General features: G+C 41.8%; 2 protein-coding genes across 2 annotated transcripts; one reads left to right on the forward strand and one right to left on the reverse strand.

Annotated features, from left to right (window-relative positions):
- The first annotated feature begins 12,913 nt into the window (after positions 1-12,913).
- On the forward strand, positions 12,914-35,182 carry ITPKA (inositol-trisphosphate 3-kinase A). The gene is made up of 7 exons (XM_010080158.1): positions 12,914-12,955; positions 22,958-23,054; positions 25,190-25,403; positions 27,156-27,360; positions 31,884-31,985; positions 33,083-33,154; positions 34,067-35,182. The coding sequence occupies exons 1-7, from the start codon at positions 12,914-12,916 to the stop codon at positions 34,268-34,270; spliced, it is 936 nt and encodes a 311-aa protein (XP_010078460.1). The 3' UTR covers positions 34,271-35,182.
- Positions 35,183-42,894: 7,712 nt separating this feature from the next.
- Positions 42,895-97,525, reverse strand: LOC104460144 (leukocyte tyrosine kinase receptor-like). The gene is made up of 29 exons (XM_010080159.1): positions 97,465-97,525; positions 96,648-96,761; positions 92,170-92,325; positions 91,304-91,526; positions 84,163-84,302; positions 82,268-82,405; positions 81,185-81,337; positions 79,939-80,039; positions 78,247-78,413; positions 73,043-73,137; positions 67,991-68,092; positions 66,463-66,640; positions 65,778-65,928; positions 63,650-63,781; positions 62,926-63,082; positions 61,866-62,048; positions 61,260-61,358; positions 60,621-60,773; positions 59,761-59,871; positions 58,916-59,102; positions 57,982-58,072; positions 55,547-55,611; positions 52,875-53,004; positions 50,400-50,482; positions 47,121-47,213; positions 46,404-46,505; positions 44,844-44,978; positions 44,387-44,477; positions 42,895-43,671 (listed from the first exon to the last, which is right to left on the reverse strand). The coding sequence occupies exons 1-29, from the start codon at positions 97,523-97,525 to the stop codon at positions 42,895-42,897; spliced, it is 4,368 nt and encodes a 1,455-aa protein (XP_010078461.1).
- Between the last annotated feature and the right edge of the window lie 46,654 nt (positions 97,526-144,179).

Here is a 144,179-nt window from a genome sequence, read left to right on the forward strand (position 1 = left end):
ACCCACGTGCAGGACTTTGCACTTGGCCTCGTTAAGTTTCATGAGGTTTGCACAGGCCCACCTCTCAAGCCTGTGAGGGTCCCTCTGGATGGCATCCCTTCCCTCCAGCACGTCCACCACACCACACAGCTAGGTGTCATTGGCAAACTTGTTGAGGGTGCACTCGATCCCACAGTCCATGTCTCCAACAAAGATGTTAAACACCGGTCCCAGTACCAACCCCTGCGGAACACCACTTGTCACCAGTCTCCACTTGGACATTGAGCCATTGACCACCACTCTTTGAGTGCAGCCATCTAGACAATTCCTTATCCAGCGAGTCATCCTTCTGTCAAATCCATGTCCTTCCAACTTAGAGACATTGGTATTGTAAGCAATGTTGATCCTTAAATCACTCATTAGAAACACACAGCGTTAAGTGGATGTGAGTAGTATTACTTTCTTTTAAGTTGTATGAAGTATCTAGGCACTGCAATATTGGAGAAGGCTTTAGTCCCCTTTTAATGACAAGAGAATTTTAAAAGAAAAAAGTCTGTAACAATGATTTATACACTAACTAAGAATAGCTGTATTATAAGTACTTTAAACTCTGAGAGGATGTCCTGTTCATCTAGGTGCATGGGAAACTTAAGTTGTATTATGAAAATTCAGTTTCTTGAAAAAGTTTTTGCGGATTTCTCAAGTTTAGTGCAGCTGCAGGATTTTTTTAATGTCTCATTGGTAAAGTAAGTGTTCACTCAACTGGTAAAATACTTCATGTTTTCAATGGCTGAGTTACTTTTCCATACCTCAGCACAGGGGAAGATGGGGCAAACTGCTCACCTGCGGCCTGCATTCTGACTGATGTTCTTTATCTCATCATCACTTCTGTGGCAAGTTGGAAAGCCAGAGCTGGGACTGGTAGCTGGGATTCTAAAACAGCAGAACTGAATGTCACCAACTTTATGACACTGCCTAATAAATTAAATGGGACAAATCTTTTATCTGGTTAATGCATGCTCATGTAGTTCATCCCCCCTTTTCTTGCTGCATCACCCACCAAGAGCTCGAATCCCGGGAATCTGCTGTTTCCCCCGTGGTCAGGCGCACTGCGCTTCATCTCAGGTGGTTGCACCATTGACTTGCTGATACCTGGGGATGACCAGGACAGGCTTGTTATTGTTTTTGGTGTCTTTTGCTACTGGACAAAGCGGTGATACTAGCAATCCCAGTGCTTAGCTGTCCAGTCTTTACAGACACTGTTTCTTCAGTGAAACAGTGAGTACATAGCATGCCAAAGTAGAATTCTGCTTTGAACCTCTGTGGGTTCACCTGTACAGGATATGTCCTTTCTGCTAATTAATCTTGAGACAGGTTGAATAAGTGTGTTGTAGAATGGAAGGCTTCAGGCTCAAGACAGGCACATACATGTGAAAATAACTAGAAATTTTATGATAGCCTGAAGAATGGTTTTATATTTTCAAGATTTTATCTAGAGGTAAGCTAGCACATTTTGTTCATATTTATTGTTTTTAATGTATGTATTTTAATAGATGAAGGCTTATTCTAAGAGTGGAACACAAAGCATAGAGACTTTTCTGAAGGAAACTGAAGTCAGAGGTGGGCCAAACTTGGTGTTCCCTAATTCATGGGAAATGCTGACATTTTGAAATTTCCCTTGTGCTGGAATTTCCTTAGACTTTTATTTGGAAATGTTAGAAATTAATTTGGAGCCTGGCACCTGATGACTAAGCTCAGACCAGTGCTCAGAGGACTGCTGGACTGTCAAACCTACCAGACTCCCCAGCGCCTAGCAGGGACCTTGGAAGCTTGCCCAGCTCTTCAGTTGTGGGAGTAGAAGTTCTGATAATGTTCCTGTTATCAGGGCTTCAAGGCTTCCATCTGCAGACCCATGAACTTGAGACCTAAGCTGAAGGCGGCCTCTTGGCTGGAGGCCTCCACTGTTAACCTGGAAATCAAGGGTCAGTTGGGTCTTTGAAATCTTGTAGGCTCTCAAGCTACCTGTGTGAGAGACGGGAAACTCCAGAGCCCTTCCTCTGTGTACAGAGCTTGCCACTCTGGAGGTGTCAGGCCTTAAATCCTGGAATGGTGAGCCTGGGAGGGCAGTCCTCGACTGTGGCAATGGGAGGATGGTTGTCCTTGGCAGCTCTCTAGGCGAACAGAGAATTCTCCAAGAGGATGAGTGATTCGGTTAAGCATTTCACGGAGCGTTCTGGGTTGGGTGACTTGGCACATCACGACAACATTACATTTTTGTTTTTTATTGAGCGCAGTATATGGGCACATCCCTGGAGCCTTCGGGCCCCTACTGGGGGGAGTGAATACCTTGGGACCGATGACTGATGGTTACAGTACAGTTCCAGCCTGGCTCAGCAGGGGCAGAATGCTGTTCACATCCAGGTAGGCCCACCTTGGGGAGAAGCTCAGTGGGTGGCTGTTCCAGTTCCTTGGGTTCTGCATTTCATGTTGCAGTAATTAATAGAGGCTTTGGAAACTGGGCTGCCTTGGCTATCCTGGAGGAAGACCCCTCCAAGCAATGAAGAGTTGTGAGTGTGAGAGAAGCCTGTTCTGCTGCTGTCCTGTTAGCTGAACTTGTGGTTCGGTGAAAACCAATTGTGCATAGCTGTGTTAATGTAATTTGCATAACAACATAGCTGGAGCTTCACAAATCTTGACAGTTAACTTAAAAAATTGTTGGTTGTTTTTTAAATAGCCTATTGACAGAATAGATTTTAGCCTATGACAACAGTTAACATTCCTGCCTTCCTTGCATTTAAATGGCAGGCACGCTTTTCTACCCTTGCTTCATGCCATCTGGAAAGTGTATATACACAGTTGAATCTTGCAGTGAAAGCACCAGTGGTCCATTTATAGTAATGGAGAGAGCGCAAGAGTTACATATTTTTGTCTTCGTTTTGTGAGTGAGCAATTTTAAGAAACATGCAAGTCTGGTTAGCGCCTTCTTTGTTGGGACAGAGACTTTAAAAAGTGCTTTTCACAGAGAATAAACACTACGATCATGCACAGCAGCCTCTTGTCCTCTTTATAGGAGAATGCTATTTACTAGGTAGAAACACGCCAAATAAATCTACTCATTCCCATAACTGTGACCTGTCATTCCAAATCCCTAGATCTGTAACCATGAGAACAGCTGACAGCTTGCTAGAGAAAAAGCAGTTCCATTCTTGCTTGCAATGATACCAAGTCCACAAACTTTGGGGAATAGCCGTTAGTGAAGCTGATTTGGTTTCACTGATCTTCTCACCATTATTTTTCATAGTACCAGGCACCTTAAAATGGACAAACATATGGAGAGGCAAACACGCTTAATGAACACAGACCAAAAGTTTCAACTACTTCAGCTCAGGGGTGGGTTACATAAGCTAATGCAGTAGGATAGAATTGTTATTTTTAAATGAAGAATGGGAATGAAGGGATGACATAAGTAAGACTGTTAATGGGTTTTTAGCCTACTTTCTAAAGGAAAGAAAGCTTGTATAATCACTCTATCAATTAAATTTTAACAAGTTTAGTAGATTTCAGACAAACTTGGCATATCAAAGTTTCTTCAAGAGCTCTTTATTAGCCCCTGGGTGGAGGAGAGGAAACCAAAATAAGCGCATACCTTTTCTTCTCAGGGGGAGAAGGCACAGGATGAGTCAAGGGTTGTTTTCTGTTTTTGTGAACTAGTGAATTGTCACGTGCATACTGGCTAGTAGATTGGTGCTCACATGCTTGTGCCAGGCGCATAATTAGGAGAAGGTATGGGAGGGAGAATATGATGCTGTGGTTGTTAAGGTTAGGGAATGTGGAAGGTAGTAGTTGAGGGACAGGGGAAGAAGGTGAGGAAACTGTGGGAAGATGTGGAAATGTGAGAGGGACTGGAGGTTTTTTGGCACAAGCTTATAGAGGACAGTGACAAGCTGTAGTTACTCTCATAAGGGTGCAGGACAGTAGATACTCGTCAAGTAGAAACCAGGCTTTGTTAGTTTGCTGCTCGTGGAATAACTACTTTTCATGGAATACCTTTAATGATTCTAAAAAAAATGTTGATTTATAATTACAGTCCTGTATACTGAAATCTTTCTATTGAATACTGAACTAATATGAGGTGAACAGCAGTAGAGTACATTCCACATTTCTACGTTGCACGGTTATTGGGCCAAAACTCTGAATTGTGAGTCTTCTGTCAGTTTGAGGATGGTTTCTTCTCCACTCTATGCTTGAATAGTGGAGTATATCAAAATGCCAGCAGTATCAGTTCTAGTGGTGACTGTTGATTAGTAATGTAGGTACTTGTCTAGTAGGAAGTGAGTTAGCTCTTACCAAATCAGTTGAGAGTGAGTCAATAAAATGTCTTATCAGTTAAGAGTTTCTGATCCTGGATATATCTATCTATACCTGGATATACAGGTTACAAGATTCTTCTAATTTGAATCAATTTCATTCTGGTAGTTTTAACTTCTTGTATGTTAAAGGACATGTTCCTTGGGTGTACGGTTTAAGATTGGAAGAGCTCTATTATAAGTTTTTTTTCTTACGGACCTGTTGGATTAGGTATGTTATGGAAGTTTTTGTGTGTGTGCACTTCTACAATTTAACCCTCCTTTATAATGCTTATTACATCCGTAAAGAGGGAAGGAAAGTAACAGTGGCTCCTCATCGTCAGGTGATGCATTCACGTTTAAAGAGAGCATACCTAAGCAGATTTTTCTCAGGCTATCATTGACTCAGCAGGGTTGAAGATTTGTTTTTTGAAAACCCATGCCAATTAAGGGTAGTGGCTGGAACAATAGTTTGGAAATTTTGCATGTCTATGTATATTTTTGGGTTCTGACACTCTTACCCCATTACACTGGTTTGATGAGGATGAACATTTTTTTTTTTTAAATTCAATGTGTGGTAGTTAACATAGACAAAAATAACCTCTCAACTCACATCTAAATTTTATTATGAATGGAATGTGTTAAAGTGAATCAGTTGGATTAAATGCTCAGAATGTGATGCAATTTAATACAGCTAATATTTCTGGAAGCTGAGAATGCACTTTATGTGGTAGGTAGCTGTTTTGTTTATCAGTGACTGAGAGAACTAAGGATCATCATACAGCATTTTGTGGTGGATAAATGTGATGACAGAAAAGGTAATATTGTCCTTGCACACCTTGGAAGGAAAAGTGACCTTGTCTTATGTACAGCACCAGTAAAGTAATTGTCTGTCTCTCTTCTACCTCCTCTGTCATTGTTTTTTCAGAGAAAGGGGGCTGAGGCAGAAACAACTGGCTTGTCAGTCCCGGTTAATTTGGATCTTGCATAGTGTAGGTTTAGATTGCATTTAAGTTCTCTTTTCAACCTCCTTTACCAACAGAGCTTCTTCTAAAAAGCTCACAAGTTGGGCAGTATGGCATTGCCTGTCTAGCACAGCATACCTGGGGAAAAAATAATTTAAAAAAAAAAAAAAAGCAGATGTTAGTCTCCATCAGCTCATTCTGAGGGAAAGCACAGGGAAGGAGGAGAGGCAGCCTGTTCATCTGGTGTCACACTAGTGAACACACTGGTGTGTTGTTTCAGTGCTTAAATGATCCGTTCCTGTCAGTAATGGAGAATGGTTTCTCAGATAATGCATAGCCAGCAGCATTTGGGTGGTTATTTTTTATTTTTTTTTATCCATACGTACTAAGCCTCCCACAAGGGATGAAATTTTCCTTTCCATTCCAAAACATCGAAGAGTGAGACTGATGCTATGGAAACCTATCCTGAACCCATCAGGCCTGGCTACTGTTGCCTGCTACCAAACCTTAGCAAGCTCGGGAAGAAGTTAGCTGAAGACTGATTAACAGCTCATTTGAAGCAATATAGGAGACCTGGCACGATCCAGATTTAGAGCTTGGGACAGAATCTCCAAGCCAGTTGGTGCCTATAGCAAGCATGACGCAGATGCTGCTTTGTGGGAGCGTGGCATTAACCCTGAATCCAGGAACACTCCTTATCTACCGTCTGAAATGTCTAAGTAAGGTGGCACAGTGTATGCAAGCTCTTTGAACTGTTTACTCCAGCCCACGGGTATCACCTTTATTTTACTTGCCTTCAACTTCAATCCACTGCTCTTCATCAGCTCTCTGACTTCATCCATACTTGAGCCATGTTGATAACAGAGGTGTGGTTACAGGTGATAAAGTACAGATACATATTACATCTGTGTGTAATAGGCCCTGAAGTGTGCATGATTTGTCAGTCCACCAGATGATTACCTGTTTAACAGGAAGCTGGGATGTTGCAGAACCGTGTGACTAAGAAAGCTAGTGGCAATGGTGCAGTTCACTTGTGATGTATCAGAGGAGAATGCAAACTTTGTACAACTTTCATGTGGTAAGGGTGATGTCTCTTGGTAAATTACATTGAACACTGCTTGGAAGGAGAATGCCTTTGTTTTCCTGGGATGGTAGGAAATCATCGTTCATTGTCAATACAAGCAATTCTGTCCCCTGGTCTTTGCCACATCCTGACATAAAATGCTCTAGTTGTAGCTATAGCTGCCTTCACTACTCCGAGCTGTTACAGAGAACACAGCTTTCTTTGTGTCTTAGCTTTTTTCAAGCAGCTCCATATAGTTGAGAAAACTGCAGTGGTTCTTCTCAGTGATGTTTGCTGTAGAAAGCATGTAATTTCTGTGCTCTACTTTCTTTACTTCCTGTAGTGGAGTGCTGAATTGAGTGTAGGTTTCTACTTCTCATCTTTGAGGTGCTGGTGTGTCTTGAAGCCTGTATGTAGTGCACACGAGGGATTGATCAGCTGTGAAGGGTATGATCAGCCATCCCACCCTTCAGCCACCGGCAAGCTGGGGGAGGCTCAGCTGTGCGCAAGGCAGCTGTGAGCGAGGTTTGCCCCATACAAGAGGTCCACCTCCCCCAGGGCCTGAAGAGCCTCTGCAACCAAGCACAGCACCCCTTTGAGTTCCTGCTTTAGCACGGGCATGTCAAATGGACCAGACAGCTCTAGTGCACTGTGCAGTGTGTGTTTTGGAAAGGAAGGGAGGATGAAACACCATTGCTACATGTCAGCACCTTCCACTACTGGAAAGTGTTCAGATGCTCTGAAATGACCACCTCTGCTGAAAATTTTCCAAGATCCTGTGAGCATGTGGCACAGGTAGTGGTCTTCTCTTGTGCTTTCAAATGACCAGTCTTATGGGCAGCCGGGCAGGCACTGCAACAGGAAGCTGCCTGTTTCTGATGGTAGGTAGTCAAGAGCAAAACTGCAGAGATGAGGGAGGCAGGAGGGTTGTGATGGGTACAGGATAAGTACAGGGAAACAGGATGGGAGTAATTGGGACTGGTCGGAAATGCCACTGGAAGTGCAAGGGGAAAGATTAGACAGAAGATCAAAACTAAATGGGCAAGCAGACTGTGGCTTTAAAAACCAAGGAAATTATATTCTCAAAAAAAACACGTCAGGAGAACGTGAGACAACTATATTAAAAAATCATCATTCAGTCAAACATTGAAATATATGAAACAAAAGAACTAAAGTGACTGCAGTGTGGGTATGTTAATATTCTGCAGTCTTTAATTACAAGCAGGCATAGTACTTGATGCACAGAATGCATGACTTCCAACTAATAAGCAGCTGTTTTTTTTATTTCCAATCAACTCAAAGGCCAAGTTACGGTTCCATAGCGACTGATGCCATGTGTTGCAGACCTCTTTTTCTTCACGGATAGGTATGCAACAAATCGGGCAGATCACAGGAAGAGAAAGACTGACTTCCCAATTTAATGCTGCTGAATGCTGATGTGGCCTTTCACAGTGTCCCTGGGAGAGACTAGGCGAGTTATTTATGCAGACTTTCACCATGGCCACTAATTGTATTTTTCTTATTCTCCTATTGACCGACTTGAGAGTATATGGGTCTTATTGATAGAAATGCTGAATGCTTGTACCTGCAACCAAAGTTAATGGGAATTGTTCTACAAGACTGTTCTACAGTCTTGTATAACACTAGGTATTAGGAAAAGCAAAAATTGACACCTCAGATTGGACTTTCAAAATTAGTGGGTACTTTTCATATTAACCTATCTTTTCTTCAGTATTTTTCCTATAAGAATTAAACAGTTTGCATAACAGAGATTGTGAAGACAAATTCATTAAAGTTTGGAAAGCTCTCCACTACTGCAGTGATGGCTGTCTCAAAGCTACCATACAAAATTCGGTCATGATGTTTACAGTAGCTTTCCAGTAAGTGAAGTAAAAATGGTAAAGCCAATGAGGGCAGAGTTTTAAAAAGCTGCTTTATATAGAGTTGGGAATTGTTGGTTTATAGTGAATGAATAGGAACTACAATATATTATTATATAATTAAAGACTATATTATAAACTCTGCAGAAAAGGGTAGGTGTTGCCATAAAGAGGACAACCTAAGTTTGCACAGAACCTTCAATTCTGAAAATGTCTAACTTTTGAAAGGAGTGCTGTACTTGGTTGGAGAGGCTCTTCAGGCCCTGGGGGAGGTGGCCCTCTTGTAATGGGCAAACCTCGCTCACAGCTGAGCCTCCCCCAGCTTGCCTGTGGCTGAAGGGTGGGATGGCTGATCATACCCTTCACAGCTGAGCTACATCAATCCCTGAGTGTGCTGTGCCCAGCAATCTCCACAAAAGGTAACTTCTAAAGACTAACGAAAGCCAACTGCAAATGAACCCGATGTTCTTACATTTTGCCAGATTTCATCAGGGTGACTTCTGCTCCTATGGCCTGCTCCTGCTTTGAAAACTCTCCTCTTGCCATATTGCAGGCTCCTTCCTCAAAATTCAAGGTTAAGAAGCTTTTCAGAGGATTAACCAGAAGTTTTATATTGGGATCAATATGTATCTTTTTCTAGCCTTGGAAACAACTGAAGTTTTGTTGGAATTGTTCAGTCTGAAGCAAACAGCTTTTGCCCTTCTTTGAGGTGAGTAACTTAGAGCAATTCTCAGGAGAACAAGACACATAGAAAAAGGAAGACTTCGTGTGTATTGGTGCTTTATTGGCTGTATAGGAAATCTGGATTTTGAGACCCTGATCTTCTGAAAGAGGCAGCAGAGCTAGAGCAAGTCTTAAAAGGTGGCCTCTGTATTTTTGTCCATTGCTGTATGCTTATGTGGTGCAGTGATAGAAAGGATAAAAATCTGTGTGAACAGTGTTCGTGCGTGCAGATCAGCTGTTTGTTATCTTTTGTGGGGTTTGAGTGGGTTGTTGGCTAAGTGCACTTGACCTGAATGTTCTAATCACGCTAAGTTATGCTTGTTGTGGGCTCCTTCCTCAGCCGTTCCCACCCATGCACGTTCTGTAGGAACAGTGGTGCCGGTTCCATAAAGGGTCAGTTTTGTTCAGAGGAAAATGTAATCTGAAGAAACTAGGAAACCTTCCTACGCTTCAGCTTTCACTTTTCATAGTGCAAAATGCTGAGTGTCAGAATTTTGGGCTGATAATTGGACAGAGTTTGTATTGTCTTGCTCTGTGGAATTTAGATCAGGAACTTTTTTTGCCTTCTTTGTAGTAACCCCAAAGGAGTAAGCAACTAAATCCTGATCCTGCCATTCTGTTCAAAATCCTGTGAGTGAATTTTAAAGTGGAGATTCCTGACTTCCAGGTGCTTTGCGTATCACTTGCTTGTGATGCCACAGTGGCTACCAAAGGCATTCAGCAGAAAAAATAATGAAGCCATATTTTAAATGTATCAGGAAGAAGTGAGTCTCTGGAGTTCTCTCTGGCTTAATCTGCATGGATTTGGGCACTAATGAGGCCCCTGTAACAGTTTCATGACTTGTTTATCCAAAATTTATAGCAAGACAAAGAGAATATGTGACTGACTACCTTCAGCAATGAGACTGGGGAGGGAGGAAGTCAGTCCTGTGCTATCTAATAACCCTGTGCTTGTTAATTGCTATGCCAACAGTCTTCAAGTCTGTTTCCAGCAGTAGGACTGTCTGATGTCCTGAGCATGGTTTCCCATTTCAGTATTAAAATTGGAGTGACAGAAAACTAATGATCATTTTTTCTATCCCTGCTCATCCATTGGGATTTTCTGCATTATCCCTAGAAGTATGTCTTCTGCTGTTGCTATAGTTGTGTGTCTTGATCCCAGTGTGCCTTTTCAGTCCTCTGATTGTACAGGCAGCAATCGTGTGAGGGGGAGAGGATCGCTATGGGGTGAATGTAGCCAAGTCACCAATTTTCTTTTTACATTGAGTTCTTCAAGAAAAAGAGCAGACAGGGCAGCAAAATCAGTCTTAGCTTGTGAGGTAACTTATCTTCATGGCTTGTTCCCCTGTGTGCAGCATAAGCCATAAACCACCTGAAAATGGCATTTCAAATGTCTGTCTGTTCTTTGGCTGTTGAGCCCTGGTGTATTGATGGTGGTTGCTCTTGGGTTCTGCTATCTATGTCCAATATGACATAGAAGGTACTGCTTGCTCCATATTTGAGTAGGCTGGTGTAGGTGGTTGTGCAAGATACGTATGGGAGTGTGGCTTGCAGTTCTGTTGCTAGGAACCAACAGTATGAAATTATTTTAAATTTTATGGAGGTTTTTTGGTCTCTTACTATGAGATAAAAGGTTTGGTCGATAAATGGTCTGTGTATAAACTACACTCATTTTATTTTTAGGTGGCTTCAAATCTTAAGAATTGGCAATTGATGTTTGCCCTAAAAAGATGGGTTCTCTAGGATCTCGATTGTAAACACATTTGTTTACCTTCAGGGCAGAGGAAACATACTCCTTACAGCACATTCACTATTGTTCGAAGCTCACAACTCTTCAGGAAGGCAGATGCCTTGTTTCAGTTTCAGTCTTTCATTGAGTCACTCCCGCTTATGTAAGGTATGAATTTGACTCTCCTTCTTAAGGTTACATTATGGAAATTGCAATCTTAAATAATCCCTTGTCTGCTGGGACTACCCACTTCTGATACAGAGAAGGAATTCAACTTGCCTTTCTTGTGTCATTCTGTTGACAGAAGTTCTCTTTTGATCCTGTAGTTTTGCTCAAGGGAGAAGTCATTTTTCTTCAAATTCCTTACATATTTCTTAGTGCTGACTTGGGGCAGGAAGAGTTTCTCTAATCTCAGGTTTGCTTCAAAAACAAACAGCTACCTTGTGACCCAGAAGGCCCTCTCACTCCTATGGTGAAGTGTCCTCATTTCCGTTTAATTCTGTGTTTCTCCATCATTGCCATGTTCCAGTTATGAGCTCCCATCCTGCCTGGGATGCTGACCTCTCTTTTTCTGTTCTGATGTGAACCTAAATAGGAGGGTGTTTGCTGTGTGTTTGGTTTTTTGTGTGGTGTTTTTTTGTTGCGGTTTTTTTTGTTGTTGCGGTTTTTTTTTTTTTGTTGGGGTTTTTTGTTTTTTGGGGGGGTTTGTTTTTTTTTTTTTTTTTTAAATCCTTTCAACACAGTGGTTTGGAATAATCTCACAGTTACCATGTTAAAGCGCAGAGTTATTAAAGTGGTTGCTGAAGGCTGTGGCTTTCCCCTAGGCAAATACCACACCCCACTAAATAACAGTGCCTATCGTGTGTTGACACTAGCATTCCATTGCAAAGGGTGGGCCATATTTGGACAGTGGCATACGTGATAGATGGAAGCAGTAACTGCTTATGCTTCTTTAGAGAAGAATGGAGGTGTGAGTTTCTAGGAGACAAAGGAGAAGAGGAGAGACAGAGTACTGGACTTTGTCTTGTGGTAGATTGGAAGAGCAGATGGCAAACTGTTACCAGTGTGTGTCTGATCTGTTTTTTACATGACATATTTTTAGACTCTGATAATCCTTTTCACTTAACGCTATATTGCTGCTTATTTGAGTACTTGAACGCCTTATTTGAATGCCTCTAATTTAGTTTACAATCATTAATTACTTAAATTGTTCAACAGTGTTCTGAAGCAGAGCTATTACAGCCTGCAGTTGTGTGAACTGGAGCAGAGAAAGGGCACGTGTCTGGACCTAGATCCGGTACCGAGGCAGTGGAGTTTGCTCAGATCTTTTGCAAATGAGCGTCTGACGTTTTAGGATGTTAGAAGCTGAATTATCATGGTAGGAAAGAAAAAAGTTATGCAAATACATTTAAAAAAACCCAACCAAACAACTGTTAGTAACCTCTTTATATGTATGTACATATGTACATGCATGCATACAATAATTTTAGAAATCCTGATTTGCAGACAAGTGTTGGTGTGAAGGACTTATTTTTTTCTAAATGAGTGTTTTAATACTTCCTAGGAAATAAAACACAGGAAGGGATCATGTAACTTTCTTCCCTGTCCTGCAGGACATAAGCATTCATAGACCATTTATGATGAACCATTTTGGTGCTTGTGACTAGAACTCCTTTAAAAGTATTGCAGCTCATTGACACTGGGATCAGCCCAGTTCTGTCTTGGTGGCAACTGACGGAGCTAGCTCCGTGATTTTACAGGAACTTGTCAAGCCTGTTTGAAAACTCACTGATATCACTGGAAAGTCCTTTTCTGATATCTCACATGAATGTTTTAGTTTTGTTGCAAATTAAAACTGTTTGTTCTTGTCCTTCCCAGTGGACAAGGAGAACAATTGCCTGCTCTTACAGTTATGAAAACTTGTGTATTAGAAGACAGTTGCCATGCTTGGTCCTCTCAGGATAAAAAACACAATTCTTTCAGCCTCAGCAATACTATGTTTGTTATTCGTCCCTGAACTTTCCTCCAGCTTGTCAAATTTGTCACGGAGTAGTGACCAAAATGGAGCACAATCATCACAGATAACCAGTAGGTTCTTACAGCAACAGTAACTCTATCCTTGTGCTTCCTATCCTTTCCTATCAGAAAAAAATGAATTGTAGCACAGTACTCTTCCTCTGTTATAGTGTAACATTCCTTTCAGGCAGAATCTCAAAGTTATATGGGATATGGCTTCTGGGGCCCTCACCCGAGAATACGTTGAAAGCGCGGTAAGCTCTCAGTGTGTGTTCACTACCCAAGCTGCTAGGGATAGGAAGAGAGGAGTCTTTGACCAGTTACTAGAAGACAGTTTTGCAATTTCTGTCTGATGTTTGTGGTGAATGGAGAAGTGGATCCTTAATAAAGGATAAGCATTAAAATTTCCTTCATTTCTCTTTATCTGTTCAGACTGGAGATTCTCCTGTGGCTGCTGAGTCACTGGGGTGTTAAACTGGTGGTGAGCCTAGCCCTGAACTGCTGGGCAGGCAGGATAGGGCTGTGTATCTGGGTAACAGGCTGCACCACCTTGGCAAATAAGATGAAGCGCATGCGCAGCTTCCTTCCCCAGCACCTGGAGTTCACTCAGGGGAGATTAGCTTCTTGAAGTTATTTCCTGGCTTGTTACCAGAACATAGTCTCTCTTGATGTTATGCAGAAACCACACCTGATTTAAATGGATTGGTGCTTCTGGTAGTACATTTGGATGTGAGATCATGCACAGTTGACAAATAACACATCTGTACCTTAGCAAGTTGTGCTTATGTTTTAGGCTGAACCTATTTATTGGTCTATGTAGAGAGAAGTGTGGATGTGTTCGGTTTCTCAGTATTCCCAAATATTCATCCTGTTTGGAACGGATAATTCTGTGGTCTACCTAATAGGATGTTAGGCTCATTTTTTTTGTCTAAAGAGTGTTATCTTTCTAGATGTCCATTTCTTATGACTGGTAATGGGGTCAACCCATGACAAGCAGAGGATAAATGGAAGATGGGCAGAGAATTCTCAAATTGCTGAACTGTGGCATAGGAAGTTTCTGAAGACTTAAACTGCAGTTGTTTTAGAGGTTAAGAAAGGTTTCTTTCCTTCTGCCACACCGTCTGCTAAAGTGATGTTTGATTTACCACAAAATTGTTCTGGGTGATGGACAAGACGGATAAATCTCAAACGTCTGTGCTCTGGAAGCAAGTCAACTTTCCTGTAGTGAGGAACTTTCCATTTACTTCTTGGTTAATAACATTTCAGTTTCAAGCAAGACTGTTCTAGAACCCTGGTGGGGGCAGAACCTCTTTGGTTTAGTTTTCCTGAGTCCAGTAGGGACAGGTGGCAGAGCTCCAGCATGAGAAAACCAGTGTCTTGCAGAGCAGAGTACAAGCTGTGAAGGTAGAGATTATGGCCATGTTTAGTGCCTGCTATCAAAGGTAGACATTTTGATATACCTTAAAACAGAAAATGTTGATTCTTATTAAAATAAAAACTCTCTTAGAGTCAACAGTACTGGCTTTTACAACATCTCAGTGAGAAAAGTGAAGGAAACTGTTGTGACAGTGCAGGTTTAAAGCCATCTAATTCCTTAACTATTTTGGCTTTTGTCATGGGAATGGCATAGAGGTTGCAGATATTTCACTTGATAATGATCAGAAAGAAAATGCCAATGTTGATTCCTGCAGAATAGTCAGCAGACTGTGTCTCTTGATGCTCCTTGCAGAAAGGCAAGCATTACTTCCACTTCTTCACAGTTCATTTTCCTCTTATTTGGTGAGGGACTGCTCCTGGAATTACAAGTAGAATCCAACTGTGGAGTGGTGTGTGGGATTTTGTGCTCCTAGTAATTCAGTCCGATACTGACCGACCGTTTCTCTTTCCTTAACTTCTTCCTTTAGTCCAGACGTAGTGAATATCCAGCAAGCGTACCACATATCCTAAAGGGTAGTGAGCCAAAGGATGTATGCATCTCACTGCATTGTGAGGCATGACAGAGGAGAAAACACAGCAACCTGAGACTTCTGTCTTGCAGTGTTTTTTCTGCTTATGGCGTTAAGTGTTTCTCATGATTCTGAAGACTTAGCCCAACCCCTCTTGAGCATGGGACAAACAGGAAATGAAAACCCCGCGGTTGGAGGATACACCTGCCAAACGCGGGTTGAGCAGCTGTGGCCCTCACCCGTGGTTGAGTGCAGAACCGGAAGCGTCAAGGGCTCAGTACAGGCTGAGCGCCGTTTCTTCTCAAGGCTTTGGAGGCTGGATGGAGAAAAGGAGGGAGGGAGAGATAAAGGTGTAGTCACAGTTTGCCTGTCAGCCTGATGAGAGGTGCTGCTCAGGAAGTTGCTCATGTAGCATGCAAGCTGCCATTCTTTAGGAGCATGCGTTCTTCCTTGCTGTTGATCATGTGTCTTACAGCTCCAGCTGGCACTTGTGCACCATAGGAAGATCAACTGTGTGACAAAGCAGTGAGTGTTAGTTCCCTTGGGGACTGAAGCAGATACAAGGATGGTCAAGGCCCCCAAGGTGTCTGGCATGTGGAGATTGCTCAGTGATTTCCTTGATCAGGGACATAGTTATGCTGTTTGTACTCCTTGAGTGACAGCTGACAGCATTTGAAGTAACACCGCTGCTCTGGCAGAAGGCCAGTTGCAGTGATTTGGAGGAGTTATCAGTTGATGTTGGCTGGCATAGCACCTCTGACAGTCTGAAGAATGATGGTGTTGCATGTCAGGTCTGGGCTTTTTAAAGCGGGTGCTCAAATCTCCAGTCTCTGGGCTGGGATGTTAATTGATGTAAGTTATCATACAGCAACATTTCAGTTCTGTCACTAAATACCTTTTTGTCTGGCAATCAGCAATCACTACTGTGTGGACTAGTGTTTGCATGCAGCAGAAACCTGTTTACTGCCCGGTGACAAGAGAAGATGAAAAGTGGTAGTAACGGAGCTAAGTTAGGGTGAGGCTCTTACAGAAACTATCTTGGGAGCTGAATCAGGTGTTGCATTCAGAAACTTAGTTATAAAGATTTGTGTGTTTGCTCACATACTCCTGTCAGAGCTTGCTTTCAGAGCATTCTTGTTGACTTGCTCTTTCACCTCCCACCTATTGAGATCTTTGTCTCAATTTGTGATTCATGTCTGATTCAGTCAAGTGGGTAGTAGACTTGGCAGCAAGAATCTCCTTAGTTTGAGGATTCCAGAAACCTTTAACAAGGGGCAAAAGTATAGAAACTGACTGCTGAAAGTGTAAAGTAAGTGCCTTATATGACAAATTCAGGGATGCTTTTTTTTTTTTAATTATTATTTGGGGCATTTTTGTTTTAGCTATGGGTAGATCTTGCACCTTGCTTCCCTAGGCAGGGCCGTTGTGGATATTTAAGTTATATTTCTCCCAACAAATAAGGGAAAAATGGCATGTATGCCTCACTTTCTCCATTGTAGTACAACGCCTTGTTAGATCTTTTAAGTTTCTTTAAATACCAAATGATCCCAAGCCTAGGAGTTGTTACAGTCTGGACAATTGAAAAAAAAATAAGTCATGGTATTTTGATCAACTACAATGGACAGCTTTTACTAGCTGCTTTAGATATTTTAAAAGTATGCCTGTATGTGTGTGTGTGTGTGTATATATATGTATATATTATTAGAAGAAAAAACAAGGATAATTATAATTTGCTTATATTGGGCATAAAAACATCTGCTGTTCCAGGGTCTGGATCTGACCAAGTCAGCTGCCTGCCTTGTTCAGACTTGCAAAGACATCTACACTAAGCCTCAAACTGAAAGAACTCAAAGCCAGAATCCCGCAGTAGGTAAATTCTGTGACTATAACCAGAAAGATACCATATTGTTCAGCAACTCTTTCAATGTTTTGTTTTTTTCTTTTTTATGTAACATAATTGAAATCCCTAGATCTCTCCATGAGATGAAACCATGTGGTTGGCTGTCCCAGAGCTGCACTCCCTTGAAAACTGAAATCCCTAATAGTCTTTGAAGCTGGCTGCTGTGAAGCTGCATCTATGGAAAACTCATTGGTTTGGGTGAAATTACGCTGATAACTTGTCTTGGTAGCATTGTCTTTTTGACAAAGTAGTAGATTCTTTGTTAAAGTGTTTGTGGTGTTTTTTAAAAAAAGTTTTAATTATAGTACTATAGTTACGCTTCTCTCTCTGTAATTAGATATTGATTACATTCACACAGGGTAATTAAATTAGGCTAGTAATTGTTTTGGTTGTGGCCTGCTCAGAATGGTTTCTTATGGAAGCTTTTTATGATAACAGCAGGTAGTAGCTGCATTGAGACAGATGAAAGCAAGGTTTTGTTCAGGCTATGCTTAGTTCACTTGAATAATATGGCTTGTAGCTTTGGACCTACATTTAAGTTCTTTGTATGTGAAGGTCCAGTATGTCAGGTCAGAGCCAATTCAAATAAAATGGCAAACAATAGTGAAAATGGAGAACAAATCTGAATATGTTGATTTCATTTTCAAAACTGAATTAAGTAGTTTACTAAAATAGCATAAAGAGTTAAGAAAACAAACTCTTTCAACTTAATTTATTTCAGTTTTAATAAACTAAGGTAAACAGTGAAGGATTTTGCAGATGAAATTAACTCAATAGGGTTTAAAAAACATTTTATTGAGTGAAGTAAATGTATATACAGTAAATGTATATATAAAAAGTAAAGCTGAAACAACAATAAAACTGTAAAACATACACAGAGTTTAGAATAAACAAATATTAAGAGAGCTATTTGCAGGACTAGACCCTACCACCTGCCTCACACTGATACTTACAACAGCCCTGTGAATAATCTTGTGACCTTGTGAGGATTTGTTGTATGACTCAAAAGAGAGTAGTATGGGTGCTAGTGTGTGACACAGGAAGGAAGAAGGAAGAGAAGAAGGGGGAAAAAACATAACAGCAGAAAGGTGAGCCACTGGAGAATGACTAATACTGTGCATGGATAAATCAGAATTGATGCCTGGCTTAGTAATGCTTAGTGTTAGCTTAGTGTCTGCTTGTAGAAGGCAGTTCCAGCCAATGGTCTGATGGGTTCCCAGGTGTTACTTTTCCAGTCACTATTGTTACGGTTTCTGTGTCCTGAAAGAGGCCAACACCCGTCACCTTGTCGTGTGCTTGCTCATTTGTACTGCGTTGGCTGAGATTGTCAGGCAAGGTATTGCTCAGTGCTTTTTGGACACATGGCTCTTGCAGTATTATTTTGAAACACATGTAGTAACTTCTTGATAATTATAGTTTTCTGTACTCTTTGAAAGTCCCTGTGGAGGAACCTTGTTCCTTCTAGGAGTTAGTGAGATACTGAGTAGGCAGTGGCAACCAGCAATACAGATTGCATTTCAGCCCCCATGTCCCAGAGTGGCAGAATTTAGCCTAAATGATGTAAAGACTTTAAGAGAACAGTAGATTATGATGACTGACAATTAAGTACTCTTTCTTAAAGCCTTTTAGGGGGGAAAAAAAGATTTCTCACTATCCTTTTGTTTCTTGCTGTCATAATAGCTCTCTGTAGGCTTGCGTAGGCTTTGTACTAGTGCACAAAAAAGACAACAGGATCTTGGACAAAGGAACTGCTGAAATTTTCCTGGATAAAGGATTCAAGGGTCATTGTTTACTATAGTCTATCAGAATTTCAGTGAAAATTTACCAGCTCAGGCAAGAAACAACTCCTCCTCTTTGCTACTGGTGGAAAAATGAACTTTTTTAGGGACCCTGATGATTTGTGTTACATTTCAATGTACTTTTGTTCTTTAACTCACTATAGTTTCAAGTAACATGCTAGGGTTATTAAAACTGATAGCTTTTTTTTTCCCGTGGAAAAGGTTTTTTTTATTCCTACCTCTTCCCTGATACTTACTAGTTTAGATGTGATTTGTGTTTTTAATTATTGTAATTGCTTTACTTAGGACTCAATTCTGCAAATTCCTTTGTATGTTGCCTGTTTGTCAGTGCTTGTCTGAGGGTAGTTACATGTGTTTAAGGTGTTCACAAAACTGAGATTATTTTTGTTTTAATTTTACCTTTAAATGAGGGATTTTATTTATTTTTCCACAGAACAGCAGAGGAAGGTTCAGGTCTCTATCTGCCATTGCCCTTAGAAGTCAGAGCAGCTCATCTGTCTATGCTCAGAGAGAGAATTCCGTTGTTCTATACTGCCTTTAAAACAACAACAGCAACCAAAAAGTCCTTACCCAATTCAGAGAGTCTGCACTAATCTGTTCGGTGAACTTGGCTATTAGGATGTTATAGCCCTTGTCCTGAAATGGTGAGAGGGTTTCAGGAGAGCTGGTTAGTTCCTGTGGATTAAATCTTGGAGGTAGCGAGGCCTGAACCAAAACCCCTTAAAATAGATGAAACACCTCCAAGTGAGTTTAGTGGGTTTTCCTCAGCCAAGTCCTACTGGTATATTTGAGCAGGATTGTCATGGCTGTGCTGCTGCATGCTAGTAACCTGTGAAGTTGTGCTCTCATAATGAGAAAAGGCCTGGAGGAAGCTGTGCGCACAGGAACCAGGGGCTCTCAGTTGCTGCTCATTTCTGCTGTTTCATAACGGAGAGGCATGATGGCAACAGCTACCTGTATATGGGTTTGAATGGGCTGGGAATCTCTCATCTGCCCAGCATCTTGTCTGCATATGCCAGTGCTAACAGAGAGCAAGCTGCCACATCTGCTGTATGGATGTGCGCTTCTCTACGGTGCTGTGCTTCTAACTCAGAAGAGTGATTCAAAGGAGTAACCCAGACAACACGGATCAATGTCAGATACCAAGTCATGATCCTTTGCATGCATTGTGGCTGCATTGCAAGAATTGGTTCTCCCATTCTCTCCCCCTGAATTTTTGTTCATTTGCTCTACCAGGGACACAGTTCCAGTGGCACAGCCTGTCACACAGACTGACCCCTTAGCAGGAAAGTAGCTTTTCCCATCTTTAGTATCCCACACCATTTATTGCTTAGGGAGATACATATAGCGTGTCAGTAACAGTTCACATTGAGCAACTTGTATGGTGAATCTAAGAATGTTAATATTTCTCATGTTTGCCTCTTGGCCCTTCAAAGAATGGTTTCCTTTTTCCTATTGGAAAACTCTTGAGTATATTGATCGCAAGAGGTGTTTAAAACAGCATCAGCAAGGTCAAGGGCATCTGATTCAGGCAATCCTGATACAGAGATATCTTGAGTTTTCCCTGAATATATGTGAATAGCATATACTGTCTGGGAATCTAGAAGAAATGAGGGCTTGGAGAAACCCAGGCAGAGTAAAAGATAAGGAAGACTGAGCAGGAATCTAGAAGAAACAGGCACTGAGGGAGATGTGGACTGCAAATACAGATGGGCAGCAGTAGCAGTCCTCTTTGCCATTGCAGCATAAAGCAGTGATTTGAAAAGCACATAATACCATTGCTAACAAAGAGGAAGAGATCTTGCTTTAGAAACAGAAGTGAGAAAGATTCCTCCCACAGCAGGCACACAAAGTTTTCATCTTCCCACTCACACCACTGCTCCAAAAGCATGCAGCCCTGTTTGCATCCTGGCAATTGCATCCTAGATTGAGTGAGTTGGGAGGCTGGAAATTGCAGTACAGGAAAGTGCAACTGCTGAACCCCTGCCAAAGGCAGCATGCCCCATGGGATGGGTCTGGAAGCAATCCTTTCCTGCCTGATTTGAGCCTCATGCTTTCCCTGTCTTGAGGGGGAAAAGGTTTGTGAAAAGAGGATTTAAAATTTTAAAAAATTGTCAGTTTCTGCCTATTGGATGAGTGGCTTAAAATATTAATCCAAGGCAGCTGTAAGCTAAGCAGCCAAAGTGCACTTGAGCTGGGGCTGAATTTGGTCTATTGCCTTCACACCCACAGTACAAATAAAAGCTGCAGCTTCTTAGGGCTAGGTGGGAGGGAGGAGGTGGGAAAGCCACTGGAATGTGGTGTTGCATTGACAGTTGATGTGCATTCCTTGAAAACCTGAGCTTCTCATCACTTCTGGGTGTAGCAGAGTGACAAGTCATTGGGAGACAGGATGCAGTTTGTTAGGAGTGGGACATTACAATGAGTGTAGGTTCTTTATCAGAGTGTTATGGAGCAATGCTGACTTCTGATTAAGGGCTGGGAAGAAAGCAGTGTTATCCTGAAAAGTGGGCCGGAATCTTCAAAAACGAAGTATTTGACAGCTGTTACATTTAAAGGGGTTATTTTAATTCAGAATGGTGTTTACTTTCAACTGTTCTTTAAATAACTTAAGGCTGTGTCCCTCTGGAGTAGAAACAGCAGAGTAGACTGAAGGGATTCTGCTATCATTTAAATCTGGCAAATAGACTACACAAAAGTAATTTATCTTTGCTACTTGAATAACAATAACAATTGCACTTTCCCCCAGAAGAAGTCTATGGACATACGTAAGTGGTGTACAGGAGTCTCTCTCATCCTCACTAAGCAGCAGCTAGCTCCATGATAGAGCCAAGGTTGCAGTTTGGAATGACTTAAAGCAAATAATATAGAATATAAAATCCAAATAATATAGAATATGAAAGGGTCATTTAAACCTGCAGAGGGTATTTATGAAACTGGAGTTTAGCTGTGACTAGTAACATCTATGAAGTTGCAGTAAGTGCAGCTGAGGCCTCATGATTCTCAAACATCCAGGGTTTTCTTCGGATGCTTCCTCTCACTGACACAGTATGTTTTCAGAAGCGTTGCTGCTGCACGGGGTGCTTATTTCAGACTGAGAGTGACTTCATTTCAGCTTGAACTGCATTCAAAACCAAAGTAAGTTAAATAGGAAGAAGCACTCATTTCAGAATAAGTGTGCTCATATGGTGATTACATTGTTATGCCATTTTAATTTGCAGCATAACTTAACTTGCCCTCATGTGGTAACCAACATTGCTAGAGGATGGATACCTTATAAGAAATGTGGTATAAGCGAACAAGTTTGGGGAAGGATGGCCAGGTCAGAGTGTCATCTGGAGAGCTACATTTTGCCTGTGTATCATTGCTTGCAATTTTGCTTTTGTGTTTTTCACCTCTGTAGAACTACAGTGTAGAAGACAATAAAAATCAAGTATCCTGAGCACCGAAATCGTCATATCAACATCTCTCCTAGAGAAGATGTGGTTGTTTTGAAGGTGGATTTTTCTGGTGTTGAGCAATGACCTAAACTAATTTTCAGTGAAATTAATGCCTCCCATTGATTTTGGTGAATCCCAGTTAGGCCATTCATAACCACTTCTCTAAATGCAGCCTAATCCCCAACTATACTTGATCTCAGCAAAACCCTTCAGCACTAAGTTGTCATGCACAAGTATTGTACATCTCCATTTTTTTCTCCATCAGGGTATCATGTTCTAGTGACAAGAAATGAGCCTGCTGTCCTTTGTTTGTAAAGCACTTTGGGATCCCTCAGAGTGTAACGTGAACACTGGTGGGCTGTGGTTCTCTCCCACTCGGGTTTCACTTCCAGAGCATGAGACTTTTTCACTTTCTACCTTTTTTTTCCCCCCACTTTGTGTCTTTGTGACGAAGCACTCAGCTGCTGTTTGTGAGCAGCTGTTCTGTTTCCCTGTATGCAGCAGTATCCAGACAGCTGCACTGAGCTGCAGCCAAGGGTGGCCAGAGTAACGCCCAGTTCTGTTAAAAAGTAACACGATTGGGAAAGAGGGGAGTGAGCAGGAAAATCCATGACCTGGAGTAGACTCTACAGCACACTATCAATGGATGCTGAGGGACCTGGGTGACCTCTGTGTCCAACTAGAGATGCATTTGCTGTGCATCTGTCACAGTAAGACTCACCTGCTGACTTGGAGAAAGCCGTTAATCATGAGGTGATGCCGAAGGCCTCTGGGAAGGAAGTATCACTGACAGTGGCAAACAGATTACGTTCATGTCATGGAAAATTAAATGTGCCTAAGTGTGTGTTCAGCATCTGCTTTCCGCATACTGCGTGACTCAGACACACAGATGGTCAGGTGTGGCTCCCTGTGACATGCAGTATGACTTTTTTTTTTTTAATTTGTTGCAGGTGGATTTCTTGTGGATGGTATGGTGTTATATTTGAGTGTTTGTCCATTCTTGGCTTTATGTGCGTATTTTTCCAGTGATGATCATAGTGTCTGTGTTTCCGCCTTTGAGCACTTACAAATTAGTGAGGAACCCAGTGTACCCGAAGCTGTGTGGTAGGTTTGTGGCATGTCAGGATTTCAGCTTTTACTCAACTTAATGTTCCTTTTCTCTGTATTCCAGAAAAAGGCATGGCATACAATTAAAACTATGGTTAACTTACCAGTCATCAGCCCCTTCAAGAAACGCTACTCATGGGTGCAGCTGGCTGGGCATACAGGTGAGACAGATATCTTCAATGTGTTTGTCTTTGAAGTGGGGATTGGCAGCAGCAAGGAAAACAGTGTTTCAGTGTTTCTCTATTTCCTTCCTTTAGGTAAAAAGGAAGCAGGCAATATCCCATGAATCTGTGAACTAGAACATCTTTCTTTCAGTTATGGTGGAGATAGGGAAGGGGGAGTGATGTACCTGAATAAAGAGATGAGCAAGGAAGCAATGGTCACACTCTGGAGAAAGGCTGGGCTCCCAATGCGTCCTTGTAAGGTGACACGTAAAATACGTGTTAGAGGGAAGTAAGAGGGACTGGGGAGTTGAAGCCCTAGTCCATCTGTTGCTGTTGGTTGTGGTATGGGATCATCTCTCTTGACTGAGTAGCCAGTATGTCAGTGGGAAGGATTACTGTCTGTGCCTGTATGTGCCTCAGCCCTGGCGAGGACAGTATTTCTAATCCCAGTTCTAGACCCCTTATCTGAATGTAAGCCCTTGGGTGGAAAACAGATCTGTTGAAAATGGACTTGCCGAGCAGGTGTTTGTGTTGCGAGTCTGTCATGGCTCACTGTATGAGTGTAAGGAGCAGCTCAGTCCGCTGAGTGTCTGTAGAAGTTGGTAAGTGTGCTCCTGATGTAGGCTTTGTTTCATTGGTAAGACAAAAAAAACCAACACCACCAGCAAAGAGAAGTCATTCGGTTTGCTTCTCTCGTGCTTCATTTAATTCCTATGCAGTCCTTGTTCCTAAAGTGCTAGCGTGGGGTTTATTAGTACCCATGTGGGCAGGCACCTACGCTGCATCGTGCTTTAGTGCAGTACCTGAACCACCTCTTTATATGCTAATGCACTAATATGATGCATTTCAAAGCTGTACAGAGAAATTTATTTAGTCCTAAAAATGGAGTAGCTGCATTTTGCACAGCAGTGTTGGTGGGGCTGACTTGTATCATGGAGAGTGTCAAGATGACCCAATCTTACTGCAGTTTTTACCACAATGTGTATGGGGTTGGCTTGATCTGTGTGGAGTGATGCACTGGCCATGTAATCGTTACCCTTCTGGAGGTGTGTGTAATGGGGTGGAAGAGGAGGGTTAAGAGCTTGCTAGAAGCTGATTGGGAGAGATACTGCTCCAGTTTGCATTAGATAGTTTTCTGTAGTTGCCTTTAGCCCATCCTTTTTGCAGCTGTCCTCTGATTTGGCAAGTTCTTTCTAAACTGAAACCAGGGCCATCACCACCTTCGCCCTTGTGCTGAGGCAGTGCCAGTTCTAGGATTTGTCAGAGCAGAACCAGTTTGCAATAGCTGAATGGTCCTGCTGTGATAATTGTTCATCATTAGCCCCAGGATTAATGAGGCTTCTACTTTGGCACCTGTTTTATGTCATGTAGATTAAAGGGTACCTCTGAATGAAATATGTGCTTTCCTTGGATGATAACATCATCGTTGCACGTTGCAGATGGAATCAAATTACTGCCAATCTTGGCTTATGCAGATTGTCATTTGTACTGGGTGCCATTTGGACACAGGGCTGTAAAAAACCAATTGTACTGCAGGCTGTACCTGCATGTTAGCAGGCCTCCAGAGAAGAGGCAGTGCCTGGAGGTACACGCATGCGCAGTTGCAGTGTGTGTGTGTGCGTGTAGAAAGGGCAGCACTTGGCTTCTGGCCTGTTTGTGGCTGTTCAACGATCACTGATTCACTGTGCTGCCTCGGTATGTACACACTCAGCAGGTATACTGTGAGGGTTAAGGACAAAGTCAACGCTGGCAGCGTTATGCAACTTTAAAATAGCTTGTCAGAGGATTAATGAATTCTGGCTGGTAGCTTCTTCCTGAGCATTTTAATAAATATAGCAGTGTTCAATATCCTAACAAAGAGTTTAGCATGGAAAAAAAAACAATGGCCTGGAGCAGCTGAACTCCTTAAAGCTATAAATTCTGACATGGGAATGTATCCAAAAGGACCTTCACTGCCAACGGCTGTGTTTGTCCTGGGTGTTTTGTTTTTTTATTAAAACCATGTTATCTTTTCTGTTCAGGGGAAATCTTTAACTGATATCATGGGGCTGAGGTAGATGAAGCTGGAGTGGTGGGGGAAGGTGTTCTTTGCGGGTCAGTCTTGACAGCATGTATTTGATTTTCTTTTTTAGGGAGTTTCAAGGCAGCTGATAGTGGGAAGATTCTAAAACGCTTCTCAGAGAATGAAAAGGAGTGTTTTGAGCGATTGATGAAAGACCCGCTGCGCTCCTGTGTCCCTTGCTTCCATGGTGTGGTGGAGAGAGATGGCGAGAGCTACATTCAGCTGGATGACCTGCTTACTGAATTTGAAGGGCCTTGTGTCATGGACTGCAAGATGGGGATCAGGTGGGGTACATGAAAGAGAAAGTACTTTCTAATCCAAATGCATTTGAAGGAAGTGGGGGAAAGAGGGGATATGGTCATGCTGTCTGGAGGAGCTTGGTAATGTTTCTGAGCCTTATGGTTCAGTCCAGACAACCTGTTGTTGATTTGGCAATTGCCTTGGATAATCTGAGGAGACTGTGTCCCATTGTTGCCTCATTATACATGAATTCTGGAAACTGACTGATCTATAGCCTCAGAAACTATCCACCTCAAGATGTTTTCAGGGGTGATTTAAGACAAAGTTCCTCTGCAGTGGCCTGATAATACATGGGGGGGGAAAAAATTACATGGTTCGTTCACTGCCAGTTCATTTAATCTTTGTGTAAGCAGTGATTCAAAAAACCCCACAAAAAGTAAAATTCCTGTCTCCAAATGTGAATGACTGAATATGACTGAATAGCAGTGTGAAAGTCCATTTCTAACGCTTGAATGAGTCTTCACTGGTATTGATCTTTTCATTTAAAAAAAAAGAGTTGACCATCTGCTCAGGAGTGACCTGTGTCAGTCTGTTTCCCTACTCTGGCCTCTTTCCTTGCTCTGACATCTCCATGATGCTATCACCTTGTTCTCACTGGGTTCTCACTTTCTTTTCCTTTTGTCTGTGATTAAGAGGAAAACCTCAAAAATATTATCTAAGCATAACAAATAGATAAGGAATCTGTTGAAAGCCTGGAGTGACTGTACAGAGAGGTATGAACTGTCATAGTAATCTTTTGGGTGTCGGCTCAGATGCTCAAGAATCATTGTCATAAATGAGTTACTCAGCTTATAGGAGTGCAGACAGGCCTTTTCACATAGATGCAGAGTCCTAAATGAATTGTCAGCTAAATCGGAGTAGAAATGTATAGTACTGGTATGCCCAGAAGAAAGAGGAAAAGAATTTGCAACAGGATGTATTTTATTCAAAGTAGGTGACATTCTGGTAATGAGGGACCACATCTCCTAAACACCAGCCTGGTTTACTACACTGTGATGAAGAAGGTACACACCAGGCGCCTGACAAAGTGCGAGCTTTGTGGAGAGAGACAAGCTCTAGGAGTTCAGTGGAGTGTAGAGAACACAGATAATGCCTTTCTAAGGGTTACCAGATTAACAGGTTGAGTAATAACTGCAAAGTATGGAAGGTTTGTCACCCTCTGCCTTCTCATTCTTAGTTACCTCTTCTGGTTTGGAATTGCTCAGATAATCTGCTTTATCTTTACTTTTTACTGTATGAAGAGCGATTCTGTCTTTCACTGTCTGCTGCATTAAGTAAAACCTTAATTGCTTTCTGAGGCCTAAAAAAATCACACATGACTGACATTAGGCTTTTTTTGAGGAGAGAGAAGACAGTAAGACTTCAGCAGGCCTATTTGCTTTTGATTTAATTGTAAGTGATCTCTCCTGTCCTCTGAAAATACAGCTCTGTTTCATGGCACAGTACCAATTGAGTGTTCTCCCATTCTGTAAGAAGGATGTAACAATAACACGTAACAGTAAGTAAAGATATAGTTAGAACAAGAAGTGAATGACACAATTCCTGATTCCTGCAACTGTTTCACTAAATATGCCTGTGCAGTCGTTAGTCTGTTTTCTTTAGTTTCCCTGTATGCAAAACAGGGGTAACGATAACACTTATTTCCTAGTTGGCATTTCTTGAGGCCAGTTTATAAGTTGTAAAAAGAAACGTTTGGGGAGTCCTTACAGTTTTGTTGGGATGTGATGTTTTTGCAGGACATACCTGGAGGAAGAGTTGACTAAGGCTCGTGAGAAACCAAAGCTGCGTAAGGACATGTACAAGAAGATGATTGAAGTGGATCCTCTTGCTCCTACAGCTGAAGAGAATGCCCAGCATGCTGTCACCAAACCCCGATACATGCAGTGGAGGGAAACTATCAGTTCTAGTGCCAACCTGGGCTTCAGGATTGAAGGGATTAAGGTAATAGTTTCACTTCTGCCTGCTGTTGGAGTCTGAACTTTGATTTGTTGGTTAATCAAAAAGCTAGTGTGCATCAGTAGCCAGGTTTTTCAAAGGATTATGTCAAAATGCAGTAATTGAAACCACGGAGTTCAGTGTATTGTGGCTTGAGAGCATCCATTGTAATTATAACAGAATAGTGTCCATGAAGTTAAGCATCAAATGCATATCAGCCGTGCTTCGTTCAACCAGAGAGACACTGCAGGAAGGACTCAGGCAGGTACACAGTGTAGATGGAATGAAAATGAATCTGTTATAAGGAAGAATTCAGAACTAAAGAAATAACTGCATCTCCCCATGCAATTACTTTTTTTTTTTTTTTTTTAAATGAGGAACTATACGTATTCATTTCAAGTGAATCACAGTGAAGTGTTTTTGTTCCAGTTATGTTTCTTTGCAAGGCATGTTGAAGGCATTAGTTAGATATTCTTGGTGTCGAGGAAACCTCTTTTCCTGTTAAGTACATGACAATATCCGATGTCGATGGAGCTGGAATAAGGCCAAAACAATCAAAACCAACATTTCTCCATCAACAAAGGCCATCTGCTGTTCTTGATGGATGTGTTTGTGCCCCTATACCATTCTTAGGATGCTACCTTAGAGCCACAGAACCTTGGCAATTTTCTTTACTGTCTGTTAAGTCTTTCTTTCATTGTGCCCTGTGGCAATGTCAGATATCTACCCAGAAACCCACTGGGACCTACTTGCGGAATATCAGCCACCTGACTCGGTTACTTGAATGCTAACACTTGCTGGAATCCAGAAGTGTGCTTTCTGCTTGTCTAGGCCTGTCACAGCTGGCCTTAAACTGGTTTGCTTGGGTTTAGATCGTGGTATAACTGTTGCAGCACAGAGCACAAACCCACCCACAGCCTGAGTGAATGCTTGTTACCTGAAGCAGGTTACAGGACAGCTATGAAGAAGTTAGCAGGGGTTACCCTGTTTGATTTCAGGATGTTCCCAGAGCGTGTATATTTATTTCAGGTATGTTAGGACATTGTAAAATATAATCTGGATTAGTTTTGCTTCCGTTTCATAGTTCAAGCACGCAGGAAGAAGAAAGGGATAAAAGAGGGTGATGCTGACAAGCAGATACTCTTTAAACACCCCTTTCTTCTCAAGTTCCCAGTATTGTCTTCTCCCTTCCTCATTCGCAGATTCTCCTGCTGTGATACAGGAACTAGGGCTTCCAGCTCATGCTGTACTGGCCCCTGTACACTGAGCCACCCACTCCTGGCTGTTAGACACAGAAATCCTCATGCAGAAACTGCGTGCTAGATGATCAGTCCAGCCAAGAGAGTTCCTGGCTTACCCTGTAGCCATGTAATGATGTTATCAAGATACCTGTTTTATTCCTATACTACTTTCATGCTCTGTGTAATGGAATCAGAAACCCAAATGATTTTGAGACCTTTCACATATGTTCTTGGAAAGATAGTTGGTCAGTGTAGAAGACTTACAGATTTCTGTTAAGTCTTGGAGAGTGACTGAGCTAAGGGAGCACAGGGGAGCTCCAGTAAAATCTCCTGGCTTGTGCTTGGTGGTTTGGTTATCAGAGGTGGGTGGGAGCAGTATGGTACACAGACTGCATGATACTTCCCTTCACTGAGACGATGCTGTAACTGTGCAAAATAGGACACAATTTTTATTAATCACAGGAAATGCTTTGGAGTACTGTAGTACACTACCTTTTCCTCTGTCTCCCTATGCTGTTACAAGGGATGTAGGTATCATTCTCTTATTTTTTTACATGGAGAAATGTTGACAGAAGTGAGTTGTTCAAGTAATACATCTAGTCTGTACTACTCACACTGCTTCCCTGTAGTGAACTGTACATCCAGTTCTGAGTATTAGCAGAGGAGTGAAGCCCTGCTGCAGAGGTCTCCTTTTTGAGAGGAGAGCAGTGCCAGGTAGTGGTAGATGGGGAAAAAGGGGTGGTTCTCCCTGAGTACACTGATAATTCCTGGAGTTAGCTGAGCAGGTATGTTGGGTTTGGTCATTCAGAGATATTCCTGCCCTGTGGCTGCTGGAATAAGACATGGAAATAAAGAAACTGAAATCATAGAAGCCCTTCTGTGAAGTGGCTGCCAATAAATGAGTTGTGATTCACCATATGCACTCCTCCTTCATTAGTGGAGTGCCTTTTCTGTTTAGGTTGATCCATCTCTTTTCCTTGCCTTGCTTCCATATCTCTGAAATCAGGCCAGGTTCACTTATGGGATTTGTCCATCTTCCTCCTCTCAAAAATAGAACCATTGGGCCTCCTTACATCTGGCACCTGACACTCAGTCTCTTGTGCCTGCCAGATGCAGAATGCAGGTTTGCTCTCTGGAAGGGGCTGTTTGAAGGCTAAGCACCACAAACATTCTATCTACAACACGAATAGTTTTGCAGGTCAAGAGATACATGGGGCTGAGAATCAGGAATTCTGGCTTCCTATTCTGTCATTCTAGGCAGTTCGGGATGTTACTTCTTCCTTTGGTACCACTCCTTTAGCTGTAAATCAGGCATAGCCATTTTCTCAGGAGGACATCAGATTTGATTAATGAATCTGTGAGTCTGTTTAGGTCATGACCTTAACCTAGAACCCTTTAAGGGAACTCTGCAGAGGAATCTGAGCAAGACCAGCAGATTTAGATAGGTAGCACTATTCTGTGGAGCTGCCAAACCTGTCCTCCCGCTAGCCATGTCACTGAGGTACTGAAAGCGGCCCACTAGCTGCACGGTGCAGCAGATGGCTCTGCTGTGCAGGAATGTATGTGGAGGTCCTGACAAAGGTATGACTTCAAGGAGCAAGTCAGGTAAGCACCTCCTGGGGATTGGGTACATCTGGAGTGGTTGCAAGGACCTGGTACAGAGTAAGAGGGATGGTGCCATTCAGAATCTGGATGTTGTTTACAGCAAGTAAAGACAGGCAGCAGTGACACTTCCTGCCAACTGCTGCAAAGGAACAAAATTTATTATATAAGTGTTTCTAAACAACAGGGAAGCAAGCAACTAGTCTGGCCAGACAAAAAAGAATGAAAAGGGAAAACACAGCAGCTATTTCAGACTTTGCTCTGGGATTTGGAGAAGGGGGAGAAATTATTTTTAAAACAACCTAAGTTCCAAATTTGTAAGTGCCGTTGAGTATTATCATACATCAGATCAGATGGCTCCGAACTTTCACTGCCTACCTGCTGACGTTCTCTTGCATAACTTACACATCTCATCAGGCTGACATGCCACATTTTATCTGGCCTTGGAATAAAATTCTGTTTATTCTGCTGCTAGAAAGTCTGGTAGGTGGGAGGCTGTTCTGCATGGCTTTGCCATTCAGTCAGTTCATTCTCTTGCATGATAAATCTGGAAATTTAGTGTTAACAGATTTTTTTCATGTATATACTAGGGACAAAGTTCTGCTGTGGAGTAAATAGTGTTTCACCTGCTGAGACTGCAGCTAAAGTTACCCAGCTTTGGTGTAGAGGCTTTTAACATGTAGGACGGAACACATTTTTGTGACCTGCTGATTTACTCTTGTGATGGAAATGATGGATTTTGTTGGACTGATATGATGGAGAGGAATACAGTTTGATAAACTTGCAGGCTTTTAGTTGATACAGGATACCAACTACAATAATTGCTGTATTTTACCTATATGCCAAATGCTCATATTTGTATCTCTTGAAGCAATAGGAATGTTCTTGGAGAAATGCATATTCATATAGTCCACGTTGACAGATATCTCTGGTTCTTGCACTGCTCTTGTTTACTTGTAGCCCCACAAGCATGAACTGGTCACTACCAGCACATAAAAAAGCTTGGGTTTTTAGTAGCAGGATGCTTGTGTACTGAGCGGTACCAATACCCTGAATTTCTCCAGGATCCCATTGGATACAAGCATGCCTATACTGTCCTTTGCCAAAATTCACACTCATGCTTTGTCACTGCTAGCATTTGTGTCACTGCTAGTATTGCAAATCCAGAGTTGTTATTGTCTCCAACTAGTTTTCTGTTCTGTGACCTCTGGGTCACATTAATGTGCAAAGGTGTGTTGGGAACTGAGTCTTAACTGCAATTCTTTGATTTCCCCATTGAAAAACAAAACCACCAACAACAAAAAAGGACTAAAATTGGGTTTGAAAATGTCCCCTTTTCTGCACCAAGCTAGACGAGAGACAACCAAAGAGGTCACTGTGGTTTGCCCCACTGAACTTTGCACTGCTGCTATTGACGTGAGAAAACCCTCCTGCAAGCTGGCAATATCATGTGTTGTTTTTATTTAACTGCACTCAAGAGGAAATGAAGTGCCATTTAAAGTGATCCAATCAACTTTTGTATCTTCTCTACTTCTTGCTTGGTTTATCTGCTGTCTTCCTGTTCAACTACTCACTTTCATCTGGTTAGCAAGAGCTGAGCTGTTGATGGTTCAAGAGGATTGACTGATGAGGGGAAGAATATGTGTGTAGTATGAATCGTCTCTCTCTTTGTGAATTTTTGTGCAGAAGGCGGATGGAACATGTAACACAAACTTCAAAACTACGAAGACACAGGAGCAAGTTCTACAGGTTTTTGTGGAATTCATTGAGGGCAACACAACTATTCTGGTGAGTCTGAACTCTTCAGGTTCACTGATCTTTGACCCAATGAATGTGCTTCAGGCCATGCTTCCTCTGGTACAAGAGAAATGAATTAAACTACCAAGGAAGAAAATGGTTTGGACTTCCAGTCCCTCATAGCGGATGGAATGGACATGGGGACTTCGTGGGCTGTGAGAAGTAGTTGGCTGAGACCAGTTCTGTCAGCTCTTGCCATGAGTTCACCGCAAGTTCCTCATGCTAGCAAAATGTCAAGTCAAGCTAACTTATGGCTTGCCATCAGCTTCAAACATGGGTGTTAAGATATATCAGAGGGATGATGATGTCTAAGCAAGGATTGTGTTGGCAGGAAAACTCGTGATTTGGGAATTCAGTCTGGAGAGGCTAAAACCAGAGCATGGGGGGCAGGAAGTGAGACTGGAGGCTGGCTGTGCTCCTGTGTGCGAGACTTGCCTCAAAGAATAATTCTGGTGTGCTGCTTCACGGGCAGCACAGCAGGCCCATGGTAGATGGTATAACATGTCTCTTGTCTTTGGAACTTCAAAGGATGCCATAGCGTTTTGCTCTAGTGCAGAAGCCATTATGAAGGCAGATTAGCCCCTCAGGAGGAGCATGCTTGGTAACACAGGGCAGCATTAAAAATGTATACTAGAGCTTTATGCACCGTGGTGTGTGGTTTTTTTTTGTTTTTAAGTTTCTCCCACCTAACATGGTTGGAGCTCCTTGTCTCTCTAACACAATTTAATTCTCTTTTCACTGTGGAGAACTGAAATTTTTAATTGCTTGAAACTTTTCTCTTGTCATTAAAAAGACAAAACAGAAAGGGGGATGCAGAATGTCTCACTGCATCCAAAGCAAGACAGATAATTATGCTTGGTGTAACACATGCGGTAGAGGAACTCCAGTCTGTTCATTCACTATGAAAGCCTGTTGAAGTGTATTTTCAAATTGAGTTTCAAATGACGAACCTGTTGTTTTGAAGGACCTCTAGCCTAAAATGAATGTGATCTCTTCATTATATTAACTCCTGTAAACAGAGTATCTTAATTCATTTTTTACCTAAATGCATATGGGTTGGTTTGTTTTTTTTTTCCCTCTTCCTCCAGAAAAAATACCTCAAGCGTCTGCAGGAAATTCATATCATTCTTGAATCCTCAGACTTCTTCAAGCGACACGAGGTAAGCAGTGAATGTAATGCTGTGGAGGTGCATTACTGCTTCCTTGGGTCATTGAGATGTACTTCAGAATAGCCTGCTGTATTGGTAGAGGGAAGTTTGTAGTAGAAAAAACCCTAATGTATGTTAACAACACAGATACCACAAAGCCTCCATCGCAATGATACAGAAGATTAAACCAGCTGAGGAATAATAAATCCTCCCATCTTTATAACGACCCAGCACTTACAGCTCTGGGCCACTGCAGGGAATGGTTTATTAGTACCAGTTTCCTGTTGTTTCTCTAATCTTGGTGTGTTCCAGTGGGAATCTATACAGGGGAACGGTAATGTGGAAGCTTGTGTTTGGTAGAGTAGCATTCAGTTGTAGTTTGACAATGAAAGCTTTTGTAGTTACACAGGATTTCTGTTGAAACACTGTATAATTTTGGTCTATATGTTCTCCTTGTATGCTTTGCTGTGGAGAAGGCCTCATTAGCACTGTAAGTTCTGCCTGTTATAGCTCAAGACTTTGAGATCAAACATTTTATTTTACCTTATGGATTTCAGCTTGTAACTAGAGGCATTTTTTTGTTAATCATAGCTCATGGTCTTTCAAAGAAAGTAGTTACTGGCTTTTGCTGAATTGCTGTAATTGAGACCTGCTGCCAAGTGAGCTGGAGAATTGCTTTTCTTCCTTTGCCTACTGGGTCCCTTGTCCCATCTATATGCCCATTTATATGTTACTGATTTATATGGTTATACAAATGGGTCATGTAAATTGTCAGTGTATATTAAGTGCAGCCCAAAAGTTTGTTGGGTCACAGGTGAAAGGGTCATCTGAGGAGGTCATCGTCTTAGTGAGAACCATTTAAGTGATGAATGAGGGCAAGCTGAAGGTGTGTTTTTAACCACATCATCTCAATCTGTCTTCCAGGTCGTTGGAAGTTCACTACTTTTTGTACATGATGGCAGTGGGAATGCCAACGTGTGGCTGATTGATTTTGGAAAGACCACCCTTCTCCCCGATGGGCAGACACTGGACCACAGGATCCCCTGGCAAGAAGGCAACAGGGAGGATGGGTACTTGTTGGGGTTGGACAATTTGATTGGCATTTTGGAAAGCATCACGGAAAGATGAATTGAGAATGGCACAAAACTTAACAGGGCTGCTCTGTAACTTCCTGCTCTGCTGGGATCACTCAGAAAGAAACCTTTAACTCCCTCCAAACTCTTGAGGTCATCAGGGCAGAGGGAGCTGTATCCAGAACCCAGCAGTCTGTGATCAAAATGACTTTGTATCGGCCCTCTGTGAAGCTAAGTAACTCTAGATTGGTTTGTATTGCACCAGCCTAACCTCAGACTGGGCCTCAGAAGATGGAGATCTCCATACTCAGGAATCACACCAGCATGAGTCAAGAGGTCTGTATGGTAAACCAGAATGATTCTGATTTCCGGCAAACAGATGGGACTCTAGATTACCTCTTAGTGAACCAGAGCAAGCTCGTGGGGATTCAGGAATAACAAATTTTCAGGGTACTGCATTGTTTTGAAACTAGCAAGAGCGTTGGGGTGGTGGTTTGTGTTTTTTTTCTGTCCTAATTCCGAGTCTTCTTGCTCCTGCGTACGCTATAGGTTGGACCAGCAACTTCTGCTGCATTGTGTTACAGGGTGGACAAGGTGGAAATGGGTGATAATCACAAGAAACCTGGAGCGAAGGCAGACAGCAGTTTGTGGTGGCTGGATGTGGTAACTACTGTTGACCATTCCTCCTTTTCCCTGCCCTAGCCTTGATTGACTTCTATCCAAGAACAGCCTTTGCTTTTTATGTAGCCTCTCAGGAGATTACAAATATTCTAGGGAGAGAATAGCAGCCTATTGTCTCCAAAAACATTTGACTTTCAGAGTGGGGGGCTGTTGGAAAAGTGCCTAGCTTGGCAAATTTGGCCTCTTGCAGCTGAACTGCCGTTCTGGAAATCAGCAAGGACGCTTTCACACACAGACCAGGGAACTAAGGGTTTTTTCCAAGGCTTGTTTATTTTTTAAAGCTAAAACGCCTACATATGTGCACACACACACACGCACTAGTAGCCAGCAACCCATGTGATCTCTTTAGATCATGGTTTGACTGTCTTCTAATGCATGTGACTTCTTGGACATGTTCCTGTTCCCAAAGATGATGCTGCCTCTGAAGTGCATAGATGGGCACAGCGATCAGGAAGGTAATGTCTCTGCGTTCACAGCCTTACACTAATGATGAGGTAATTCCCAGGCTTCCTTCCTCCCAGGTATCAGCTTTTAACTCGGGGTGGTTGGGGGAAGGTTTGTCAATATATCACATCCCCTAGTCCCCATCTGGAATTACAGGGCCATCTGTCATTCATTCTTCTTTTGCTGTGGCCCAGGCACAGCCACAGAAAGTTCAGTTTTTCGGTTAAAATCCAGAAAGACTGACGTGATTTCTTGTGATGGGTTCACATACCTACTCTTTGTTGGTTGCCTCTAGTCACTTGAACAGTTCTTTAAATACTAGCAGTATAAATATTATCAGTATTCACATGTTCACTTACATTCCAGGTTTTAACATTAATAATGCAATGATGCAGTTTTCAAAATGAGGAATAGGCTTATATTACTATTTGATTGTTAATCCCTGTTCAACATTTAAAGCTAGTAATGCAGATTGATCAGAAATTGCTGTCTTTTGCTGGTGTCCTGTGCTCAGGAGAGATTTTTGAGAACTTTAGGATATATGAAGGTGACTCCATGCTTTGGGAAACTGCTACTTCAATAATTATCATTAGCATGAGCAAAAAAAAGGCTGTAGAATCCTGATCTGGAATTAAATCTATGCATAACATTTGTACTTAGAATCGAAGAGCCTAAAAGAATTTCTCAAAGGAGTTAACTTTAGATAACACACTACTGTACTAAGACATCAGTCAGGTTTAACTACTTTTTTATCGCCTCTAAACAAAACAGCAGTATTATTAAAAATTCAAGCTCAGTTGTGACGTAAAAGTTTGATGACATAGAGTGGGTGCTCTGTAGGAACTAATGACACGTGGAAACATTTAATTCTAAACCAGAAGTTGTTCAAAACTGGTAATTATTTTTTGCAGTTCACTGCAAATTCAGACTACTTCTGTGGCCTCCCAGGGTCCCTCTCTTTTTTTTTTCATTACTCTGTATTAATGAATTTTACACTTAAATGTTTCGGAGGGTTTACACTTTTTTTTTTTTTTAAGTGACAGTAAGCCTTCAAGAGAGAGCACAGATATCATTCCAGATGCCTCCTAACTTCTGAACTGCTATGACAAATTAATCTATGGTGAATATCAAACAACTTTTTTAAAAAAAAAAGTCATCTTCCTTTCCTGCAGCTACCAGATAAGCCATCTGTTTGTAGTGCTTAAGGAGACTAGGAAGTAAATATGTCTCACAAAGAACTTTACTAACAATACCTTTTCTATGAGACTGCAATTGCAAGTAGTCGTACCATAATTAAAAAAAAAAAATTAGAAATGTTAGAACTGAGACTGTTAAGGTGATAGAATTCATTAGTGGTTTGCCTGATTTATCTTCAGTTAAACTTCTTTCTTCTGTTACCAGCTATGTGAATCTTTTGCTCCAATGGAACTTATTTTCTAGAGGGGAGATTTAGAGGGTAAAAGTTGATGCTCAAATTGTCAGTTAAGAGTTTGAGACAAACTTTTAGAATGACTGTCCAGTTCTAAAGGAGAACTAGAAGCAATGTGGTACCAGCTACCACCTGGCTGGTTTGCAGTACATGCTCTTGGGGGAAAACTTGGAGCATGATCCAATTCCTCTGCAGTAGCTGAGAAGGTCAAGGGGAAAAAAACCACCTCTGCTAGAGCAGACCCTGGTCTGGAAACTCACTCTAGATGATAAATAGTTCTAGCAAGTTAGTTTTGAAATGGTCCTTTGGCTTGCCAAGGGGTTAGAAGGGAAGAAGACACAATCTTCTGCTGCTGTTATACAAAAAGGAAAAAGGACTTCTTTCATGATGGAGTAAGTTGCCTTGAATAAGCTTATATTTACCAGAGGGTCAACATGATGCCTTTGCTCAGGCATGTAACATAGAAGAGCTGATGCATGATATCTAAGGTACTTGTTTACATACAAGTCCAGAATGTAGTTCTTTAATGCCTCTGCTGAGCTATTGCCTCGCTCCAGAGACAGCAAGGGCACGCGTTTCCACAACATGGTAAGTTATGCGGGCCCAGAGGCGCTTTGGTGCTGAACAGCTAACCTCTCACTTGGGCACCAAGGTCATTAAACTCACTAGTTGGATGCAGCACTGCTCACTGCTGTAGCTGCTGCATTTGTGTGTGAATCTATCAGCAGGACTTCTCTCCCTCAGCTTTGTCAGTGACTTCTTTTTTTTGGCCCTGGACAACTATCCTAGGCCTCAGTTTTGTTCCCATTTTACAGATGGGAATAGTACCCACTTACCTCACAGGAGTGGTGTGAGGCTGTCCTTCATTACTGCTTGCAAGATGCTCTGAGATTCTTTGGAGGAAAGTGCAATATAGAAAGAAATGCACAAAGAGATAAATCAGCTAAGTTTAAAAAAACAATGGGTGCAGGGTTCCCATAAGGATATAAATCAGGATTAAATTTAACCAAAGTGGTAAAAATTAAATCCCTCTTAATTTTACCCAGGGGGGAATTCACTTAACATTTGATCCAGTTCCTATTATAGGGAAAAACAATGGGAGTTGGACCAAACCCTTAAGTATTTCAGAGGGCTCTTGCTATTTTTTTTTGTGTTGCTGTTGCTATTATTTGTTATTCTTAAGGTACCGCGATCAAATGGCCTGTATCATCCACAGTGCATCTGTTCTGAACACTACAATGCAATGCTGACCATGGTCACTTCTGACATTGACTGTATTGGTTGAGTGTTTGTTACTCTGAAGTGTGTATGCTACTAAATAAATGAGACTGGAGGAAAAAAAGACACCTACTGTGGTGTGGTCACAGGACACATCTTTTCTTCAAGAATTTCCTTAGGGAAGGGACAAAAACTATTTCTTTGGGTATTTCTTGTGCTTTTAGTCTTTAGCATCTAATATTTCCTAAAACAAAATCTACTGTAAGACATCTAAAAGCTAGTGTCAGAGCTTGGTTACAAAACCCATTATTTGCTTTAGAACCTGATACACATAAAGTTTGACAGCTTCCTTCAAGGTAAGCCCTGTCTCACAAAATCTCAATTCATAGCCTACAGTATATAAAAAAGATTATGCATTGAAAGGCACTTGGCAGCCTCAGAGCAGGTAAGTGTTCCACAGGGCAGTTTTGTGTGGCAGCAGGGAACAAAACAGTCAACTCTCCAGGACTGGCAACACATCTCGGCAACAGAGAGTGTCCTCTTAGCTGTGTGCAAAGAGTACTTAGCAGAGAGGGAAACAACTAGCCACCATTAGTGTCTCTTTATTTTGTGTTACAAATATAGAAGTGTACACTTATCCAGCTTTAAATTGCATAGAAGCAGGCATGTCATCTACTTGTGTACAGTAGTCACCCAGAAAGGTAAGTTGGCAAGAAATGCGGCCAGGGTGAGAGGTAATGACAAATCAAAACCAAGTCAACTCAATTAAAAAGCCCTGTGACAAGACAGAAAGATGTTAGAGATGTCATGCCTAAGCTCTCGGCGTCAGATTGAAAAGGGCAGGCAGCCACAAGGGGAGAGAGCAAGGCCATGTCCACAGGAGAAATTCAGACCTGTATTCCCCACAGGGGCGTTTTCTTCTCTTTTGGGTAAGTAGGGAGAGGGTATTGGCCATGGAATAAGTAGTCATAAGGCCTATGACTACTTAATTAGACTTGTGAAACTCTCTTAGTGCACAACTGCCCATTGGCAAATCAGTGGAGAACTTACCTCAGGAAATAGGTTGATATGAGGGGACACCTTAAATATGTGCACTTAAAAAATCTGTTTCTTTAAAGGAAAGATGAAGATACAAAACAAAAACAAAACAAAAGATAAACCAGAAGCAAGAATATCAACAACATGAAAGCAAAGACAAATTGAAATGTGTGTTATTATTTCAGCTGTTGTTATTCAGTTCCCTCTTTAAAATGTAGGTATGAGGTTGTGTGAAGCAATATAGTATTGAGCCCAGAAGAAAAAAACAACCCAACAACTATATACACACAAATCTAAAACCAAGTTGGTAACATGTTAAAAGACAGACAGCTGCCAGGAAGACCAATTTATAATAATCCTCTAAATGGCTGATTCTCCATGGGGAAGTGTTGGAAGACTTTTCATATGGATTACAGGATTGAGTTAATCCCAGATTTCCAGCACATGTCATTTCTCTAGGAAACAAAATCAGTTTTTGTCTTTCAATTGCCAAAGTAATTAATTTTGTCACTATGGGTTCAACTCACTGGTTATGCACTAAGGTGTCTGCTTAAAAAAACAGTTTCAAGCAAGTTCTATTTTGAAATCATAGCAATTGAGCACTATGCAATCTGCGATGAAATCTGGGATCTGTGAAGTTTCAGTCTCAGAATTACAGGACTGAAGGTTGTGGTATATGTCATTGTGAGTGTTATTTTTCTTTTTAGATAATATGGTTTGGACAGCGTGTAGCATTTCAGCATTACGACAGGAGCATTATTAGCATTATTTCCTCTAGGATATTGATTAAAAATTCATTATCTCTGAGGGTTTTTAAAAAGCAGCTAAGAGATAATATATGCACAGAAGAACTGTGACAGGTCAAAGATTCAGAACAAGAAGATTGTTTACCTTTAGTTCCATTTGAGGGAGTTAAGAGTTTGTATAAAATTCCAGTTGCTAATGCAGATTCTTTTAAAATTCCTGGCTCACTCTTTTAGTGCCCATTTGGTATGTGCAGTTCCATGTTCTGTCTTGTTACAAGACACTGCATCTGGCTCAGTACATCCCTGAGCTACATGCTGTTGTAAACCAGCAAAGTATGTCTAGGAAATAAATAATCACTACCTGCTCACTCTATTCTTATAGTTGCCCTTCCACACTCCGCTATTGGTCGCTCTTCAAGGTAAGATACGGGGCAGGATGGAGTTCTGTTCTGTCTCAGTGCAGCTTTGTCTATTTTCTTCCTGGAAATAAGTATCTTGCTGTAGCTATTCAGTAAAAACAGGTGTTTGCCCAAGGTGCTGGACCAAAGAACTCGCATTTTATTTATAAAATGAAGGTATAGCTGCAGGCAAGACTGCCTGTAGCATGGGTGATAGATGTGTGCTCCTCTCTCACTTCACTTTTCAAGGGCTTATCTAGTTTTATCACTATTGGCCTTTCTAAATTAATGAATTAAGTTGAGGCAAGTGCTGTGTATGGGGAAAGCAGGGGCAGCTCAAGCTGGGTAACCCTATAGACAGCGGGGATCCTACCTGCTTCTCAGTGGAATCCTGGGGTGGTTTATTGTCATTTCCATGTGAAAAAATGAAGAACTGCCTTGTGCCTGCTACTGTATAAAAAGTCTGCAGGAAGAAAAGGTGGTATAGTTAACTTCCCATGGCTTCTGAACAAGTCTGTATTTCACTCCTCACCTCCAGTTTCCCACCCATGCCCTGGCTAAGGAGAACTGAAAATAGTGTCACAGTGGGCCTGCAGAAGCATGGTCATGGCTGCCCGTGCTCTGCTCAGGACAGAGCCTGTGACAAGCAGGGGTTGGAAAGCAATCTGGCATCACGTCCACTGCAGCTGGACTAGGATCACTGCACTCAGCTGTGGCCTTATCACATATGCACTGGGAAGGGGCTGAGCTGCTGATGTCCAGTCACAACCGTTGGAGAGTTTGATACTTTCACCTTTGGGGGAAAAAAGCCCTATTAAACCATAAACCAGGGCACGCATCTCCTTTGGTCATTAAGCAGATCAGTCCTCACACCACTCCTGGAATTTCCCCAAGCAGAGAGGGACCCCTCTTTTCTGACCGCCTGTCATTTCCCAGCAGGGATTTGGAATTATTTCCATACTGTAGAGGTCATTGCTGAAGGGTGGCTTTGGAGATGACGGTATATCAAACCATTCGTTCTAAAGCCAAAGGCCTACAACTGTAGGAAGCCTGGAACAGATACACAGTTAGACCAGCAAAGCTGAGGTGAAGACATGTTTCATTCACGACGGGATTCACACTCTTCACTCCGTGCTTTTCTGTACCACATCTGAGCAGTGTCCATCGTTGATTGACGCAGAGGACAGGAAGTCTGTGTGGTCAAAGCCCTCTTCTGCCAGTCCCCATCTTCAGACTGTACCTGTGGCTGATTGCTAAGCGTGAGGCTACAATACCAGAGCACCTCTTCCCTCAGAAAGGAACCAGACAGAGTCTATGACTGACTGCTCACCATACACCTTGATTACACATGAAGGCAGCGCGTAATTTGCCACCATAGGTTGGCAGTGGGACAAGGATAAAATGCTTCCAAGACTGTTCAGGATTAATCCAAATTATTTACTTTTTCAGTCTCCTTATTTTGCAGGCTTTAACCAGTAAACATCAGTTTAGACCCCAAGCGACAGAAGCCTTCAAAATGAGCTGTCTTCAAAACAAAAAACAACTACCTTTACCAGCCAGTCTGCATGTTTGGAAGGAGAGATGAGATGACCTGCTCAGGTGTGTGAAGCCAAGGGATGATTTTTAGCTTTATCAAATGGTTGAGCTATTGCGCCCTCCTGTGTAAAGGGCACTGTAAGGTAGCATTTCTACTGGGTTCCCCTTCACTCTGCCCCTCCTTTACATTACTTTGTTTCTGCCTCAGAGGAGTAGGTATTAAAACCAGAACTCCAGTGCACCAAATGCTAGACAGTTAACCGAGAACCTCAGCTTAATGCTTACCAACATAGCACAGGAAATTACTGTTGAATGTCAAAGTACTTACAAAGTTCATCCCAAGTAAAGTCCATTAAAAGATAAAGGCAGTCCATTTCTGATCACCTCATGCAGCTCACCCTTTCTTGGAAAAGCACCTGCCCCTTCCATGCCAGGAGCTATGAGGAAAAGTGACACCATGAGGCAAGCAGCACATTTCCTTCACTATTCAAAGGGATACTATCAGCTTCAACTATTTTTTTCAATAGTAAATTTGTTTTCCTCTTCATTGCTTGTTTTCAAAGCACATGCTCAGAGGAGCCTGGATTTTATTTTTTTTTTCATCTTTCCTACTGCTTCCAATTTGAGCAGTAGTTTCATTTTCATGTTTTTCCACAGGCTCTGCTAAGAAAACAGATGCAAATGTGGCTGCTATTTATTTACTTCCCTTACCGTGCATGAGCATCATTAGTAAGTCACCAGGACTGTAAAAAAGCTCTCTGGAATATAGCAGCTTTTGCAAGTTGGTTGCTGCTGGCACAGCATGAGGTTTTGGTTTCTTCGGTCAGAAAGAAGTGCAATCTGTGTTGGTCACTGTTTCCATCCAAATGCTGTGGCTGGATGGTAGGTCCGTTTCTTTTCACCTGAGCAGACTGAGGAGGAGTCCTTCCATTAAGTATTGTATTCTGAATCGCAGCAGCAATGCCATTGTTCTCCACTGCAAAGCTGGTGCAGTGGAACACATCTGGTGGACAGAGAGAGAAATGCAACTGTCCTTAACGTTGTGGGGATCCCGCAGGTAGGAGGAAGCAGAACGTTGCTGATGTTGAAACATCACCCAGTGGAAGGAATCCAAATGGAGGAAGGAAGTGAAACAGGAAGGAGTCCTTCCAGACACACACATTCCCTGATCTTAGGAAGAACCATTTAGTTATACTGGAGTAACGCTCAGGTCATCTGACAAAGACAGACCAGAGTCCCTCTCTCTGCATGTTTTGTCTGTTTTATAAAAGGGCTTTTCATCCCTATGCAGACTGGAGCTCCTCAGCACAGCTGCCCTGACCTCTGCCAAAGCTGATGGCTGGTGGGAAGTGCTATAGCACAGGTCATCATAAGCATAATTTACATTGCCACAGGGGAAAGTCTGGAGTTTCACCAGTTCAATCCCTCCGATCTCCAGGTGAGGGCAGTTGCTTCGACTTGGAGATGCTGGAGATGCCCGAGAGCTAGGAGAAGAACTGCAGTTCCCATCAAAGCCTGAATCCTCCCTCTCTGGAGTTGCTTTGAGCTTGGAGCTGGGGCTGAAGTGACAGGTGTTCTCTAGCACCCATGATCCATAGGTTGGGTTCCAAAGATTTTTTGTTTTGTTTTTAAGTCTGTGGGTTTGTGGATTGCTGAGCTCCAACTTCTGGTTTGAGGTCTGCTGCAACCAGGACCCGCTGTTGAAATCGCTGAGGCACGGCAGGCTGGGCCCTTGAGCAGTCCGGTTGCCCAGGTTCTCCACCAGTAGCTCTTGTGGACGTTGTACAAGTTTGTGCCCAGCATGGTGGGAGTTCAGTGTTTCAGGTGTCGTCTGAGGTGCAAGAGAAGGGCTTACCAACAGGGGCACTATCCCACTGGAAATGTTTGGGCGCATGACTGTACTCCCTTCATCCTCTGGTGCTGGGCCACACTCCACAGGCAGCTCAGTGTTGATCACATCGGGGTCCTGAAAAAGAGACACAAGAATCTGTTACACCCTGAGCACCCCCAGGGTGACTGTCACACCCACATTTTAAGATAAATAGCTATGAGAGCGAAAAAGCTTTTGTCAGAGGCTGACATCAGGTTTGGATGTTCCTGCATGTTGTACAAGGTGCTGTGTGCCATCTGGGTATCGCACGCTGATGGGACTTACAAAAATGCTCTAATTTATGTGGTTCCTTTGGGCAGAGGCTGTGCTTTATTGAAATCAGTGGCTGAGCTGAGGGTCACTATTATATAATTTTTTCCTCAGGAGGTTGGATCCAGGCCTGCAGCTGTAAAATGTTACCAGGTGGTGAGCTCACTGTGCCATCTCATTCCCCTTCTCCACTCCATACCAATTCCACTGTGGCTTTTGAGCAACATTAGGCAAGGTCAGAATATGGACCTTGAAAGAGATTGTAAATACCTCTCCATCACAAAATGAAGGACATTTTGCTACTGAACAAGCTGAGAGCTGAAAGCATCCACTTGCACAGGAACACTGTAATTTCATTTTGGCTGGGCTGAAGATAGGAGAGTGAGGATGAAAGGAGCAGTTGAGCCAACGGCACCACCACAACTGGGAAAGTAAATAGTCTGTCAGGACTCTTCACTTGTTTTGGGCACTCAAAGGTAGTGCCCTTTGGATACTTGGCATTCCATGGGTTATCATCCACCTGGATACTGAAGACCAATACCTGTGTGCAATACTTGATTCTTTCCAGGATGGTGGAAAAGTTTGGCCGATACTCTGGGCTGTGCTGCCAGCACTGTGTCATGATCCGGTACCTTCAAATAAGTGGGAGGAAAAAAAAAAAGTATAAATCAAGAAACATAATTATGTAAAATGTGTTTCAGTATGAAGTGATCATGGTGATCATCACTGCACTCAGTACATGGCCCAGAGGAGGAGAGCAGAAGTGGACATGGCTTTTCTGCATCCTTGGTCCCCTTGGCCATTAGGGGACCACTGCTTAAAGCAAATCCTGTAATGCTCTAAGCTGTAGACAAGAGGCAGTGGCTCAAGGGACATTCAATAACACCCACCTAACACTGGGGTCAACCACCATTCCCTGACTAAAGGTGTCTAGCTGCCTTTTCCAACCTGTTTGATACCCACTATCCCTTGGCTTGTGGGGGTAAGGAAATACTTACACTGGTCCTGGACAGTTTTTTGGTGGATCCATTCTTCCTCCACTGGTGACAAATTCCAGCACTTCCTGATTGGTTTTGCAAGGGTAGGGCATGTAGCCTAGAGAGAAAATCTCCCAAAGCAGCACACCAAAGGACCTGTGTCAGAAGCAAGACAACAATACCAATTAGGTTTCACTTGTGCTCCACAAACCTGGCACAAAGCTGTGTAGGTAACAACACAGCAAAAACCTTTCGAAGCTGTAGGCCAACCACAGTAATGTGCAATTAGCATGATTATGAGTCAACTTTGACATTAAAAAAATAAAAAAAATCAATCAAAACCTTTGCTCAAGTTCCAAAACTAGCTTTGTGGAGGTTTCAAAATACTTGAATAATTCTGAAGTTCTTTTTGCTGCATTTGTTATTTCTAGAGCAGGAGGTGCTAGAGCACCCTTTGCTATGTCTAACTAAAAAGATCTGACCTGGAGATTCATTCCCACCTTACTGGGGAAGACTTGAGATATTTGCATCAGTGTTTGGGAACAGGATGCTCAAGAATAAAATCAAGTAAGGGACATACAGAGAAACTGAAAGGCAGCAGCATTTATTTTTTGCTATAGTGTGGTTGCTCTCCTTTTTTACATCCAGGGGTCAGTTAGGCAGTGCCACTGAAAATAATGTCTGACTTAGACCTGCCAGGACTTCAGCAGGGTCAGAATTTTAGGAGTCACTATTTGCTGCAAAGGTGGAAGAAATTTCCAGTACACACATTACTTATAATTGCCTATTACAGGAACTGTAGCTCTTTCCTTCAGAATACCTAGCGCTGCCTGCTCACAGTTAGGTGCTGATAAGCAATCCCTTGTCTTCCGTCATCACTAACTTCAGGAAACTGGGTCAGTGTGGCATTTAAGGGAACGGGAACGTCTCAGTACAGTATATTGAAGAATCTACTGTACACGGAGAGAGGCGTTCTTAAGCAACTGGAAAGCTTCCATTCCCCAGCACCTGTGCATGAACGTGCTACTGTTGAGGGGGTGCTTGTTTTGAAGAAAGATCAAGTTACATGAAGAATCAATATATAAATATTGTTTCCTCAGCAACCAGCCAGGACTTCTGATTAAATCTGCTGTCATTTCATATATAACAGAAAAAAATTATACAAGTAATCCTGGGTGGTACAGAGAGAATTATTTACAAGATATTTAAGCAGGACTTGTCACTGATAGAAACTGAGCAGCAGATACTGAGGGTTGAGGGAAGTGCCTAATGGTATTTGTCTGGATTTTTACCTGAGACTCCTTGGAAATCTAAACTGCTTTCTCTTTTTACTTTCTGATTGCCTTTATATGATACTCTACATTTATGTACAGTGAATTTTGGTTACCTCCATTTACATTCAATTTTTAAATTCATATTCAGAAGTCTTTAGCCATGCTTCTACTGAATGCAGAGGGAAGACTTCTAATATTTTTCTGTGAAATTCTGACTTTTTTTAAAGAAAAAAAGTTTCTTTGTTGAGCAGTACATTTCTCGACCCTTATCATTGAGTAGCAGAAGTGATTAAAAGACATCTGTTACCAGGTATCAGTCTTGGAGGTGAAGATGCCCTCTAGAAAAGCTTCTGGTGGCATCCACTTGACAGGCAGCATGGCTCGTCCTCCCTTGCGGTAGTAACTTGCTCTGGGAAAGAGAAAATGCACGGAGAATGTCACACAGTCTGAAAGGGCTCAGATATATAAAAGATCCGATCACCACAGCAACAGTAGCTGCGGATTGCGTACGGCAATGTGAGGACCAAGTGTGAAAAAGGAAAAATCACCCACTCAAACAGCGCATTGAAGCAGTATTTTATACCTCTGTGCAACTGGGATGGAAACCGAGGATGTTGTAGGTACACAGCTGAAGCCATCGTATTTGCTGATGCTTTGCACAGGGTGCTGAGGCAGCAAGTCTTCTTGACATCATAAACTGAGAATTATGGTGTTTGTTTTTTTTTAAATTTAAGATTATTTACGAACAACTAGCTAATAAATTTGGCCATGTGTGGTTTAGTGTCCACATGTGTTTGCAGCATTCCCTGGGGCCCAGTCTGGAATAAAAACAGTTGAAGTGTATTGGCTAGTAGGCATAGATGTGTTAATTTACAGCCTGTTAACTCCAGTTAGTTAACTGGTAATCAAATTCAGACACATAATGGATGGTTCCACTGCTTCAGATTCCATGAGACAGTTCCAACCAGTCAAAACGGTACAGATTACTGAGTTATTCACAGGACTGAAATGGCCTTTCACTTACCTGTAAATATCCCTGGCCATCCCAAAGTCACCAATCTTTGCTATTCGCCCTGGTCCAGTGCAGGTCAAAAGGCAATTCCTTGCAGCTATATCTCTTTAACAAAACAAAACAAAATTTATTAATTCTAATTCTAAACTCTTAAGTAGCTAAAGGAATAAAGAAAGAATATTAAACCCAGTCCTGCAAATCTTATCTGAGTCATCTTTACACCAATCATAGAATGACAGAATGGTTTGGGTTGGAAAGGACCTTAAAGATCATCGAGTTCCAACCCCCCTGCCATGGGCAGGGACACCTCCCACTAGCCCAGGTTGCTCAAAGCCTCATCCAGCCTGGCCTTGAACCCCTCCAGGGATGGGGCATCCACAGCTTCTCTGGGCAACCTGGGCCACTGCCTCACCACCCTCACAGTGAAGGATTTCTTCCTAATGTCTAATCTAAATCTACCTTCTTTCAGCTTATACCCCTTGTCCTCTCAGTACACTCCCTGATGAAGAGTGCCTCCCCATCTCTCCTGTAGCCCCCTTCAGGTACTGGAAGGCTGCTGTTAGGTCTCCTCGGAGCCTTCTCTTCTCCAGGCTGAACAACCCCAACTCTCTCAGCCTGTTCTCATAGGGGAGGTGCTCCAGCCTTCTGACCAAATTCGTGGCTCTCCTCTGGACTCTCTCCAACAGGTCCAGGTCTTTTTTATGTTGGGGGCCCCACATCTGAACACAGTACTCCAGGTGGGGTTTCACGAGAGCAGAGGGGGAGAATCACCTCCTTTGACCTGCTGGTAATGCTTCTTTTGATGCAGCCCAGGACATGGTTGGCTTTCTGAGGCTTATTAAAAATAAGAAATAACGCCAGCTACATCACAATTTTTATTAACTACAATCCTTAAACTTCATTTATGTTACATTTTCTACCCGGTGTTTTGCAAGCATTCCCCACTCCCTCTCCTTTCACTAAGGCAGAAAACAGGGTCAGTGTCAGACCAGAAACAGATTCAAGCTCTTTTGCTTCAACCTCATTATGACAGATTTCTTTCTTGCTCTATTTTTTAAAGAGTGGCATCTGAGCAGCATCTCCATCAGTTACAGATGTGATGCTATTGCATAGTCTTAGTAAACTGCTAGAAAAGTCAACGTAGGACAGATTCAGTAACCTGTTGCTTTGTTGCTTCTGGATATCTCCTGAGGAACCGAGCAAAGCTACATACAGGAGCAGTCATTTGCTGGGTGCAGGTTTAGCTTGTGACAAACAGCAGTGATGACTGCCTGGCCAAGACTGAAGGATTTGTGCTGATTTTAAATACGCATTCTGAAAAGGAACTCATTAAAAATCATAGCACTGTGAGGGTCCTGTTGACTGCCAAGAAAAATGAGCTCCTTGAACAACTCATATGTTTCTTCCCACTGCCAGCCTTGAAAAATCCCTCGGTCAAGCTCAGCTTTCTCTTCCATCATCAGCTGTGACTCCTGGATGACAAGACCTGCCTGCAAGTGACATCCCCACAACCCCGCTAAGCTACCTTTCCCCCCAGGGTACCTGTTCTCTATAATGATAACCTTCTTCCTCTCCCTACGAACACTGACATCACTAACAAATACCAATACCAAGCCTCTACAAAATTCCTTCTATACCGATTTCCTGAACTGTTGGCTAAAACAAAATGAGTCCATTCCCAGGTTGCTTATACTATCGATCCAACAGGCCAAAAACTGACCCAGAGTGGGTTTTTTTTTTTTAAAGTGATAAAAGAGTCAAGCACTACTCTCTTCCATTTCTCTCCTGAAATGAAGACTGGTCTTGAGCAATAGCAGCTGGCTTGTCCATTTGTTATATAAATATTAAAAGCTTTATGTGATGACTGCTGGGCTCAGTGACATATGAGAAGAAAACCAGGGAACATCTACCTGACAGGAGAAATGAAAATTAGTTTTATTAAATACTTGCAGAGAAAATTTCTATTGAGTTTCTATTGGACTTTCTTGCAGACCAAGAAAAATTGGCCCTTATCATAAGCTCAGTAGATCAGGGCTGATGAAAGATATTATTATTACAGTAATGATTTAAAATAATAATGCTGTAGTGATTAACACTGAAGTTTCCAATTAAAATACTGATCCTCAGATATACTTATTAAGAGATCCAAAAGCCAAAGCTTGTTGCACGGTCTTACTGCTCTTTTTCTAATGACAGAAAACTATAATCCCTTTTTCAAAGGAACTTCTTTATTGTTCCAAAATAAAGGAGAATGAAACCTGTCTCAGATGCTCTAATCATAAAGCTATAACGTATCCCATATCTCAGTCTCATGGCTTTTTGCTCTGATTGCTGCTTGCCGATTGTTTCCCTCTGTTTCTCCAGTCCCTACCCACTCTTGCCTAGCTCTGCCTTTTTGCTCAGTGCAACGTGATGCGTATGTAGACGTGCATGTGCATCAGTTGTCTGCTTGCATAACTGCAGGCTGGATGTTGGTTTAGTTAGAGCCTGTGTGACGCTCTTGTGCGCAGGCCTTGCCCTTACACACAGGGCTGAACTCAGCACAGAGCTCATGCTCAGGAAGGAATTCAGTTGCACGCTGTACCTGGGAACATTATGAGCTGAAACAGCTCTTAATCAGAAGCAAAGAGTCCACTACCCAACTGGGAATTTTAAAAGGCTATCTATAATAACCTTTACCTCTTCTATAATACTTTATTCTTATTTGAAGCCTGCCATATCAGCATTTTCTTGCTCTACAAAAAAGGAAAAAGTATGAACAGACAAATACAGGATGTCCAAGACCACACAGCAGGTCAGGCGCTGAGCTGGGAAGCAAGCCTCAGAGTTGTGTTTATTTCTCCTGTTATCCCTGTTCTACCCTTCTCTAGGCAATGGCTCAAGTATTATGGGCTATCCTGTGCTGATGGGATAGGGAAAACATTAAGTCGCGATCCAGAGATCGGGAAAGAGAGAAATGATACCTTACAAGCTCCCACAGAGTGACAGTACCATCTAGTGGAGTACAGGGCTAATCTCAAATGTGTCTGCATTGTAGGCACCTGAAAATTAGCACCTGAAAAGGTTCACTGCGAACAGAAGATTCCTTTCTCCCCAGCAGTGCAAGGAGCAGTGCAGAGCCTAACTCCTACCAAAAACCAGTGAGACCAGCCAGGATATATCTAAGCGCAGGACTGTACTAGTGGAGGAAATCTGTCTCCCCCCTGGAGATTAGTTCTGTCTAATCCACTGCCAATAGAGGCTGTGTGAGCTTCACGCACCGCTAGATACATCAGAAGTGTTTCTCCTCACCTGTGGATGAAGTGGTTCTCTTCCAGATATTTACAGCCACAGGCAATATCCCGAGCTATGTTCAATAGAGTGGATGGCTGATTCTGGAAAAGGACACACAGAAAATGGTAAGGGAAGAACAGTGGAGCAGAAGAATATAGTTCAGATGGGATAATCAGAGAGGGGCAGAAAAAGGGAAAGGGAAAGACATACGTGTGGGGTGGGGGGAAAGGTGAAATGAGTCAGGAGAAAAGAGGAACATAAGCAGATCAAAGTAAAAAGTTAGAAAATGAGAGAACTCTTATTTAACCCAAAAAACTTTCTGAATATTTCACTTCTCCTAAACATAGTGTGTGACTGCAAACTGGCGAGAGAATCAGGCCTGCCCTGAATAGCCCGGTAAAGGGAGTGGGAGAGAATTATTCCCTACTAGTGTTGGACTTTGTGAAATCAAAAGACAAGCAGGCTTAAAAGGTGAGATAGGAGAGTGAGTTAATAACTTATCAACAGGAATTAGCACATGAACTCAGAGAGAGAGAAAAGACACACAAGTGCACATCTCTGCACCTGCAGTGAGCACTCATCAACTTATCCCTTCTTGTGGAAGGACAGGTTATCCTCAGGAGCACTAAGCAAAGAAGGGATGCTTTACCACAGGACTCCGGGACTGGTACTAATGCGTCACCATCTGCACTTCCCTAACTAAGAACAATAAAGAAGATTTTCTCCAGGAGCCCTGCTTATTTTCATCCCGTCATTTATTTCCCTATAGGGAAATTTCCTTGGTGTTTCTCCAGGAACTTCTGTATGGCTCTTGGGAAGGGTGGGGAGAAATTACTACACTGCTGATCAAAAGCTTGAGAGAGATCAAATAAATTGTTCTTTTTTGTTTCTGCTTTTGCTTCTGGATGCTGTTATCACTGTAATTTCTCATGCTCAAACCACGCAACATACACTACAGCCATTAAACACTATTTTTATTGGCTGGGCAAATTATTGTACAAAGCTCTTGGACATCTGCCAGGGAGAATTATTATAAAGTAGGCACTTCTGAAGAGGAAATGAAGAGCAAGGAGGAGAAATAGAAGCACAGACTTCCAGCCCTTATCTCTGCTCTGGGATCCCTCTGTCAGAAGACTGATGGACATGCATTTTCTCTGCAACCGAGGAAACTTGTCGTGAAATACATTAACGATGGGACTAGTTCTGTTTTCAGAAAAGGTCTATGACGACATTTTTTTGAGTACTAAGGGGATTTCAACTATTGTATTTGCCATCTGCTAGCATACCAGCTAACATAGCAGCAGGTTTGTATTCATATGATATGTAAAAAATAACTGCTCTTTACATTACAGCATTCCAATAAGAGTATTTATTATTCTCTGCTGCCCACAGACTTTATCTGCTCACAGAAATTGTACCACTTTCACTATAAATGCCAAAAATATATACAAACTCCTCCATCTGGGTGCAGCTATACCACTATAAGTACATATAACTAGTATATTTACTCCTGTACGAGGAAGAGATTAAGCTTGATCTTTCAACAATGTGTTAATACCAGCATAGGAGTACATACACATGAAGCTATCTTGTTGTAACTATTTGGGGGGTGTGTGAGGGTGGAGGAGAAGCTGTGCAACTGCATCATGTGGTGTAGGAGTACACAAGGCACCAGTCAGCCTCCTCCTGCCCCTGGGGGCAGCCAGCACAGGCACCTCAATACAACAAGAAATAATGCAGAATCAGGCCTAACTCTTCTTGTTTTTGAAGTCTGCACTCAGGAAGAGACATATACTTATTTAACAGAGGTGCAGGATCCCACTGTTAAGAAGCAAAAACACATCTGGAATCAACTATTCATTATAAGAACACTGAAACTAATTAATTTAATATTCACTGCACTTGGCATCAATACAGTATTAGATAATTTGCAAAAATCCTCATGACAGCTTTATATGAAGGTGATTTTTTAAAACAAAAATATTTGACTCGATAATTTCATTTGCACTGATTTAAATCCTGTCACAGTGCTAGATGCAGGCTCAGCTCTTCAACTAGTATAAATTTATGCATCTCCATATGGTGCTGATGCACACCAGCTGAGGACCTAGTGCTACCAATTCCCATCACTGCATATCAGTGGTACGACTTCAGCTCCTCATGCACCACTGCAGTGCACGGAAAACAATGCAGACACTGAGGAAATGAAGCCACTTAATTTGTAGCCCAGTTGACAGAGAACTCTGGAATGTTAGGACAGGATTTTACTCTTTCCTCCTCAGTTACTAATAGACTGGAGTCCTGGCACTGCTTTCATTTTCTCTCACTGACATCTGCTTACGTCAAGCAAACAGACATAAGTATCCAGAAGTTTGTAGGAGCTGGGACACACACACAGCCCTGCTTGGCTTCAGTGCCTTTATCCAGTTCAGAAAAATAATAAAAACAGGCCTACTAAAATCAACCACAAGCCTAGCAGGGAAGTTATCTCACCGCCCTGGGTCGATTCTGCCGAAGAAAGCTCTTCATATCTCCTCCAGCCATGAGCTCAAGCAGGATGAAGCGAGGCAGTGTCTGTAGGCTCACACCGATGCACTGCACGATGTTTTGGTGATTGAACTTACTGAAAGCCAAGATCACAGCAACACGGAAGAGAAAGACAGCATTAGTACCTGGCCAATATCCACCACACTCACTGTGCCTTGAGCTTTGACAACCTGGATTGAAGTAAATCCTGATGCAGTTCAAGTTACCAAACAAATTCCTACTTCAGCCACACTGAAATGCCCAGATCAGGGTTATGTCTGGCTTTGCCCATAAAAAGCTTTCCACAGAAGGTATGAAAGGCTGAAAGTAAAGCAGAGGCTTCTGTCTGTGAAGAGAGAATTTCCACACTGACCGAAAGATGGGGGGGACACAAGAGGGAAAAGAAAGTTAAGCACTTCAAATATGTAAATATTATTGACATTTGTGAAACAACATCCTGACCAGTGGGGATTTTAATTCAGTGTTGGTTGTATTAAATACACAGCTGTCTAGTTTGGTGGACTCAGTTCAGCACCTAGTGTGCCAAAGAGGGACTCGGCTAATACCTACTGCAGCAGCTGCCTATGTGATGGCTTTCTGCCTGTTACATAAGAAAGTCGAGATTATCAAGAAGCTCAGTAAGACTCAGTCTTTAGAAAGCAGCATCTTCCCTTAGACAGTGATTACCTGGATAACACAGGAACTACAAATGGAAAAGGAAGTTGAGGAAGAGAAAGGATCATGTGCTGCTAAGTCAATCAAAGCACTCTGTGATCAACTGAAATTGCTCTTTAAAATACATACACCAGTGTCACCTCCTGTTCAGCTGCCGAAGTTGCTGCAGACTTTAGGAAGTGGCACTATGTCAGGAGATTCACGTTTTAATAGCAGAAAAACAGCATCTAGGTATGAGCTGGGCCAGACAATGAGAAGAGGAACTTCATGTTGCACAAATTAAAAATGCATAAATTCTGATCACTTACAATCAACACTGACTATACTATTATTTTAAAGTCACACTTGACTCTACTATTGTTTTTAGGTTATGGATTTGCATTAATGAAGTAAATTCCAAGACTGGAATACCTAAAGTACAGATGGTAATGGCTGGCTGTTACATTTTCCGAGCAGGTTTTATAGATCTTATAGTTCACTGTTAGAAGGTCGCGCAGGTGAGACCTTATAAAGGTTCTGTCAAGGTTGCAAAGACATCAAAAGCCAGAACACATCTAAGGGAAGCAGCCACAGTGGAAGAAGCACTGTTGTTCGTTCTGTGCAAGATACACACACAGAGCCGTATTCACTACCTCATCCCTACAGAGGTTTCAGAGTGTCTCACTCAGCTAGTTTTGTGCAAAAAAGGGGTAAAAAGCCCAGGACCCTCACTGCAAAAAGCACTTCGTTATGGCAAATATTTCAACAGATAGCAAAAAGGCTGCACCTATGCGTAGCTACTGACTGAAAGCCCCAATGGGAAAAGCTCTTCACACTTTCTCCTTCTTCAGATGGCAAACCTACTCTTATAAAACCTCTGATCTGTGAGAGATAACACAGTTTAAGCCCTAGCATCCAAGCCTAAAAACTTACCTCCCGGGCACACAGCCTCTGCTGTACCACCTCGGTGCTGGTCTTGCACAGGCTGAACTGAGTCACTGCACAGTCGGCTCTAATCTTTAGCTTTCCTGTTGCTTTCCATTTCAGCATTGAAAATTTAGCAAGGGCTTCAGGACATGACTTACACTTAGTAAAAGCGCAATGAGATTATTTGAAAAGGAAAACATTTCAAATGCAGAACATGTTTGTACAAAAATGTTGTGCCTTTTTACTCCTCTGAATATGATCTGCAGAATTAACCAGCAGAAATCTTTGTTGAGATGTTGTACTGGTTTTGGGTGGGATAGAGTTAATTTTCTTCACAGTAGCTCCTATGGTGCTATGTTTTGGATTTGTGATCAAAACAGTGTTGATAACACACTTTAGCTATTGCTGAGCAGTGCTTACACAGCATTAAGGCTTCTCACACCGCCCCACCAGTGAGGGGACTGGGGGTGCACAAGAAGCTGGGAGGGGACACAGCCGGGGCAGCTGACCCCAACTGACCAAAGGGATATCCCATGCTATATGGCATCATGCTCAGCAATAAAAGCTGGGGAAAAAAGGAAGAAGGGGGGGCTCATTTGGAGTTCGGCATTTGTTTTCCCAAGTAACTGTTACGCATGATGGAGCCCTGCTTCCCTGGAGATGGCTGAACACCTGCCTGCTGATGGAAAGTAGTGAATTAATTCTTCACATTGCTTTGCTTGCACACACAGCTTTTGCTTTACCTATTATGCTGTCTTTATCTCAACCCACAAGTCTTCCTCATCTTGCCTTTATGATTCTCTTCCCCATGCCACTGCTGTGTGGGCTGAGCTGCCTACTGGCATAAAACCACAACAGAAGTGCAACAAAGGAACCTCAGTTACTTTGTTTGAGAAGAACAAGTATCTGAAACCAGTAACTTACATGCTACTGAAATAACATCCAGTGAAAAGGCTGGATTTCTTTTCTGAACCCAAGCAAGTGGATTAATAATTCTTATTACCTGCATTACTCCTTTCCCCTCTGCCCACCATCTGTATAAACCCCATAAACTATACCTGATAATCAATGCTTCCATCAGGAAATCCATCTCATCCTGCTCAGAGCAGACTTCTGGCAGGGTCTGTTGAGAGTTAAAGACAGTGAGGAGCATCCCAGCAAACAACTGAGAACATTTAGGTGACCAACAAAGGAATAAGAAAAAAAGTCAAAAGAACGAGCATGTAATGTGAATGATTTTAGGAACATAAGAGGAAGGCCTCATGTTTTCAGTGCCCAGTTTATTGGATTGCACATGACCCATTTGGTCATCGAAGTCAGAACAGGAAGCTGGTGACCTCCTAGGAGATTTTTTTCTGTGCATTCAACTATATGCCGTGTTCTGGAGGAAAACAGCTTCAGGTACAGATCAAGAAAGGCAGCAGCTGGGGAGTTACAGATAAAGCACTTTAAAATGACAGGTGTTTATTTTTTCTCCCTTTTCTGTATGTCCACATTGCAGCACACGCTTCCATGTCACAGGACACGTACAGCCACATGATTTAAATAACTGTCTCACCTGACCTTGTAGCTTCCTCTCCTGCCAGCAGGTTTGGACAGCATGTGCCACTGATAAACGTGAACTGAGAGCACAGGCAGTAGTGGAAGCAGCGCCTGCCGCTGTGCCCACTGTTTTAATATTACAGGATGGTTTGGCCACAGCTGTGTGTAGTGCCCACTGCCAATCTGAGTGTAGAGAGGTGGGACGTTTACTGCTCAAGTGTGGTGAGGCTGGCATGGAAACAGTTCTTGTCATCAGCAGCGTGGGCTACAGAAGACAGGGTTGCATTTTGTTATCTCAGATAAGTGTCCTGCACACAGGACACCACAGACGATCTGTTAAATTGGCAGAGTACCCACAAACAATATGTGGAGTATGTTGCAAATATGTTTTTTAATTTGTTCCTGGACTGCACCTGCTTCTTCTGCCAAGTCAGGTCAGGACTGACACACTCCATCATGGAGCAAGGTGAGCACGGCCACAGCTTGGGCCCCATGGACACTCTATCAGTTTCCACAAAGGAGAAGAGCCACCTTTTGGTGATGTTCTGGGTGTTCACAAGGAACCCAGGGAACAAGTGGGCAGGTGGGCAGCCAGGGCCCTAACGAGTAGCCATCATTGCTAAGACTTGCAAAACTGGTGACATCCTCACTGGATGATCACAACTGAGCAACATGCTGATCAGCTTCTGCTTGCTGCTGTGCTGTGGTGCATCCTCCACTCTGGACTGTGAAACCAGCCCAGGCCGTTACAGCTCCTTGCTAGTGTGTCTGTTCAGAGAAGTTAATAACAAAATGCCATAATGTGCAGTCTTTTTACTTTCTTTTTTTTTTTTTAAGAGGGTTTTGAAAGATAGAACAAATAACAATCAAAACTTCTTTTTATTATTGCAGTCTATGTTTCAGGCTGAACTCATAGAAGTAGATTTGGTTCTCTGAGTCACAGGCTTATAAAAGAACAAAAGCAGGCTGTGAGCATCCTTAACTTCAGGGCTGAGCAACTGACAAATCCTGAGGCAACAGCAGTAGTTTCACAGAAAATCAGCCTGTTATCTCTTGCCATTAATGGCATGGAGATTAGCGTGATATCATAATATATATTCACAGCAGCATATTTAACACTGTGCAATAGTAAGAGACTACCTGAAAGTTTCACACATAGTAGACAAACATTACTCTCAGTATAAAGGAAATATAACTGAGAAACAAGATAAATTTTTAAATATGGTAAAGTCATGTGAAAAACTTAGGAGAAAGCACTCAAAACCACTGAAATGCAGAAGCAATAATACATAAGCATTACTATAAATGTATACTGTTTGCTGTCACAAATGCTTCAAACTAATATTTGCCAGGGCTTTCTTTTCTTTATACCAGAGTTAGAAATTATCTTCTAGTCTGCAATGCCCCCAAAATGTCTGTTTGTTGCTATTTTTTTCCCCTTAAATTTCTTTTTTTTCCTTGGCTCCTCAGATCTATAAATCATTGTGGCAGAAAAGCCATTGTGGCAGATTCTCTGCTGTGGTGAACTGATGGTCGATTTCAAGGGAGAATTCATTATTTTATTTTAACTAATCATATTATGCAGTCTCCAGGTGACTAACCCACACATCTTCCCATCTGAGAGCACTGATTCTCTCTCCTGAGCAACAGAAACGGAGCTTACAAAACAGATTGCCCCTTTTTGTTTCTTCTCCTAGTTAGATCATAACTTACGGGCATCAGGCATTCAGCAAACAAGACAGATGCTTTACTTTCAACCTGCTGCTAGTGCTGTACAGCTGAAAAATAAAAGTTTATAATTCCTGGATGCAGGAATGTGTGGAAACCTGCATCACACAGATAGATACGTCATTGTGCATGTGATGGATGTGAATCTTCAACTGGAATAATAATAAGATCCTATGGCTCTTATGGGTAACTACTGTTGTATTAGAAATTTGTGGGTACTGACCTTGATAGCCACTTGAAGAGGGTTGGGATCCCCTGCAATGCCTACCACAGTTCCCTCATAAACCTCCCCAAATGCACCATGTCCTAGTGCCCTGGAAAATAAAAAGAGAAAGAAGAGATTTTACTACGCCCCTGGATCCAGCACTGCCTGAGCTCTTCTCTTCATCCAGTCCAAAAATAGGAACAGAACCTGCTGGAAGAGATGGAATCAGCAAGAGGGTTTTGTTTTCATCTCAAAGCTTCTGAAAATAACTTCTCAGTATTTTCTGTCACTGCCACTCAAGCAGGGAGGTTGGATCCTTAATGGTTCTGAACAAAAAAAGCATCCTGCTCAGTCCTAGGGCCCTATCACCAAGTGTGGCAATAGCAAGGCAAGAAAGAACTGGAGAAATACAGAATAAGGTAGATGCAAGCTGATGTCTTCAGGAGATGGTGTAAGACAGCACTTAAGAACGACCAAGTTTTTCCTTCTAAAGTTTACATAACTTTGATCAACACCATCTGGATGGTATGGAGCTGAAGAACAACCTAGCACGTACTTCCTTGTGACAGGAAATTTCCTTGTGACTGGAAATGCTGCAAAAGAAATACTGCTATAGATTTGGAAGGGAGTTACTGCCAGGTGGCAAGTGTAGTCCAGGACATCATATAAAAACACAGAGGTGAAATGTCCTATGCTCTGTGTGGGAGCATGGAACAGGAAACTCAGGAACTTCTGCTTGAGAACTTTATTGAATCAAGGTATCTTTGAGAACACAGAAAGTGTCACATCTGTCATATTTTGCCTGGCTTGGACTAGGTGCTTTCCAGTTAGTCAGACAAGCGGCCCTTGTTTCCTTGTCCTGGATACTTGATGTTGAGTAAAACAAGCATGTGAGCCCTACTTGTGCCTTTCCTCTCCTGTGCCAGAGAGCAATGCCTGCAGCAAGCTTTACCGAAGCAGAGAGATGTTCTTCCGTGGGATCTCCTTCAGCTCGCTCAGAGCAGCGGCCTTCCCTGCGAAGCAGTAGTTGGGGTTGTAATCTGTCATGATGGCTGATGTGCGGATTTTGCTCAGTTTATATTCTGGGCTCTGCAGTCGTGCTCTGGCTCCTTCCAGCTGCTGCTTCTTAAGGTAATAAACTGGGGGTGGGGAAACAAATAAAAACGCACCAAAAAGATCAACACCTGGAGAGAAAAAACAATACTGGCCACACAGAACAGAAAGAAACCAACTCTGTAATTATCAAATGCTCAAGAAGTATCTTTAGCTGAGTCATATCATGCTATTCTCCATGCTCCGTAGTGATTTAATACTGGAAATGTAAACAGTCTGAATCCTGAAGAGTCCTAATCACCTGGGAGCAACTCAGGTTTCTTCTGCTTCTCTGTACATTGTCTGAGGAAAGGCTGCTCCACAAGACACCTTACTGGCATTGAGTCCCAAAAAGCATGTCATCTCCCTGAATCAATTATATGTTTAATTACAGACTGTGACTTCTGCCTATATTGCAGTGGCTGCTGAAGAATTGCCTGCTAAGAGGGCTTCCCAAGCTCTCTTCTCTGTAGCAAATACCAGAACAGAGCAGTTCTTGCCCTTTGGGATTATGGTTGCACCTAACTGTGGGGTGGTGATGTTTCCTACGGCTTCTTTCTCCCTGTCCCTCTCATCCATCTAGGAGACCACAACCGTCCAGCTCCAAGTATTAAAAGTAGTTGCATGTGGCTGGATGGTCTCCTTTTGTCTAAATTAACTGGGAAAAGACAAGTCAAAGGGTGATAAGGAGTCAGTGTTTCTTACTGATAGATAGGCTGCCACAAGTGAGGATCATTCCAAGCACCACAATCACAGCCACCACAGCTAGGAGGAGTGGGAGAGGAAGGCGTCCCTCTGGGACAGCACTCTGGGGCACTGGGAAAAGAAAAAAAAAAAAACAGAGGTGCATTAATCAGAAAACAATCAGAGCTGCTATAAAGCATTCCTCTCAAGGTTGCTCCTATTTCAGAAAATAACATAGAGATCATGGCCAGACCATCTTATAAAAATTACAGCAAATATCTCTACAACTCTGGAGGTTGAAAAAATAACTAAAACGTTTTAAAAACATTGAAAAAACAGATAACTAACTGATAAAATACAGATTGCTTATCCATTCTTCCATTTTTTTATTAACGGGTAACACCACTGCTCCCATGTTGAAACTCTATAGTCTTGATGCTTTAGAGTTGCAAAAGGCTGTGTCAGGAAATAACAGTGAATACTAGGCATCGGCTGAACAGGCACAGTGGGAAACTGCTGTGAAAGGAAGTTATTTGTGGCTTAAATAACTCAGCAGTAGGTAGTATGTTATACCAGAGAGGTATTTACGCTTAAACATATCATACAGTGTGCCCATTCAGGAAATTTACACTGTCTCTCTTTACAGATATTTTATCTTCTACCTAATCTGAACCTGAATTTTGGAGATGTTGATAGAGATGTGTGTAAGGAAAGGACATCAAGAATTTTCAGTCATATGTTTGACTGAGTTTTCTCATAACGCCGTGTTCACTGGAGCCACCAGCTGTAACTTGGGGATTTGACCATCAAAAAAAACTAGGAGGAGAGACAATACAAAGAATACAGACATTATCCAATGAGTATAAAACTCCGTATCTTACCAGTGCAGGTGACGTTGTCGTTGGCTAGCACAGCCCCCATCTCACACTGGCAGACTGGCAGGTTGGTGTCAGGGTCCCGCTTACAGTTATCTGAGTGGCAGTGGCTGCAGTTAAGATAGATTTGAACCTCCACCTCCCCGTGACTCTCCATGGCTGAATGAGCAACCAGACACAACAGGTGGGTTTAGTTTAGCTTTTCCCATCTTGTTCCATTAAGGAAAAAAAATGGAGTGGGTACCTGCAACTTCTCTACTTCTCTGCAGCAGAGCAGATAGTCCAACACAGTGTGAACACATGTCAGAAACCTTAGGGGGGTGCAGGAGAGAAGGAGGGATTGGGTCCCTCAAGCAAACAGAGAGGTCTTGAAGTGAATTGACCTGGAAATGTCTGGTACTGATGATGTGCAGTAAACTTGTGTCTCTCCTGGCTTAGAGATTGAGAGGAAAAAGTTCCCAGAGCACTACGGACGTATTTAAAGAAATGATCACAACTGAAGAACTGGCCTGAAGAGTGAAATATGACTGAATGAAATGTATAAAAAGCAGAGACAGCAGGAGAAGGAGCAGGAAAGAGGAAACAGAGAGGAGGAAGGAAAAAGAAGGAAGAAAAGAACTAAGAGGAATAACAAGTACATTGTACCTGCCAGGGGATGCAAGAAGATCTCTCCAATGGGGTTCACAAAAGAGATGCCATCCTGCCCACCAGCGGTGATATCATCATTATCAGAGGCATGCCCCCCTGGGGAAGGAAGAGCATGGCTAGCTGATCAGTACTGCATGCCGCAAAAAATGTGATGCCTGCGAAGTGCTGCCTTTGTTCCTGTCTCTTATCAGCTGGGGTCACTCTGCAGCCTTCCCGTGATATCAACATGTATAATGTGCTTGATGGATAATGCTCACTTGACTCAACCAATACTAACGCTGGTGAAGTGACTTATTCCGATGTTGGTTCCTCAGTTCAGCAAAGTAAAGATGTATTTTACCTGGGCAACTTTGGGATGAAAGACGGGGTGATTCAGCACATCTTTCAAATACTAAACCACACAGGAACACTTCTATAACCTTGATTTCCCCAATTAAAGATATATGATGGAGAGTGGGGCATTTCATACCATTCATCTTGAAGTATCTATGATTCACCTCCTGCAGTAGTGTACCTCTGCACTGAGAGCTCTAGCCCTTCACTGCATGTGCTCTGAAGTGCACAAAATCAGACAGCTACTGGCTATTCCTCCAACACACCTACCTCTGTAGCCTCCACCTCCTCCACCAGAAGTACAAGCTCCTCCTCCCCCACCAAAGCCACCAGAGGTAGCCCACTGGAGCTTGGCTAGTGCTTGCGGACAAGCTTGACCCCCTTCTCCACCTTCCAGAAGTGACTTCCCAGCCTGAGGAAGCAGAGTCTCGTCTTGCCAGCCACCACCTCCACCTTTACAGTCAGAGAGTGAGAGAACAAAACAAGAACAGGTGAGGGAAGCACAAGCAGGGGAAAGTAGGAGAAATACTGCAGAGAGACAAAGATTGGCCCATATCATTTCTTAAGTGCCTGCATTCAAGTTAACTCCTTCTTTAAGGATGAGAGAACATACAGACAAGCTCCCTGTTGCCATGGATAATAACAAAGTGGAAATCTAACGCACAGCCAGCACCTTAGCACCAATTTCTAGTGTCATTAGGGAAATAAGGAGTGCACCCCTCCCCTTTGGGATAACTGGTTAGGGCTTTCAGCCATGCGAGATGCTGAGCTCCCTCGGGGAAATAAAAAATAAACTGGATTTCCTCATCTCCCTCTAGTGGCTCCTCTCTAAGGCTCTTACAGCAGGAGAAGAACCACCACTGGGCTTTTTCATCTCTTAGGAATGGATTCTAGGCACAGCTGTTACAAGATTATAAATAAGCTTACATTTTTTGGTATAATTCCCACAATTCCTGCTGTTAGGGTTTCAGGGGAGTAACAGGGAAAAACTCCTCCCTTCCAAGGAGATTTGTTACAGTGTGAAAGACTGGGCTCCACCCCCCAAATATCATCTTCACGAAGTCATTTCAAAGAAGAGAGGAGTCTTCCTATGGAATAGCCTCTACTGGAGCACTCATTACATGTCCTGTGCATTCTCTTTTTTCTGGTGACACATCAACAGTACCTTTATAGACTATATGACATCCTTTACAGACTACCGGCACATTCTAACAACTACTGCCACAGGAAAACTCCAAAAGACCAGAGAGAAGCCCCTGACTTCCCACATGCAGGACAACTTGTGTATTCAGTCGTCTGATTCAGGCCTTGGGTGGTTTTAGCATCTTACCTGCTGCCCCAGTCCTCCCACTGACTCCAGGTACTGCAGTGCTGTTCTCAAATTTTTCCAAGGGCCCATCATCCAGGGAGCTGTCCTGAGCCTTCAGGTAGGCTTTTCCTCCTCCTCCTGCTGCGATGAGCAAAGGTTCGAAAATCCCATCCTTCTGCTGGAAAACCCCCCATCAAACATCAGAAAACTTCACATCCCTCGGATATGTGAACTCACATAAACTCATCAAAAAGCATGAAAGTATCCCAAACAAGAGTGGCCTGAGATCAGGACAATGCTAGTGCTTGTTTCCTAACTGCACTACAAAAATGTTTTACACAGTGTTTCTGTGTACAAAAATTATTGTTTAACTGAACACCAGGGGTTTGGTGTTTTTTTGTTTGTTTGTTTGTTTTTTTTTGTTTTTTTGTAGGACTGCTGCCAGTACTAAAGTGGGATCCTGCTGTGATTCCCAGACCTGAGCTGTCAAGAACTGAGGAACCAGTTCAGCTAGCTTAATGACAATGACAAGTATGATCAAGGATATGAAAAGAGATAAAGAATTTAAATTAAAAAGACAAAAAGGCAAAGAGAGACAGAAAGATGGGGGGGAGGGGAGAGAAAGTGTGAAAGAGAGCATGAGAGACACACATGCACACTTCTTTTCCATCACCTTTTTTTCAAGAACTGAGTATCACATGCCATGATTGACAGTGAATGCAAGATGCAAAGAGAAAATACTTACTCTAAAGATGTATGTTGCTCCTCCTCCACCCCCACCTCCTCCAGCCCAGTCCTTCAGGTCCTTTTTTGTTTTGTAATCTTCTTCAATGAGAGATGACTCCCCTAAGCAGATCTTCTGGGTTTCAGGATTGCCCTGAACGGAGATAAGAGATGCCCTCAGATATCAGCAAAGTCCAACTCTTGAGAGTTGTCTGTATATCTCAGTATAATAATATTGTATAATTTGGGATGCATATCGGGCATCTATAAATCTGTATATACGTTATCCTTGTGGAAAGTGAACTCTTCTATGGGGACCAACAGCTAGGGAATGGATCTGTCTGTTATCTCTGATTTGCAAACTCACATTACACATGCAAGTGAAAATACAAATGCTCACAGAAAAAACTGAAGCAGTACAACAACTCATTATCGACATCACATAATCAATATTTTGCATATTTAGAACTTCTTATCTCTGAGAACATTAAAACATGTTGAATTATGGATTAATTCTCAGAACTTCCTTACTGCTGTATTTATTAGGTATTTCTCAAGGCCATAAACGGGAAAAGTAGACAGAGATGACCTGCGCATAGCTAAGAGTGAACCACTAACGCATCTTGGAACAGAAATCTGGAATCTCAGCTTCCTATTCCTGAGAAAAACTAAAGATTGTTTGGCCATTTTAGATTTTTTTTTTGGTGACACTGAGTTCCATGTGTTTCAATGATCCTGTAAATCTGCCCAGCTTCACTGAGATGATTAAGTCTGAATGATTTCAGAAACTGCTATATTGTCTCAGTCCAAGTGAAATCCCTACTTGTGTGGGTCATGGCACATATACAAGCCAGAAGTGTGGTGCCAGTTTTACTGCCTGTGTCCCTTCATTCAAAGAATAGGACAAAAGGTGACAAGGTAGATGAGAACTGAGGAAAAGCAACTGAGTAAATCTAAGGAGAGAGAATGAAGGTTTGGAGCTACAGAACTTCTTCAGAGAAAGGAAAACAAACATTAGTTAACCAAAAAGGATTTCCAAAGCCAAATAAAGTTGAGCTTCGGAAGTGGAAAAAATGAAGGGAAACTTTTTCCAATAGCATCTGGCAAAGGGAGCTAGTTAGTGCTGGGTTATACTTTGGTATGTGGAGAACAAGTCATGAAATGCAAGGGAATAATTGACACCTTTGCAGATGATGACCTAAGCCTAGAGTGTGCACTGGAGAGGGAACTGCAAATACATAAATACAGGTTTTATCTAGAAAGATATAATTCTTATACTACGTAAAGTAAGACTGGTTTTAGAATCTGTTGCAGTATGCAGGTAAGGCATCATATGCTCTGGGCAAGGTAAACGGTAACTTTGAATGCCCACAAGAATAGTGTGTGCATCCCAAAACTCAGCAGTCTCTCTGTGGGGAATAGAGAAAACAGCTTTGTTCCTGGGCACGGGCTGACAGATCACCTCTCTGGAAAGAGGTAATACCAAATACCATGCTGAAAAGAAGCAACTGTTGAGCCTACGTGATAAAAGGTCTTAAGTCTAGCATTAGAGGACACATATATAAGAATTCATGTCACCAATGTCTGTTTTTAATGAGTGGGTTTTTTTCATTACAAATGCCTAATCCAGGGGCCACTGTAGTTAGTGGGAAGATTCCCACTGGTTTTGATAGGCTTTGGATTCAGACCTCAGCCTCACAGCTTAAAGAGTAAAACTGTGCAGCCACAACGCTGCTGGATGCTTCCATAAATAATAGTAAATTATCTGAAATCCTGGCAGACAGAAAGAAACCTACGCTGTGGAAAAATAAGAGAGGGAGCATACAACTCTCACCTACTAGCTTCCCACTTAAAATAAGCAAAAGAAAGATGATGAAGAATTTATTTTAAACACCAGGAGCTCAAAGCAAAGTTCTTGTGGGCTTCATAGTTTTTGTGCATTTCTGGATTGTTTTTCTTTTCAGAGTTCTTTATATTTGTTTTGAGATTCTTTCTAACTTGGTTTATTGGTTCTTCCCAGTCTCCTGACTGGATTTCATTGCTGGATCCTGGGTTTTCCAGCATTCATCACCAAACCCCAAGCCACCCAGTGAATCTCACTGAATCGTATCTGCAAAGTCTCTGCCCACATGTGCTTGTGCAGTCCTCACCCCAGGGCAGGCGTCCTCGCCCTGCTGCCCCACTAAGATGTACAGCAGCTCGTCCTTCTCCAGCTGGAAGGTGGCCGAGATGAAGACCCCGTGGGACCTCTTATTGTGGTTTTTGGCTCCCTTCCCTCCAGCTGCTCCATAGGCAGAAATCCTGGAAGAAGAAGGAAGCAATTAAAGAGACAAATCTCACACTTCTCATCCCCAAAGCAACTCCATCTGCAAGCTCTCCCCAGCCTGCCCTCCCAGATAGACAGTGCTTCAGAGCAGGGTCCCTGCTGCAACATCTCATGGTTATTCTTTGTCTGAGACCCATGCAGCCAAGGCTGCTCAAGAGGATAGACCAACTCTACAGCACCGGAGACAGAGACTTCAGAGGCAAATATTATGAGCTGGTGGAGTGAAATCTAGAGGACCAAAGCTTCGGGACTAAAATGAAGGCAGCACTTCCACTTAACTGCATGCCCACAGTCACTCCTGTTCAGATCTCTCCTAAGTCACCACTCCACCCTTCCACGCCTTGCAGTAGCTCAGACACAGATCCTTACAGCTAGCACTCCTGTTTCTCTCCCACTTCACTGCCCCCTCCACCCACTCAATACAGATGGTCCCACATTCACGATTGCTAAAACTCACAAACAAAAAGTAGTTAAAGGCAGCTGTCTCTCCAGCACAAACTGGTACTCACCTGTATCGGTTTGTGGCTGGCACTCGCCAGACTTGCACTCCTCGGAGCCTGCCCTCTTTCTCCACTGTCACGGACACATTGCTGTTCTTATAGGCACTGTCGCACTGAGCTTGAGTTGGCCCATGTGGGCCACTGGCACCACATGTTGTGAACCACCAGAGAACAACAGATGTGTCCCCTGTGACAAAAACAGCAAGAGCTGGGGCAGGTGTGAGCTTCCCTTTATTTCTCAGACTTGTGCAAGAACTCACAGAACTATATAGCCAGAGGGCAAGTATCATTGAAACAAAAAACTGTTCCTGATGACATGTTCCCTTAATGATCCTTTGATAATAAAATTCACATTATTGTTATTCACAAGGAAGATTAATGACTTTCATATAAAAAAACATATGATCATGAGAAAGACCACGTTGCAGCAGTATAAAGCTATCTACAGGGCTTTAAAACTCAATACGTCTATTTGGTCGCATGCTTATAGATTATAACTATACAAAAAAATAATGCTTAAACTTGCATTTACGGTGTTGAGGACTTGAAAGCCAGTACATGCTAAAGTTAAATTTATTTGTTCAACTTTAACGCAGCCCCCTCTAATACAGTCCACTAAGATACCATCCTTAATTATATCATCACAGATTGCTTATATTATCCCAACTTATTCTAGTCATAGCACAGCTACTGCTCTGTTTGCTTCCCCCCTGTATGATGCAGTGCATGCACAAGGGCCAGAGTTAGAAAGCAGAACTGTTTAAGAGCTGAATGATTAAAATAGCAGTAGAAATCATAAACCTTTTTTTTTTTAAAAAGTCTAATCTTCTTTAAAGGAAAAGGCAAGCAAAACTATCCCTGACAGATATCATCCTGTGAACACATGGATTAATCACTGAGGTAAGAGTGTTAGCTACATGACAGAAATCTCTACCCCTTGAGCTAAAAGATGATCTGACAGCAGCACAGATTGTCACATTTCAGGTGCACAGTCTTCAGGAGGCGGTGCAGTCACACACAGGTATTTGTTGGCAGCAAAGCAGCCTCAAGCACAACCTCCCCTCCTCAGGCCCTCCCTCAGACAGCTCTTCCCTGCTCTCCTAGTTTTTAATCCAGTTTTTCTCCTCAGTGGATTTCCAGATCCTCACTTTCTTCCCCTCCTTGGATCTACAACTTTACGCCCGTATTCTCCACCCATTAGGTTCAGCTCCATTGCTCACCAAATCCAGTAAATCTCTGTCTATCCCCAACTTTCTGCACTGGTCTACACCTTTCACTCCTTGGCTAGCTTTTGTGCACTCCGAATTTGAGTCAGGCAGCTTCTGATTTTACTTAAAGCTTCTGTACTTAAAGATGCCGCTTCTCTTTAAAGAAGTCCTGCTCTTTAAGGACTAGTAAGTTGGGCTTCAGCAAACTGCTGCCCTGTTGCCACGTCAAGCAATGAGACTGCTGGCCAGAGGCTGCCTGACATGGTCTCCACATCTTTGGGATGGATTATGTGTGATGGATTCTCAGTTCTCAGTACTGAATCATCTACCTGGGAGGGAGGGCTCTTCCAGGGGGTTCAGAAGATGCTCATCCAGGATATTAATCTCCCGTGGATACTGGCGCTTCCCAGCAAAATGATTTGGTTGTCTTCCTGTAATAGTTTGTAGAACAGACGAGAGAGATGGAAGGACGGTAGAAAAGAGAGGAAATATTTAAAGATCACATAAATGAACCAAGTACAACCATTTGGTTAAAATAAGTAAATAATATCTTGGACAGAAAAGGTGGTTTAAACAATCATATTTTTTTATTATTCTTTTGGGCCCATGTTTTGGGTTAGCTACTTGCATCTGTGCTGAAGTCAGTGGGACTTCCCATGAACACAAACTCCCTGTGTTATCCCATGCAGACTCACCTGCTACCAGCAGATTGCACTGGCTGTGATCACAAGAGACTTTGGGAAAAGCATAGTGTGGGAGAACAGATACAAGGTATTGATGCTCTGCTGGTCAAAGGGGCAGATGACAACTCTGGATTGCGAAATGAGTGGAGGTGTAAAGGAGACTGAAAGCAAAAATTATTATCTTTGGTTCTGAATGGCATCATGTTAAGTAAAACAGCCAAATAGGTTAATCCCCTGTCAGCAACCAACTTTTACTACCTCAGACCTTGCTTAGAGAACAAAAAAACCAAATAAAATTATATGTCTCGCTAACACACACAGTTAAGAAACAGCAGTATACCCCTGACACAAACTATAAACCTTTGGACAAACCTTTTTGAAAAACAAAAAGCAAAATGTTACATTTCTAACCAAACAGGCCTTTAAAAATCATTCTTTTCTCAAATAGTAGGGACGTCAAAGCAATTGTTGCTCCAAAGCATCTGAATGCATTGAGGATATCATGCATAACCAAAGCTGCCTTACAACAGGAAAAAGTAATAATTGAACCCTTGCCTTATAATCTGCAAGCATCCTGTTTCAATAGTTAAATTACCCATTTTTATGCAGATCTTTGACTGGAAAAATTCTGTAAGAAAAAGGAGAGACTTCCTTCCATTTTATGAGCCCTCAATTAATTTAATACTAAACATATTTCATCAGTTGAAAAACATTACAAGTATTTCAATTTGTTCCAGTTGTGAGAATGTAACAGCTGGTTGATGCTCTATTCAAAAGAGACTCACTCAGTTCCAGCTGGACAATTATCTCTGCCACAAAGCCACTGCTCTAAATAGCAATAATTAACAGCCTTGTTAGCTGTGTCAGAAAGGCCAAATAGCTAATTGAAGCATAGAGACCTTGCTGAGCTTTTACTCCTGAGAATATTCCCCCCAGGTCTGATTGAAAGCACATTGATGGATGGAAGTAAAAGGGAGCTTTGTAGTGACACACTCTGTTCATACTGAGATAGAGAACTTCAATGGAAGAAGTTGTCAAGCCAGTGAAAAATGAAATTAACCCAAAAAAATTATCTGGATCAAAGATAGAAGGAAAACCAAATGAAAAAGATAGCACATGGCCAAAAAAGATGCTTGGTCTCCCAAGGCCTGCACTGAATTATGAATCCCAAAGGTCACAACAGTATCAGATACTTAGGGACATAGAAGAAGTCCTGTTATGTTTGCCAGAGTGAAGGAATGTAAATCACTCTCTGAAACAGAGAGGTGGTCTGTGTGTCTGCATGGATTCTTTTTGAAACATCCCAACTGAGTATCCTATGGCAATGCCTCATTTCCAAACCAACAATCTTTCCTCTTTCTCCAAACAGTCTCAAACGCTCACACTCTGGAAGAAAGCTTCTTTCTCCTCCACGTTCACCAGCAGACAAGCTGCAAGACTGGATGAGCATCAGCCTGTCTATGTGAGCCATTAACCCTTGGAAGGCTGATATTTTATGCACTGTCAGACATGGGTTTGTAAGGTGGCATTTTCTACAAACAGGGTGTAGCCTTGGGATTCAGGGGCTGGTGCTGCAGTCTATTTTAGCTTCCACTTCCTCCTCTGACAGCCAACACATTGACTGGAAGTGAAAAGAAGGGAACAGGACTTAATTCATATTAAGGTATACTTATATCAGAAAAACATGAGCACAGGACTCCTTTCTCCAGGATTTAGTCAATGCTGTTGATTTCCACACTGAAAAGGGATAGAGGGAAGTGTATAGGAGAAAGACAGGGCACCTCCTGCAGGCAAAGAGCTAAAGTAATTCACTCTACTTCTCTGTCTCTGTAATGAAAAAAGATATAGCTGTCTTGTGACTGGAATTAATCAGAATAAGGTGCCCCACAGGATCCTCCAAGTGTGCATGGTCTCCTCAGAGAGCCCACCTTACTGAGGCAGGTTGGAGTACTCCTGGAAGCCTCTCCAGCTTGTCCTGGAGTGGGACAGAGAATGAGGATGCTGCACCAGCTTCTCCCTTCCCCATCACTTTGGTTGATCTATTGCATTTCTAGTCAATACCTTCTTAAATCAGTGAAATGAGGCAGCAATGAGGCTTGTGCCACCCCCCACCCACTCACCTCAAGCAACAAGACTGGGAGGTCAACAGAACCAGACTGTGCTGGGTTAGGGATTCCAAAGTCAAGAACTAGAGACATGATATATAAAAGCTCTCTTTGGACAGTCTTGCCAATTATAAACTAGTCTTCTGGGAAATGGTAAATGATGCACGGAATGGAATGTAACCCCTGGGCCAGGGCAGTAGAGGGCACTTTGATAGACCACAGACTCATGAGCTTAGTTAGAACAATATCATGCTCAGAGCTCCAAAACGTAGTAGTAAAAGCAGCAACATAAGCACTGAGGAAGGCAACAATCATGCAGATTCACTCTATTTGCCATGCCAGCCCACGTTTTCACTCAAAGTTCAGACCTCTTCCTATGAAAGCACTAATTAGAACAGTGAAATATCTTTATGCCTGTCCCCTAAAAGTTCTCACAATGAACAAGACCCACGTCATCTATCTGTGACGCTATCTTACATGCGGTGATTGAACCAAAGTGGTTTCATCTCACCTTTTGCACAGGGAAAACATTTGCCACTGCCCAGGAGCTGCCATCCAAAGAATGGTCTGTTTAGTTCTTGTCCCCTGAGCTGGCCTCACTACCCACTTATTTTCCACCTAAATCTTACTGAATCTTTCCTCTCAGTTTTGAGGTATATGGAAAAACCTCACCTTCTTTCCCAGCTTTGCATACAGACAAGCAGTGCTTTCAGAGTCTGCACTGGGTTTTGTAGCGCAACTGAACTACAAGATTGAAACAGATGGAGAAAATAATATTTACATCCTAGCAAGCAGTCAATTTGTCCTTCCTGCCATACATCCTTCCTGCTGCCTTCATGCAAAGAATTCACTGCTTGGATCTTAATTGGCTCCATCTCTGACATCTGAAACCTCTCCTTGCCGGGCAGAAATAATTTCATTACTGAAAACACAGCAGAGCTGCTGGGCTTCTCTGCAACCTAACTGAATTAAAGTCATGAGAAGATAAATGCAAGGGGCTTGCTTTCAGAGGCGAGAAAACGTCAGTTTGTAAAGATGATTCAAGGAACAGCAGCAAGTATAAGGCTTCCAAGAAACATGTTTCCTTCATGATGTCTTTCTTCTGCATGAGTCACACATCTCTGGGTCACACCTTCCGACGGGTAAGTAGCAGCTGCTCCTGGACATCAGTGCAATTTATACTAATGGAACATAACTTGGATGGTCTAATGGACAAGCTCTGATAACACTGCTGCAGTGGTATTTATGCCCCACCTATTTGCCAAAGGAAACAACCCTATACCAGAGCTAGCAAAACGTCTGCAGATAAACTAGAGGCCGTATTTAGTCTTGGAAGGGCAGTAAACTCCAGCAGCTGGGTGCGTATCATCTGGCACAAGAACATCTGGAATCACTCCCTTCCGTTTCCTCAAAAGACTTCAAAAAAAAGCATTAGCATGGAGGTCCCAAAAGGTTTGAGAACCAAGGTGTTAAGGAACTGGAGTGAACAATTACTGTTGAGGAACATTTCTGCCTCTTAATTTCACATGAAAATGCGCATGCTCAGCATTTTACAGAAGGGTGGTTTCAGTGCCCACAGAACAAAATGATGGAGAATAGCAGACTGGATCAGACAAAGGTGGGAGGGAAAAGGGGCTTTTGTTGATGAAGAATTTTTAATGCATCTGTTTTGACATAAGCCTTCGCACATGTTATGTTAGGCTACAGCTAGCCTCTGCAGGGACATGTTTTTAGCCTAAATGCTGACATACGGGGTATGGTGACATGTGAAGGGTACCACAGGTTCACATTTTGTCTGCAATAGAAGTCACAATTCAAGTTCTGCGTATTCTCCAGTTCCTTTACAACAGAGCATACAGGTCTTTTCTCCAGGGGCAAAAAGAAGGTGGTTTCTAATATTTGTAAGTGGTTCAAGTATCCAACCTCTTTCCACTTGTCTGCTAAGAAAATCCAACTCATGCTAACGTGCTTCAGAGGTTAGCACTGGCTCCATTTTTCAGTGGAATACACTGTGGTCAATTGCCTTCGCAGTAATGAAGCAAAGGAAAGCACATCTGTTATATATCTGTCAGTGGCGGTTGATGTACCTCCTTGCAGGGTAAAACAAACTTGTTGCAATAATCTAAACTTCGCTGTCACAGAGTCACTTTAGTCCTTCGTTTTCTTCCTTTACTTCACTAAAATGTGGTGACTTTCCCCTTTGATTTCAACAAATTCCCTTCAGCAATCAATTGCTAACGTTCATAGGTCAGCAGGGACTGCTGAAGAGCAGTGTGATGTAATCCTTCCACTTAGGGACTGAGGAATAAGTAGAGTGTTTCTTGCCAAGACGCACAAACAGGTCTCAACTATGGGATACCAGACATCCCCGATAAGATAAAAAAAAGAGCACTAGGAGACTCAGACACACTAAAATTGCCTCTACTTGTAATCTTCCGTAGATCTGAGATAAAATGACATTGTGCTGTAAAACCTAACACAAATAATTGATGTGTACTTTGTGGGGGGAAAAGAACACATGTGTCCTGCATCTGTGGGATGCTGATTACACTACCCAAATTCTTTAAGGAACTCCGAAACATTTGTGGCTCACCGTCAGTGAAGCAGTCCAGTCCAAATGTAATATTGTCAACAGCAATGTCAGCTTGGGAATTCCAGCCCCAGGTTGCCAGGAGCTGCAGTTGAAACCTTTGCAATAAGACAGAGGTTTTAGAAAAGACAGACAAAGGGGAAGGGGGGGAAAAAAACCCCTAAAAATACAATGTTCCTTTATCATTGAATCATGATCTCATCACTATTCAGAACGTTTCCTCCAGACAAGCTCTGCTGAGCAGCCAAAAGGGCTTGCTAGAAATCTTCTCCACACACCAACAGTTAGTAAGAACTAACCAACATTCATATAATGCCACATATCATGGAGAACAAGAATGAAAGTCCTACTTCCCCTGCTAGAAGCTACTGTCCCTCACTGATAGTTATACACAGACAACCATCCTTATTCAATTGCTATAAACAGTCAGGGAATTAGACATATGCAAAGAGAAGGGAAAAAAGCATCTCCTTTTTTCCATCCCCAAAGAGACATCAGAATAAAAACTGAACAGAACAACAATATCCAAATAGACAGGAGTCTTGGGCCTGATTCTCAGCCAATGTAACTCAACAACATGACATGAGTTTATTTCAGCTGAAGGTCAGGACATTTTACATTTTAGCCATAGTTCCCTGAGGTGTTTGCTTTCTGGGCTGTTTCATCTTTTTCCACCATGACCAGGTGTTTAGTTACTTATCTAGGAGATCTGTCATGTCCCATGTGCATTTCCACATTCTGAATTCAGAACGAGGAAAGAAAATGGGCTGAAAGATAGGACAGGTGAATTGTTTTTCATTAAATTTCAGAAATAAATAGATGTCTGATGTCCAGTCCATTCAGAGCTTATTAAAAGCCTATAGAGAGGACCTCTGCTTCTGTCACTGGTGAAGCTCAATGGTGATTTATGAGCGATCAAGCACTGATCTGCCTAACACATTAATCATTCAGCCTAGGAACACACTTGTCCCAAATTAGTGGCAATAAAGTACGTGTGCATATTCCACCCATCAGCCAAATGTTGGTCTATATCCAGAGTTCATATAACATTGCATAGCTGCATCAAAAGCTTTAGGGATAAGTTGCTTTTACCCCAACTCAAGCATGGCCCCTTGTGCTTAAATGAAAGCATTCACACCTGCAGGATCTCAGCACTCTGAGGGTAAGTGTTGGTGCAGCAAATGCAAATCAAGGGTCTCGTGAATGACCAGTCTTTTAGCCATGGGGTTAGCAGGGGAATTTACCATTACATCCCCCTTCCCACAGAAACCTGCCTCTTTATTAGCAGGTTTAGCAATACTTTTGCATTTTCATACCTTGTACATAAACACAAGACAGTAGTTCCCCCAGCTATTTGATGGAAGAGCAAGTCACAGCACCCTGAGCCCAGGACTAGGACACTCCTAGAACCCACAGCCTACCCCTTACTTAAGGCACCCACACGGCAGTGTACCCTCGGTCAGGTCAATCTGCTGTGTCTGGTCCATGGAGTCAGACAGGAGAGGGTCCATGGCACTGCACTACAAGGCAGATTTCTGCTCCAGTTATGTACAAGTGGGAGACTAGGGAATGATCCCCCTCCCCTGGTCCATGACAATAGACATCTCATAAGCTCTGGGCTCTGTATGCCTCCCCTTCCTCATAACTTCAGAAAAAGGGGAGTAATTTGCCTTTTGAACTCTGTGGTGCGTTAGCCAGAGGGGTTTCCAGTGTTGCTGCCCATTAAGCTCATTTTGCTGACTCCAGCATGTTACACTCTCCAGCTCTCTGATGTCTGGTCTTCCACCAGTCTGGTCATCTTCTGACAGCAGACTTTTTCCCTGTGTGTGTGAACTTGCTGGCTGATCACCAGACACAGTTTGCCAAGTAGCTAGATGCCCAACTGGAGGCTGATCAACAAACTACGTAGCTTGTCTTCCTTCTCGCCTAGTAAATAAATTCACTAGAGGAAGCTGTTGCTAAAAACTACTTATATACCCCCCTCCATGGCCTCCTCCTTCTATTCACTAAGGCTTCTCTACTTATGGCCCCATCAAGCTGTTCATGTCCTGCTACAGCAACTAATTGTGCTGCAATTTCTGTCTGCCCCTTCTCCTTGAGTGATGTGTCCCCTTCCACCCACCTTACTACTGGCTATCACCCCTTCTAGGAACCAGGGAAAAATATTTCATACAGCAAGAGGACAGGACTTTCCTGAAGATTTAGGATACAGGAAAATGACATACCAGCCCAAACTTTGTACTAAAAAATTCCCTAAGCACAGTACTGCTGGAGTTTGCTTTACCAAGGAAAGCTGCCAGCACCCACAAATATACAGAAAAGTCATTCATGGAGGTTTATACCAAACGGTACTAAGACTGCACACCAATGTTCACCATATGCCTGTTTACAATTGTTTGCAACTTCACAAACCTTAGATCAATTTAGGCGGCAGTGAATCATCATTTTGACCATGTTAAAAAACACCGACAGTTTTTTAAGTGCTCTGTGCTACCAGATATTGGAAGTGGGATCTGAAATTTCTGAGGAAGAAAGGCACACGGCAGGGATGAGCTTGTTTTCCATTTGAATGGGAATCTATTCAAATTTTAGTAAAGTGTCCTTGAAAATTTAAAATCCCTTCCATGCCTGGTAGATTATTATTATTAAGTCTGGGGCTAAACAGTACTTTCCATGGCAGGGCTGTTATTAACTGTGTCAGGTCCTGCTTCAGCTACACGAGGTGAGAAGTGCCTTCCAAATTAATGAATACACTTTTTCTTCTCCAGCCCTTCTTTATTTTGCTGATTGTGGGCAAATAGGAGAAAGAAGCTGTGCAAACTGAATCCAGAGCAAAGAAGGTGGCATCTTGGAGAGGCTGGGGAGCTCCCTGGGAACTTCACAGCAGGGGAGTTTGGACTTGGCATGTGGGGGCTTTGGGCCTGAGATCTACAGAGAGCACAAACAGCCAGACAAACAGGGAATAAACCTTTACTGTAGGTCCGGAATCATAAAAATAAAAGTGCACAAGAGATAATCAGGAGAGAAGAGAATGGAAGCGTGGGGAAGGAACTCAGGATTAATAAAAAAAAACCCACGACACAGAGACATAGCACCTGCTGGGAGAGAGATGGAAAGAAGAAATGGGGAGGAGTTCAGAGAGGAAAATTATGTCTGGAATCACAAGACAGGTAAAACAGGTTCACAAATGGGAGCTTGAAGGAGGAGAGACCAAGTGTGTGAAAACAAGGAAGAAGGGCTCTGAGCGCTCGCAGAAGCAGGTGAGACAGAATAGAAGCAGAGTGTGGAAAGGACAAGACAAGAGGCTGAGGACGGAGCCCAAGTGTCCTGGGAGCACAAAGACCAGGGTTTTCCCACTTAAGGCAAATAGCTGCAACACCTTCCAGCAACGTGTGTGCTGCTTCTGTTTCTGCTATAGATCAGTGCAGCAAATGACAACTGATTACTGGTGTCAGTCACCTGGTAGCTCAGGTGGCACAGGTCTGCTTGCTAGATTGAACACTTCCAGTCTCACCCACAGTGACTGTCACTGTTGTGCCACATCAGTTTTAAATTTGTTTGAAAATGGCATACAAAAATGTTACATTAAATTAAACAAGGTAGAACTAATTGAAACAGACTGTCATAATACATGCATGCGTGCATGCCCTACCTACTTCTTTTATTTTGTCTAAGTGCTCAACTCTTTTAAACATCACAATATTTGAATATCTTTTTTTTTTCTTTTTTTTCGTGCAGAGCTGGCTAGCGCTCCCTAAAGCCTCTTGCTGTCAATTCCCTCCTGCCACAGAAGATCCATTTCCCTCCAGAACTGAGGGCTGATGCAGAAATCAGACGCTTCAGGGGACAAGCATAGGGGACTGTATATCAGAGGAGGCAGAAGGTCTTAAATACCTCTGAAGAGCCCCTAGGACTCTGCTGTGGTTAGGTCCACATGAAAGCGCCTGCAGAAAAGAGCTATTCTGGACAAATTCACTGGACATACTTTACATATGCAGAACTAAATAGATGCTAATCCACAGGGCTCCAGACTGTGTCAGACAAGAATATTAAATACACTGCCAGCATGCAGACCTATCCTATCCTAAAGGAATAATTCATGGAAAAAGTGCATATGGTGAACACATGATAATGTCGAGACCAAGGGTAACCATGAAATCAAACTAGAAAGAGGGTGGAACAACATTCTTTCTCTCCCAGTTTTACTGCAGCTTCGGTCTGAATGGCTATCACTTCCAGACCCAAATCCCTTAGCCTTTTACACAAAGATGCAGAGAATATTTGAAATTAAAAGGAATCCCCTCACACTCTCTAATCCATGAAGTTTTGAGACAATATTTATTGCCAATATAAGGTAGATATTTTTTCATTTATAATATTCCCTGTATGGACTTTGTGATTTCTTTTTTTTTCTTAAGTGTCATGTGAAACAGGCCTTCCTGAGGAAAAAGCAAAAAACCAGATTGGAACAATACAAAAATCTTTGTATTGTGCAAAATAACCAGCTGCCAACACCAGCTACATGGCTTGACATTGAATGACACTGGGTGAGGGAGAAGAAATACCTGAACTAAAAATAGATTGGGCTGATATTCTTTGAATCTTCAATATTTGACTTCATTTGAAAACCAATGTCACGCCGTATTTCCACATCTAAAACTGTGAAAACTTTAGTACAAGGATGATCTGGGGAATGGTCTTTTCCTGAGATTGTTGCATCCATGATGTGTCAATAAATGACCTCCAGTTGCCTAGACTGCACTGATACAGATCCTAGACTAGACAGTTGCATTGGCTAAACTGTGGTTTTACCGCATATTTAACTCCCATGGCTGTTTTTACCATGGGAGTACAAAGTGCAGCTATGCTAATATGGCTGTTTCCCTACCGGGAGCACTTTGCCATTGTGACTGTACTGGCTTTCTCAGATCGGTAAAATGTTTCTTGTACAGACATTTGCTATTCCCAGTACCCAAGCACTGTTTGTAAGGACAGACACAAAGTATGGGCTTGTGCTGAGCATGTGTGTGAAGATATGCACGTATGACAGAATACTGGCTCAGCAAGCAGAATTGCAGTACTCCTGTAATTTTTTCAATAGAAATGGCCCTGGAAGAAGGCAAGAATGAAGGTTCTTCACAACAAAGACAGGAACAATTTACTAAATCTCTAGGAATACCCCTGGATGCTGCCGGTGGAGCTCTTACCGGTTCTGAAGCACTGGCATCGGTAAGGTGATGAGAAACCAGTGGTCACTCCAGCTCCCTGCTCTTTCCCACATTGGCAAGGTGACTGAAGCTCCCTTTATCTCTTCCTTGACAGAGAAGGAGATGGTACCATTGTAGCTGCCAAAAACATGCACTGAAAATTGGATCTGTAAGAGAGGAAGAAGAGAAAAAGAATGGCATCCTGTGATGAAAAGGGAAAGGTACTCACTTCTCCCCTCTCTGGGGATTTGAGACACCAAACCTTTGATCCTGGGTCAAACTGTTTAATCGTGCACACCACTAAGGCCCCCCCTTTGCTTGTGTATGACTCATCACTGTTCCCAGGACAGAATTTTCTTGGTGGACACCCTCCTGTTAGGCAGCTGTTCTCCAGCCACTGTTCTCAGACACCATTTGGGTGAGAAAGCACTGGTTTCCTTGTTACCTCCTTCAGGAACAAAAGTTAATAAAGCAGAGGAATACGGGCTTAAACTCAAGAAATGCTTTATCATTAAATGCTTCCACTAGAGTTAGCTTGCTGCAGAAAAACAATCGTAACCTCATTCCTCTTCAGTGTTCTCACCAGCTTAAAGATTCCTGTGAAGGGTTTGAATCACAGTTGAAATCTTTTAAGGATTCCCATTGTAATCACCCAAGTTCATGTGTTGCACTGATACGGCTCGATCTATACCCAGGCACAAAGGGAGCACACACATGCATGTGTTGCAAAGAACAACCACAGGAAGGTCCTTGCTCCTGAAGTGTGGGTTCAAATCCTTGTCAGTGGAGGAGAGAACGGGTCCAGATCTCCTGTGACACTGTAACAGTTTCTGCTTTTTCTCCTCCTGGTTTTATGAACCTAGCTCCAAGCACATTTTATTTTGTTGGAACTACCCAGCAAACTTGACCTGGATTTATAAACAAATATAAATGCTGAAGTTACATTTTAGGCACATGTTCTATATTTCTTTTGCCAGCTTTAATTAGGAGGCATGAAAGCTTTCTGTTTTCCCCTAGCAGGGCTGGACTCCAGCTGAAACTTGCAGCTTAACTTTCGTAAGTGTTATGAGTGCAATATTATTTAATATTTTTAATTTCAGCATCTCATATTTCCCTTTATTCTTTGTAGAATCTGGGCTGAAGGCAGGTTACATTATTTTATCCATGCCAGGCTGACCTCACCTTTTGAAATTTCTGAAGAATGTGAACAAAAGTTTATTATCTTCATCTATTCCTGGAAAATCTAATGCCTACTAACTTCACACTCCTGTTCTCAGTGAAACTGTTAAGTTTGTTAACTCTTATGAAAGTACTGCAGAACTTAGGCAGTGAAGTCTCAGCAGCAGGCATACTGAATATCTCAACATCCCAGAAAGCCTGCTCCCTTTCCTACAAACCAAGGCCACCTCACACAGCTCAGGTGCTGGGTCCCCTTGGGAGGAATGGTCAGTACAGCCAGGCCAGGAAGTCTTCCACACCAGAGAGTTGATTTGGGGCTCCTGCTTTCAGTTACTGGGACTGCACCTCACATCTCCTTTCCAGTGTTCAACAAGTAGCTAGCTAAGCGATGCAACCAGCTCTTCTGCTTTCCAGTGTTTTGTAGAGTGTGCAGAGGCACAGGAGAATGGAGATTGTGAAAACAGTGCCTACAGCCCGATGATTATTTCCACAAAGATGCTAAGACAGATATACCTGGTAGTCTTCAGTGGCAATACTGGCTGGCAAAGTGGTACTGTAAGCCTTGGCCATACTGCTCGTCTGATTGCTGTCTGCTCGCAGGTAGAGGAAGTGTCCTGTGAACAGAAAAATTAAACAGAAAAGTCAATTCCTTTTTTATATTCTCTTGAAATAATTCAACATCATTGTGCTGAAGTACAGCGTAAGTAAGATGACAAGCATGGCTGAGAGCAAATCTGCTAGTGAAGCAGTTAAGCTGGATACAAGCAGCACGCTGGTAGATTTCAGCAGTGCAAAAGTCAACATCCCAAAACCTTTCCTGGAACACAAGTGCATAAAACTCAGACATCACTCAAGTATGTTCCCATACAGGGGCTCACACCAACCTACAGTGAGCTCCGGAGCAGCCCCAATTCTTACAGCAATAGCATCCATGACTCTTGCTGAGACAAACACTGGGTGGAAAGAGCTTATATGGAGTCTTTGTTCCCAGGGAGAGTTTATACAAGCTCTCAAGAGACAAAGAGGACACTCGTATGGACACCCTTCATTCTGACAGGGAACTGTGAGGCAAGACTCATCTGTGCTGAACACTTCTCACTTTCAACCTTAACAGTTGGACTTGACAATCTTAAAGGTCTTTTCCAACCTAAATGATTCTATTGATTCTATGTGAAGGTCTGATTTCTCTCCTTCTTATTTACCAAGCTGACAGTTCTGGGAATTATCTGACTCTCTTTTGCTGTAGTATTCTGCAGCACAGCATGTGTATGATCACTTGGGTCTTGGGATACACTTACACGTGATGCTCTTCCTAAGCCACTGGCAGAGTCTGGCGAAGGCTTACAAAAGATTTGTTTCTAGAAGCTGCCTAGTTCTGTTGTGCAATTTTTACTTTATGATGCAGCAGCTATCATGTTGCTGCTGAAGTACTCTGCAATTACATAGCTCATAAGAGGAAGGAGGGAAGAAGTATAAATAAACAAAAGAAAATTAATAGTATAATTTTTTAAAGGTGAAGAATCCTAGTATCCAACAGTTTCATGGTAACTTTGATGCAGAACTTGTTTCACGTAAAGTTCTGAATCATGTTCAAAAGTTAATTTTAGCTACATTTAAAGTTGTTATAGATAATACTGATGCTAAAGTTGATTTGGCAGTGCTACCAAAAATTTTAAACCAATTCAGAAAAACTACATTCAAGGCTATTGTATATATACATACACACACATACACTGAGAGAGAACTATGAGGAACCTACCTCCAGTGGCTTGCAAGGTAGACCCTACAAATGAGTCATCTTGAATCATTTCAGTAGAGCCCCGAATGGACCAAGGAGATGCTGCAGTTTCATTCAGTGTCCAGCCACACGGACCCTCTTCAAAAGAGCAATGTGAGCCCTCTGGGAGACTGTCTACAACAGAGAATAAGAAAAAGCAGAAAAAGCATTCTCTACAATGGAGAATAAGAAAAACTTGATCATGGAAGAACACAAACAGCAGCAAAACTCAAAGCTGACTGGTTGCCTAAGCTACCCAACTTATGCTACATAGTTTTTCAATGTCAAAATATTAATTGGTCTCATTTGTTTATTTCCAGAGTCACCATTAGAAAGTCATCACTTTGCTTCTGGAGATATTTGAGGCTTTTCAGTCCTATCCTGCTCTAGATATTGTGCAAAACTGCAGCTCCCGCAATCTAAAGGGTGGTAAATCACTGATGTATGTTTGTAAAGGCCTTGTTGGATATGAAATTACAAAGCTTTCTGTGTTTCAGTTAAAGGAAGGCCAACCAACAGATTATTTTAGATCTCTGCCACTGTACCTGCAACAAAGCTAAATGATGCTTCTTAGCACCACATATACCAGCTCAGGGGATTTCTTTGTCATGATGTGTGAGATGAGCTCTAAACTGGGATCTTGGCGGGACAGATTTATGACCTATCATGTTGGTGGCTTGCACTAGAAAGATGATCAGCACCTTCCACTGAAGGGAGGTTCAGACCCTGGGTCCAGAAGGAATTTCTCCCCCAGCCACAGACATGTAGAAAAGGTTTTGCCTTTCTCTGAAGTAGCAGCAACTATGAAAGGCAGGTCATTAAGCTCTTTACTGCAATATTTTAAAAACCAAACTAAACAAAAAAAACCAAATCCATTTTATCCTATATAGGGTGATTTTTTCAAAGACAATCTTGGTATCCAATTAATGTAAATAGGCTAAATTAATTCAGGAGTCAAAACACTAATGTAATCTAGAGATGGAATCAATTTAACTTATTTTTCATTTTAAATTATTTATTTTAATGAGATGAAGGTTCTCACAAAGTGCCATGCCACATACTCACCACACCTCACTCTTCCCTTTTCTTTGACAGGGCAATCACTGATGAATTCACAGATCTGCAGGTGGCTGACGCAGCCTCCATGAAGGCAGGGGAAGGTGGAGCCTTTGTCATATATAGAAAGATCTTGGTTTTCTTTATCTAAAGGCAAAAGAGAAAGAAGCCCAGAGATGAGTTGACATAATGTGTATGACCCTTCATGTGTATCAGCCTTCACATGCAGGACCTCAGAAAGTGTCCTTTGGGTGCTAAATGATATTCTCCTCTGCTTTTTACCAGGTAGGTTTCTACCTAGCATGAGATTCCTGCAGATCACCTTCTCTCTCATGCACTTTTTTTTCTTTTTGGTGAAGGACCTTGCAGTTCCTCAGTTCTGCACACATGACTGTACACCTGCCAGGCAGCTGTGGCATGTTGTGTGACACTGCTGCAGCGGACACTCGGATACCCACTTAGCTCCAGTCCTGACAGACACATTTCTATACCCTGTTGAGCCTCGGGCTTAACTAACACACTCGTGCTGCTGACACATTTCTGTACCAGCTCTGTGGCATCCAGCCTGTGAAGAGCTGGATGTGCGGGAACTTTACCCACGCACCCTAGCTAGTCTAGTCAGTGATACTGCAGGAGCGTTTGACTGACTGCACAGGTACCCAGCAACCAGTCTGAACACAATTTTTAAGTCTGTTATTTCCCAAAAGCATGTTACTGCTTTGGAAAAAATGCAAAAGTTAGGGAACCAATTCCAGAAGCAAGAGAGAAGGGCACCTCTGCAGCAATCCAGGTACACAGTCTGAAATAGTATTTCTTCACAGCACTGTGTTGTGCTGGGTACATGGATCAGCTTATTTAGGGACTGTTTGGGGTGTTTAGCATAGTGCTTTAGGCTGTATGCATCCCCTCAAAACTCCATGACTGTCAAAAAACCCATTGTATTAAAAATATAATGCTTTTAAAATTAAAAGATTAATGTCTACAATAAAATTAAATCTGATATGATCAAAACCAGTCTCATGATATATTATAAAATAGCTCTATGAAACCAGTCTTCTCTTTTTACATCTGAGTCTTTTTTCATTTACATTCCAAGCTATTTCTACAGCGTCTGCAGAACAGAGGCAACAGCATTTATATTAATGCAAGAAAACCAGGAAGTGAAGATGATTATGTCTCCAACCTTCAGGCTGGCTGTGTCAACAGACTCCTGTATTTTCAAGAAGCCTAAATGACATTAGCAAGGTTTTGCACAGCTACTGAGGATCATTTGCAAGACATTCACAACAGGACTGTAACAAGCAGAACTGAGGATTTCTGAGCTGAGCATTCAGCACTTTGGAGAAAATAATTACATTCCAATTATTTTCATTTCAGACAGAAGTTCTCAGCCTGGCAGTAGCAAACAGACCCCATGGAGCGCAAATCAATGTTTCGTTTCTTTATAGATTTGGGAGATGGAGCTCCAGTACGGAAAAGGCTTTGGTTACACAGGATAGTCTTTTGTTCCTGATTATTTACACACACAAAAAAATTAAATGCTAAAATAATCTAGGCAAATGCTTTTTTCCCCATCCCTGTTGCTGGATGCAGCATAAACCCCGTTGTTTTCTCATACAATGATCAAGCAAAGCAAAACTGAAAAGCAGAGATCACTTAAATTGGTTCTATAATTCTGAGCTTCTACCCTGCCTTCAAAGCACATGTGTACACATGTGTGCACGTACATAAAACACATGCAAATATGACCTTTGACAGGTAAGCACTGCCAGAAGCCCCAGAGGAAACAGCTTTCATTCATCTCCCATCTGATCGACTCCTTGATCACACCCAAATTTTTGTGAGGATGCTGCTTTCTTTTCTGACCCTTTTGGTTATTCCAACTTGACTTTATTGCAACATACCATGAAAGCAGTTCCTGAGTTGCAAGGACCCCACTGCCAGTACTCCAGTCTCTTGTGCTCCACAGTTTGAATACAGCAAGGTGATTTTAAAAGGTCTTTCTATTCGGCCAATTGGGGCCATCAGGGATTTCCATTTCATCCTAGAAGACAACAAATAGCTATTAAGCATACACACAGCACGCTGGAATCCATGGAGTCTCTAGCATAAAGATTCTGCACTGTACCAAATAGAAGTACCAGTATTCACACAGGGAAGAGACTGATGAATGTAAACTCCAACATAACAAACAGGTGTTAACATAAAACAAGTGATGTTCAGCCTAACAAGCTCATGTTCAGTTATATTTGCTGCAGATCCTGTTGTTAATGATTAAAAGATCCAACAATTCCCAATGATTCTTAAATTAAAATGGGGCTTAGATGATCACCAATTTCTGACCCACACACCACTTCCACATATCTGGTCATGTTCTGTTTGCTCTTGCAAGTACAGATCAACCAAGCAGCTGCACAAGTCCCTGGAACTCCTCAAGCTAACACTGACATTGAATGTTACGTAAGTAAATGTCTGGCCTTAAATGTCTGTTGTTTGTGTGCAGTGTGAGAACCATTTTCTCTGTGTTCTCCATCTAATCTCCCAGCTTAAAAAGCCAGAGTGCACCTACAAAGCAAGGGGAAGAAGAGAAGTGATGTTCCAGAAAATGCAGATTGCTCTGCAATTTACATTTCACCACAGAACAAATGCTGTAGCCCCTGGACAGCAAAGGTTTCTCAATTGTGCAGCACTTGGGGCAGTTCAGAGAAAGACAGACGGTCCCATGCACTCTAATTTTAAAGACGGTTGTTAGGCATCAAAAGCTAGAGAGAGATACCAAATGGGAATTTTCAAAGCGCCTCACTCAAATCAGTTCGATGGAAGTCAGGTTACCCAGGTGTCATTAAAAAAAAAAAATCCAGCAGGATTCTTAAAAATCTTTTAACAACTGTCCTTCTACCTCATGTTAACAAGACAATAATATACAGTTAAAACTACATGTTATCATTTTGTAAAAGGGTTGTAGCAAGGATAGTGACAAAGGAACCCTTGCTCTAAGCTGTTTTCTGAAAAGAGTACTACACAGAGACTAATTCAGTCACACCCTACATGCTGCTGATATTGCCAGAGGCAGCCTGGATGTGTGCTCTAAGTCAGTGCCAGGGGGGTGTTAAGGAGGCCAGGCCACAGTGTTAAGATGTGTTGCTCAGGCTCTGCCCCTAGTATTAATTTTTCATTTGGGAAATGCCTTCAGCTGCCACGAAGTCTTGTACCAGAACATGTTAGAAGGCAGCTCCTGGACAAACACATCTCTACTGGACGCAATGGGAAAATCACAGACCACCTAATCTGCAACTTGCAAAACACCCAGAGCAACTTTAGCTGTTTATAACCCTCTCTGCTTTTGCTGGACACTGACTGATTAGTTACCCAAGTCATTCTTCCCTCCACAAACCAACTGTATATTTCTGGTGAGAGCTTCTTACCATCTCTTGTATGGCATTCCCCCATCTTCCACTTTCACCATTGTACACACACATAAATAACCTCAGAAACCCTAAACTCATCTGAAGTTGAGCTCCTCTTATCAAGATGACCCTATTTCTCCTGTTTCCTGTCCCATCATATCATATTCAATGGTTCAATATAATTTAATTCAGCTTCTGAAATCTCCAGCCCTGAACCACAACTGCACCACATCTACTACCCAGCAAAGGAGAACAACTGCTTTGCCTTCATGTCATGTCACAGTGCAGCTTTGGGAATGTCCAGCACTTACAAATATATCTTACAAATACACTTATATCCTCCCTGCCACACTGTGGCACAGTGGTCGAGAGCATTCAGCAGTGACCCAGATCTGAATCACTTCTGCTACACAACACAGCTTTGTTCATCACTCCACTGCAACCTGTTGGCCACAAAAATCAATGGGTCTTAATCAAATTGGTTCAACAAGCCACAAAAGGTAAGGACAGTCTTTGAATCTTTTGAATTTACCTATTAAGCACCCTAAACCTTCCAAGCACTGAGACATAGCTCTAGTACCTCCACCAAGGTACAACCCATCCCCTGAGACATCGCAGTATCACCAGTCTTATCACACCCCTGAGTGCAGGAACCTGTAGCCCACAGCCTCTGATTCACAACCAGGGTTACATTTAAGGGTAGCAACTGAAGAGATTACTGCCCCACAGCTGAAAACAATGACTAGTTCAGCTGCTGCACCTTAATCCTACACGGTTTATGAGCCAGGCACTTTGAAACTTACTGTTTATAGCCTGGTGTACCAAAATAAATTAATGCCACTGGTGATTTAAGTCAATAAACCAACCTCTGAAATGTCACAGCTGAGAAAAACACACTGTCCATTCTGCCATGAACTCTGTTATGAACTGAATTATCTTTACCAAGTCATTTGGTTTTTGTAATTGTTACATTTTGACATTTTACATCTCACATTTCCCTTTTTCCCTAAAGATCATACGCATTAAAGTTATAAGCCAGTGTCTTTAACCACTACTTGTGTGAACCGGCAGTTCTTCTGAGTCAGAGCCCTGAGGTCCCATGAAACATTCCAGTTCCGCACTCAAATATCTCTGGTATTGAAATTTGACTCCATTTACAACACCACAGGAAAAGCTGGCAAGCATCCAGAGACTGCAAAAATGACAAGTTGCTTTGCATCACCCAGAATACTTGTGTACAGAGTCTTGTCGTCATCAAGGTATTCCCTTTCAGAGAAAGTCTCCACCCCAAGATCCAACTGCAGCAAGATTTCTAATGCTGTAAATAATTACACCCTCTTTGCTTGATCCCACTATCCAAACAGAGGCTAGTCAGTGCCAATTTAATTTTCTTAATGGAATCAGGAACGAAGCCCATGGTCGACCTAACAGAAGATGGATCATTGCAGCAGGCTTTCAGATTAGCCAAGCTTGGCAATACCTTTACTATTGATTTTATGTCAAAACATATCTCAAGTAATGAGGTAATATTACTCTTCTTCTAAATAGAGATGTTAAAATTGATCTGCATGTATGGAAGGATTACCAGTGTCTGACATTATTTTGAGAAACTGCATGGATAGAAAGTTTGGAGTTGTATGCAACCTGATGCTTAAGGCAAGAGAATTCAAGATTCACCATGCAAACCTATATTTTCAACTTTTGATTTGCATTTTCAGCTTCTGATTTTCATCAGCTTCTCAAACTCCTCTGCTGAGCAAAAGTGTTCCTCCCTCTCCTTACCAGTCCTTTCTATGCCACACCTTTCCATATACAACAAAGGTAACTAATCTTGAATTTTAAGAAAGACTATTTTAATATTCAGACAATTTCTTCATTAGGAGTTAAAAATTCAGTGAAGCTGAACAGGAAAGCTGAAACCTTTTCTGAATTAGGGGGACTCTGCATGGGTTGCTGCACAAAGGTACATATACATATGCTAAGTACTTCTAGGCTCACTCAGTGAACACACAAATTAGAAGCTTTACATTACTTTTCTCCATACAGGAAGTATGTGTTCATAAACATCCATTTCTAGGATCCATCCTTTCTTAAAATGAAATAGATGAGAGAGCAGAACACACGCCTACCCCTCTTGCCTTCATCAACCAGTCAGAGGGTTCTTATTTGATCCAGGGTATTTTTGGGTGCAATTTCATCAGAAGCATGAGGGGCAATAAACAATACCGCTACAGTAGTGTTCAAAAATCATAGTCTTATATAACTGGACAGCCTCTCCTTTTCTAGCTGCACTTTTTAATCAAAATGGCCGTGCTCACTGTTAGGCATCTTCCGAGGACGCTCCCAGACCACTCCCTTTCAAAGGTTTACGTAGTTGGACACTTAATTTATGAAACCTAAATGACCATAGGTGTTTCTAGACATTCAGATTAGCCATATGGCAATGTTTCCATGTAAGACAGTAGAAGTTAAATAACTTTTGTGGATAAAACCACCATATTAATAGAAGTGTCAAAGATGGTAAGTTTCTATAAGCGTCTCAGAAGCTGGCAGGGTATTTGCACACCACCACCACTCTGAAAAAGGGGAAAGACACAAAAAAACTAAGCAATAATTGTTTTGTAAAGTTGGCTAACTGAAAACCCATATGTGCACGTGGCTGTGAACTTTTTGGCCTACCAAGACTATCATGGCCAGTGGCAATTTTCAAAAAAGACACAGAAGAAAATCAACTCTGCTTATTGACCACAGAAAGGGAAAAGATTATCATTGCCCCAGGTGATGCTTTTTTATTTCCACTGAAGTGTGAGTACTTAGAGTTGAAAGAAACTGACTCCTTACTGAAACAGTTCTGGCTGACAACACTGAAATAATTGCAGTCAACAACAAACACAAGCATGTGAAACCACTCAAAACAAAGGCAAACAGGACTCAGAAGAATTTTCAGCTGTGACTATTTCTGGGTCTGTGTGGTAAACAGGGAAAAGGTGGGATAAGCAAAACAGTAAAAAAGACATCAGATGTGACCCGAACAAGCACCATAACTGTAACTCTGAGAAAGTGAAGACAGCTTTCTGAGCCAAGTGCCAGATGAATAAGGCTTGGACTTGCAAGCAAAGCTACAGGCTCTTGATGTTTAGCTCTACTGAGAAAATGAGAAACATAATCTTCTGTATTTTTTGTAAATATACTGAATTTCAAACACCTCACTCCCTCAGTGGCTCTCCCTCTAACAGTAGTAATTCAGAATACTCACACCCTATAGGTGTGATACATAACAATAAATATTGTGACTTTGCCCTACTCGTCCAAACGACATGGTGTCTCTGAAGGTCCATTTGTTTCTTTGTTCTTTTACTAAGGTACATGTGTAAAAAAAAAAAAAAATGAGTGGCAGCTTCAATACTATGGATTTAATGATAAATCCTAGTGGTTAGTGAGGCGGACAGGACAGCAACTTCCTCTCATCCATGACATATATCTAAGCTTTTGGGAACTGTGCAGCTAATTGATCCTGAAGGAGGAAACACCATCAGGAGAAGATTTCTAAAAAGAGGACAGTTCACTGAAGTGGCCTGGTGCAGCTGGAATTTATGATGAAGGGTAGCTTCATCCTGGAATTGAGGGGTGATAAAAGGGACCGAAGCAGGATTTTCTGGAGTGCCTGATTATCTGAAAAAGTGCCACCTAGCCTTTTTCTAGAAGTTTCTACTGTGATGTCAAGACAATCCCTTGGTAGTAATGGTCAATGGTTAAACTATGTACTATGCACAGGCATCTGTCTCAAGGTCATTTGCTCACTGTCCTCCTTGTTCTGCTCTAAATTGTGTGTCAGTGTTTGGTTAACAGAAAAGCCTGTAGAACTCCCACTCCCTATGGGAAGCCCCTGGAAAGCAAAATTCAGGATGGTCTCTCTTCTTAACAACCAACGTTGTTAAAATCTTAATCATGGAGAGAACGTTCATTTCACATTTCAGACTACCTGCCTAGTAAAAAGCAGCTCAATCACTGTGGTAGAAACAAATTTTGTTCTGCCTGCACACTCATATTTTTCTGGAATTGTTCTGAGATTTTTAAATAGTTTCCCTGTAATGAGGGGAAAAAGTAAGGGTATTTCACCTAACATGGTTCCTAACTCTGTTTTGTCTCTGTTCCTTCCCCTCCTTGATTTAAAACAGGACTTAGTCACCTTCCATCTTTAAAACCTTAATACTGAACTCTCTGAGCTTACCACCACTTCATTACACGCGCTAAGAAAAAGTAATGCCAGTGTCTATGCCAACTTCCAGTAAAGCTAACTCTAATTAATCTAAATGCCATCACTTCTAGAGATATTATAATCTTGATTTCATGTAGAATTGTTTTGCACTGCTCAAACAAGCCATTAAGCAGTATCTACGATCATTCCAGATATGCTGCACTGATTGTGATCAAAGCCTGGTCTGGCCAGCTAGGTATATCAAAAGGGTATCTTATGAGTTTATATAGGGGAACAGAGCGGTGGCTGCAGGTGCAGAGGCTTGCCAAATACTCAAAGAAGTAAAGGCAGTTATAGGTAAAAAAGGACATCAGAAACTGGTCCCAGTGAATGCAACAGATTCCTTGTGAATTTGGCAAGAAGAAGGGGAAGGAGTAGCCAGGAAGGAAGCGAGCAACTGCTAAAAGCAGGAGAGAGAGAGAGAGGGATCTGAAAGAAAATAGTTTTGGTTTTTTTTTCAGTAAAACTCTGCTGTCTTTGGCTGACCAGGAGTCTTGGCTACAGATCCCCATGGCAGTCTGGGGAGTGCCAAAAAATTCAAAGAAAACGAGCTGAGATCAACCGCTTAAGTTCTCCATGGGAGTCAGTCAGGTGATGGAAATAAAAAGCTCTGTTGTGTGTCTGACTCAGGTTCTTACAAGGCAGATTGCAGCAAAGGAAAAACAAGCACATGGAAAATGGCAAAATCAGACGACGTGGACTTTTCTTCTTCTTTTCCTGTTGTGATTCATTCCCTTTGCCCATTTCTCCTCCTTACTACATTCTGCTACACACAGGAATGAAAAACTAAAACACGGGGAAGATCAAAGAAAAGAGAATACAGGACAAGATCCAGAGTTACTGTACTTTTTTTTTAGTCTTCACCGCTTCTCACCTCTAGCCTCTGTTTCTCCCCCTCCTTGAACTCTACAAATGAAGCAAAAGAGGATGCTCCTGAACTTAGCAGACAGAAGGAGGAAATTACAGAAGAGGGAAAGTTAACCCTTCCTCAAAATGAGAAATGTGACTCTTGTAACAATAATAGGACCCCTTGAATACTTAAAGATATCAGTCATGTTGCCAAGGCAGTCTTTGGACTGAGTACAGCTATAGTCCGAGCATCAGTTGGAGTCAACCACTCTTGATCCTCACAAATGTGAGGGAAGAAAAGTGAGTCCTAAGCAAGTGTGTTCTTTGCAAAGGGGACACACAAAACCTGGATCTGTTACAGACATCCTGTCAGGAAGCTGCACACTTCAGTCCAGACAGCTGTACCTTCGTTTTCTGCTGTAACAGCAGCGACGATCTCAAGAAGGGAGAAGACACTGATGAACAGTGGCCTGGAGGGACTCCACCCTACCCTGTAATTCAAAGTCTAAACAGCTGTATTGATTGTCTTACCCGGCATCTTCCTCATGGCCAGCTCTCAGAGAAATCATTTTATTTCTGTTTGTCTCCACATATCTGATTTCAACTGTGAACCTCTGGAGCAGAGGAACAGCATCCTGTGAATATATGGCCAGTTCCAGCAAACAAGAGTCCAAGCTCCCAGGCAGGATGGGGCTATGCAGGCTGAACTCGCATCTATCTGGCAGCCTACTGGTGTTCAGGAGGAAAATGTCCCCTGTGAGGAAAAAAAAAATAAAACAAAACAGAAGAGACACACAGTGTGGATGGAAGAGAGATAATAAGAGGAAACTGGATAAGGGGTTTGAATATAGGAATCATGAAAAGAAAGGACTATGCAAAAAACCAAAAATAGCCAAAAGTAGAGAAAAGAGAATAGAGTAAAAATGAGGGAAATAACTAAAGAAGTGACAGAAGGAATGAGAAGAAACCAAACAAAGCAGAGTGAAGATACGTGCAACAAAACAAATGTCAAAGACTTTGCAAGTCAGACAGCAGACACGTGGAGGCAGGCCTGGCTTGTAAAGGATTGTGTTTCCTATGAAAAATCCAATCCCTGTAAGCAAAAGCAGCTTATCCTAAAACAGGGAGAGACACAAGGAGTATACAAAGGGGCTGGCTGTATAGAGGGTACATACATACACAGCTCAGGCAGTACACATACATTATACGGCTCTTAGTGACTCTTGGGCACTGACAGCACGCTTAGGAGCTGTGCTCCAGAACCAGCATACGGCAGCATTTTCAGTGACATGTGCCCAAGTCCTCAGCCTGCTGGCTCCTGTTGCTGCCACCCGCAGCTGCTACCAGTGCTGGGAGAAAGCAGCTGTCCATCTGAGGGAAACTGTAACTCTGCCTACCTTCAACATCTCCACGGGAAGAACTGTTCTCCAGAAGCAGCTGCTGCCTCTCCTGGGACACCAGGACATCAGCTGAAGATAACACCCAGTCCGGTTTTCCAAAACTGTCTGTAGACGTCACCCACGAACAGCTTGAGCCGATGGTACAAGATATTTCTGTTATGAGAAACCAAAGGTTTCATTGAGGCCTTCCCCAGTTCAAGGGGCAGGGGTGATGTGGGCACATGAACAAGCAGATCTACAACGTATGAGGGCTATCTCTCCCAAGAAATGGAAGAGTTGAAGGGAAAAAAGAAAGCTTGTTTTGTGCAGTAACATGCCAGAAAGAAAAACAACCCTGCAAATTCTTGGCAGGTGTAAATCAGCATCCTCCCACCAGTATCAACAGGGAAGTTACGGCAGTGGAAGGTCTAGCCCACATGTACATAAAAACCTGAATAATACCTAGTGCAGCAAGGAGATCAAAACTGTATGGATTTAGCATTTTAGCAGAGAGAAACAAACAAAACTCTAAGGTCATCCCCCTCAGTAACAGAAAGAGCTTGACAGGGTTTCAATCAAAATAGCTGAGCAATGCAAGCTTTACATTTAGTTTTTTTAAACAGTTTTGCTTTCCTCCAGCAGTATGGACAATACCCTCTTAACAAACTCCAGAGTCCGTTCACAGCACTGAGAGCACTAGATCATCCTGGCCAGAATTTTTCATAATCAGCATATTATAAACCAGACAAGAAGTAATTCACTGTTCTCTCATCAATCTAATATAAACTCCCTGAAGGGATGTTAGCTGCACAAAGCTCTTGCACACAGAGTGGGGCTGAATAGATATGGTAAGATGATATTAACTTGCACGATATTTATTTTCAGTAGTAATAATAATATTACAGTAATAACTGGAGGACCCCCAGGCCACATGAGCAATAATAAGAGCCTAAACATTCGTATTGGGGATCGTGAAGTTCAGAGGGTATTCGGACCTTGCAAACACAAATGACATAATGTTATCCCTTTCGTAGCATTATGAGAAAAGACAAGTATAAAGAACAGAATTAAGGTCAGGGATACGATGAGGATATACGGCAACAAACATGGGGCAGAAAGAAAAACATAAGACCTTCCAGAAGACTAGCCATACTTTAACTAAACTTTGAGAAAAAGAAGAAATGGAAGCATCTGAGAATCACAGAATCATAGAATGGTTAAGGTTGGAAGGGACCTTAAACATCATCGAGTTCCAGCCCCTTTTGCCACAGGCAGGGACACTTTCCACTAGACCAGGTTGCTCAAAGCCTCATCCAGCCTGGATCTTCTGAATGCAACAGCCAAGCTAGACAAGTTTTCCTGATTTTTAAAGTTATTTGTAACTACATTTTTATAAAACAGCACCCGGAGTGCAGGGGTGTGATGGTTAGCCCTTGGCTGGGGGCCAAACCACACACCCACTCACACAACAGAGATAACAGTCCGAGCGTCCCAGACCAAGAGCTGACAGGGGTAGGGGGCTGGAACTGTTGAGGATGAAGGCACCAGAGTTGAATCGTCAATTAACCTTAACAATATATACAAGGGGAAAGAGAAATGCAGATGTTAGAGTTGCACATCACTGCAGCTCCGGACAGGCTGTGAACTCCCACCTGAACACACACCCTCCCCAGCCCTGTCTGGTCTGCTTGCTGCTGGGGGCTACTTACCAGCTGGGCCAACTACCTGAATAGCTTCTCAGCCCTCCTCATTAAATCCATACAGCTCAGCAAAGGTCTACAGCGCTGCCCAGCCCATCATTTTTAAATGGAAGCCACAAGCAGATGAACTGTCAAACTGTGCATACTCAATAGCACAATTCCATTCCACTCCTTCCAGCATGGCACAGGGAGGACACCAGTCTTACCCCGGCTCTGCTGGATCTCGGGAAAGATGTTTGTGCGCAGCTTCAAGCTATGGTTTGATGATCCAGTAAAACAGCTTTAGAGATCTCAATAGCTCAGAAATGCCATGGCTATGTGAGACAAAGCAGAGTCCTGATCCAGACCTGCTGTGCTGTTTCAAATTTATTAAAGTTTGACAGGTTAACTCAGTAACCACAGACTTATTGTCAGGAGCCATAATATCTTTATCAGGTAAAAATCTAGTTGGTCATAAAACCCAGAAAGCAATTTCTCTCACAAAAGCATGACTGTGCAAAAGAGCAAAGTGAGACCTCGGAAAAGAAAAAAAATCCTTTTCTTTTTTAAACAGAGGATTACCTGAAACTAATATTTATGACAAAATCATTTCATTAAATCTTATCAGTACCCTGCTTGAAGTAGCAAAGCAAAGCATTTGACACTATCCTGCAAATATCCTTGTCTCTAAATTGGAGACACATGGATTTGACAGATAGACCACTTGGTGGATAAGGAATTAGCTGGACGGTCACACTCAGAGAGTTGTAGTCAACGGCTCAATGTCCAAGGGGAAACTAGTAATGAGTGGTGTTCCACAGGTGTCGGTACTGGGACCAGTGTTGTTCAACATCTTTGTTGGTGACATGGACTGTGGGATCAAGTGCACCCTCAGCAAGTTTGCTGAGGACACCAAGCTGTGTGGCGTGGTGGACACGCTGGAGGGAAGGGATGCCATCCAGAGGGACCCTCACAGGCTTGAGAGGTGGGCCAACGCAAACCTCATGAAGTTCAACAAGGCCAAGTGCAAGGTCCTTGTCACTCTCTACAACTACCTAAAAGGAGGTTGTAACAAGGTGGGTGCTGGCCTCTTCTCTAAAGTAACAAGTGATAGGACAAGAGGAAATGGCCTCAAGTTGTGCCAGGGGAGGCTTAGGCTGGATATTAGAAAAAAATTCTTCACTGAAAGAGTGATCAGGCAGTGGAACAGGCTTTCCAGGGAAGTGGTGGCGTCACCATCCCTGGAGGTGTTTAAGGTGCTTAGGGACATGGTTTAGTGGGTTAGGTGGTGTTGGGTTGACGGTTGGACTTGATGATCCTTGAATGATGATCCTTGATGAACCTTAATGATTCTATGATTGTCCTGTACCTGAGTTGTGACAATCCCAAGCACAAATACAGGCTGGGCAGAGAATGGATTGAGAGAGGTCTTGAAGGACAAGAAGGACTTGGGGATGTTGGTTGACGAGAAGCTGAACAGGAGCTAGCAATGTGCACTTGCAGCCCAGAAAGCCAACCATATCCTGGGCTGTATCAAAAGAAGTGTGACCAGCAGGTTGAGGAAGGTGATTCTACCCCTCTACTCCGCTCTCATGAGACTCCACCTGCAATACTCCATCCAGCTCTGGAGTCTTCAGCACAGGAAGGGCATGGACCTGTTGAAGCAAGTCCAGAGCAGAGCCACAAAGATGATCAGAGGGCTGGAGCACCTCCCATATGAGGACAGGCTGAGAGAGTTGGGGTTGTTCAGCCTGAAGAAGAGAAGGCTCCAGGGAGACCGAATAGCACCTTTCAGTACTTAAAGGGGGCTACAGGAGAGATGGGGAGGCACTCTGTCAGGGAGTGTAGTGATAGGGCGGTTTTAAGCTGAAAAAGGGTAGATTTAAATTAGATATTAGGAAGAAATTTTTTCCTGTGAGGGTGGTGAGGCAGTGGCCCAGGTTGCCCAGAGAAGCTGTGGATGCCCCATCCCTGGAGGGGTTCAAGGCCAGGCTGGATGAGGCTTTGAGCAACCCGGGCTATTGGAGGGTGTCCCTGCCCATGGCAGGGGGGGTGGGACTTTTAGGTTCCTTCCAACCCAAAACATTCTATGATTCTATGATTCTGTGACTGTACCAATGCAGATTTAATACTCAGAATGTGCTTTACAAAAAGCAGTTTGCAGCTCAGATAAGTGAACGCAATGTTCTCCTTCAAAAGCACCTGATTCCCATACTCTCTGGGCTATATAAAGCCTATCTGCCACAACTTGAGGCCTGAGATGATCTGAATGCGTGAAGAAGAGTCTGAAATAGATCAGAGAAGTTGTTGACATCTATTAAAAAAGGGTCTCTAAGCTTTCTGCAACAGGTCATGTGCATTGCATTGTGATGGAAAGATCAATCAGTAAGAAGCTATTATTTAGTACAAATCACAGAGCAAGAAGAACCGGGTACACTCATGTGGTCACAGTATAAGAGAACAGTGAAAGCTGCAACCTATCTGACACTACTATGTACCAGCCTCACTAACTGGCTTTTATCTCAAGAACTCCCAAATCCAAATCTAGTGGATTTCTCTGTGCTGATGGAAATTATGATGATGATGATTATTATTATATCTTTTCTTTTTTTCCTGTGTTTTGTTTTGGAGTCCTTTATAAGGAGGTAAGGAATTCCCATAAGGGCACACTGGCCTTTCTGAGCAATTGCTCCATTTTCAGTCAGAAAACCAGTGGCACAGCATTCTGGTAAAGGGTCCTTGTGACTGTCAGCATCTACCTTACACCCCGATTCTGAAGTAGAAATAAGGAGAATGTAAGGAAGAGGACTTTAGTACCTGGTTTAGAAGGCTGATGCAATGACACCATCCTATTTTTTATCAGGGAGAGCTTCTGAGGTGGATTTGGTGAAGAAGAGTTTTCTTCATGTGTTCCAGAACAGGAAACAACAACTGTAACAAAACAAAAAGAACAGGGTAAGAGTTTGGTATTTCTATACAAAACTATGTCCCCATATTACTAAACATGAACATATATTCAACAACGCCCTGTTATGTTACAGACGGTCTCGTTACAGCACACTGGTGCAGTACTGTCCTGATGATGTTTCAAAACAGCCCTACCACTTCCCAGAAGCACATCTACAACAAAATACTTCACTTACTAATGTATTCTTTACTATTCTTTACCTACTCTCATTTTTACCAGTATATAACCTCTGAAGAGACACTGCATACTCCAGTAGTGCCCATCTTGCAGTAGCAGTACATGTAGCTGCCTGCGAACACCTACATCTCTAAAGCACCAGTGTTGGATGGGGTTTTGAGTAACCCGATCTAGGGAAAGGTGTCCCTGCCCATGTCAGTGGGACTGGTCTTTAAAGGTCCAATCTGACCGAAACCATTCTATAATTAGAAGAGTTCAGCTGTAAATACATGACACGGATTTATCAGCAATCTTTCAGGAGGACCTGCATAAGGGTTCTCATCTTCACTACACAGGAACAGTGCCCCGTCTGAAAGTAACACTAACAAAACCTTTGCATCAATGTAAACATTCAGAGAAGAGATTTCTTTCTTACTGCCAGGTATAAAGCATATATTTTCAAAGGAATCGGGTAACTTTATTGTAACCGATACCTAGTAATACTCTCACCAATACCCTTCTTATTAATCCGCCTGCAGTGCTCTGTCTCAGGGATCCCTTTGTCATACATCTATAAAAACCTTCATTGGTAACTGTGACATCTGAACATAATTATTACACCAGTGCATACACATTTGTGCATTTTTATTCAGATCAATCTTAGAGTCCTGATGTAAAGTTTGGTTGTGCTGGAAAAAAAGACCAAAATCTCAAGATATAAAAGGCCATAGAAATTATTTCCTACTTTACTAATGTGAATATTAACTCCAGCATGCTAAGATTAGCTGGTTTTAAATGGAAGTGATCTTCTGGATCAAATTCTTGTTATTAAAAAAAATAAATTATTACTTCTCACTGGAACAACTCATGCGAACAACAACCTTTTTATTTATTTAACCTGTGCAAGTGAAAATACACAACTCTCAAACTAAGCATGCAGTAATCTTTATTTAAGATTTTCCCTGCTATTTTTTTTTTCTAGGGAATCATAAACAAGTTGACCAAAAGAAACATATTTGTTTTCAAAAGGTGTTCAAAGACAGAGAGATGCAAAATTAGTTGCTTTCAAACCTCAGACAGGTGGGTTATGAATTCAACAATATAAAAATGTGAAATTATGTCAGGGGGAGACAGGAATCCTATTCACATTAATTGCAGTTGAGCCAAAGATGGATATACATGCCATTGATAACAGCTAAGATATTCCAGCATAACCAACTGCTACGATACTTTCAACAGAACTAATTTGCATAGTAACATTATGAGAACATACCGAAGGATCTACAAAAAGAAAATCAAAAAACTTCAAAACTTGAACACGCGTTCAACTTTTTCAAATTTACCACTGCTTTTAGTTTTTCAGCAATGTCTGGTCTGATCTTAAAATGCTAAAATGATTTTCATTTTAATATATACGACAATGTGCACCACACAGTCAATAAAATGCTGTGAAATGTTTCATAGCACGAGAACGCTGTATCCTTACAACTTTTATTATGGAACTAAAGACAGCCATCAGTCTTCATGGGCTGTCCTGAGGCCAGGATTACTTTAGAACAGAACAGCATCGTGCTGCAGCAGACACGACACAGGTCCTGATGACAGAATTGTGGTCTCCACAGACCAATTGTCAAACGCTACATTTTTTCCTGCTTCTATGTTCAAATATGTAGGGACATTAATGTTTGAAAAGCTGATTCCACACTGTATATAAGACACTGACACAGGTCTGCCAAGTAAGGTGTCTTCAATAATGGGATGAAATCCTCAAAAAGAATAGGAATTCTTGTTCGGCCAGCCTTATGAAAGGCTTTCCTTTCTTGGCTTGCCTTACGAAAAACAATGGGGGAATCTCTTCATAAAACTGTCCAAAAAATCCACACTAAAAATCAATCACATATTGCAAACAAATCTACATCTCCCAGACTTTGTTAAGCACTGCTGTAGCTTCAGTATTTACTTCCCTCAGGGCTTTCTGTGAAGTCTGTTCCACCTACTCATCTCCTCACATGCTCCAAGCTCCTCATGTATTTTGGAAATAGCCTGAATATCATGGGACACACAAAACATAGCACAGTTACAGCAGAAGTACTGCTAGAGACATTTCTCCTGATAAAACTAAAACTTAATCAAAATATTTCATTTGCACTCCCCCCGTCCCCCATCAATAACATAACACCTTTGGGATTTTCCTCTTCTTTTTCATTAGGAAACACAAGTTCCAGTAGCAGACTACCATGAGCAGAGGCATCATATCCTCTCATACATGTTTGTATGTAATTCTTGTATGACATGAATTTCAGCATTAAATAAAGACTGTCTCTTACAAACTACATTATTTCTTTGTCTTGACCAGCAAAAAACAATGATTTAAGTGAAAAGAAATAAGAGATGGAGAGAAAAAAGATTGATGATTTTAAGCTAAGTCTGCCATTAAAGAACATAAAATGATCAGGAAGAAGCAGTAAATAGAACAATATTCAACTGTCACAGCAAAGAGACAGCATCTTCTAACAGCACAGCACAAATTCATTGCTTTTTCTGTAATCAAACACAGTAAAATCAGAAGCCGCCAGCACTCAGAAGGTAATTCTATTTCTTTCACTACCTTACAGAAAAAAAAACCATTCAGATATCTGCAGGGCTGAATTTTTTCCTGAATCCTGATGTTACTTTGCAGAAGAGAAGAAAATTACAGAAAATACTTATAGAACTCGTGGTGGGAAATCAATTCTACGCCAGCCAAGCCATCTTCCTGCCAAAATAGGAATTTCCTTTAGAGCATTTTACAGTGTTTTTCCCCATCAAAATAGCAACTCAGTATTTCTCACTGCTTCTCTGAGAAGATAAACTAAGGCACAGACCAATAGATCTGACTGTCAGGAAGTCAGACTAGACAACAAGAAGACTGTCTACTACCTGTCCTAGTATTTTTCAATTACTTCTAAACCTTCCACTTTCAGATCAATAAATAATGTCTCTCCTTCATGAGTATTTACAGCTTTAAGTTATTAACCTTTCACCTTGAAAATGTCACTGATCTCCTGCTGCTTGCTATTAAACTCTTCTATTCTTTGCTCATTAGTTGGTTGGTCCCTATGTCCTTTGCTTACTTCATCACTCCTTTTGTACTCTGTCCAAATAGACTGCAGGTAATAGTCAAAAAGGGAAGCAACATGACAAAACGCAGTTTTGGCAAAGCTTATTATATAAGGTGATACTTCATGATATTCTTAGTTTCTCAGGGTCCTTGCTGAAAAGCAGACATCAGCACACACTAATGCCACGCTGTGCAGAATGGCCATTCTGAGATCTCCCCGTTTATCCATGCAACAATCTCATCAGTCATTTTGGTCAAAACAAATCCCCTTAGCTGATCATCCAACATGATGTCAAGTCTCTCTCAGGCATATTTCTTTCCAGAAGAGATATTCCTGCCCTCCATATCTACATTATTTCCCTTTGAGATACCTGGTTTTATTGCACGGGTGAGTCGGACTCTGCCTTATTTTTTCCTGACTTTATGTTATCAGCCAATCATCAGTACAGTTTTTATGTTGTCTTCTGACTTACTGCTAAAACTGTTAAAAAGCACATAGGCCAGACCTTACCCTTCCAGGAAACTTACAGGCAGAGTTAATCGACAACAATTCCTATTTATACATTTATTTTAAACCTACATGTGACATAGACACGTTAAAGTACATACCAAGAGTTACCGATTTAAGCACATGACTGAAGTCAGGATGTCCTGCATACACACTATGACTTTTGTCAAAGTTGTAAACGCATTTTTAAAAAAAGACACTGCAACAAGAAGTCTTTTCAAATAAGCCCTTCAGATTGACATGTGATTATCAACCCTTCGCTAGTTCTTTGATCTTATATCAAGTGTTCTGATATTTTCACTCAGACCGATGTTACGGCAGCAATCTTTGTATTTACAAGTAGTCTTATTCACATGAGCATATCAGCACATGTAATGAAATACAGCCACCCAGCACATTCCATTTACCCTTTTTAAATACTGATGCAACACTAAGTTTCTTCCAGTTCTCCAAAATTTATTCAGTATCTCAACACTTACTGAAAAACTCAATACATGTCTTTCAAAGCTCCTTAGCTAGTTCTTTCAAAATTCTTGAACACAAGCTGTCTTGACCAGTTGTTTTACTAACTAGGCATTTTAATAACTGCTTTTTCACAACTTGTTATGAAAACTATCGCATAATTTCTGTGACAGCGAAGCATCAATTTTGGGGGTTTTTTGTTGTTTTTTTTTTCCTCCTGGAAGAGAAACACTTATTGAATGCTTTTTCCTTTTGTCTGTCATTGACAAATCTACCACACACATCTATGACAGATCCATATTATTGCTAAGATGTTTTTGCTACTAACACACCTGGAAATCCTCCTTAGACTTCCTGACTCTGCTACTGGTTTCTTCTTAATTTCTTTTACTTTCTTCACCTATTGCTCAACTTTCGACTTTTCAACTTCCTTTTACTTTAAGCAATGTACTTTTTTTCCCTTATTTTTTATACCAGCATAGCCTCCCCTTTTAGCTACGGGTCTGTGGCTTTCTAGCCATTTACACAAACAACCCAAGTATTATCTGCATTTTTCTGTCCAGAGCCTTTCTTTCAACTGAGTTAGTGTGGCATTGTTTTAAACTCTGTGCTATCTACCTCTTCTGGAAGTATCAAGATGTAGAACTTCAGATGTTATTTAGGCACTAAAGTCCATGTATTTGACTATCTAGGCTGAAGTACATATCAGACTACTTCAGATTTTATTCTGTTTCAAAGAAGTGTGTATACAAGCCACATCCGCTTCCACTTGTATAATATCTGGGCTTAGTTCTGAGCTCAGTTCTTACCTTAATTCTTTATTTGCTAAGAATAGGTCTAAGACAATATCCTAATATGCAATATGAGGATTTGAATTCATTCTACTCAACATTTGCAAAGATGTTCTCATACTGGCAGAATGAAACCTCCCATATGCCACTTGTATTGAAGGCTTCACACACACACAAAAGCTTTTTTCCTAGTTAGTTAGTACTTCCTTTAGCTAGTTAGTACTTCATACAGGCCTTCAGTAGGATTTCACAGTCTATATCAGCCATCAGCAAGCACATCGACATTTTTTTTAGGTATTAATTGATCTTTTGGCCTTCAAGATAATTTGGTTCAATGGCTGTGGAAAGAGGAAATGTCATTTCATTTTTTGCCATGCAATGATGTTCCCAACCTTATTCTGTCCTTTGATTCCAGTCACAGGAATCTTTCCTCCTAGTCTGAGAAATTCCAGTTTATCAGCATTTAGTTTTAGAAACTAGTAATTCCATTCCAGTGCCACTTGTTTATTCTCCAGCCTCATCACGTTGGCAGTAGGCAAACTCTTCTTTCAGTCCTTGGTGCCTTCTTTAATTTTATTCTTTACATCTTGACCCTCTGCTAAACAAGTGGGTTTTATTCATTGCTTTTCTATAATTTCCCTTGATAATTTAACACCATCCAAACAAGTCTGGACTAACAAGCCTAGAAGGTTGCTTTCCCTCCAGTGAGCTGGAGGTCAGTCAAACCACACAGCGTCTTTCCCCCAAAGAATATAGACATGCATTTCATAGATGCAAGTCTCATACAACGTATCTAGCTATCAGAATTCTTACAGACTTGTTTTTTAACTTTCTGTATTGTTTTACGTCCAGAACATGAATGGCATCTAAGAACATACCTCATACATCCTTCATCTTTGTCACCATTAGAAGATTTCTAAAAATTACTTCCTTTCTGTGAAACTAAACCCAGCCATTTTTGCTACTATGGACTATCCTTAGCATCTCCTTGTTTATTTACTTCAGAGAACCCACTCAGCTCTTGCAATACTATCTGGTATCCCATCCACAAGAAACAGAATGCCACCTCCTTGCCCACCTGCTGACCGCTGACAAGAATCTTTCTTGAAGGGTGGCAAGAGGATCAGTCTGAAGAGCTTTTCACAACCAGGCACTGAGCAACTCCCTGTTGTATATTTACTTGGATTGCCAAAGATCATCTGCAGTTTCCATGACATACAGAATAACTAGACATTTACAGTTGTACAGAATTCCTACAGTCCTCTTTCCCACTGCTCACAGCACGCCTGCTTCCTGGCTGCCCCTAGCTACACAAAATGCTGCTTTGTCTTGCGTTTCCTCGCTTTCCCTATTCGGTCACTCGGTGGCTAGTTCCTTCCCTGGATAGCGATGTTTCCTGAATCATGTTGTCCAACCACTCTTTATCCTCTCCTTTGTAGAGTGTGTGCTCATCCTTTCAAGCCTCAAATCTTTGTTTCTAATAAAATCACTTTGCTGCTTTTAAAAAAGCAAAGACTCTCTAAGCTCTGGCACCAAATGCAGTACATTGCAGGTTTCCACCACTGTGCTACAGCTATTAGACAGAACGCACCCAAAAGAAGTTTTGCCCATGCCATCTACATTTTTCTCAAAAACTCACCTATTAGATAAGATGCAAGATGGAATTCTTGGGTCCTGCTCTTGATACTACTCCCCTCACTTGGCATATTGCCTTTGAATAGCAGCTTGCTAATTATGATTTCTTATTCAGTTTCCAGTGTACATGTACTGAAATAGATCTGAATGTCTATTTTAATTACGGTTGAAAAACAGCATGCCAAAACCACTTACTGAAATCCAAAAATACGCCATCTACTGCGTCTTCCTAATCTACTGATTGTGTAGTGTATACAAGCACATACTCATGTGTGTACATATTGTCACATTAACTTAGATTTATCTTTTTATAGCACAGCTGCTCATTATTCATGTGTCTGTTTTTATAATGCTAACTGCTTATTACTCACAGATAACAAGGGCCAAGTTTTGCATTGTGTCTCACCTCTGTTAAAGCTGCCAGGAATCAATCACATGCTACCCAACTGTCCAAAGGCTTTCCTTCAAGATGCACTGTTCAGGGGAGCTCCATTCTGCTCTCCTTAGTTTCTCTTCTCTGTTCACACTGGGGTGACTGGAGACAGCAGAATTCCAAATCCTGAACTCTTAACCTGGTACTTTTTGTTCCCTTCCTCCTCTATACACATTAATGGGGAAAGAAACATTTTTTAAAAATTAAAGGAGACATAACCGTGTATTTCTCACAGGGAATATGGATCTTCTTGGGTTTGTAAAATGGTCAAAACAAAAAAGTGAAAAAAATATTTTTTCTTGAAACCTTTTATTCCCTTTTCAAATTTTAAAAAACTTTTTTCATTTTTCTGCAATTAAACCACCATCTATTCTTAATGGAATTTTTCCTTTCTCTTTGGTTATTTTTTTTTTTAGGTTAACCTTTCAATATTTTCAATCTAGTTTACAGCTGGGCCACACAATTTGTTACATTGTCAAAACCAGAAGGATGACAAGCAGAGGGGAGAGGAAGGATGCAAGCCTTTCAAGCTGGCTTTGTCATTAGAGGAAAGGGATGTGTAATTGCACCCTAAGACACCTATTTTAAACTGTCAAAGAGCCATCATCACAGAGGGCATATAGCTTGGATGACTGGCTTACAGATGTATAACTCTGAGATGAATAAAGTTACGGGGCATGTGGCCAGCTCTTAACAGAGGTTTTCAAGCAGCTTCAAAGAAGAACCAAGAAGGAATACATGACGGAAATACATTTTACCTTCCAAGGTTCTCCTTTTGAGTCTTCAACATGATTAGAATTGAAACAAGATTTCCAAAAATCAGTTTCCCATGAGACAGAATATTTAGTTTTCAATACACTCATATGCTAAGATGCCAAAAAACCCCTCTGTGAACTGCCCAGAATGATCAATAAAATTAGGCAAAAGAGAAATGGGAGACAAAATTGCTACAGAGCTGCCCTCCAGGAGATGTTCATCTACCAGCTTCTGGATGCCTCTGCATTTTGTGGCCCATGGCAGGAGCTCTGTGTTCCTGCCCTTCAGCTGCCATGGCACAGCAGTGCAACAGTTTGTAGCAAAAGAGCAACTGTGTGCCAGCAAGAAAGTAAAAAAAAATATAATTTTCAGATCCAGGTTTTGATTGAATAATTACAATAAATGTGGAATTGAGCCTGTAGAATTCAATTTAGTAAAAGAAAATTATTTTCAATTACTTGATTTCACACAATGTAAGTTAAGTGGAAAGGACAAAAGTGACTTTAAGCTGTCCTGGAGCTCCCATATTTTCGAGGTTACTTAGTGTTCCTTTCCATTCTTGTTTTACTGGGAACAGCCTTAGGAATGCTCTAAAGGTATGCCCTGCTCTGAGAACCCCTCAGGGGCTGCCCTGCTCACAGAGGCTATCCAAGCACAAAGGCACATTTCCTGCACTTCTTTTTTCTTTGATCTGCCTTTGACACAAGGATGACCGCCAACAGCTCTTCATCATCTAAGGATTCCCCTTTGAGAACTTAACCCTTGCACACCACCATAAGTCAGCTATAAGGATGATCCATACACTATTAAAAGGAGTTTTATTAGATACGCATCTTTCTCCAGCAGCTCCTCCCAGATAGGAGCAGAGGTTCTCACGCCACAGCATTGTGTCTGGCAGAGACACTGCTCACGAACAGGGCTGGCACTCCTGCTCTGCTATCAGCCCTCTGAGTCACTGTGTGTAACACCACAGATGGTGGGATCAGCCTCTTGGGGAAGATGCTTTTAGCAAAACAAAGGGAAAGTAGCAGCAAAGACTTTGTTATTGTTGTCTTATTAACCCTCCTGGTTTACCAAAAGGAGAAGGAAGGACTAGGCAGCCAATGCTAATTTCTTTCTCCAGCACTCTTGGCCGTGGAATCCAACAAGCTTTTCTCCAATATTCAGCTACTGTATGAATCTGTTAGGAAATTATTCCGGGATTGGAAACTAATCCATATATGGCAGATAATTACATCCTTTTGCAATTTCATATCAGAAACAATATAATCTCCTAGTTTCATTAAAACCTACCAAAACCCACTCTCAGCTGAAGAGCACATGACTACCAGAGGATTCTGCAACACTGAGAGGATACCAGCAGCAGAAGAGAAATGCCTAAAAACTTACATGCTCCTAGGTGGTTTCCATGCTAATACTCAAAGCCCTGTACACAAACTGCATGCAAAGAGCTTCTCAATACAGTTTTGCCTTGAAGGGAGCAGGCACAGTTGTGCACTGTGCTCTCATGCATAAATGTAATATTTGCACAACAGTCTGCCCACAATGAAACAAGAAAAAGATTCCACCACATCTATATTTAATTATGAGAAAACACTCTGATATTAAATTAAATAGAGGACATATAAATCAATCAGATCAATATATATAGTTGTTTCCAAGATGTGGTAATGACAAATGTAGCAAGAAAAAATAAAACTACCACTTCGGGAAAGCACCAGATGCCATGTTTTCAGCTGAAAAATTTATGTTTAATCACGAAAGGACAGTCTAATACACATAACGTCATTTGTAAAGAGTAAGTGCCCATTTCATTTGACCATAACAATCTTTAAGAGCATTGTTTGTGATTTCCTGCTATTGGGCATACTGTATTTTCTCTTCTAAATCACAAAATCATCCTCCTGGAATCAGTAGTAAACATATAACACTGTGAACATCCTCTAGCTCTTTTCCTTTCAACACTCTTACTAGTGATTGACTGCTTTATTAAGAAACTTAGGCTACTGTTTCCTTTATGTAGTCTCTTTAAAACAGGCTCTGCTCTCAGCTTCCTTTCAATGAAAGAGGCAAGAAGGAGTTAAACCACCCTACAGAAAGACAGAAGACTCAAGGAGCCTGCTAGTTCACTGCTTCTACTACAAGACTCTTTTTCTCCCTTCTGAAGCTGCCACAGAGATGATGTTCATCAAAACCCGAAGAGGAGCAAAGGATTAGGAAAAGTCTAAACAAATCTACCAAAAATAAAACTCACAGGTATTGCAAATTCATCATTTAAAAAAATAAGTAAATCAAACCCAAGACACTGCTCCCAGCCCAAAAAAAAACCAACTTAAAAAAACCCCAAAACAAACAACCAACCCACATAAAACTTGAGCAGAGCAGTTAATATGAGTGGGAAGATGCAGAGGTACCAGCTATTTGATTTTTTTCCTCAGACACTGTAGAAAATGCTGTTAAGCCAACAATTATATAAGGATGCTTACAGCTATATAGCCACTTCTAATGTGTTGGTACAAGAAGAGCCTCTGTAAAGAGGGCAAAAATTCTTGCAGCAGGAAAAGCTCCCAGTTTTTGTCCTCCTAGAACTGAAATACAGTTTGGTATCAGAAGCACAACGTGTGATTTCAAGTACCGATCTAAGTATGAATCTTGAATCTCTTATTCTAACATAGCAGAAATACTGCTGTTGGAAAAAAGCATCCAGAGAAATCAGCAGTAGGTACAGAGCATAGAATGCAGAATGAGAGAGATCTGCTAGAACCACAACATTGCTGGTTGTCCTTGGTCTGATGCTGGCATAGACCTGTTCAGAAACGGTGCTTACTATTACTGAGCTAGTACCATTAACGTTTCTTCTGAAGTGGTTTCACAGTAATAACACAGCAAAGCACTGTAAGCTGCATTCTGATTACTAGAGTTATGGCTACAGTTCTCATTTTGGTTAATTAATTTGAAAGAGAAGTTCAAATGTATCAAGGTAAGTAAGGTGGACAAATAGCGAGTAATTTGACCTGATAGTTATTGCAACATACTGTTCATTGCTTACCAATTCAGGCTCACAAAAAGAGAGGAGAATACAATTGTTACTGCTTATGCTTAATGTCTTTTCATCTAAAGACAAATGAACTGGGAACCAGTTAAAACACTAACACGCTGGGAAACCAGAACAGCAAGACTTCACCAACAATCTCGCCCAGTAACCAAGCCAGCAGAAGTAAACATCAGAGTTTCCAAGAGACAGTCAATAGCAACCTTTAATGGTTAGCAAGCATACAACTTGTATGAAGAACAAGCGTGTGGAATCCCTTAAAAGAGAGTTCAGAACCAAAAAATACAAAGTAAACTCAAGGACGGAACAGATTTCTTGGGGTTTTTTGTAGCATCTAGAATGCTAAATGCATTGTGATATATGGTGATAGAGACGGACATTCAGCAGCTGCCAAAGAAAACCTCTATCAGCAGCAGATAAAGCCCCCATATGAGCTGGAAGGGGTCAGCGTATAAGAAAGTGTATGATCACAAAGTCCAAAGAAAGTTGTTGGCAGAAAAGTAGAACAAGGCAGACTCATATGCTGCTTTGCCAGGTCACTTTCCTGGCTTCCCATCTTGACAATCCAGTTCTGCATTCTACAAAGTGCTAGCGTGCTAGTCTATGAGTGAGTTTTATTTGCATTTTTTTTAAAAAGAAGAAAAAAAGCAATAATCCATAGAACTAGCTCTCTTTCATCTAACAGGTTTGCTATCTATGACTGGGACAAAAATTGTCCTTTTCTCAGCTCTTTCATGAAATTTCTCCTTTATCTCAGCTAGATTCATTGGCAAGCTTCCTACCTTTTCTTGCAACAGCGTTAACAATAATTTGAATAGAATATCTGAGTTCAAAATGTTACACAAAGATAGAGCTGCACTGTTACCCTTTATTTGTCAATACGGAGAGGCATACCAGAAAGGTAACGTATCCTAGACAATGAATAAAGAATAAGGAGCGTTAAAGTTCAGGAAAAGAAAAAGATGTGGGTAACAAGAAACTTGCTATCCAAACACATGTGTTTCTGCAACCAGGGGAGGAATGTGAAAAACAACCAATGTTACCATTTTATTTACTTTTTCCCTTTTTCTTTCTTGGTCACACTCATGCGGTGAAAATTACTCTGGGCTCTGGGACTTCAAAGGGTAATATCTTGTACACAAGGAAAGATACCTTCACCATTTGACTTGTAATTTAATATTATGATAATGTTTTCTTTTAATGAGAGAGCAGAGTGTGTTTATTTGAAAGTTGGCTGCTGGCCACCTCTTTTTAGGCCATATGAGTCTGTGGTTTCTTAGAGCTGTGTGAAATATCTTTTATGAAATTCAGGAGGGGAAGAGAAACCCTCAAGACCTGAAGAACTGGGTCCAATTTTCAGCTCTTCCGTTGTTTATTAACAGTTTAGGTATGGGCAGAAGCTCTCATCTATAATACATTCCACACAGATAACACAGATGAATAGGACCAGGCTCTCTCCAATGTAGAGGAAGGCAAAATCCCAGCTTAGATGACCTCACATTCTCAGACAAGAGACAATGAAGAAGTGTCACAGGAAATAAAGATGCATGGGGAAAAGAGGAATAAACACATCCTAGAAGAGACAGGCACAACTGACTTACACTCAAATATTAAATTTTTTTTTTTTTTTAAAGAACTTGGAGAAACAAGCTATCATCCTTAGGTAGTGCCCATTGTTTTGAGAATACCTCAGTGGGCTCCCAAAGCAAGTATTCAGCTGTCACGAGCTGTGCTGTCAATTCCTGGTTTACCGAGCAGAAGCCTAGCTATGGTACCTCCTGGAAACTATAGAACATAACACGACTGTCAGTAGTAAAGTACACTTAACAAAACTTAGCACTACATTGTAGCAAAGCTACTTCTTTACATTCCCATTCATGAGCAGCCAAAGGCTGCAGCTAGATCTTGGGGCAACCACGTAAGGGAGTACAAGACCTACGCCTTTCTAGAGGAACAGCACTTGTGTTTTGCCATCAAATAGCAACTTCCTCAGAATTATTTTTCTCAGAAGCCCCACTCTTTATTAAACCCACTGATAAGGGAAAAATACACCACACGATAATCATGGTGGGCTTCCACATAAGAAGGCAGTACTGGAGTATACACTGATCCTTACAGTTCACAGAGATTACTATAGCCTGTATCTAGAGGTAACACTGAGCATGCACATGAATATGCACACGTGTGTGCCTGCATACACCAGTGACTGAGATTTGATTACATTTGCTTTGTGCAAAAGAGAAAGTCATGAAAACGTGCCCTTCTGGAGAGATTAATATTGGTCATGTGATCAATGCTTCCCTAACTGATAAAATCTACTTTTCTTGTGCTGATACAATGCTTTTTTTGGAGTTAGGAAAGCCTTAGCGATCATATTTTAAAACTCCAAAAGGCATTTTTATGGCCAGAAGCTTAGACCTTGAACATGTGTCACTACAACCTAAGTCTCACTGGGAGTTCAGGTAACAGCTTCAGATCTCCTTGATCATTTTCATACCACCCTGGTGTGACCCCCACACATCCTTGCTGGCTGTTCTACCTGCCATGTGGCCCCAATGTGCCCAAGAAGCAGACTGTTGAATCTACAAGGAAAAAAGCTCATTTCAGTGAGAGAAAGGCAGAAAAAAAAGCAGACCAAAAGTCTAAGCAGAAATGGCAAGGGGTAATCAAAGGACCGAATTCCAGAAAGTTTGTATCCTTATGGGTGAGAGAAGTTTTTACATTGCAAGGAACTGTTGGAGCAGGTCCAGAGGAGGCCACAAAAATGCTTAGAGGGCTGAAGCACCTCCTGCACATGGACAGGTTGAGAGAGTTGGGGTTGTTCAGCCTGGAGAAGAGAAGGCTCCAGGGAGACCTAACAGCAGCCTTCCAGTACCTGAAGGGGGCTACAGGAGAGATGGGGAGGCACTCTTTATCAGGGAGTGTAGTGAGAGGACAAGGGGTAACAGTTATAAGCTGAAAGAGGGTAGATTCAGATCAGATATTAGGAAGAAATTCTTTACAGTGAGGATGGTGAGGCAGTGGCCCAGGTTGCCCAGAGAAGCTGTGGATGCCCCATCCCTGGAGGTGTTCAAGGCCAGGCTGGATGAGGCTTTGAGCAACCTGGGCTAGTGGGAGGTGTCCCTGCCCATGGCAGGGGGTTGGAACTAGATGAGCTTTAAGGTCCCTTCCAACCCAAAGCATTCTATGAAAATCATATTTTAGAAGTCGTAAACACACAAGGGGGCACAAATAACTCTCTTTCTACTGCATATTCTTCTTATCTCTTGATCTTGTCTGCTCCAAATAACTTACCTGCTCTTCTCAAAGGGCCAGAGACTGCAACACTTCCTTATATGAAATAGTACGTCCCCCAAGAAAAGGATCTTTGGCAAAGGCTTGCCCACATACTACTAAATGTAAGAAATGAAGCAGGAAGATGAATAGCACAGTCCAGAACAGCTGAACAAGGGCAAAGAGAGCAGAGGAGTTCTGATGGCAATACAAATCTTTGAAGTGTGACAGACTTGCTCTTGCCTGCGATACTTTACCGCAGTTCTGAGAAAAGTATATATCATTACCAGGAATCTTAGCAAAAATCATCTGCATGGAAAATAGAGCAGTCCTACGTACAAATCACATTTCCCTTCTTGACTGAAATAACCATCAAAGACATTCAGAATCTGCCCGACACGCTGTACCGAAAACACTTCCCCAGGAATACAAAAGGAGAAGGAATATACAGGATACACTCCCCTAGATCATGTAAGAAAATGTCTCCCAATTTTACACTTAGTTGTGAAAATTTGGTTTAGGCCATAAACAGAAAAAAAACACTAAAGCCCCTTGCCCTGCTTGATCCCTTGGAGGAAAAATGCAGTTATTTTTGTAAATGGAAAGGATATACATTTTACCCCCTTATTCAACAGGCAATTTAATTCTTTCTTCAGGGCACTGACTGTAATTCCTGCCACTAATGTCCATCACATGTCTGACACGCCCCATTCTGAAAATGGCAGTGCTTGTTTTGCCCACATTCCATGAAACAATAATGCTTTCAATTGATTGCTTTTCTCTCTTTCTTTTCTTAAGTATCTTTTTCAAGCCACTCTATGATCTACATACGCTCAACAACCACTTTAGGTACCTTTTTGTGTGTGTGTGTGTGTGTGTGCGCGCGTGTGTGTGTGTAAACCCATTGCTTTATGTCTTAGGCTGAAAAACCTCGAGCAAGCTATGAAAACCTTAAAAGCTTTATTTCTCAATTATTTGTTTGGTTTTTTTTTTTCCCAGAAGACAGGGAAAATTAGCAGGTGTTGCAAAAGAAAAATGAAAAATAGGATCAACCCTGTGCCCTGTATCTTCTCAAACAGATATCCTCTCCTACCTAGTTTACAAGCTCTGTTATTGTGAATCAGCAGAGGAGAAAGGCATTGATGATAAAAGAAGGTTCTGGAATCCATGATAGAGAGCTTTCCACACACCTGCTTCATTCATGAATTGTACACCAATGTTAGATGAACTATAAACAAGAGAGGTCCCTGCCTAAAAACAGGGAAAGTCACAATCTGTTGGTGTCCATAAGACTTTGTGGACAATGACACGCCTCAATGGTTTTTGCATTCAACACGTAAGCCAAAACTGAAAAAAGCATCTCTGCCCATGCTGCTTCTGCCATTCCTAGTAACATGGCTATTTCAGATGGGCAAGGAAAGGGGCAGGTCAGTGAACATCCAATTGAACTTGCAGCTCCCTATGAAGGGGATCAGCAAACACGCTAAATATGCAGGTTACCTCTTCATTGCGTTATGCCATTAGCAGAGACATCCATGGGAAATATAATTAGTGGTGTTAGAACCCAACCCTGCTCTTTCTTTAGAAATCATTCTAATAACTGTGTTACAGAGGAGCAAGGAAGGACGACCCCAATTTATTACCTCCAAAAAATCAGGGCAGCGGACATGCTGCATGTTTAGTACTTAATTTCCTTGCTGGCAGGACTGGTACATAGGACAATTTGCTTGGAAAATTTAAAATCAGTATTTTAGAAATTAAGCAAAGTAATTTCCTTTTAGCATATTCCATTAAACAGGAAGAATTTTAGCATGTGGGATACTGTTATTTAAGCTGTTCAAAATTTATTTAGCTGTTTAGAAAGATCAAGCTAGTGAAAAGGACCTATAGCATTACTTTTTGCTGCTCCCACAAGCATTAGACAGAGCGCATGTCCGGTTACGCGCTTTAGTTTGATACTCCTGCAATACTGCAGTAGTTGTCTTGATACAGCTCAAAGCAAGCCATTGTTTAATGAGGCAGCTATCTTTTTCAGGTGGAATGATACAATTGGCACACGGAAGAGATAAGACTTAATCCTTGGCTCCTACACTTGGCCTGGATCAGGAAACCCATACGACAGCTCTGCTCCATTGCCACAGATCTGAGAGTCTAGCATCAGAGTAGGCTCTTGCTTTTTTGCATTTCCAGCACTCCTAGTACAGGGTGAATGTTTTGTGATCCTTTTCCATCTAAATTTCCGTAACATAGCTGTCTGGGACGGTGGCAGGCTCTACTCAATAACCCAAAGGACCCAAAATAGTTCACCGTTTTTTGCAGCATGCTTGGCTGCTCAAGTGAATCCGCTGTCAGTAAGCCACACGCTTGATTCCTCCTTGCCTTGTCAGGTTACACCACCATTACATAAGTCCAAATAGTCTGGCGTTAACACCAAACCAGACAAAAAGCCATGAAGAAATGAGGCTGTAAGGCTGCTGGAGCATCAGTGACACAGCAATGTTTTCAGCAGTGTCTTGGATACTCTCAAGCAATAGAGTCAAGGTGTCCTCTGGGGCTATGTTTAGATATTGCACATATTTCTGCTTGCTGCAAAACAAACCTTCATCTGTAGGAGCCTTTCACCTCCCTACTGAAATCCAGTCTTGATTCCCACCCATGGCTTGACATTACTGTAGCTTTCCTTCTGTTCTAGCTCCTTAGCACACCGTATTCACTTGCAACCATTTCAGGATTAAGCCAACGTTCACTGAAGTCTGTTAAATACAAAAGTTTTTAACCTCCAACCAGGTCTCTGAATAAGTCAATTTTGAATGACATTATATTTCAGTGGAGCTAAATGTTGGGGTTTTACATGTTTTTTCTTTTGCCATTTATATGGACATTTCTGCTAACTCAGTTCTCAGTACAGTAAGGACCTGGTTTTGTGCGCGTGAACTAAGGCATTGAAGAGACTTGCCAAAACAAGGGACTAGCAGTGTGTAGATAATTACCTGTTATTAGTTAATTTTGGATCTTATAATAAGCAAACTGCAACTTACAGGATATTATTTCATTGCTGCTTGAAGTATTGTGCGATACGTGGGAACAAAGGATTTAATTTTGAACAGAGTCAAATATCTTTCAAATACCAAAGCTAAATTATATTTTTTCCCTTAAGACTTCTGGGTTTAAAAGAACAAAGAATATACAAAACATAGATCTATGCACTCTGCACAGACTTTCTTTCTAAAAATTAGCAAGGAAACATTAAGAACAAATATCACTAAGCCAAAACCATTTAAAATTCTCTAAATGAAAATCTAACCATAGCCAACTCTAGGTCACAAAGAATTTGGATCAATAAATCAAATGGGTTAATGGTGATGTCTTAAATAATCAAATTCTGAAATCATCAAATGAATGCATCAGCTAATGAAATCAAATCACAAGGTTAACACAGACAGAATTGCTTTTCATCAATCCTCTACCAAGAGATTGAAAGTGATTGCTGTTTTCCTGTCATCTGAAGCTGCACCTCAGTTCCGATCTAGCACAGTGCTCTTAGTGCAGCTGTAGTGGGACATGATATTCCAGGGTGACTTTAAACCCTCAAACAAGTTTTAAGAGAACACAGTAAGCTTCTTTCTTGTATCACATTGTTATTATACCAACTATTATTACTCTCCTAGTCTTACTTCTGATTTTGCATACAAAACCCCAAACATTTAACAAAAGTCATTATTGAAACAGGTTGGTAACTCACAACACAAGCTTTGAATAACACTTGTTCACCTGCTTACTAGTTTCAAAAAGTCCTATCCAGGTCTCATCTACATGCAGGGAACTATTAACAGCATTATTTCCCACCATTTCAACCACACCCACACTCTACATACTCTGTAGAGCAACAAACAAGGAAGTTTCTTTCCTTCAAGTTTAAAGGAAGAGAGAATGAGACCTAGGTTTGGGGTGTCTTGGTTTTTTGGGGTTTTTTTTGGGGGTTTTTTGGGTTTTTTGTTTTTTTTTTTTTGCTTTGCCATCTTGGAAGCTTTAATGCAGATGACTGCAATTACTGGCACCAAACAATACAGTAGCTTGTTAAGAAAACAAAACCGAGTAGTAAAATGAGACTAATCTTTTCTAGAGAGGTGTCCAAATGACACGGTCTGTCTAGGGACTCCCTGTATAGACACTAGGAAGAGAAATGTACCTTTACACAGCAGTTCACTGCACGTCTGCTGGTCATGGATTTATGACAGAATTAAATCGTCTCTGGACAGCCTAGGAGGGGTGAATCCCAGTGCTTTAGGACTGAACCATTAAACTGATGTAGCCAAGGACAAGCATCTTCACTTCCCAGCCACTCAGAAGTGAACTGAAGACATTTTTCTGCCTAATAGAGCTCGTGAATCATGAGAAAAAGCCCTGCTACCTATATTTTTTTCTTTTAAAAATAAGAATAAATTTAAAGTGTCAGGACTGGGATGCAATTCCACTTACCCAGGGATTCACAGACCCTGTTACATTAGAAATCCAGGGACAGTTAAGCGACTTCTGCATCCCAGAAATAGCTGGTGTGGTCTAATTCTCTTGTAAGACACATGCTTTTGGGTACCTTAGCCAGAGTTTTTAAATGCATTTAAAAACAACAAAACCACACTACTTTGGCATTTGCCTTTCAAAATTTGGACTGTATCACCACAGAGAACCCCAATGACAATTACACTTTCAAAAGAGCCCACAGTGCAATCAGCAGCAGTGAGTGTTCCAGAAACATTACTCAGCTGAGGTAAATGGAGACAAAGCCAAGGATGCTCTCCTCCTCCCTTCTTTGGGGTAACGGTTGGACAGTACAGGCAGTATCAACTTCATTTAAAAGGATCCCAGAATCTTCATAGTTATAACTCACAGCTGAACCATTGCTTTCCATTCCTCAGTCAAACTCATACAGTCTACTAGCAGCTCTGAAAATCAACAACAACAACAAAAACCCCACGTGCATGTTCACAAACCTCTTCACCACTGTCCTATCACCACACCCTGAGAAAATGAGGGAAGTTGAGAAAGCCTCATCTAAACTACACGAGAATAAATTTTGCCCTCAACTTCTTCAGTGTGTCATTTAATTTATGAAAATTAAACTTTACACAGATGCATTTGGATAGGAGTTATTCCAATTCAGTTGCAAATAAACTGGAATAACAGCTAATAAAAGGAAAGCTTTCCTGTTTATTTCAAGTAGACTAACACCCACTACGGGCTAACACTGCTAGGAATTTAATGTAGCTTCCTGAACTGGCTACATACTTCTTAACCTTGATATTTACTTATAACAGCAACAGCTACACCGACAAAAGTTAGAAGTTGCTGGTTTTTTTCTCAGTAATAAGCTGGGCACTGAAGCTATGAGACTTCTGATTGCATGCTATATTATGCTCTGACACCATCGTATGTATACTGTAATTAAATATTCAACAACTCAATAGTGCTAGCTATATTACATTTTTATGCTTAGAAGTTTGGACAGTTGCATAAAATACTGTCTTAAAATTTTATATTAGATCATTTTGTGTTTCTCATGGTCCCATTTTCTCCAGAAACGAGTACTGCTGGAAATAACCTTATTTCCAAGTCTTCTATATAAACTCTTTGTTTCTGCCATTCAGACACAGGCTCATTTTGGGAGGGAGAGGCAGACCTAGAGGTGGGAAGGGGAGGATGGGGCACTGCTCATTACATGACGCTTTTGGAGCACACCTCTAAGGAAACTTAGGATCTCTATTCTCAGCAAGTAGTTTTGCAATATTATGTTCATTTTTTGAAGTGTAGATCCTGCTACAGTATCTGTAACCCAGGTTTTGAGTGTTTACTGCTATGTGATTTCTACCCATAAACAAACCCCTATCAATTAGTCTCTACAGTTTTCTTTCCTCAGTCTGGTCACAATCCTATTTTGCTATTGTCAATGCTTAAAGCATCTATCCCCATGAAGAAGTAAACAGTTAATACCCTATCATCCGTTCAATGCTTTCCGCTAATTTCAAAATTACCCCTTGCACAGCTTTTGTGAAAAAATAATAAAAAGATCACTTAACTTTTTTCTTTAATCAGTCACATCAAAGCCCTCCTGTGCTGCCTGGACTCCTTCTTAATGGAATTTTGATTCAGGTAACCTAACAATGAACATTCTTGGACATGTTAACACACACCGCATTGCTGTCTCCTCTTTTTAAGGTCTTTCTGCTAATTCAGCTGCTTCCATGTGAACTCTATCTGGTTTTGCGACACTGCTGTCACTAAGTATAGCAGGTGTGGAATTCAACATTCATCCTCTTCACACCAGTCAAGAATCAATATTCATCTCCATGTCTCACAGCCTGTAGTGATCAGACACCTGGTGTTTAGCACACCTCAGTCCTGACACAATTCCAGTGTCTATCTCATCACATACCTAACAGCTGTAAGCACTATCTGTCAAATGCACCAGCATTTTTTTATTAACCCCTCACCCTTTTCTTTGCTGATGTCTGCACAAAGCTTCCTCAACTGATTTTAAGAAGTCATGGTAGATGCTTTTATTCTCATATGACGGTGATATATATCAGATAACCACAAGGGTATAGATGAGCAATAAACTAACCATGGTTACAGAAATAAAAGAAGTGAGCCGGTGTTCGCTAATACAGAGAAGAAAGAGAATCTGAGGTCATTCAGCCAGGTTAGGAGTATTGAATTATTAACACATATCCAGTGAACCAGCAACTGATGTATCTGTCTCTGTAATTAGCTCCTGGGTGCACACCTTTCCAGAAACCTTGAGGTATGAGGGAAGCTGCTATGAGATTGTAAGAACAGGCTGCATAAGAGAAGAGATGAATCAGGGACACGCTATATTACACCACTGCTGCCTCAGTCCTGCAGGATTTGAATGCACACGGCTTAATATTAGGTAGCACGTAGCACAAGAGGGAATAAAGACATGGCCATTTACTAAATAGAAATCATAAAGTTCTCAATAATGATGTTGAAAGGGCAAATTTTTCCATTAACAGTAGATTATGTATTTATAAGGGGAAAAAAACCCCACAGTACATGTATGCCATGTAAGAATTAAGAGCACTACCTCCTCAGGCATACACCATTTAAAAATCAAGAGCTCTAGACAGCTTGAACCTGAAAGTCCTTAACAAAGAGGCTGGTGTTACCTCTGGCATAAGACTCATTTTAGAAGGTCTCAGAATGCTGAAAGCATCTCAGTATGAACAGAAAGTTAGTGCTTTCTTGATGTTTACAAAAGGTACAAGGGGAACCAAATTATATGCTGGATTCTGATTACAAACCTGTGCAAAATAATGGAAAAAAATGTATTACGTTTGATTAGTTAATAATAGAAATACAGTTAAAAAGACAATGTTTCATGAAATAAAAGACTATTATCTTAAACCCACCTTATTCTTTAGACACTATAATGGCACTGTCCGCTTGAACATGCCCTACAGCTCCCGAGCTCTAAAGTTGCAACAAGCCTGTCAAATTAAAACCGCACCCGCAGCTGGTGATTTTCTAATGACAAGGACATACTCCATGAGCTTTCCAAAACATGGTAGAAAATTACTTCTGAGATATTTTTGTCTAAATCTATATGAAAATGCATCCTTCCTTCCTTCATGGATTTTTGTTTTTAATGGCAATTCATTAGTTATTTGTTGGTATTTCATTCTTTACAATCCCCTGGTATGGATGGTACAGATATTAAAGAACGTGCTGGGTCTCCAGGGAATAGACCAGGAAGCATCAGGGCAGCAAGCTCCTGGCTTCCACAGTGATACACAGCTGCTTTGCATGTAATAGAAAAAGAATAATAAACTGATATACTTTGACAGGGGCCTTCTAGGTCTGTTCATGGAGACCGGATTTCAGAAGCATACAGTCTTTGCATTTTCTGTTTCTTTTTTTGAGGGGACTTTTTGCCATTATGTTTGCAACAATCTAATCTGATCGCTGACATTTATATACTCTTGTTTACAGACTGTGTGTCAGACACAGGTTATTAATATATGTGCCATTGATCCTAATATCAGGGAAATGCAGCTCATACCAACCTTACAAACAGCTAACTTTCCTTCTATCGCCCAGCCTATTTTTCACAGTAACTTGCTTCATTCCACTTTTCACTTACACCACAAGTGTTTCAATTTTTAATTTAGCTTTCCAGTTAACAGATCAGATTTCCGCAGTTGTATCAGAGCTTGTGGTCTTGTGGTTTCCCCTTGTCAGAAAGGGCCGTCTTTCTCAAATTATATTTTCATACGAGACTACGAATACAAGAATTTTTTGCTAAACTTCATCTAGCAATATACCTACCACCAGCACCTTGGCAGCAGCTAAATGGAGCAGCATGGAAGATTCCATCCTCTACAATTTCTCTTCAATACCGCCAGGAAAATATGGAAGTACTGCCACAAGTCTCTCTTCAGTATCTGCCAAATTCCTTTCCAGAAGGAGAGATTCCAATCGCTCCATGCCAAAATTTAGTTTTCATAGGCATAAGTTGTGAAAAGGTGGGGTGCACAAAAGTACTGCTAAGAAATTAAATTATTACCATAAATTGCCCGGTAAATACCTAAGAATGGGATTTATTGCTTCAAGCACCTAGTACTTATGTGTTAAATCTAAGCTAGTTAACAGAGAGAGAAAAGCATTACAGGAAGAGTCTAAAGACTAGCTTAAACTGCTTGCCTACTAAATGGCTCAAGTTGGCCAAAAGGAATCCTATTGTACGTGCCATGCAGCGAACTGGTTTGTCATGAGTCCACTTCGTACCTCTTAACATGTGCTAAAAATCTCTGACATGACAGTAAAAGACTGCTGTCTGGATCAGCCCTTCAGTGGCTAAACTAAATTGGAGAAAAGTACAAGATTAAAAACAGGATCTTCTGGCAGTATCCTTTGCATTCTTCATGGTCAAGACCCTGGATTAAATTTCCCAGTGCATTACCAACACTCTGTGTGACCTGGGGTTTGTTCTGTTAACACCCAGGCTGCCATCTGTAAAAAGAGGGCAGAAGAACTTTTTATCCTACTCCTTCTTTGGTGCCTCCTGTAAGTTCTTCAGGGTCACATCCTATTCTTTTTCTCCATGCCATCTCCTCCCCCACAAAAGAAAAAAAAAAAAAAAATCAGGAGATAGAAAAGGGCGAGGATGTTTATATTATGCTGCGGAGAACTTTAGCAGAAACTAATAACTTTGAAGAACAATCCTGAAGATGAAAGATGCAGATGAAGGACTAGACCCTGTTCATCAGTCACATGGCATAAAAAGAATGGCTTCCACGGAAATGAATGTCTAAGAAGTAATTTGAAGTTAAAAATATTTCTACATGCAGCCCAGGGAAATGCAGGGTTTTATCAGCACCGGCACAGCCTCCAGTAAAGGAATTAGCAAACCTGGAAGAAAAAGTGCTCGTATAACATCCACTGAACTATGTTTAGGTAGATCACTAGATTAACTGCAGTGAAAAGCATTTCCAGTTAATCTGCACTGACCCCTAACCACCCAATACCCAGGATATTCCTGCTTATTGAATGAAGGGAATGGAAATTATGTCAAGGAAGAGACAAACCAGGATCATGAAACCCAGTCATGACAATTAACAAATCCTAAGCACATGTGCATAAGCTAAAAATTAGTATAAAGACTCCCTAGATCAGACATCTATTGATTTTTAAATTAATCCTGCAAGGTAGGCTATAACTAAAGCCAAATACATGAATTGAGAAGAGGGTTGGAAAGAAAGGATGAAAGAGAGACAGGAGATGTTTGAAGTTTAATAAGAACGACTAATTTTCCAATTTTGTGTGTATATCTATAAACACACACTTGTATTTAATTAAAGACACAAATAGAACAAGGTAAGACATGCAAATAACATAACTGTCAAACAACAGAACAGTTCACAATCTCTTTAAATCCCAGCCCCACACTTGGAAAAGTCAGAATGGATCTTTTTTTACCTTTAATGACAGAAATTATGTTAGCACCATGGGCTACTACTCCAGCCTCTCTCCAGAAGTGGAATGTTTGCATTAATTATAATTAAGGAATTGGAGGAATATTTTGCACAGTCTAGGACAACTAACAAAAAAAGTACCACAGATAAATTACAGACCATGACACGAATCCCCAGTGTCGCAGATTTAACTGCAAGGGAGAATTAGAGAAAGATACTCCAAAAGCAACAAATAACTAGAGACAAGAAACTGACGACCAAAAGGCAAAAATAGACATGAGGATGAGGGGGAGTACTGGTTAATAGTTTTGTATGATCACAACACACCCTTTTAGAAGTAGAGAGCAGAAATCAGTGGGCCCAAAGTATTGAGGCTGCCCCCCACGGACATGGTGTGCTGCAGACCAAGGGGGAAAAAGCCGGACCCAGGAGAGTTTAAAAAAGGGAAGTGCCAGGGTACACAAGCTGCCTGAAGCCAACCTGCCAGGACCTCGTTGTGGACCCGAGCATACCGTGTGCATGGGAGCAAGTCTGTGCACAGCCACAAAACAGGCTACAGAAAGCAGTGGTGAGAGGCAGAAATTACAGGAGCACCAAGTTACAAGGTAGCTTCAGACTGCAAACAGCAATGCAGACAACACTGAAGAGAATGACAGCGTTGGGGCAGGCAGGCACCATTTCCAGACCAAGGAGGTCAAAAATCAGGAAGGCAAAGGAAAGGTCTCAGCCAGAGGGAAGAACGTCTCAGAGAAGAACAGCAGGGACCAAGAGGAAGTCCTTCCTCAGCAGCAACAGGACAAACAAAAAGTGTGTGATTGGTTTAGAGAACACAGCTGATGTCCTTTGTCAATGAGGGCTGACAGGCCACAGTGGTGTGGCAAGAAAGGCACTTTCTAGGGTATAGCATGTGTGAGGCTGGTGAAAGCTCCATTAGAAAGAAAAACTGTGAATTGTCAGGGACCTTAAGGGAAAAAAAAAAAAAAGGAGAGACTTGAAGCAGCCATCAGGAAATCAATCTGTGCAGACAGGGCTAGGATGCTAACTCGAATCACAGCACCAATATAAAGTCTCCTTAATAACGAGACAATTTAATAAGTATGGAGCCCTGATGGTATGCTGAAGATTAAAAAGAGTGATGTTTTCATTGCTTGCTGTTTCAGAGTAGCATGAGCGCCAAGCCTTCAGAGGAAGGTGAGTCTGGGCAGTCTCCTAAGATCTGCACGTTTCTCTTATGGAAAGGATTAAGACTAAGCTTGTTCACACTGTTTGAAATATTTGCCACCTGAGAGATGACTCTCCAGTATGAATACCTTAACTCACAGCCAGCACAGTGTAAGAGGTGCAGCAATTTTTTTTTTTTTCCAAACTGCAGTTGGGATTACCGTTCTGAGCAATGACCTGTGTGTAACAGATTCTCTGTGGGTGGGACAGCCCTGGTATTCAGGACTTCCTGAATGGACTAAAAGTCAGGGATGAATTAGGCTGCTTTATAGCTGTTTGGCAAATTGTTTATTTATTTTCAAAGACACTTCTGTCATTTGTGCCAAGAACTGAACTTTACTTTTGGATTCAAAAAAATCACCTTTGGGTTGAAAAAACACGACAGTTTTTGCTCATGGCCTAAACCAACATAACCAAGATTTATTAATTGTACCAGTGCACTTGTGGTAGGAAACTGGCTTTGCAAACAGAAGAGAGGTCACCCGCATTTCATTTTTTTCAGTTGTCTTCCTCTCCAGTGAAGAAAGTAGGGATGATAGCCAGATGATCCGACTGTTCTCAGAACACATAGAACAGAAGACAGTCAGTTGTATTGTAGAGAGTGACTATGCCTAAAAAAGTACTTCCAGATCTTGGCTTTTAATTTTATTTTATTTTTGGCTTCCAAGGGAGTAAGGTGTGGTTTAGAGAGTGAAATGCAGTTTAGAGAGATCTTTGGGCTACTATACCACACTTCCCAACTGGAAAGCAGCTAATGGGGGATATTTCATATGAAGGCTTTTATTTTACTTCTGACAGGAAGTCCTTAAATATAATGAACACTTCCTTTCCTTTAAATCACCAGTTCAGAATCAGTGCCAAAATAGAATGGCGAAATTAGGAATTTCTTTCCTCCCAAGGAAGAGGGCCTCAGATTATTGTCTCTCATTACGATGAGCTTCAGGGTAGGAATTACTCTGGCACACTGTCACAGCCAACACTGTCGTGGCTATTCTGATAGTCTTAACATCCACAAACTGTGCTTTGAAAATATCACCCAGTTCTTATATGCAGATAGCTTTATGGAAGCAAATGAGTAGTAGAAAACCCAACTGACTGACAGCTAGACCACACCAGCATTGATCTGATCCATTTTAAGACAAGGGGACCTCTCTCATTCATTCCTTTCAAAGATGTTTCAGCCTGTCTTAAGCTTCATGCTGAAGATAAGAATGTCACTAAAAAAAAAAACCAAAAAACAAAAAAAACCTGCCAAACAAACAAAACCACACTCCAGTGTGAAATCAGCGCAAGGACATCAGAGCAGAAGACATCACAATGAGTGTCTGAAAATAGTGCCTGAAAGAAAATGACTGAGCACAGACCTTCCCACCAGTCCTGAGCTATTTCATTTGCAGGCAGCAGGGAAACACAACTGGATGCATTTATGGATATATCTGGAAAAGTGTCTACACGCACAAGAAACAAGCACACAAAAAAACACTGGATGCAAAAAAACAGAACATGTGAGTGTTGAATTCTCTGGATATCTCAACTTAAGCTCTTACGTTTGTTCAAGAGAAAATAAACCCCTCTTCTATTACAGTGAATTCATGAAACACTGTGGCCCCTGGAGTCCAGACCTGCTTCACCAGCACTTACCTTCTAAGTTCTTTTGGAATCGCGAGAAGAGCACTCACTCTCTGGAAGTATCGACAGGGAAATGGTATAAGATCATCAGCTCCTTTCAGTAATTACTTGCTTTAACCAGGCCTTTATCAGAGAATTACAAAAGAGACTACACATCCTAGTAGAGTCTCCCGAAAGATCAGTGCCTGACTACTGTTGGCCTGCAGCTGGAGTTTCTTTGCTGGCAAGGGGTCACTACAGACCTTTCCACACAAGGGAGAAAAATGAGGTTTTTACTCCTCAGCCCTCAAACGAGCAAGCTAAGATGAACAGCAGACAGCCTTAGTTCTTTTCTCCCAGGACACCTGCCAGCACACATGAGCCAGCACAATGAGGAAAACAAACAACATGAGGTCAAGAGCTTGTGCCGTTTTCTTCTCTGTTGGCCCCCAGTAAAAGCCGGAATCACGACAAGTCCTAAAGCAAACCTGGCTCTGCCCCCAGTGCAGTATATCAGTGTGGAGTCCCTTACATAGAGCAGCTTGCGAGGTGACAAAATGCCTCACAGTGTCACATAGCTTTTAACAGTTAACACAGGCACTGTCTGAAAGGTTCTTTAATTCCACATAATTCCTACATTTTCAGTACACGCTCTTCTGATGTTCAGAAAGGGGCCACCAGACCAAGCATGAGTTCCCTGACCCACTGTGCCCACCAAATGCAGCACACCTATCAGTTTCTGTACATTTAGATCATGCTTGGACTGCTCATTCAGCATCTGAAACTGCAGCCGTAATTAGCAGAGATCATACACAGGACAAGACCAAATTCATATTTGAGGAATACTGTTCTTTTCTATATATGATGGTCAAGAGTTCCCCCTGCCCACCTGGTACTTCACTAGATATCACCCCAGCAGAGAAGAGAGTAATATGGAAAAATCATTGCTGTCATTTCAGTCTCCCATTAGTGATCATCAGATCTTCTTCTAGAGCTCTCACAGAACCATACAACTCAAAACATCCTTCCTCAAAACATCCTCCCCTTGAAGAAGCCTCAACTCCTCTGCATCAGGAAGTTGCAATTGAAGCTGTAAATACCAGAAGCATCCCAACCACTTCCAAGAACCCCGATCACCACAACAGCCAGCTACTGGGTCAATTAAAGACACTGCTTCTTTGCAAGCAGGGGATGAACTCTACTTTATCTGCAGTAATGAGGAAGTGTCACTGAGGATGCACAAAACATGCACCCTGAGGGAACTACACAGTCAATAGTACACAGTATATTTTTTTGTTGAAGCATTTGCATTGCCTTTCACCTAGGAACAGCTTCAACAAGGGGTCATTTCATCTTGCATTAAGAAAAAGACAGCCATGTAATCTGCCATAGTGCCATAACCACATCTGAAGTATCCAAGCTAGAATCCTTTACTGTATCCTTCTGTATCACAATATTTTGGGAGGGCTGGCTAGAGAGTAGTTGCCATTGCAGCACTGAATTCCTACTTTACTGTCTTGGCCTCAGACCAAGACTAGGTTTTACGGTTACTCTGAGGCATGACGGAAAGCCAGTTCAGTTCCCAGGACACTAGTAAGGCAGGCTTCATTGACAGAGCGCTGCAAGGGAGCGGGCTGCAGCATGCTGGGCACACTCAGCTTTGAAGGTGGTCGTGGCAACTGCTGTACCTCGATATAAACATGCCGAGGGCATGCAGTGCAGTGCCCAGCCTGTGTCCCTGAAGCAGAGATGCGGTTTACTGTGCCAGTGAAGGTAGACAAACACCTACCCTACTATCGCCTCCCCAGCACAGCCCTGTCAGCTCTAGGCGAGAGTCAAACACCTTTCAAACATCTTCCCCACAGCCTCAGCTAGAAATTGCTGCCAGCTTCCAAGGCAGGGACCACAACTTTGCCAGCAAGTGCTGCAGCAGCACATGGAGTCTGCCAGGGCCAGCTGAGACTCCCTGACGGGCTTCCTATCAGCTGAGCCTCTCAACGCCAGCTGGACTCCAGAAGAGGAAAGCAGTCAAACAAACACTCAGAGGAGGCTAAGAAGGTGGAATGTGAAACTGAGCACAAGTTTCAGTATGGTGTTTAACAGTTTGCAAGCCAAGATTTCAAATGTCTTCCTTGTACCATGGCTAGCGTTCTCTGCTGCTGTAAGCAATACTCGCCTCCAAAGGATGCTCACCGAGTGATGTGTACTTTATTCTTCGCATACACTTATTTCTTCCTCTTTATGCATCTGAGAATCTGGGCTTTGAAACTCAAGGTGTTAGGGGTAGAGCCAGGGATCAGGAACAGCTATGTATGCACTGTAGGAAAAATAGTCAGAAAGGTTCTAAGACCCATAAAAACAAATTTGACTTAATAAAACTGATAATGTTTAGCACACAGCTCTGTCAAAAAAAATGAGGGAGATAGAGAAAGGGAAGCTGACTACTGTACTTTAGTTAGCATTAACAAAACATGTTACTTTCAAATAGCACCAGCATTTGGTTGCACCTAGAAACCCAACACCAGCAATTATCGCTATATTCTCTCCTTTCCTTCTTTCCAAGATGAAACTACACTTTGAAAGTTGACTGTCACAAACAACTGGGCTGGCATGAAGAATATCAATCACGTCCCCAGGGAAACAAGAAGGAATTTTACATCTATCCATTGGTGCTGTGCCCTCTCAGGAGCAAATAAGGATACAATATGGATCAGCAATACAAATGCACACCTTTAAGGAGAACATTTTTGTTTCCTCCATCAATGGAAAAGGCAATGCTGTCAGAAAGCTCTTATCAGTAACCCAACATTCAATGTAAAAGAATATACTTTTCTTTTCAAAACAACATATTTAAATTTCCACTGAAATTGAGCTATAGATTCTCCTTAATTATATTTTATTTAAAAAGGCAACAAAAAAATTAAAATAATTTTGTGCACTGGATCTATTTCAAGGAACTCAAACATACTGTTTTATGCCTCACCACATCTGAATAAGGGAGATAAAAAAGGTAAAATAGGACAAGGATTAAGGAACCAAGACTAAGTAGCCTTCCCAAAATCATACAGAAAGTTTATGTCAGAACTAGAAACCAACCTTAGGAAATCTGACTCCCCTTACCTATTGTAAAAGAGATAGATAATACAACCTTCCAGTTCACTTTGCCTAACTTAAAGTCACATTAAAAGGAAAAATGGATTTATTCTGTACATTTACTTTCAGCAGTACGTTAGGATGATTGAAAGAACAGCAAACGTCTGCAGTGCTGCCAGTGCTTATAATTCTATTCTGAATTCAGTTCTCTACAGTGTTTTTCTTAAACATGTAGTTTCTGGAGCCATGTAATGACATGAAAATTACAGCAACAAAAATTGCTTAATAGTTACCCAGGATAGCAAACACAAACTGGAAAGACTCAGAAACCAGATGGCTTGTAAATATGGTTCTTTTAATTTGATGATTTTTAACCCTATCTTGCGATGTGAAACCTGAGCTTGGAGAGTTTAGGTACCAGAAAAAGAGTGCCTGCCATACATTTACCCCTTGCCAAGCTCAGAAAGACCAAGCCAGGTACTTTCACCTGACACTTCTCACCAGCTTTGTTTCTTGCTCCTTGGTGTGTTTGGGTCACCAAGAATAAAACATGGTTAAGAGTATTCTTAAATGTAGCTGACCTTTTTTTGAAAACTTATGGGAGCATTTCTGTGTGTGCTAGAGCTTATAAAACACTTTCTGCATAAAATTTAATCCTGGGCCCAAAACTCTTTTATTGTTTTCCTGTTAGGTGATAAATCTTCAGCTCTCCACCTTCAGAACAGATTCATTCCTATCCCCAATTGTTTCAGAGCACCTCTTCTAACAACAGTCTGTACACAGCATGGGCCAAAGCTGAAAACAGACTATTTTGTCTGAAGGGCTAAGGGGAAACTTGAAGGCCACACAGTAACATGGTGTATCTCTTATTCCTCACTATTATAGCATCAATGATAGGATTCAGATACTAGTCTGAATTTTGTGTCCTCTAAGATTTAAAAGTTTTTATAACTGGATGCCAAAAGGTAGCAAGGTCCAAAAACAAGAAGGTGTCATAAACAGAACTAGTTAGCTAACAATGTTTTTCCATTTGTCAAAACAGGATCATAGGTATTTTCACAGTGGTAGAAATTCATATGGGGGTTGTCAGCTCACTGAAATCTAGCTGACCAGGCTGATCTCAAGCACTTGCTTCCTTGCAAGAGAAAGGAAAGCAGACATCACTAGATAAGGATGTATTCACATTGGCTAGATTCAGGTATCTATACCCTATAGATTAGTTTCACAAGACATTTATTTCAATGACTGGGGGAGAAGGTTGAGAAAAAACCCAACAGCTTAACAGTCTCCCAAAACACTTCCCCACCCTGCTCCCACCCCTTCCTCTGTCCCCACTGGGAGACCGACTCCCTTCTTGTCCTTGCTCAGCAACCACCATCTCCTCAATTGTACCTGCACCAGCTATATAGGGTCACTCTAACTGGATCATTAAAATGATGTACAGAAAAGAAAGCTAGCTTTTAACCTAGATAATTCCAAAGCATTCCTACGGTCTGACTGACACAGCTAAGACGAGCCTGTGATGTCACTTGGGGGTTGGCAGAAGAGGTCGAGGTGGGCACGAATGCTGGAGAGCTGAGCTAAACAATCGCCTGAACGTTGACCTTCTTCATGTTCATGCAGTCTCAAAAGCCCTAAGAAATCCAGCAAAAGAATCAGTGTTTCTATGTTCTACATTTACTTGACATAAGGCACCCTCCACCATTCTCAGTGGAAGAATGGCAGTAACATTATTAATTGGACTGTTGCTTCTTGTCATTTCTCCTTCTTGCAGCCACAAAGCAGTAAAAAACCAGCCACAAAGCAGTTTCTATCAGTAGTGAAATAACTTCAGTACCTTACTCCACATGTACCCTGGTACTGCAGCAAATGCAAATTCTGCTGAAGCTTAATAAAAAATAACTATTACCTAGATTTACCACAGCAAATAGCCTGTACAGTCACATGCCACGTAAGTCCCTGCAAAATGGTAATCTATATATTAAATATATAATTAAAATATTATTACAAACAATCACAAGCAACCCCTGAGTATTGTTGAGTTTGGGGTAACTGCATCCACTGACAAAAGTGTGGAAGACAGCTTATCTAAAGCAAAGCTTTTCTCCATAATCTTTTCAGGTCTTGAGTGAAAAATATTCTCCATCAGGAAGAAACCCCAGGTTTTTCCTTTCATTAATTTTTATGCATATATATGCAGGAAAGTACACAAGAAAGGAAAAAAATGTTTGGGAATTACAATGGGGAAGGAAGAAATTAAAAAAAAAAAAAAAAGCTATGCCCTGTCCAAAACTTATCAGGAAATCAAAAATTAAAATAGCTTTTAGAGGGGAAGCTAAATGCTTGGGTCTAATCAGACCAACTCAGCGCAGCTCTAGATGAGGTGAAAAAGAGCTAGATCTGCATAAGTCTTTCATTTTTCTATCCACCTGAATAGCCAGAACACAAGCCCTTTTGAAATAACTAAACAAAAGCCAGCTTGGTTTATTTGCCATGTTTGCTTATAATTAATTCATTAAGTTATTTTTTGCAAATTTTACTGACTTTCAAATTTCTTCTCTAGGATTGCAACAGACTGATAAACACAATCTATCAAATTCTGGGAAAGTTTTAACTCTTCTAAGAACCTGATAAATCTTGAAGGGCCAAGAGGCATGTGGGACTGCGGAAAAGTTGAAGAAAAACAGTGATAGCAAGCATTCTGCGATGACTATGCTATCAGGGCTTATAAGATTCATAAAGTCCAGTGTCTCATTAAAATCTAGGCTGAACTGTTAGCCTGAATGGGGTTAAAGAAAACTTCTTTCAGAGGTTTTTGATACTATTTGGACTCCTGTAGTGACTGTCAACACAGAAAATTCTCACATTGTGAATTACATACTTTAAAAGTGTTACTCATATAAAGAGATCTGGGCTCCAGCACAGTACGCATGAAAATGCCATAGAGCAAACTCTAAAAACATAAAGACCAAGGAAATTTCAAGCAGTCATGCTTTTCTATGATTCTGTTTGCTGAAGTCAAAGCAGCAAATATGTATTAATCACTCACAGCTCAGTGGGAAAAAAATACAAATAGCAGATACTTGGAAAATTAAAACTGCAGTTAACTGTAACAACAGAAACAGAAAACAAAAAAAAATCAACATGTCTAAGATATTAGAAGTGTGTAAACATAATGGTCCACGTTCTTTACATTGTCTAAAATATTAGCCAAGACACCAAGGGTCTGCAAAACTGCCCAATGAACTGTCCAGTGAAGCAAAGCAGTTTTTCAGTTCAGTTCCAGTTTGAATTCAGCTTTGCCTGAGGTTGCTCAGGTTCAGGCTGACAGCTGCTAATCCTTTTTTTGGTAATGCCAAACCACACTGGCTGGGCTCATGGTCTCCACTGGAAAGAGACTTCCTCCATCCTGCTCCTCTGCCCAGCCCTGGCCACCTCCCATCCTCTCTGTGTGTCCCCACACTTTCCTCCTGCCTCCCTAAGGCCAGGAAAAGTGGAGCAGAACTTGTGAGGGAGAGCTGCAAGGGAGACTGCCCGAGCACTCAGAGTTCACCCTCAGCATGTAGAAGGAGGTCTTGGTCACAGCTGCAGAGCTACTCAAACCAGCTCTGCATCGCCGTGTGGAAGCGGGCGCTTGCGAGGGTCCCATGGGGAAGTGGAAGCTGGATGGGAAACTGCCCAGATGTGCACCACAGTTTGAGGTTGCTCCCATGCCCATGGCATCTCTGCTGTGGGAAGCAAGATTTCATCAATCTGTGACTCTGAACCAGTAACCTGCCAGGTTCAGTTCTCATTGAGGTTCCAGTATGACTGCTCTTATTGGGTCAGTTCTGATTCAAGGCAGGAAAAAAATCCAGTTTCGTTTGGCTCCTGGATAGCATAAAAAACCCTTCCCCATGACAATGCAGAACAGACACTTCTCACCTCCTGCACTTGACTGTGCACCACACCACCATCACATCCCTCCACGTCACTCCCTAGTGTGGCTCTCACTCAATTACTTTATCACTCCTCTGTTTTTAATATATAAATATGTATCTCCATAAATATAGACACAGGGGAGAGGTGTGGATGCTTTAACCCCAGAAAGTCTATCTGTTTATGCCCTCAAACACATGCTGCGCTACAGACTGGGGAAAAAAATAACCCTAAGTGAGCAACTGAAATGCATGAATAAATGCACCATTCTTGGCTGATATGCCAAAGCTTATGGGATTTCAGATACCAATTAGCTGAAAATCTGCAACGTCTTACTGACAGACACGGCTCTCCCATTAGACAGGGCAAAAGTTTATCTGAGTTGCAAGGGTAGATCTGTGCTTTTTGGAAAGACTTCAGCTTTTAATTCTATACTTCTGTCTCATTCTTGACTACTATTATTCTGATGAGCCTGTTATGTCAGTAAGTGTCTCTTCTGCTTTGTTTGGGTTTTTGTTTTTGTTTTGTTTTTTTTTTAAACTCAGTCAGTGCCATTGTCAGGGAGTTTCTTTTCTTCATACAGAACAGTTCAGTTGGATGGGACCTACAACAATTATGTAGTCCAACTGCCTGAAATAAATACAAAGCCAGTTAGAAATCCTAACAAGTTTTTCACTGACAAATGGAAGAAAAGGTTGTACAGCATTGTGTAAAGTTTTGAGTTTTTCCACACAGCTTTATGTTAAGGAGCACATATAGAAAACCAGCCTGAAATTCTCCTAAAAAGATAAAACCTGGCCTGTAGAGGAGCATCCTACTGAAATTCCGAGTTCTTTATTTCCTCAGTACATATGGCAGAGTTGCTTTTTCTAGGTGAGGAAGACTGGAAGGTCATCTGTTTCCTTTTATGTCCTTTCTCTCTGTTTTCATTATTCTTCATGCCCTCTTGCACATTGGGCAGAAAAAGGCAGGAGCCTGGCATTCCCCAGGCTGATGTAGCAGTCACAATCTGAACCAAAAGCTCTACATGTTATTCCTGGACACACATAACCCACCAGTGTGATCTGTCACCACTCTCACAAGAGATCTCGGTTCTCTCTATTCACTCAGAGCACATCTGTCAGACCACCTGCAAGTCACGTCTCATCAAACACCTCAATTTACCCTTTTTCCAAGCTGGCCTGCTATCCTACCTGCCACGGGTTTCATCTTTGTGCACACGCTGTCCTGCTGATAACAGGCCACAGCAAAGCATAGGGTTTGTTACATGCCAGAAAAGGAGAGAAGCAGGGGAGCAATTATAATGGGATGGGAGGAAGAGGAATTGTAAGAGGAAGGACTGATGCTGAGAGGCAGGAAAAGACTATAAGCCTGATCCAATTAATTAACATAATTAATGTCATTATTTTCCTCCTCTGATTTAAGCATTCAATACAGAAATCATGCTTACTCGTAAGAGTCTCAGATAAAAGTCTCCAGACACAGAAGTCAAGATGTTGCACTGCTGTAACTGTACTCCTACAGAGATCCATCAATTTGCGTTAACTAAGAACCCCACAGATTCCTTCCTCTCCATTTATTTCTGGAAAGAGCTCACCTGCCCCTCCTCTCAGCAGCTGCTTTGTGCTTCTGCTTTTGCTGAAGGTTTGCAAAAAATTCAGGTTGTCTTTGTTTCCTTTATTTCTGAGAAATTCGATCCAATATCAAGCTACAAACACCAGTACCAGCCACTGTGTCTATGTGCAGTAATGAACTCAGCCTGACAACAACCACCCGCATGCACATACCCAGGTACAAATAGCTATGTGGTATTACAAGATAACAGATAATACAGGATTTTCCAAGTTACTGGCAAGCCCAAAGAAGTAAGAAAAGAAAAGCTGTCACAGGTCAACCCGATAATTGTTCAGAAGCTTTATAAAATTGCAAAGACCAACACATTTCAGGGAGTGCAGAACTGTAACACTTCATGTCAAAACTAAGTATTCAACACAAATATTTTTAAGATTTTTAAATAAAGATTTGTGATTTTTGAATAAAGGACTTCTCTAAGCAAAAATTTGAATAAAAAAAAAAAAAAAACAACCACCAAACATTAAAACAGCTAGACTCATTTGTATGTCTTAATATGAGCTAACTGGTGCACACACCAAACACACCCCCACGTATAACAGCTCAAAACCTAGACCACATTATAAAGAATTTTAGTGTCACTGCATCATCACTGTTCACTAAAAGCAATTCAAGACAAACATTTCTCTCCACTCTAGTCACACACATCAGAGATGCACTTCTACACACCAGTGCAGCCAGTGTGCGCCCCATCACACACAAGCAGGCTGAAGACAGGGACACCCCTGTGTATCTGTTCAGGACTCTGGGGGGCGGGAGAGGAATGCGTTTGAAGCATCACTGGAGTGGGGCATCCTTTTCTCCAACTTTGATCTTATGGACCAATTAGAAACGGTGAAACTATGCAAGACTGCCAGAAAAATGGATTTCTCCTAGGGCTGATCACAAGACATTGTCTTCAGCTCTAAATTAACAGTACACACAGCTCTCAATTTGATTTCTTCCTCCTCCACATTAGCCCTCCCTCTTGATGTAGTTTGCAAATCCCCAGTGTTTGTCTGTATGTGCTCCCTTACTGTTGGATTCCTATATGTCTATCCTATCCTCTTCCACTGTATTTCAAAGGGTCCTCAACTTTGTATTGTCTGTGACTTAAAAAGAACTTTTTTTTTTATTTCAAGGCATCTGCCCAGTGTTAGACTTTCAGTGACAGTCATAGTGCCTTGCTGGGCACAGTATCTGTAGATTTGCTGTCATTTGCACAGTAAAGGACCATGGACCTACGAAAGATTTCGGGAATGGTCTGGTGCTGTTGTGGTTGGAACTATTTAAATGAAAATACTGAAACCACTGCTGTACCTGTGTGCTACTTTAACTGAGCAGAGATATACACAAGAAGAAGAAAATAAGAAAGAAGCTCTTCAATGGGGAGGCAAAAAGAGAATGCACAGCCCCATCCCTTCCACTCTTTGCATGCTCTCTGATAGATGGACAAAGGGATCCATGAAGGTTTGTCTAAGTGAGATAAACGTGCTGGTTTATTTTAAGTTGGCTTACAACAAAAAGAAGAACTCCAGTATAAGCATCTTCATATATGTGTGGACTGATTAAACTCTCTCTATAAAACAGGCCAGCTCAATTCTGAGAAGCAGACAAACTCAGGGAGAGGAAGGAAACCATCTGGGCTTCTGAAAACAGTTTGTTATAGACAAATACAAGGAGGAAGTAGCATCCAGGAACAGGGCATTCACCACTGCCATGCTGATACACCATCCCACAAACAAACAAAAGACTGGCTGTCTTACTCCTAAACCTGCCAAACTCCCTATGCCTCTGTGCCTTAGAAAGGATTCAACGGAACCCAAAAGCATAACTATTCCTCTGGCTGAAAAGAAACATTAGATATCCTACTCTGTGACAGCAAGTCTGTAAAGGGCTGTAATGAAAGACTTGACAAAATGCCTCCACTAATATTATCTCAAGAGCTGTGGTTATACTCAATACCTAAACTCTGAGCAATGACATAAACATGACTGCACTTTTGCAAAGGTGTTTGAGGTTTGCCCGGGATGTATGTTGTGCCGTAATTTTGTAGATAGTTTTCCCTCCACACCCAGAGGCAAGAGCATGACATCCGGCCAAGCAAAACTCTGTTTTTCACAGAGGAAAGAAGGACTGACCCACCCCCTCCACCAAGCTCAAGTAATCAAAGCAAAAACATCTAATATAAAGACTCAAAGCAATGCTGGTGCTTAAGATAAAAAGAGAATTTTCCCACACATTTGTGCCATCTCCTGAGACCCGAGGCTAGTATGCAACTTCAGCCTCCAAATGGCTGTGAGGTTGCTTTGACACTGAACAATGCACATTTGTGCACCGAGTCCTTTCCTGGTTTTATTGTTAGTGGTTTTGGGGTTCTTTTTCTGAGGGTTTTTTTTTTTCTGCGTTGTTCTCTACAACTTTTGGAATTTTCTCATAGATTCTTACTTTTTGCACCAAAAGGAGTTCTGACCTCCTCCAGTGTTTTGGTGTGCCCAAAGTTTTCAATTGATAGGAACTCTGAAATTACCCTTTTAGCATACATCTCATTAGAAAAGGCATATGCCAGCCAGTAAAACAAAAGAGAGAAAAGTGGACCTGTAAATTCGTTCATCATCAAGACCTTGGGCTTTCCAAATTAGGGAACAAATGTAAAGCCACTCAGAGAATATGCTCCAGGAAAACTTCCTCAGTGGAAACACAACCGGTTTTTAAAATAATTGACTGGAGAGTCTGAGAGCTGACCACAATAACCCAGTGAGACAAGCAACCTCCATGTGAAGATTGTGACAGCAGCTACACAGTTAAATACTCATGCATCTAAGTCTCTCCGGGGGTGACTGAGATTATTTTTGGCAAAAGATGGGACAGACTGTAAAATGTACGTTTGTTTTCATTTATCTCTTTACTTGCTCTCTCTGAAACACACCTTTTTTTTATCTCTGTCCTAACAGAGTCATACTTCAAATCACAGACTTGGAGATACAGCAAATATAAGGACTATTCCTTACACTAACTTTACTTGCATGTTGGAAGTCACTCCACCGAAAACACCAGGATGATACTTAGCCACTCTTGATAAGACCACATGCCATGAAAACTGAGGCTGTGGGGACACACAGCTTTCCTTGCATGGGGTACACATGCCATGAGACCCTTTGACAGTAAAGCAACCTCCTCCCAACAGGAATAACAGGACAAAAAAGAGCCTGAAATCCAAAACTCTGTGCTATGCCTTGGCATTCAATTGTAAATAGAACTAAATTATGAACTCTGCTTAAAAACTCATGTCCCAGCATGTCTTCATATAAAGAAAATATACAGGTTCAGCATTTAGCCAGAGAATTTCACTGCACTAGCAAAAGTTGTAGTGCCCAACAACCTGTTTGCCTTACCTCTTTCCTTGCCTGGAAGTAATATGATTTGTTACACTGAGAAAATACAGAAGTCTCTCCTGATGCTTGTCTAAGGGCCAAGATGATGTCCCTGTCTCTGCACTGGGGGTACTATTGTAACTTCATCTCTCTGAGAAGTTCATCATGTCCTGATATAGGTTTTTCTCTCCTAATTTCCATAACAAGTTTGCTTGCCATTGTGTGCATATAGTAAATGTGCCCCACTCCTGCCTTCTCCCATCCTTGCTTGCGTGCATGCTGCCGCTTCCCACCTTCTCTCCTGTTACTGCAGCTTCCCTCCTAATTCTCTCCTTCTCCGCTACTGTTATTTCATTCCTCTTGCTGCATTTCAGAACCAAAGCTGACAATGACAAACAGAGCAGCACAAAGATTCCTTTCAAAACTCAGCCTGAGCACCACTCTCTAGGCGGGAGCTCCAAACTCCATCTTTCATACTCCCAATACCTTCTTCTCCCTTTACCTGTCTCTCTCATCTCTCTCTCCTCAGGCAAAACATCTCCAAACTACACCTTTTCCTGTAAGCAACCTTCATGACTCCAGAAGCATGACTTTCTCCCACCTCTCCAAAACAGTTTGAGAGAAAGCAATAATCAGAGAAGCAAAATGGTCCCGGGGTATAGCTGCTAATTTCACACTGAACTCTCACACAATGACAGCAGCTGCTTCCAGTCCAAGAGCCTTGGCCAGCAGCAGCCTTTCTGAAACTACCTTACCACCTATTCATTTCAGTGAACAAAATTTACTTACAATCAATAACCATCAAGACTTATCTTCCCACATGTCATCCACATTATAAATGTTTCACGTCAGTACTTTCTCCCCAGCTCTTCACCTCACTGTTTTGAAAATAACACTTCACTGCTTTTAAAGGTAAAAGGGAACAGGCAATAAAGTACATCCGAGTCCCTGGGCATAAGAGGGAGTTTGCACCATAAGGAGATGGGGGGAAAAAATAATAAGTTCCTTACCCACTGCGGTGACCCACAGCACGGGCTGTGGGAGCCGGGTCATGGCTCTGCGGGTGCGGGCAGGTCCCAGCCGGGTGCGCGGCTCCGGAGGGGACACACCCGGCTCCTCCTGCGGCTCCGCCGGGCTCTGAGCTGGGCTCGGGCTCCCGCTGCCTCGGAGAACTCCCACCTCCTGCTCAGGAGGGCTCGCATGGGTCCTAGAGCCACCCCCTTCCTTCCCTCCTCCTCCTCCCTCTTTGCATACCGCTGCTGCTCGATCAGCAAATCCATAAGGCAGTTGCTTCAGACATGAACACATCCATCTATAAATTTTTTTAGGCATTAGTACTCACTAGGAAAAAGCTGAATTCAGCATCTTGCTGGGTTGTTCCCCCTTCTTAATCTTCCCCTGCAGCTGCCTCAATGACACACATGAGACACATGGACTGCCTGGACCAAACTCAGCTCATATTTAACAGAGAGAAAATTCTCTTAGCCTGGAAGTCCGTTCACTGACTGCCCTGAAAGAGAAATCAGACTTATTTACACAGCCTAGATATCCGCCTTTCTTTCCTTAACTTCACCTAATAACCACCTGACTCCTGAGCAAGGCAGCCCCAGTGGGTAAGACACACAGCAGGGACCTGCAACGCAGCAAGGCGGAGGTTCTCTGCCTGTGAGCTTGTGCATTCAGTCTTTAATCACTTTACTCGTTAAACTCCTTTTTTTTCTGGTCCATCAGCATTTCAATTACATTAGTTTACTCTGCCTTCAATTTGTTTGTATGTGGGTTTTTTGCTTCACAGGGAGTTTATTTTAAAATGGCAATGTAATCAGAATACATTATTTCTGATTAATTCTCCATGTGGATACCCTGACTCCAGATTAGGACTGCTTTAGTCCAAATTAGCATCATTTATTGTGGGCTACAATAATTCAGATTGGAAACTTGTGAATGTAACAGGGAGTACCCAAGTCTTGAGTAAAATACTATTCACACTACCGGCGCTGGAGATATCTGGAACTGATCTGAATTAAAGCCCTGACAGGACTGGGGTGTTTGGCGTTTTCAAGGCAGAGGCCTGAGTTCCATTTTAATTGTGGTTCATAGATTAGACTAAAAATTTAGTGAATTTACTTAACCTTCTGCGAATCTTCCACTGATATCTATGAAAAGTATGCACTGCTCAAGGGTAGAATTTGCTTTTGTATCACAACCACGTGTTTGGATCTTGGTATTTGCTCTTTGTTCAGCAACATATTGTCGTTTTCCACAGATTTAGAGAGGCATATTTCTGAACACAACCTGGATGATTTGGAAGAAAACATCATTCAGAGGCTTTCCTCTATGGCCACATCTATTGCAGAAGTATGGTAGCAAGAAAGACAAACATTATTGATTGTTTATTAACTAAGTCTATATGAACTGTCCCTCAAGCAAAGTAATAAACCAAGAATAGTGTGTGTTCCTACCCAAGGCAAAAAGACCAAAAAAAAGGCTGCCAGCTTTTCCATCTCTTCATAAATAACTTTCTTGGCTGAGGCTCTGGGACTGCAAAGCAGGTAATTTTTTACTCAAACTGGTAAAAAAAAAGAGGCACCTCAGAAATTTCTACACGTGCCTAAACCCTCCTATGAACAGAAAGGTAAAAAAATCTGTATCTGCAAGGAACTGGTAGCAGCAGCAGAGACAGACCAAATAACACTGTTTCTAACAATACTCACTTTTAAAGCTGTTCATATTTTCCATGGTTTTCAGTTAGTTTGGCCAAGACAGATGAATTCTGAGGCTCATTACAGAAATGTGAAGCATTCTGTAAAAGTGAAATAGATGCATGTGATGCTTTTAAGCAGAGAGTAAAAGCAGAGAAGAAGGTGACTAATCTCTGACCAACTGTCTCAGTAGCCAATTTTGAGGGTTTGCATCCCGACTCAGAAAAGTAAACCCTGGTGTACTGCAAGGTCCTCACTGCAGTTAATCCTCAGCAAGGTAATCCACATCTGCTAAACAAAGGAAGTCACCCAATCCAGACAAAAGCTGATGTTCTAGGGAATCAAGGATTTCAAAGATAAAGGACAGAAAAGCCAAATGCTTCACAATGGAAAACACAAGAAGATATACGGAGTATGAAAACAATGGCACTCGGAACAATGCCCAGCATTTGGAAATAGGTGCATGAACTACAAGCAAATGCCACTCACCCACAGTTGGCGAGTGGTGCAAGAGTGTGCACAGCAAGAACCAAAACCCAACAGCAACAAGCAAATGACAGCAAAACCACTAATTCAGAGGAAATCTCCGTAGAAGTAATTAGGAGCAATGGACAATGTCGCATCAGCAGAGAACTGAACTGTCAGTCTGGAAGCAACTGTGACAATGACATGCTTTTAAGTTGGGCACTGATGCACAAGCTAGAGCACTGCCAGAATTTGGATACCAGCAATTGAAAAAAAACATGCTGGTCTTAAATAATGATACCATCTCTGGCTCAGCAACCCAGGAACAACCTCCTGGAGCCCTGGAGAGGGAAGCAGATACGCTTATCCTGTTCTTACATTCTTCTGAAGGCATCCATTATTGTCCACTGTTGCAAACGCAACACAGAGGGGCAGCACAGAACTTTGATCTAACCCTCTAACATCTCACAAACATTCAGATCAGGGTTGCAAGACAAGTTCCCACCATGCTACCAAGAAAATTCTTCAGAACTGAAGGGAGATGAGGTGGAAGCACTTAATCACAGAGCAAGCAAGAGCTCCAGCAATGGGGTCTGGTCACTGCCAGAAAAAAAGATGGAGTTTCACTTACATGTACACTCAGGAGACAAAATGTTTAAACAGTGAAAAATATTCCCCATATAGAAGAAGAAAGCATTGGAGACGTGATTGATACCACATGCAATTCTACCTGGGATGCAAAGCAAAGCAAAGCAAAGATTCACCTAGCTTCAACACCTTCTTTGGGAAATACTGTTCTCTTTTGGGCTGTGCACTTCACAGAAAGATACAGCACATCTCTGATAGCACATACGGCACAAAAGTCTGTATCATGACATTTTGATCTAAGAAAAATATGAGAAAAATGCAATCAGAGACTTCATAAGCCTTGCATGGAAAGCAAGCTGTAGGGCAAAAGCTAAACAAATACCAGGCAAATTCATTATGATGGAAATAATGCCCAGCAGAGAAAGGTGAACGTGGCAAGATGATCTAGACTGGCCACACTAAGATGAAGGAGTACAGATCTATTTGAAACACAAAGCATGTGAAGAAAGGTGTGCTCAGTCAACCTGTCTCAGCGTTCTGAATGCCGCTATACAAAACTGTCTTAACAGACAGAGGATTTAACTGTTACAAAAACATCTGGAAATCTAAAAACATTAACCAAAGATAGCCCAGTTAGAGACACAGTATCTAAGTGCAAAATTAACTTGTCCTCACATTCTTCTAATGAGATCATTGGTAATTTTTTCAAAGTTGTATAGTCAGACTTGGAGAGCCGTCAGTTATCCATAAAACAAATTGGGTGTTAGTGTACATAAATAATGAAAGAAGCTTTGGCTTTACTCCATAGCCGTTAAAGCTTCATGTCTTCATGCATGGAAGAACTGTGTGAGCTAGAACTGCTCATAAAACTCTTTACAGCCTAAGGGACCTGGCAATTCTCAGCCTAACCTTTCCCACAAGCAAAAAGACTATAGAAGTATTTTGGTTTCAAATACATGAATGCAGTGTTGCATAAAACCTAAGCAAGATCTGATGATGGTTAGACACATGGTCTCTGGAGTACTTGACAAAAGAACTACGAAGGAAAAATATCCAGAACTAGATTTTGTAACTGTTACATACGCAAGCTCTTTAAAAAAATATCTATCTGGTGTCAGACAAAATGTGAATTTTGATTGCTGCAAACATTGCTGAGGGCAAAACCCTGCAGAAAGTAATTGTGGCCAGTGCCTCAGATAACATTCCTCCAAATGGTGCATAATAGCTAATAGAGTGGCTTCACCCCTTAAAATTCTACTAGGTAATAAAGGGTTAAATTTAGTTGTTAAATGGGGCTTTGTTTCAAAGCATATGAATTCCTCAGACATCAGAGAAAAATGTGTTACAAAGGACATGCACAGAATTATTTAGGGAATTAAAATCTAATATTTTACACCAGCCTCAGGTGAGTGGCAGGTTTGACGAAATTGTTGTTATGCTTGTCACATAGGCCAGGAGTGGTTAAAATGTAGGTGGTGTAAGGAGCAAAAAAAAAAGTAATCCCCCAGAGCAAAGTAGGCATAGATTTGTCACTGATGGCTAGGAGAAATCCAACTTATTTGTGTCCCAGACTATCAAATTCATTCCTGCATAGAAGAAAATATATTGGAATGGAATAGAAGAAAACAGATTATTTCAATTGGAAGGGATCTACAGCGATCATCTAGTCCAACTGCCTGACCAATTCAGGGCTGAACAAAAGTTAAAGCATGTTGTTAATGGCATTGTCCAAATGCCTCTTAAACACTGACAGGCTTGGGGCATGAACTATCTCTCTAGGAAGCCTGTTCCAGTGTTTGACCACCTTCTCGGTAAAGAAACTCTTCCTAATGTCCACTCTCAACCTCCCTTTGTGCAGCTTTGAACCGTTCCCATGCGTCCTACCACTGGATACCAGGGGGAAGAGATCAAAACATCCCCCCTTCACTTCCCCTCATCAGGAAGCTGCAGAGAGCAACGAGGTTGCCGCTCAGCCTCCTTTTCTCCAAACTGGACAAGCCCAAAGTCCTCAGCCCTCCTCACAAGACATTCCTTCCAGCCCTTTCACCAGCTTTGTTGCCCTTCTCTGGATGCATTTGAGTGCCTTCACATCCTTCTGAAATTGTGGGGCCCAGAACTGTATAACATTGCTCAAGGTGAGGCCACACCAACACTGAATACAGCGGGATGATCAGCCTTTTGACCAGCTGGTTATGCTGTGTTTGGTGCACCCCAGGATGCGGTTTGCCCTCTTGGCTGCAAGAGCACAGGAGTCATTGGTGGATGTCAGGACTGTCCTTGCTGTATTTTTGAGTAACTGTTAGCAGTGTGTGACAACAGGACACCTTAATTGACCATCAGTTTTAGCAGTTTGCAGTGATGTACGTACAAGGCATGTCACTACAAGTCCCCCTTATTTCCAGTACAACAAGTCAGTGGAAAGCAGTGTCAAAACAATAAAGCAGTTACTAATGAAAAATGATGGAGTCCATATTCAGCACTGTTAAATCAGAGCATGGCACCAGCAAAGCATGGCTTGTCATGTGCTGACATTTCATTCAATAGAAAATTGAAAATGAGAGTGCCTGTGGTACTAGAAATGGATGTCAAGAGCCCCTGGGAACTTGTAGATATCTAAGGAGACAGATGAGGAATAACAGCAATCCAAAAATGCCCTGGAGTACCTGAAGCTCCTGCCATTTGCCCAAGACAGAAAGCTCACAACTGTGAAGGCAAAACAGCAGGGAGGCAGCCAAGACAGTTTGAAAGTTATGGGAGCATGTCACACAAGAAAACCAATGAAGAAAAAGGCCACCCTGTGAGTCAGTGGCTGTGTAACCATCTCAGGAAACTGCTTTCTGACGTGCCTGGTGTGTACAGTTAGAAACAATTATACCATCAGCATCTGACAACATGTATGACCACAACTTACTAAGAGCCTGTGCAAAAGGCTTCTTTCACTAGCATCTTAAGCTCACAGACCACCTGAATGACACACAAGTTCTTTTTGAGGTCCTGGGTTTAAATCACTCATCATATCCCACTGCAGTGGCTGGACCATCTGCTGTAGCAGCAACATCATGAGACTGGTACAGGAAGAAAGGCGGCACTCGGTGTTTCTTATAAGGGCCCCGATGTCACCTAGTACAGGAAAGAGCTGTGAGGGACAGCCTGAGTTCAGTGAGGTGCCCAAGCCTGGCCACAGAATGACTTTTCATTGAGCTGTAAGGGGGTTGAAAGAGTGGCATGGGAATCAACATTGACCCTTCCCTGAAACCAGGACACCGCTTCTCCTGGTGTTTTCACTACTTGCTTCTTTTTTCCCCCTCCTCTGTGATCCATGTCAGGTGCTCTACTTCTGCTTGCATTCTGCTACATCTTTACTTACAGCTGCTTCAGAAAGTTTCAACATTCCTCTCATGACTGTCTTTCAATTTTTTTATGTTTACTGCACTTTTTGGACACATTGCTTTAGAAGATGGGAAACTCTCTTTGTCATTTCTGCCTGGAACTTCCTACCTTTCAGTGATGGATACCAGCTCTCCTTTAGAAGCAACAGGAATCTGTAGTTCCACCACTCTGAGACAGATGCTTTAAATAGCTTAATTTCTCAGTGTGACTTCTCCAAAAAAGGCCAAAATCTTGAACTTCTAGAGGCTTCAACCTCTTAGGAGTTATATGACCATCTGATGTTTATACAACAGCCTCTTCCAAACTAGATGGAATTAAACAAAGTAGTTTAACGTCCTTATACCCATCCCAACTTCACCTGTAGCCATGAGGCAACATAAACTGCGTTCTGGCTCCCGAACATTCTTCTCCCTCCCCGCACAGGGCAGCAGACTTCTCATCCAGTGTCCAGATATCTTTCTTCTTTCTTTCAAATTTACATTGTTTTTCACAGGTTACTCTCTCATATGGCTACTAGCTGGCCTATGATGATATCCAGTGTATGAGGTAACTCCAATTGTAAATTAGGAGACTTTGATTGCTGTTTATGCCAGTTAGACAAGCCTGCAGGACCAAACCCAATCTTCTAGTGCCCTACCTTAAGGGAGAAATAAATTCAAAACGAGCATGCAGAGGAGCTGGGCAACCATTTATGTTTCAGGTCAGGCTCAAAGAAACAGACCCCCCAAACTGGGAGCCTCTGATATGGAGAGAGACTGGATGACCCCTAAAAAGCTTAGTTTGAAAAAACAATGCAAGCAAGCCTCAGAAGTGATGGCTGCAAAATTGTACTTAGCAAAAAGCCAAGGGAACTCTGTGGACTTTGTTTTAATTCAGAAAGTGACTAAAAATGACCAGACTAAGAGAAAGCCTGAAGGAAAGGCACTGCAAGGCTGTGTGGGGATAAGGAGAAATTTGTTCAGAAATCTTTTCATTTTCGTCTATCTGGTCAAACACACCTGAATTTTTTCGGTCTCAAAAACATATTTTTCTAGTTTATATTCTAATATGACCTTACAGTGTGAAAGTCCTTTTCATGTTTACCATATGGTAATGAAAAAAAGACAGGAGGATCCATCTCAAAAAAAGTTCCACCTCAAAGTCCTGTTATCAAGGAATGTATTCATGATGTAATTGAAATAACCAAGTCTGCAATTCCATTGCAAATATCTCCATCACTGTGTTACAAGCAGGATAAAGGAGGAAACAGAATTCTA

The sequence above is a fragment of the Pterocles gutturalis genome, unplaced genomic scaffold (assembly GCF_000699245.1).
Source record: "Pterocles gutturalis isolate BGI_N339 unplaced genomic scaffold, ASM69924v1 scaffold1419, whole genome shotgun sequence".
Taxonomy (NCBI): Eukaryota; Metazoa; Chordata; class Aves; order Pterocliformes; family Pteroclidae; genus Pterocles; species Pterocles gutturalis.

Excerpts from the sequence above, each read along its gene's own strand:
- ITPKA (XM_010080158.1), top strand. The coding sequence starts at position 12,914 with ATGGCTTCTGGGGCCCTCACCCGAGAATACGTTGAAAGCGCG. Across the intron at positions 23,055-25,189 it reads GCAGCTGGCTGGGCATACAG|GGAGTTTCAAGGCAGCTGAT; the intron begins GTGAGACAGATA and ends TTTCTTTTTTAG. Across the intron at positions 33,155-34,066 it reads ACTTCTTCAAGCGACACGAG|GTCGTTGGAAGTTCACTACT; the intron begins GTAAGCAGTGAA and ends TCTGTCTTCCAG.
- LOC104460144 (XM_010080159.1), bottom strand. The coding sequence starts at position 97,525 with ATGTATGACAAAGGGATCCCTGAGACAGAGCACTGCAGGCGGATTAAT. Across the intron at positions 82,406-84,162 it reads ACTCAGGAACTGCTTTCATG|ATAAAGAAAACCAAGATCTT; the intron begins GTATGTTGCAAT and ends TTTTGCCTTTAG. Across the intron at positions 61,359-61,865 it reads AGGAGGTGGAGGCTACAGAG|GGGGGCATGCCTCTGATAAT; the intron begins GTAGGTGTGTTG and ends TTCCTTCCCCAG.